This window comes from Pollachius pollachius (genome assembly GCF_949987615.1).
Source record: "Pollachius pollachius genome assembly, chromosome: 2".
Classification (NCBI taxonomy): domain Eukaryota; kingdom Metazoa; phylum Chordata; class Actinopteri; order Gadiformes; family Gadidae; genus Pollachius; species Pollachius pollachius.
Genome location: NC_136935.1, coordinates 1309386 through 1437710, shown reverse-complemented (window position 1 = coordinate 1437710; position 128325 = coordinate 1309386). Strand labels below are relative to the sequence as shown.

Genomic DNA, 128325 nt, shown 5'->3' with positions numbered 1-128325 from the left:
CTCCTGTCTCCACATCCCATCAAATAATAATCTCCCTTATGACGCCACGTCCCGTCCCGCTTGTGGAACTTCAGAGCCACGGCCTAACACGGAGCCTCCATACCTTCAGACAGTATCTCCACCCAATGCACCGTAAGCCTTGACCCCTGCCCCAGCTTACTTTACCACTCATAGAAATCATCAAATGGACAGAGGGCCGAATCGATCGCCCAGTCCACTGGAAACCACACGCGATGAGGCACGGCGAGCGTAAAGAAACATTGAAGAAGAGAAGTGGGCGATTATTGATCCTGTTGCTAACTGAAATGGAAATACATTCACAGAGCCTATCATCACGTTAATACCTTATCCTGTGCGGAACAAAACAAAAAACGATCGTGACCTAAATTTAATAATTATAGTTATTGTATGTATTGATTTATTTTAGCCTTGATAGACATTGACTCAGAGGTAATACATAGCATGCTTATCGTCCAAAATACATGCTTATGCTTTGTGTGAGCTGGTACCCATTGATTTATCAAATTTCAATAATGAACGACCGCAAGATTCCAAGCTGCACACAGAATGGGTGCTGTTTCCAGGTTTGATGCCAGATAGCAGATACTGTATATATAGACAGACACATGATTGGTAAACAATCAAACTAATATCTTTGTTTAGATGTTTATTTTCATGTTTATTAGGAAATACAATGAGACAATAACATGGTTATGTGAGCATGGTATTGGTCTAAGGAGGGTCTTAATTACCCCAAAAAGAAATCAGAAGAAACATATATTTTCATACAACTAGTGTGACAACCAAATTAAAAAGATGTTCTTTATTATGATCAGAGAAATAAGTCCCACAACTCACACAGGTTATTGCCCACTGCTACCTCTATTGATTTAACCTCTCTCTCTCTCTCTCTCTCTCTCTCTCTCTCTCTCTCTCTCTCTCTCTCTCTCTCTCTCTCTCTCTCTCTCTCTCTCTCTCTCTCTCAGCTGTCTGATGGTTAGGAGCAGTGAGCTGCCAGGCATTTCGAGGGATAAATCACTGCTGCAAATGTAATTCAGTCTCCCCGATCGATTTTGTGAACGAGAATATGTCATTCCATCTAAACCTATTCAACATGTTCACCTTTGATCGGTTACAGTTTTATGTAGGATTACATTAAACTAGAGGGTAAGCTTTTTAGGCCCTGGCATCATACCGTGCCATTAAAATGCTGCCCCTAGATCTGATTGTATTCCTGGATATGCCACGTTTTCCTCTCTGCCTTCCTTTGATGTTGCTGTAATACGTGTTTGTATACCCATTTATGCTGCCTGCAGAATAGACGAGTCTCGGGTTTTTTCAGACGACGATTCACCTTTTGTATGAGACGGCAAGAGCCCGTCGTGACGGGGGTCTTCACAGAGAGATGGAAATGCAATGACAGGAAAATAAAACCTCTTGCAAATCTTTTCATTTCATTTGTTATAATTTGTTATAAGTTGTTTTAAAATCCAACTTAAATCCCTTCTTACTAGACATAAACCGTAATCTCATACATTAATGTCGCGTGATGTCCTGAGGACCTGAAGTGCTGATTAATTAAACTTTGCAATTAGGATTCCTGCTACCGTTCCTATATGCAATTTGGTTACTAATATTCCCTATTCTGGATACCTATTACCTATTCTGGATATTCTGTGAGAGCCACTGTTAATCAGTGACAGTTGTGCTTGAGCTCTCTGGAAAGCCCTCTAATAATCATGTCCTTAATTTGTTACCTAATGTATAGCACACCTCACAAGCAGGACTTGGCGCTAGGGTATAATAACACGCCTCAGAGCAGTGACAGAAGGATATATATCTGGCTTTGACTTGTTGTGGAAGCATATACATGATTTGAGCCGCTGTTAAGAGAGAGAGAGAGAGAGAGAGAGAGAGAGAGAGAGAGAGAGAGAGATTGAAAGAGAGTAAGCAGATGGATGGATGGATGGATTGGTGAGTCAACGGACAGAAACACAGACAGACAGACAGACAGACAGCCAGACAGACAGACAGACAGACAGACAGACAGACAGATAGACAGACAGACAGACCGACAGACAGACAGACAGATAGAGGAGGGACAGACAGACAAGCAGACAGACAGACAGACAGACACAGACACACACATCCGAAGCTTGACCTCCAGGGGGCGCAGTTGAGCCGGTGGGCAGTTCGGACAGGACAGTAGAATTTCCTCTCTAATGATGGAGACAGTGGACACTGGAAAAGTAATATTCCATGCAGGGATCGAAAGTGGATGTTTTAAATTGCACACATTCAGTGAACGTGTGATACAGAGTTGAGAGAGGGAGGAGAGAGAGAGAGAGAGAGAGAGAGAGAGAGAGAGAGAGAGAGACAGACAGACAGACAGACAGACAGACAGACAGACAGACAGACAGACAGAGATAGGGGGAGAGGAAGGGGGAGAGGAAGGGATAGAGACCTTCACATAATTATCTGAGCGGGACATTTAAGTGAATGTAAGAAGGAACCAAAAGTGTATGCGTGTGCTTCTTCAGATGTCATTCTGACTCTGAGTCGTAATAACGTTCCTTGAAGGGTGTTGAGGACCTGGGGCCATATCTCCAAACTGCTGTTTCTAATCTTCTGTTTGGGCTTGAGTTAAAAGACAAAGCCAGGAACCTTGTTGATTATTTTTTTTACCTTCAAAGAGCTGAGGGAGTAAGGTACTATTCAAGCAGAAATCGAGTTCTCATTTTGCGAGGGGGACTGGCTTTTGAGACAGGGTGCTGGAAATAGCGTCCTCTTCCAATTCACAAGAATAATTTATGGCAGACTTTCGTCTACTCTGATACAAGTAATGTCATATTCAGGCAACATTCACTGAGCTAATCTAAAAATAAGCTCCTTAAAAAATTACTGTGATTTATTTGTTATAAGACACAATGTATTTAATCAATCCCAGATGGGAAATGAGGGTTTAACAGGAGGAAGTAGGCGACAGGACCCTTATAATATGCTATTAGGTCTGTGTTATGGCTGTATAAGGGTTATGTTTAGGTATACCGTTTAGAAAGCTCAGGGTAATGTAACGTTTTGTTTCGGTTTTCAGTTAGAGATGGTCGGGTTTATGCATTGGTTAGAGGTTGTTATGTTTATATACCCATAACCAAGGCTGGGCAGTATACATTGGCTCATAATGCCCTGTTTCCTGTAGGCCTATTGCTGTCTTGCCGATGGCGAAAACATAATTGCTTTGATAGAATGACAGGACGGTATAGCATAAGCTACATACCTCTGGAGGCCGTGTAAATGTCCTTGGAGCTGTGTTACCTCCCCCTGTGTCGGCGAGGGCCAGACGAAAAAAGTACATGAATGCTTTTACCGTTGGTGAAAGAGATGAACTCTTTTACCGTTGGTGAAAGAGAGAGGTCATACTGTTCGATTTCTTATCATACCTCCAACCTTCTGCACTCTCTGGCTCTGCCTCGCTGACAAAATAGATGTGAGTTTACCTATTGACATGTTGCATAATATGGTTTAAAGACCTCACATTTATACACATGTGACATGTGGGCTGCAAGCAACCAGGATACAAAGAATGTACTGGCATCTCAATGATATGTAATCGTCAACATACTATCTGGGGAGAAGCAGAAACTTATCATTCTGCATTCTTTATTTATAAAAAAAAAATCTTGGTTTGCTTTGTATTTTTGTTGTAAGTGAACAATATTCGGTTTATGTAACAAGTTCACAGGAAGACATTAGGACAACATTTAAGACGGTTGAAGTTTTCTGAATTTAATATTAAATTATTCAAATTATATGTAATCAATTATATGAATGCAACCATAAAAGGCTTTCCATAAAAACACGTGTTTGGCAGGGATCTGCTAGGGCTAGCAGAGAGAGGGCGAGGAGTGAAGGCGGGCTGTAGGTGAGAGAGTTCCGGAAAGTGTAGAGCTAGAGAGTAAAATAAACTCAAAAACCTCAAAGAATACGTCTCAAATAGCATCAGGAAATGTGTATTGGTGTATGTGTTGTGTGTGTGTGTGTGTGTGTGTGTGTGTGTGTGTGTGTGTGTGTGTGTGTGTGTGTGTGTGTGTGTGTGCGCGTGTGTGTGCGTGTGTGCGTGTGTGTGTGTGTGTGTGTGTGTGTGTGTGCCCTGCTTAGGTGAGGAGGGGCTGGAAGGTGTCAATGAATATTATAGTCAGTAAGCTAAAAACTGGGGGAAAAGTGTTTTATTAAAATAAAAAAAGGTGCCAAAGATGAGCCAACACCACGCATAGCACACGCACACACCACGCACAGCACACGCACACACCATGCATAGCACAGGAACGTGCCCGCACTCACACAAACACGCTCACACTCTTTCCTTGAAATCTCCTCAGACGCCAGGTTGAGTATTCACAGAGGCTGATTGCTAGTCGTGTTCCGTGCGTTCCAGTCACAAGTGCAGCCAAGCGGTGATTGTTAATGAATAATTAGTGCAAGTGGTTATTAGTGAAAGCTGTATTATAACAAGTTGAAGGTAGAACACACTCATGGTGATGGTCACATCAGCTAATAGAAAACATGAATGTAACGTTGACTTACAGACGTTTCCTCTTGTCTATTTTAAGAACTTAATTTCCCCGCTCCTACACAGACACAGACACAAAGATAGCCCCCCCCCCCCCACACACACACACACACACAAAAAAAACGACACACAGCATTACGTATTTATTTATTCATACTCTTGTTGGTGTAAAAATCCGGCACAAGAAAACACAGAAGAGACAGATCACACTAAGGTAAGCGACATGACACTGTGTCGACTCTGGTGGTCAAAGGTAAACAAAGACACACACACACACACACACATACACACACACACACAATAACCCCTACACACACACACACACACACACACACACACACACAACCTCACACAAAATAACCACAACACACACACACGCACACACACACACACGCACACACGCACACACACACACACACACACACACACACACACACAGAGACACACACACACACACACACACACACACACAAACACACACACACACAGAGCCTTCACCCTAGATTATTTTGGCAAAGGCCGGGACGTCCCAGAGATAAAATAGGTCACCGGCACCACATGTACCCCCCACCTCCTCGTCCTGGGCTCTCTGGTTTCGGCCCCCAGTGGCTGGCAAGCCGCATGGGGGGTCCGCTGAGAGGACAACGGAACACTGGACACCGGGGTCTGTCCCCCCCCCGCCCCTCCTCCTTCCATCATCTCTCAGCTGCTCGGGCCGGTTCCGTCACACTGCGTTAGCGACAACAAACGACGGGACAATCTGCTGCACGTGCCAGCTGCTATCTGCAGCCCTGACCCCGATGGGCTCTTAAGTCTCTGTGCTGATTGGACCGGGCGTCCAGTTTCCACATGCGGGACACGATGTCTCCCAACGGAACCCCTAGGAAAAAACATTTGGGAGTTTTCTCATTTCCAAAGTCAACAACGTCAAACTGTAATTGGAACACTGAATCCTCATCGTAAGCACCATAAACACAACGCCGTTTTTACATTTTCTGTTTTTAATGACCTGTTTTCAAAAGTCCGAAATAGCTTTAATGAGGTGCCATTCTTTTATTAATTCAGCACCAGGTTACAGGACTCTTGAAGGATACGGACACTGACGCAGCATTCTGAGGGATGGCAATGTCGATGAAGGGGTCGCATCGCACGTGTGGATCGGGGGCGAGCGAGCGAGAGAGAGGCTGAGAGAGCCGTCAGCGCGTTCCATTAGTCGCCGCTAAATCCTCTTTTCAACTCTGAAGATTTCTTTAGAAGATCAACGAGGCAAGGAAAGAAAGTACAAACAAAATACCTTCAAAAATAAACCGGCTGTGAGGATAACATCTGACAAGGTTGCCGTGATAATTTGGCCATGTGTGTGTGTGTGTGTGTGTGTGTGTGTGTGTGTGTGTGTGTGTGTGTGTATGTGTGTGTGTTTGTTTGTGGATGCGTCCATGTGCATGTGTGTGAGTGCAATGCACGTATGCGAATGTGTGCGTGTGTGTAAACACCACACAACACGCTCATCCACTAACAAGTGAAATGCCAGCAGGTAGTGGTGAGGTGTGTAAATCAAGACGCCTCATGATGACAGGAGGAGAACGCTGTAGCTGACATTGAAGATGGCTGGTGAGCTCCCATCTCAGTCAGGTCAGCAGCACCGCACATTGAGATTCTGTTCAAATGGGGCAAATGTCTGCATTATTTCTATTAGGAAAACACTATGTAGACTGCTCATGGACTTTGAATACGATTCTTACACACAAAAGGCTGATAGAGTTTGTGTGGGCATGCGTTTGTGAGAGAAAGGCGTGAAAAGAGTGGGCTATCTGTTCACAGATCAAATCAAAGGCACATACATGGTTACCGCCGTGCATTCATGTGTCAGTATAGGAGCCTGCATGGTCCAGTCTATAAGGGATCCTGGAAGCATGTATAAATGTGCTTGTAGACACATGCACATGTTTATCATCGCTGGGCAAGATGTGTTATCTCCATGAAACTTCCCTGAGGTTTAATATATGTGTTTGGATGAAGGAGATGAAAATGTTAGCTTCCAGACTGGAAATACAAAGTACATTTGAGCTTGACAATAAACTGAAATATTTTGCAGTCAACTTGTTTTGATGGGGTAAATGTGGAGCCTAAATCCTGTTAATGATAGAAAAGAACATTCTGAACCACCGTTTGTCTACTTAACTACTAAGTAAGTTTGTACTCTTGCTGGTTGCGGCAGATGCCGACGTACATACCGAAATGTTTTAGCCTTCTCCAATCTGCTCGTGGGTGTTAACGCCAATCAAACTACATTTATTCTGGCCACATTTCCAAATACATCCATTTCTATAAAAACGTTTCACCTAATTAGGATCTTCCTCTAGCTGTCACAATTACAACAACAACAACAGCACATTCATTTTTTTGTCTCCTCTATTTTGCAGCGCATTGTCAACGGCTAATCAAGCAGGAGGTTTGGTCTGTAGTGGTCCTGGGAAGAGGTCCTGGGAAGAGGTGGAGAGAGCCTCAGCTATAGAGAGGGAGCTGGCAGGAAGACAGTCCTTAAACAGCCCTGCCTAACTCGAGTCTTTCATATTCAGCTAACGACGTGACTCACACAACCAAACCAATCAAACATTGCATAGGGTGCTGGGTAAGATACACGTTCTTACTGTCTTACTAGTTGCAATGGGAATAGTGACCTCTTTATTAATCAGAAAGTGACTATGTTTAGGCAACCCTTATAAAGGGCATTGTCTTTTCATGGTCATTTCAGAGTTTGCATTACAGGAATCTTTGTAGTTTGTCATGCAGGTTTTTTGGTGCCTGGTTCAGGGATCTGTTACATGGTATACATGTGAAACACGGGACGAACAGGTGTGCAAAACCTCACACACACAATTAATGGATTTGTACCTCAACTCAAGGGAGAAATAATAGACATGGAGCCCCTAATAATAGGGCTTGTACGTTGCAATCGCAATGACCGTCTCCATTTTGAAAACATAGCAGGATTGTATTGTTGCTTATTGTGTCAGTAGTACCATGTTTTTGGTCATTGTTTAGTAATTAATCGTGAAATTATTTATCATCCATTGGGTATAAAACTGCCTCAGCATTTCTCATGTGAGACACATCAAAACAACGTTTCTATTAGTCTAAGAGAGTATCCCCAGCAACAAATTCTCTGATGCCTTCTGTGGCCTTATCGTTCTCCCCTCCTCCTCCCTACATCCCTCAGCTCTGAGGAGGCCAGGTGGGTTCCTAGCCCTCTTGTGACAGTGATAACCTTTTCAATTATGATTGCCGGTCTTGAAATGACAGGAGAGTGCAGCTCCACATGCACATGCCCACACAACAGCTCACACTTTATCATGTTGCATTATGCCAGCACTGACCGAGCAGGGCTTCCATTCCCACACAGGCTTTAAAAGATACGGCTCGCTCGCCAACATGAATTATTCATGTCATTCGCTAAAGATGCAGAGAAAGAAAATAGAAAAGGTTAGCAATTTTTTAACCCAGCCTCTTGTGAACGTCACCAAAGGGATTTGACTGACGTATTCATATCTATACACCATTATGGGTCCCTCATTGTGATCTACCCTAATTGTGATAGATTGTAAAATTATATAATGTCTTAAAATATCTTAAATGTCTTTTGAAGATCTTTGATGTGGTGACATTTATTGTATTTCATGACGTTATTTTTATAGTTAATATCTTAGGGAAAAAACAACAACAAAAACAACATTGATGCATGGTCTAATGACCCCAAATTAAGTCTCTAATTCTGTTTTGTGAGGATAATTGATTAGATCAACACTCAAAGTTTACCCCCACCATCAAACAAATGTTTAGCCATTTGGTTACATACCTGACAAACAGACAACAAAAAGTGTTCAAGACAACAGGAAGAAGCGTTTCAATGAAACAAGTAGAACATACATATATTGACAGCAATAAGGCATTTAGAGTTTAGCTCTATGCATCCTCATGTAGCAAGTTGTTTACATGTCTTCCCACTACAGCAGGCGTGATACCGAGGTCAGCATTAATCAGAAGATATGATGAAGTCATCAATGATGATCACTCAATTCTATAGTGGTCAAACTGCCCGTCAATGATCTTGACACGTCTGAAGACAAGGGGAATTGGGAGATAATTAATAAAATAGTGAATATTGAACACAATAAGGCCTTCATACTTTTCATGTATTTCAAAAGGTAAACATGTAGTCTAACCCAAACCAAAATGAAAAAAAATAGTAACAAGACCTTTTTGGTCTTTCCTTAAAAAACACAAAAAAATATGGAATGTGAGAATCAGAACTTCAAAGAAGTGTTTTTAATCAACCTTTCTTTGAAGTTCTCAACCCCTGTTTTGCCAGCAAATGTTCTTCGAACCTGAAACATGCATTTAAAAAAACTCAACCTCAAGTCCCACCATTATGCATGATGGAAAAGAAGGCTGGGTGGGAGTGGGGCTTAGGAAGCCATACTTCAAGATCTCCAGAGCCTGAAGAAACGAGAGGCACCTCCCTGCAGAGCCAACGGCTGGAGCTTTGCCTAGTCTAGCTCCACCTCCAGGTCCAGGCTCCCCCAGCTGCAGCCCCGGAGACGCCCGTAGCGTGTCACACCTCTGGCAGGTCACACCTCTGGTGCGAGGGAAATGCACCTGGCGTGACGGAAGTAGGAAGAACGAAAAACACAAAAACAACGGAAACCCCACGTGTGAGTGTCCCTGCCCAATCGGTACCGGAAACCTGATTTGTTCTACCTAACCATCACCCTTACCATGACCGTAACCCCTAAACCTAACCATCACCCTAACCTAAACACCTAAACCTAACCTTAAAGCCCCTAAACCTTACCCTGACCCTTTACCATAACTGAGTTTATTGGCTATATTAAAAGCCAATCAGCTGGACTAGGTCCAGAGGGGTGGAGCTAGACTAGGTCAAGCTCCGCCCATTTGGCTCTGCAGCGAGCACTTGGCACGTGAGGAACAGGACGCAGATCGATGTGGTTTTGTTTTCCGGTACCTGGTAGCCCTGAATCCCTGATTGGAAGATACTGAAGCTGCAAAGTTTCAGGGGGAATATAAGTAAGGTTCATGCTGAAACTGCAGTAGATGAATAATATTAACACGCAAGAATTATTACAAACAGAAGCCCCATACACACTTGCAGAATGAGTCAGGCATCTTTTTTTTTAAACATGATCATGGATCAGGTTAGGTTATTAATATAAAAGCGTCTCTGCTGAGCACCTGAAGTTGTGTGTTAGTTTGTATAACTGAAACATATAATTGTAAAAACATGTAATTGTTTAAAGATCTTGGGAGGACATCAAGGAATGGAAGCCAATGGGAATGACAAACCAAAATGCAAAGCTCATTTACATTGGGATGGTCTACATCTGGTTTTGACTAAAAGTCATCTATTAAAAATGCGGTCTGCGTCTCATCTAATTGGGTCGATATGAATCACACATCCGAATGAAAGTGCAAATATATGCTCACAGTGCTTCTGCAAATCGCACAGTCCATCCAACAATCCACTTGCGGCGCAATGACATCAACACTTTGTTCGCTTATGTTGTTGACGAGCTGACGAGGGGAAGAACCCCCGCCCAACTCGCGGCTCTCGCTCCCCTTGACTCCTGTTGCAGTTTCAGTCCAAATCAGTCGCGCAGGTTTGAACTCGATCGGCTGCGCTGATGGAATTTACCAAGACGGAGCTTCGCGGCATTTTACGCGGTATTTGCGCACACCACTCTCCTCCACCATGCCGCTACTGAAGTTATCCACGCAATGAATCCTGTCAACCAAACTGGAAGTAGTGAAGGGAGTACTACAACAGCCCACCATTTGTTTGCTGCTGGCACCTACAAACTTCTCGCCTTGACCGTCGGCAGCATTGGAGTGTTTGGGTTTTGCAACAACGTCGTAGTGATCGTGCTCTTCTATCGATTCAAGAGACTCCGGACGCCTACGAACCTGCTGCTGGTCAACATCAGCGTGAGTGATATACTGGTGTCTGTTTTCGGCATCAACTTCACGTTTGTTTCGTGCCTTAAAGGCGGGTGGATCTGGAGCAGGGCGACATGCACGTGGGACGGATTCAGCAACAGCTTGTTTGGTGAGGATGTGCAATATTCATATCAGTAATCGAAGTCTTGAATGGATGCTTTTTTAGACGTTTTAGATGTAGACCATTTTAATTATTATGTTTCATTTTTTTTTTCGTAGGCTGTGGTTCAATATATCTCTCAGTTTAGTTTGCATGGACCCCTTGAGCCTTTTAAATTAAAATGAAATTAATTTCCCATGTTTTTTTTTCTTCCATTTTGTATTTAGTTTTTTTCATTATCTAATTTGGGTTGTCGGCAGTAACTCCCCATTACATCCTCCGCTCTTCCTATCATTAGACTACATGTCACACTGTGATGGAGGACGTTTTGGAGGTGAATTGGAGTGTTCAAAATGAGGCGAGTGGGGCATGAATCCGTCGTATTCTGGTGACGGTGACTTTCATAGTGACATTGGACAGAGAAATGTGCTCCTGCTGCTGGCCTATGCCTGATGCGCAGAAGGGATGGACGCTAATGAGATAATGACTTAGTGAGGTGCGTGAAGGGGAATATACAGGCCAGGCTTTGTCTCGGGGCTTAATCAGACATCCACAGTAAACAAAGTTTTCTCGAATTCACTATTTCTGTGAGTGGTAAGTAACCAAATGTTGCGTGAGGGTTTGGTTTTATGAATTTGCATTTTTGATGCACTCTAATGCCTCGCTATTTTTGTTTAACAAATAGTGCTACGACCCAAATACAACCCCTTTCCACAACACTGTATGGCTGAATGAATCACATCAGAGTTCAAACTCTGTTGGCAATGTGAACCTTCAAGAGAAAGACAAGTGATTGAACACATCCGTTGGCTAACACACACACACACACACACACACACACACACACACACACACACACACACACACACACACACACACACACACACACACACACACACACACACACACACGTAGCTGCTGTATCCCATTTATAGAGATACGACCCAGCTGCCACCTCCACCACTGCGAGCTGAAGGTGTAAGTACTCGGCCAATTAGCGGGGTCTGCGTGAGCGGCCGCAGACCGCTAATGGCCTCTGACACGTGCGCCTCTGCGTTGTTTCCAATGTACTGGTCCTGGCACACGGCTCCGGAGCCAACCTGATGGGTACGAATGGCAACAAAGGCTAGGGACCTTCCCGCCATCCTCTTTTTTTATAGTCTAGAGATTGACTGAGTCCATGATAGTGACTGAAAGAGCACTTAAATATCCTGGGATATGTTGTTTACTGACTAACCATATTCAATGATGAATAACTTGGTTATCATTAAACACCATTAACATGAAAACAATTAGTAAACCTGAGGACCATTATTAAATGGTGTTCAGGTTTTTCACTATTTAACTGTTAATTAACTGATGATAAATTGATAGTTCATGCTTATTACTGCATCAACTAAAGTAAATGAATGTTTAATTACTGTACCTTTTCGTTAAGTCTTACCAAGGTTCCTCTATGTCACTTTTGGTGCATAATTCTTCTTTTAATGAAATATATGCAAGTTACCAAATGTCTCTAAAAGCTTCACACTCTCCAATTCAATGTTATCGGTGGCGTTGTGTGTGTCTGTCTGTCTGTCTGTCTGTCTGTGTGTGTGTGTGTGTGTGTGTGTGTGTGTGTGTGTGTGTGTGTGTGTGTGTGTTAGGCATCGTCTCCATCATGACCCTGTCAGCTCTGGCCTATGAGCGCTACATCCGGGTGGTGCACGCGCAGGTGGTGGACGTCCGCTGGGCGTGGCGGGCCATCGGCCACGTCTGGCTCTACTCGCTGGCCTGGACGGGGGCTCCGCTGCTTGGCTGGAACCGCTACACCCTGGAGATCCACGGGCTGGGCTGCTCCCTGGACTGGTCCTCCAAGGACCCCAACGACGCCTCCTTCATCCTCCTCTTCCTCCTGGCGTGCTTCATCGTGCCGGTGGGCATCATGATCTACTGCTACGGGAACATCCTCTACATGGTCCGCATGGTAGGCATGGCCTCCGCTCTCAGCGCCTGACCCCGTCAGGGCTTTAGGTGTCGGTGTACGGCGGTGGTGGCCTGGCTCCGCCCGCCTACGTACTTCCGCTCAGTTTTCATTTCCCTTCAGTACTACGTCTGGGTTTGCGGTATATCCGCGGGTTCTCTCCGGCCAAGTTTTGCCGGTTCAATCAGCGAGCAGAGGGAGCGCCTGAGGACAATGGCGTTGAGGTCGTGCGCTAGTTTGAGTTGTAGTCAAACGTTAGTGATTGGTTGTGGCAGATCCAGAGTGGCACCGGGCAGATCCAATAGTTTCAAACTCCAACAGACACCCGCCTCCAAGTGAGTGCACGTTTGTCAATGGAGAGAGGCCAGACTCTCCGTGCAAATGAAATGAAGTACGAGAGTCCGGTAGGACCAGGCTCCGTGGGTCCCTGCGGGAAATTCCTTCTTTGGCCTGTGACCCCATTTCGAGCTCTGGAAATGTTTGCAACATTTACTTTAACTTTAGCCCATTTGCCTCCACACAAAACGTTTTTTACCCCATAAGCAACCACTGCCGGTAATATCAATGTCCCGGCAAGCGTGATCAAAATTGCTTTACTACACACTAAGTGATCAGCAGTAGTTTGCTCACTTGCTATTAATCTGTTGGCCAAAAGTGGGGTCCTGAACCCAAGGTTGGGAACCACTGGGAAGAACCAGCGGGTTCTGTTCTTCGGTGCATCCATCTGTAGCAGTGTCCTAATGTGCTAGTCATTGCTCAATTGGTCATTGGTGAATGTAAATATTTATAGTTTTCTTTTATCACAGACACATATATCCGTATATGTGTGTCTATGTGTCTGTGATAAACGAAAACTATGATTATTTATCTCATGTGTAGACACAATGTATGCTTTGCAGCTAAGAGTGAATGTAGAAAGAACGACAGACAGCAAGATAGAAACCTAGATAGAAAGACTGAGTGACAATTAGAGAGGCAGACATATCAGACAGGCAGGCAGACATTATAATGAACATTTATATTTCTAGTTGGAAGATGATCACCTTGTCTTGATCACTGTTTCATCTATCTTCCACCTTCCCCTTTTTCACACATGCATTACATTAAACATGATTGCACTAATGTGCTGCTGTACATTCAGGGCTCTGAGGGTATGGCATGGAGGAAATGATTCCAAAGAACCTAATAACGTCAAGACTGTGATTAATGAGAGTGACGGGTTTTCGTTAAAACCTCCTTAATGAGACCCAGTTTGTCACTGATCCCATTCCTCAAGGGATCGGTTCAGGGTGTTACAGACAGATCTTTCTGTGTGTGTGTGTGTGTGTGTGTGTGTGTGTGTGTGTGTGTGTGTGTGTGTGTGTGTGTGTGTGTGTGTGTGTGTGTGTGTGTGTGTGTGTGTGAGAGAAAGACCCACACATGTTAATGTGTTCTATCTACATATAGTCTTTAAGCTGATTTTTGTGTCTGCTGTATGTCAGCTAGGGGGATCACACACACACACACACACACACACACACACACACACACACACACACACACACACACCATGCATTTCTTCTGAACTGATCCATTTATTTGTACCAATCCTGTTTCTGGTACTGGTACTGGTACATTTTTTGCATTTACTTCTCTGCTCCACTCATCAGCTTCACTCCAATCATTTGAATTTATGAATATTTAGATGTTTTCCCCAGTCGGTTTAATTTATTAATGCAGACATTAAGTGAAGAGAGTTGACAGTGGACTGTGTTGGAACTAGTTGTTATACCAGAGAGTACTAGGCTTGCTTATCTGATCATGGTCTTAAAATAAGTTCCTGGAACAACTAGTCCCAGAAGGCTATGATCTGACAATGAACAAGGATTTAGAATGCACACAAGAATGCAGAAAAAGTACCTTTACATGTATATCTAACTATGCAATTTAAATAGGCCCCATGAATTGGGTTTGTTGTATGGGTTTTGCTATGTATTTTCCACTTTTTCCCATTCATCCATGGCATGGCTGCCATGTCACATATCACCTCCTTTTGACAACTCACCAAAAATGACTCTAGGCGTGAATTTACTTTGAATGTTGATGCAGAGCCTGAGAGATGGGCGATGAAGCACTCTTCATCCTTCAATGTTTTTCTCACCCTTGTCTCCACGGACTGAGGGAATCCAAGGTTGAGTCATGGCTTTCATCTTTTATACTCTCCAGCTTAAAAGAACTTGGATGACCACAATTATGAGTCTGGAAAATGTATTGAATAATTAACTACAAAATAAGCAAAAGATATTGTGTATAACTTTTTAATTTTTACTTTTTGGAAAATAAAATGCTGAATTTACATCACACCAAAGTAGTTAAAAAATGTGTAACATTTTTATGATGACATTGCGTTAAACTGAACATGACCATACGTCATGTAAGTTTCTCTCTTCGTCGTCCAGGGTCTGTTGCTGGTCTTTGAACCACAGACGGAGGCTCTCGTTATGCAGACTCACACATCGATCACGGGAGCGCTGCTATACCTTCGCTCCTCACTCGCCCTCAAACGCTTCCCCGCTCTCCAAGGGCTGGAGAGGCGCTGATGGATTATGGGCTGAGGACCGTTGGGATCTGTTAGCATAATGACACCTGTTCTGCCCCGTTCTCTCGTCCTTTGCAGCTGCGCTCCATCGAGGACCTGCAGACGATGCAGGTCGTTAAGATCCTACGCTACGAGAAGAAGGTGGCGGCCATGTTCCTGCTGATGATCCTGAGCTTCCTGCTGTGCTGGACGCCCTACGCCGTGGTGTCCATGATGGAGGCGTTCGGCAGGCGCGGCGCCGTCTCCCCCCTCATGGCCATCGTTCCCTCCTTCTTGGCCAAGTCCAGCACAGCCTACAACCCCCTCATATATGTACTGATGAGCAAAAAGGTGAGATCACTTGTTTATTTATTCTTAGAAATATATTTTCTTAATTGTGTGTTACGCTATTTCCATCAAATATGTTGTCATATTTATTTGCATCTCCTCTGCCATCCATGAGGCCTAGTTTGTCTTTGAGTCAAGTCTATATGATTAGTGCAGTGGTTCCAAACCTGGGGGTCGGGGCCCCACTTGGTCTACTCTTGTGGGGTCGCAGGAGAAGGCTGACGTAAGCTATAGATATTTGATGATCCGTTGGCTTTTTTAAAGGTCGTTTTCAAAGATGTCCTCTATATACACTCTTAAGGCCAAACGATTGTCGCCACAAGCACTCACTCGTGTATTAGAGTCATGTGCTGAAGTCCGCCAGGACATACCTGAAGACGATAACCTTTTCAGAGCTAGAAATGGGATCACAGGCCATAAAAGGCACAATGGTTCATTGTTAAAGTGGCCTTGCATTTAATACCTTCATATTTCTCTCTGGCGTCCTGGTTTTCTCTTCTGCTTAAACTTTTTCTCTTAACGCTTAAACTCCTAACAAGTAAAGAGTTCAGGAAACCGCATAATAAAGTTGAAGACCTTTATTTAGAATGTTAGGAATGTAATTCAAAAGCTTAGCTGGTCTGCAGAGCTTTTCCAACTTTGGCACACCGTCCTTATTCTGTCGCTCTGTGATCCTCCCGTAAGCTCCTAGCCAGGCTTCTTATCAAACAAAGCCCAGACATGGCTTCAACATCATCCAACTTCTGTTGTGTTCATGGTCTTCAAGCCGAACTTGGTTTGCCACATATTGTTCGCAAACCTTTCACCTAGTTTCCCTAATCCTTCACCCTTTGTGGATACACTTATCCGTTCCTTTCCTTTCAACATTTTCTATCAAATTTCACATTGAACACGCAGCACATACTGCTGGTACACAACATCAGACGATCTTTTTGATAAACGTTTCTTTATTAATAAAGACTGTGTGGAAAGTGTTTTTCCACACTTACCTCATTCGTATCGCATAAAAGGCAATATTAATCTAATCCTTCCGGGGGTTTAGTAAAACGCTGTGCTGCCTCCTCCTCCTCTCCCCGGTCCCCCTCAGCTCCAACGCAGCGTTCTCCAGCTGCTGTGTTGGCGCGTCTCCTGGCTCCAGAGGAACCTCAACGAGCGGCCGCTGGCCCCCGTCCCGCGGCCGCTTCGGCCCAGCGTCGTGTCCCGCGTGGGCCGGGACCGGCCCAAGAAGAGGGTGACCTTCAGCTCCTCCTCCATCGTCTTCATCATCGCCAGCAACGACCTAAACCAGTCGGGCAAGACGTCCACGACGGACGGGGTCAGCTCGGAGGTCAACGTCATCCAGGTGCGGCCGTTGTGATGCAGGGGAAGGGGAGTCCGTTCTCTCCCGGCCCCCCCCCTCCGGTCCCCCGTCCTGCTCTTCTGTGTGTATAAATACGCCTTGGAAACACCGGCCCGAAATAGATGTTCTCTGGCCACCTGGGACAGAAGGGCTCTTCCACTGCCCGTCCAGATGACCCGATGGTACAGGTGACCAGCTCATGGTACATGAACCGCTTCCAGGAGGGAACCAGCTGATGGTCCACTACTACCAACACCTGGTTCCCCTTGTGTATTTCGTAGAGACTTCAAATGGGTCATAAAAATGTAACAAAGGTAAGATAAGACCCGGGAATGGGTAATTATTCAGGTGCAATTTTAATCGTTATGGCTTGGATATATTTCATGATTTTAAATGCTGGTCCCCTGAGGTCTGTCTAGTTGGTCACATGAGTAACCTTAGCCTGGTTCAAGCGGCTGAATTGTATGGTGGGTTGGAGGGCTGTGGGGTTGCTACCTGTGACTGTGGTGCCTAACACGTCAGTCCACAGGCTGGTGGTGTTTCACGTCAGTCCACAGGCTGGTGGTGTTTCACGTCAGTCCACAGGCTGGTGGTGTTTCACGTCAGTCCACAGGCTGGTGGTGTTTCACGTCAGTCCACAGGCTGGTGGTGTTACACGTCAGTTCATAGGCTGGTGGTGTTACACGTCAGTTCATAGGCTGGTGGTGTTTCACGTCAGTCCATAGGCTGGTGGTGTTACACGTCAGTTCATAGGGTGTTGGGGTTGTTCAATAAAGAGATACTATTTTAGGCTAAACCTGCAGGTGTTTGTGTGATTTTCATCAGATTTTATCTTTATTAACAGGGTTGAACGAATTAATTTTGGACATCTGATTTAATTTTATGTGAGGCAGCTGAGACTTTAATTAGGGGGCCAGGAAATAAAATGAAACTGCTCCCAAGACAAACGAAATCCCATCTACACTCCCCGGACGCCTGCCAGATATATATAGCCCTTGATGGATGGCTTTCCATCGCCAATAATAACCTTATTTGCTGTGAATCCATCAGAGGGCCCTTGGCCCTCCCCCACACTAATGCAAGTGAAGGGGATTTGAAGAAAAGTAGGCGAAAAAGAAGAACAATGACTGAAGTGGATGCAATGTTAAGCTTTGAGATATATAGTGAGAAACTCCTAAACTCACGATTGTGGCCAAAAATGTTAAAAGAGCATCAATGAGGCAAAACAATTGATTTATTCAAGAGAACATAAAAGTGACGAAAAGCAACAATTAACAGGGTGACACATAAATCAAACAGATTCTGAGCATGACCTCTGAACTCTGGGTATCCGATAGTGGATAGGTTCATTTTTACTCAGACTTTCAGGCTCAGCAGTCTGTCCCACATTTTCTCAGTAGAGAGGCTCGGTATTTTCGGAGGGTGTTTAACTATCAGGTATGAGCCTCCTAGAACCGCTCCTGTAGCACAAACCAGCAGGCCTTGATTGATCACCTGGGGAACATATATTCAACAGGTGAGTTTCATGTGCAGTCAATTATTAAATAATTGTATCATTATTATTATTATTATTATTATTATTCATCTTTCCAGAAATAAAATCGTGCATTTATTCAATTAAATGTACACTGAAGATGCATTATAAATCTGTCGCCATGTTTTGTCCCATTATTTGTTTTCAGATCATTGAGGATCAATTTCAAATGAGAAAAGGATAGCACGACGTTTGTACCAACAGAAAAACGTAAGTCCAACAGCCAAATAGAGAAATAATGACCGTTCAAAAGCTATAAAGTGCTACGTGTGCAATGAAATATGAAAGTGCAAAAAGCCGTTGAAAAGCACGATGGTACCAGGAGAATAACCAGAGCATCATACACCCTCTGGTAAAGAAGTGTAACACCTCACCTTGTTCTGCCAATGCCAGCGCTGCAGTGCCTCATGGTATCTGATTCTGGTGAAGGTGACCTGCAGAAAGACAGTCAAAAGGTCAAACACAGTTCCGGATTTTCGAACAGTAATTAACATGGAACAGATCGTTTCAGAGGTTTGCTCAAAGGCGACACTTGCCATTGTGTACAAGGGGACTATCGTCTTGGGCAGGAGAAAGTGGAGGATGTTGTCAACCGTTTTACGGAAGAGGAACCACTTGGAGTTGACGTGCGCTCTCATCTGAGGGACAACAAAAGGAAAGCTACGTTAGTTTTAACCATCAAACAAACAAGTCTCTAAAGTGAGGAGCTGATCGTGTGAGGAGATAACCACTACGGGTTCCAGCCAGAGACACATCTGGCATTAGAATATGCTCTAACAATAGCTAAAACAGTTGCAGTACCTCGACATAGTTGTACATGGCCAGGTCTGCAATAGTGTGGTCGTCAGGCACTCGTACGCGGGTGTATTCGGGCAGAACAGCACCTGGAATAGTGGAGGAAAAGGGGCTCTTGTCTTATTTTATAATCCGGAAGGAAAAAGAACAACATTGGACCGGCATCAACTGTTGGCATTCATAGTCCCAATTGCGTTCACAATCCACTCACTGAAGTCCTCGTTGCACTGGTCCATTATTTCATCGAAAACAATGCAATCCTCGAAGCCCTGGAGGAAAAACATACACAAACACAAAGCAAACATGGCCATGAGGGATAGATAAAGTCGATCCAATCATTATGGATGTGCTTTGATAAAGGATGTACTTTTATCGTCCTCAATGGACATTTCTCTCCAATGTCAAATGTGCCTTGGTCGATCTATGGACATTGAATGATTGGATGGAGGGAGGAATAAATGGACCTTCATTTATCCATTCCTGTACATGGACTTATTCAGTGGACCAAGACCCTGCCTTTCCTTCTTCACCACCCATTACTTCGGGTTCACTCACTGCGTTCATCCCTTGTCCGTAGAAAGGGACCACAGCGTGGGCAGAGTCTCCCATGATCACGCACTTGTCGTTGATGTGATACGGGGAACACTTAATGGACACCATGGCCTGGGCGGGAAGGCGGAAGTAGTCCGTCTTAAGTGCCTCTCTACGAGACATACACAAGCACACACGTTAAAAAACAGGAAGCAATAGGAGTGAATGGAAACATTCGGAATGGATTGGCTGGGTGAGCTGAATGCTTAATCAGTCCCTGGTTCGATCCCCAAAGTACGCAGCCTGAAGCGGGATCAGTAATCTAGTGTGGTCTGCATTTGGATCCCATCTTGTTTTTGCTCCTGTTGCCCCTTCAGCACTGGTCGTCACAAGATGGTTAGACAGTATTAGTAAAAGCAAATAGACCTTGAAATAATCCCCCGAGGGTCCGTTATGTAATTAGGTTGAAGGGGGATGGGAAGGGAGGGAGGTAACTTACACTCCGATTAGTGGGATGGCATCGGGAAAGTATTTCTGGAAGAATTCGATCACTTCGTCCCCTGTGGTGATTTTTTCAAACTCGTCAAACGGCATGAAGAGTGTGCAGGTGAATGTCTTGTCCTGGAATGAAGGGTTAAAACAATTTCATATTGGAGTTAAAACTATAAGTCAAGTGTGCTTTGGTTAAAATACCGCCATTCCTCTTCTTTTTTCAATATTGCATACAACAAAACAAAATGCAACTCACACTTGAAATTTGTATTACTATCAACACAAACGTGGGGGCTGTGAGTCAGAGAGTAAAAGCAGAGAGGGGAACTGAGCCAAAAAAGGGTGGAGGTGGAGACTATAAGAAGGAGATCAACATGGCTGGAAAAGATGAGAGAGATGAGGAGGCACAGATTCACATTCAGATTAAGCTCCTGTTTACCTAAGGCAGGGGGGGATGAGAGTCAATCCAACGCTACATTCTCCTCATTTAATTACATTGTGTGAGTCACCCGATGGCATGTTGTTTACATCAAGTAGATTCATTGAGATCATTTGATTTCCCTGGGGTGACAATGATCCTATTTCCAGTTCAGTATTGGATGCTTCTGTCATATCCTCAGCCATGTTTATTTATAATTCCTGTTCACATCTGCATATATACATATAACATCATATATCATATTCGATTCATATTTTATATCTCCTTGCTGTTTAAACTGTTAATAGAGCTGACATTGCTACCTGTGTGTGTATCTAACTTATTCATGTCATGTTGACCGCAACCATTTCATTAAATAATTGAAAAACACATTTCTTTTCACATTTATATTACATAGATGCTATAAATGCCCAGCTTGTAATAAAACAGATGTAGAACAAAGCTCACACTCACCAGATTTGGCAGGGCAATCATCATGAATGTGTTTCGGGGCCATATGTGAAGATAATTTGGCTTCATTGCAAACTGGGGGAAAAAAAAAAAAAAAACATCACACGAATACAGGGGCAACCCAACAGAACAGATTGCATATCACATAATAAAAACACAACACACAGACACAATATTACGTTCTCTGAATGCAATGTCATGGTATTCAGTCATTTTGAAGCGGGCTTTGTCGGAGGCGTCTGCAAAATGTGGATTACAGCGAGTACAGAAACAGACAATTTTAGCAGCAGGTCGTTCATTGAAGCTAACTACAACAGGTAATGCGGGGACGTCTGGAGGGTGGGGGAGAAGGGGAGAGGAGATTCACCTCTCCGGCGATTGGCGGCATGGTGAGCTCCAGGTAACCGTGGGGGATGTAGGTCTGGCTGAAGTTGAAGCGGCTCCGGCGGAGGAACTGCTTGCGGATGGTGGAGAAGGCACCGTCGCAGCCCACGATCAGGTCGGCCTGCAGCGACTTCTTGCTGCCGTCGGGCCTGCCCTCCAGCCACAACAACAGCACTTTGGTCGGGGACGATAGCCAGCTTTGTATATACTAAGCGACATCTTGTATCGTACGATTTTCCTTTGGGGCGATCGACAGACAGGTGACCACATGCACACTAATCCATCGCAATCGATAGTCAATCTCAAGGGTGTTATTGATGATGGGTTACTCGCCTGACTCAACATATTATAAGGCTGAATGTGCTCTTCCTCACTTCCTAACTGTTGGAGACCAGAGTTGGAGATTGCATTCTATCTGTCATCATTGTCCAGGTTGGAGTTTATAGATTATTGAACGTGCGGGCGTGTGTGCGTAAGAGCAAGGGACAACCATTTACCTGAGAAAGGTCATCAGCCCTTTGTCAGGACTCCAGTCCTGCAGTTTGTGATCAAAGTTCATCTTGGCATTGGGATATTTCTCTGCCTCTTTGGTCATAGAAACAGAGACGTACAAGCAGCGATGGAAGCTTTTAATGTAGTGCAACACAGTACAGAATTAAAATAAAGACAGGTATACCCATTCCCTTTAATAGCAAAGAACACTAGATCACTGGAAGACCCTTCCAGCAGACCCTTTGATCGCATGGTAGTTAGAATAAAACAAAATACACAATAAAAAAATAAAGTTCTAAAAGTTGTGTTCCAATCAACGATACATTGACAAAGTCATAAAGGTCACCCAGAGCCATTAATAACCCGATGCATAACTAACCCTCTCACTCCTTATACCTCAACATAAAGGTTTCTCACCATCAGTGGGAATTCAGAGAGGAGTCAACTAATTAAATCGCTGGTTGTTCCCATTCTGCTTGGGGCCACCCCCCAAAACTGTCAATATTGGTTCTGTCAAATCAGTGACCAAACTAATTCCCTAGTTCCCTTCCCTATCCACCAGTGTGTACATAGGCCATGCCCTAAACAAGCTCACCTATGCATAACCGTTTTTTGAAAAGCACTGGAGTCTTGCGCTAGCGTGTTTGAATCCCAGACAGCGAAAGGTTCTGGGTTCAATTCTGAATTCCCTTGAGCAAGATAGCATACTCATTTTGATAATCTTGATAAAAGCATGAAAAAATGTTTATACTTATTGTAGTGCAGTTTATAACCAATGCACTTTTGTATTGCAGAACTGGAATATTGTGCACATTGTTTGCAATTGCAGCACACAATTCTAATGAAAATTAAAATGTGTTGGTCAACCTTGCATTCTAGGTTTATAACTAGAGTTATTAGAGACTAACCGTTTCACTGGACTTACCCGTGAGCAGCTCTTTGTTCAGGTTGGCCCGGTCAACCGACAGTATGTACTGAAGTAAAAGGAAACCATTAGCCATCACAAGCCATTAGGGAAAGTGCATTTCACACACACACACACACACACACACACACACACACACACACACACACACACAACTGTGATGGGGTTTTCAGAACGACTACAGATGGATAGCACCAGAGTGTTCCTCTCAGATCAACAAACCACTTCAGCCGCCTTATACCATCCTTCTCACCGTCAAATCAAATGCCATTCATTAATCAAGTAATACAAACCATGAAAATATATTTCAAAAACAAATGTTACCCCAGAGTTAACATAGATATAATATCAAAAGTAGTCAGCGTAAGCCTCTGTACACTAACGTATTGTGTGAAAAGGAGAGAGTGTGTGGTTGATGGCCGGTCTAACCAGCCTCACCGCTCCTGAGTCAGGGTGATTAGAAGCTGCCCACATGTTGTACATTGAATAACCAGAGCATACGGGACCAGCATGACGACACATTACACAAACAGTTACCTGGCCTTTCTTGCCATATGGAATAGGCGACTGCTTCCCATTCAGAGAGTGGATCATTCTGGAATGCATTGGTATCCCCTTGGAGACAATCTGGGGTAAAACACAATCCTGTGTATGAATGGACAGCTATGTAATGATGCTATTTGTGAGTCAAATATTTATGAGGTGTCACCGGTTTAATCACAGAGTGATTATTTGTGCGTAATTGAATTACACGTGCCCTCTTTTTGCTGGGGATAAAACCAAATTCCCCCACAGGGTTGAATAAAGTATGCATCTAATCTCATTTTAGGATATATTTAAAAGAAAGGCATTTTATTTTGAATGAGCCTTGTGGCCCTGTAGATGTGCGTCCTTTGGTTGTGGTTGTGTTGTGTTTGGTTGCATTGTGACCGACTGCTATTGACGTATCCGACATCACAGCAGTGTAGTCCATACCTTGTCCTCCATCCCCACCCGGCTGAGGGCCTGCCGCCCTCGGTGGGACAGGGCCAGGTTAATGCTCCGTCCCCGCACGATTTTGGCTTCGCGGATGTCTGACCACAAATAAAGCACAACTTAGAATGCATGTATATTTGAATCTTTGCAGGTTTGCCTTTATCAGTTTGAATTAAAACATAGGGGTTTGTTTGTTTGTTTTTATTTAGATCCCCTAGCTTTTGCAAAGCAGCAGCTATTCTTCCTGGGGTCTATCATATTTTAATGTGACAAACACAATGTATTGGTATTGGGTATTGTTATGGAAGATTGATATGTAAGTTAGGCCTACCATCACGTGACTCAAATACCTCCACCTGAAATCCTCTTCTGGCAAAATAACAGGCATTCAGAGCTCCAACCTAAAAATAATGACAGCAGCAATGCGATTTTAAAAATGACATTGTGCAGTTACAGAACAATTACAATTACACTTCAGAGAACACTTTTTTTTAAAAAAAACAAACTTTGTTTGCAATAAAAGCCTTTAATAAAACGTCTCTCAACCAGTTAATATATTTTTAAAAAGCTGTGCATATAAATAACACCAATTTTAAAATATCGTTCAATATTACTTTGTATAACCTACATACTATAGCCTGCTCTACGCAAACTCCGGTTGTATGCAGTAGTGGCTATGCCTGTTAGGGGCTATAACTGTTTTAATTTTCCTCTTACCAAACCACCCCCTACAACAGCCACAACTTTATCCTTGCTTGATTTCCCTCCAGACTCCATCGTAAAGTCTTCACTGCAACTCGTTCAACGGTGTAGGATGTACTCAGAACGGAAAAGTGATTCGAAATAACTTTTGAGATTTGTTTTTTGTGCCCTTTTTTGAGGGCGGGTCAAAGTCCATGGGGTTCAACCAATCAAACCAGCCGAGGTTTCGCTTCGTGTCACGTGGACTCGATTTCCCATTCACTTCAGCAAACAGGACGACCTTCGTTTGTGCAACAGTTCTCCCGTCATCCGCCCTGGAGTGACAGTGTGCATTATACATTCCGGTCAGTGAATGCTCGAGTGAATGAATGACCATCCACAATGGAACTATTAACAACGACCGTTTATGGTCCTATAAGCTCCCACCCAACCCCCTGCATTGGCCAAACCACCCTATTAGGCTGAAACACAGCCGTTCATCAATGGAAAGTTTAAGTATCATTATAGAATTGTGGATTTTTGGTCCTGTGGATCGGATTAGAGCAAATATTGACTGTGGGCCTTAAAGTGACATGCGGTATAACCTGCATCACAGGTTTGAGCCAATTGAGGTTGCAAATTCACTGATTATTGCTTGCAGCTGTAATTACGTCCAACGGTGATCTCATCCATGATCTCAATGGAAGATAATAATGTGTCGAACCATAGGAGACTTACGATTCAATAAGTATTACCTTTATTTATCCCACTGGATATGATTGGCCTTGGCTCTCTGCTCTATGTATACATAGAGATACATAATACGGGACTCTATGTATCTATGCATGACTACTCCGTGACCTAGAGAAGGATGAAATGTTCGATGAAATTTTCCCCGAAACAGTTCCCAGCACACAAAATGTACCACACAGCCCTGTCGAGCTTCTCTATCTTCACACAACTTCCCCAAGAAAGCCCTGAATCACACTCCTATGAAGACAGCTCCATCGCCGCCCTGTCCTATGTATGAATTGCCGGATCTAGATGGCCCCCAGGGGCCACATGACGAGGGCCCCTGCCCTTCCCACCACCGTCATAATGGTAACCATTCACATAGGAAATTGGAATTAATACAGGAGGAAAAAAATAAATAAATATCGCTTATTGGTTGTACTTTTTCATGGGACCCAGACTCCCACCATGTATCATGTAGCCAATCCCACATAGGAATCATAACGAGCTATAACCAGAGCCCGTCTTTAAGACATTCTCTGTTATAACATTGATAAGGTCAACCATACTGTGTTGGAGCTCGGTCTCCATCTAGTGGCTATTTTTTAGCTATACAGTTCTTCAATATGGGTCGCAAATTATCTTCCATTGAAATGAATGAACAGGAAAATTAATCGAACTTCCTCTCATTCTTTGAATTATAAAGCATAAAGAGTCCCCGTTCTGCGTTTCCTGTCGATATATCTGCTGATAATAAATACTTTTATGAACGAGTACTAATATACATTTATTAATAATCCAATTTATCGTAACAAATCGTTTGGATCTGGCATTGTCTGCTTTAGTCTTTTAAAAATGGCGCTCTGAAATCGAGGATTTGTTATCCATGGGTCCGAAGTATGTTTCAGCGCATTCACCGATCGGCCCAGTTTACCAGAAATATTTTGCCGGCGGTGAAGAGTCTCTACATTAAACAGGATTCTAGGTAAGTATTTGCGACCAAAACTGCGTAGCCTTGGGAAATATGATACGCACCTTGTGATATGACTAACTAGCATGCCAGCTGGCCAGCGAGGTGACATTTGCTGGGCTGATAAGACTCGTTAGAGCCGGCATGTTAACCTAGAGCTGCTACCAAACACACCCGTTAGCTTTGTTGCTACATTGGGTCAGGTTATGGTGATGGGAGGCAATTTCGTCTATCTGCAAAATAGTTGATGTGACCAATATGTTTTACGTATTGTGTAACAGTTTAAAGATATATCATGGAAAACAAAACAGTTGTCCAGGATAGTGTTAGATTGTAGTACATGTTGCACAAGGCCAGCGTGACTCTGTCACAAGCCGTGTAACGGAAAAGTCTCTCATCCATCAAGCGTCTTCTGGTATATGTTGCACTAGGCCAGCATGACTCCCATTGAAAGCCGTTATAAGTCGCACATAAGGGTTAATCTTGATGAGTGGACGCCTAGCTCCCCCACACTTTATGTCTCTTAAGTTAACGTTACCATTTCACGTGAACCTGCATGATCCCCGATATTATCAATAAAATGTATTTCTAGACTAAGCTTATTCTCATTACCGCTGAGATGAATAAGTTTAGCTTTTTTTTTTTTTGTTGAAACCCATACCTGACATTTTCTTAAGTGAACGTGACGGTCAGAGATATACTTTCTTTGCCAATCTATGCCTTTGCCTTTTTCTGAGCAATCGACTGGTCGAGTGTTTCAAGTGTTATCTCGCCCCGAGGCAATTGCATGCATTAATACTATGTTAACGAAAAACAGCATGCATCATTGCATGCAAACGTTGAGAGTAATGCCCCAACAGCACAAACAATTCGTCAATGGCATGTAAGGAAGCTTAACAGCAACTGCTCTCCTAGTAATGTGTTGCCAGGTGTATGGTCTTGCTCCAGAGTTTGGCTGAATTTCCAGTTGACTGAATTCTGCAATCTGCTCAGCCCCTTGCGGACAGTCTGTAGACTACTCTCAGTGAGGGCTCTGCCATGAGTTGGGGCCTAAAGTTGGTATTGGTGTATGTATCTGTATGTGTCAGTCTGTCTATTAAGAACGTAATGACTTTTGTCATCAACGCATGCTGCACCCTACAACAACATCAAATAAATCAAGGTCATCGTGTTGGTCATTACGACCAACAAAGTCGGTTGCCGACCGACTTGGTTACGAGAGTAGACACAGCTAGTAATCAGAGCATGTTGGTTAACATCGCTGCACAAGGCCGACCTCACGGGACTGCGAACTCACATGTGTGCTTGTCTGCAGGCTTGTGTCGTCCTTGCCCCTCAGAATGACCGACCCGGCCGTGAAGAGGGTTGTGAGGGACATCATCCGCTCCCCTGAAGACAAGCGGGTGTACAGAGGCCTGGAGTTCACCAACGGGCTGCGGGCCCTGCTCATCAGCGACCCCACCACAGACAAGTCCTCTGCCGCCTTGGATGTCCAAATAGGTAATACTTTTATAAGAGTAGGCGTGGATGTGTATGTTTAATTTTTAGCCGTTTTAAATTGGTCATCGATTTTTATTCTGTGTTTTCATTTGACTTCCTGTTCATTTATTTTAAATATAAATTACAATGACTTTATTTTTGGTACTTGCCAGGAAAGTGTCTTTCTTTCAATGAGACTTTGCAGCAAGATTCATATACATATTCATTCTCCCATCCAATTTTGTATGCTCATAAAGGCCGTGACATTTGACAAGAACGCAAATGAAACCAGTGTCATGCTGTGTCTTAAACTCGCTGCATTGATTACTCTCGTTGATGGAAGGGAGTGAAAAATGCCAATCTTGCTGCTAAAGTCCGCAGCGCTGCAGCCCAGAACCGGGTCAGCGAGTTTCAGACCTTAATTGTGCTCTTTCCTCTGCCCACCTCTTTCTTCTTACTGGTCCTCGATTTCTCTTTCTTCCTTATTTTGCAGGTTCGTTATCGGACCCTTCCAACATCTCTGGGCTGGCCCACTTCTGTGAGCACATGCTGTTCCTCGGCACAGAGAAGTACCCCAAGGAGAACGAATACAGCCAGTTCCTCAGCGAGCACGCCGGCAGCTCCAACGCCTTCACCAGTGGCGAGCACACCAACTACTACTTTGACGTGTCCCATGAGCACCTGGAAGGAGCACTCGATAGGTAACCCACACGGGCTGGCTCGGAGACCTGTTGCCGTGAAGTATGGCTTGAATACAATTCCGGTCTGACTGACACGTCACTTTCTTTGCTGGCTTCACCAAAACATCCATTACTAATGTAACTTGGCAGAATCACTTTGTTGTGCCGATCCTGCCTAAAGGCACGTTGATTCCAAACAACCAGGGTTATCAGCGATATTGCCGTTGTTCACATTTGTGTGGGGTGTGCGATACTGCTGCAGATTTAGAGGCTAGCGACTACGATGATTTGATCCATGAGCCCAGTATTGTCTTTTAAGGTCACCCATACCTTTCTCATTCCTTTTTCTGAACCAAAGGTGTTGCATTTACTGGGCCCTGTGCCAAAAGTCTACATTTCTTTGTTAAGTGGATAGGTTTAGATAAGGGGAGATCTTGAAGATTTCCGTGTTATTCTCTGTGGCAACACCTTTTGGTAATGAGCACTGATATTCTACAAACATTTTTGCCATGACACCAAGTTTGTATCATTTATATTCCTGTGGTGCAAGGGCTTTCATCAGTGGGCAATGGGCTCAATCACTAGTCTATTCCCTCATTCGGTGATAGATGGCTTAACAGACATTTATCTATGAAAATCTTGGAGATAGCCTCTTTCAGTCAGACTTCAGGTGAGGCCACCCAATGTGTTTTCATATAGCAAGATAAGAATATTCTCATAGGACACGCCCTTTGACATTGTCATGGTTCACACTTCAGGCCAAGGAAAACCTGATATTTTCTGTTTCCAGGTGTGTGTGTAATGGTTGTGTTTTGGATGTGACAGTCATCATCAGATCATGTCGTTTGCGGTGGATTGTTCTTGTTTCTAAGGCAGTGTAAACTTTGGGTGGACTCTGACTTTAGGCGTTGTACGTCAGTGCTGCGTCAATAACCACACAGAGACGCCCGGCGACAGCCAAGGCTGCCGGAAACTGAAAGAGGGTTTAGCCTCCAGTTGGGCTGAGGACTAATTCTGGAGACCCCCACTCCAAGGGGGGAGGCCGGACATGAGTAGAGCAATGTCTTTAACGTTGCTACATTCTTTTTTTCTGGTGGAATACATTTGAATTCGATTTTTAGTGACTCATTAAATCATATAAAGTAGGATTAAACGTTTCCACCACAGGAAACGGGGTGTGCCACTACACAAAATGTGTGCTACCATGACAGGTAGGTTTTGTTTTAAATATGGAATGAAGTTCTGCAAGGTGTGGACATCTCTTGAACTGTTTCTGGTTACCAAGCCCAGTCTCGTATAACACACACACACACACACACACACACACACACACACACACACACACACACACACACACACACACACACACACACACACACACACACACACACACACACACACACACACACACCTTGATAGCCACCCAAGAGAGTGGTAGTGTTTGTGAGGGAGGTAGTGTCTGAAATGAGCCTGTGGTTGAGATTACCTTACCTACTTCTCCATGAATGAGTGTCTGCTGTCCCCCCCCCCCCCCTCCTGATTAGCAGGTGTGCTCCAGGAGGCTAGCAGCACCCTAGGGGGAGAGTACAGAGACGGTAGATTGAGATGATGAAAGATTGATGACACTGCTGAATCAATGTGACAATTTTATGAATTGTGTCATAAATCCCGATGGGCATATATTCTAAATGTAGTCAGTGCTTTCAGAAGGAAGAATCTATAAATGGTGCTGGAACATTTCAATTAAGTACCACAATTAAGATTTGAATCGGGTCTTTGCATACATGTATGTCTATACGTCAGCAGGCTCTAACGTCTACTATAATTAGTGTTGGATTGGATGCACTTATGTCAACGAGTGGTACAATGGCTGGTTCTGTCATCCTTTGTTATTCCCTTTGCGAGGTGATGTTCTCTGGCCAGCTGGCACTGGTGTTCAGTGACATGCCGCGGCTCACCACTTTTGCAGCCATGCAAATATTTACTTTGTTTTCAGTTGGTCATTGACGATTTGAATGCCAGTTGCCCACATTTGCTACTTATGCAAAGATTATTCCTCCTTGCTCCTTATCCATTATTTCTTCATCTGCACTGCCTTGGACAACAGCAGATGTAGACAAACCCGGACCAGGTTTTGGACCAAATAAAATTTTTAATATAATCAACAAACCACACAAATGGCCTGAGTTGCAACTTGAAACTAAAATACCTGTGACTCAACTAGGCTTGGCCCTATAACCTTGTTGTTCTTATTAAGGTTTGAACAGTTCTTCCTGTGCCTCTAGTAGACTTGGCCCTATAACTCCATGTTGTTGTCCTTTAGGTTCGCACAGTTCTTCCTGTGCCCGCTTTTTGACGAGAGCTGCAAGGACCGGGAGGTCAATGCCGTGGACTCTGAGCACGAGAAGAACCTGATGAATGACGCCTGGAGGCTGTTCCAACTGGAGAAGGCCACCGGCAACCCAGACCACCCCTTCAGCAAGTTTGGAACAGGTACTCGCTGAACTGAACGCACACATGCACGGTGGCCTCGCACAGCCAGAGAACCTGGACTTCTACCTATCTTGTGCTCGGGGTCTCCTTTCCTTTCCTTTGATCTTCGGCTACTTTGCGCCTTATTTTTACATGCCCTTTTCAAGCTGTCGGCCATTCCGTTTCATTCGGCATGTTCAAAGTGCTGCGCCGTGGACAGCCGCCATGCACTTCGACTCAGTTCCCGCCGAGAGCCAAATCGGTGCTGACCCGGCGCTGGCTCCCCGCCCTGCACAGCCAGCTGATGGCAGCATTGAGTCACACAGGATTTATTCTCCTGCTCAGAACAATATGGGATTTGACAAGTTGTGAAAGTCGTGCACTTTAAAGGCACTGGATCGCCACGCCACACCTGGCTAGTGATCTGAGGCACTCCCGCACTCTGAGAACCTTAAGTGAGAACAGTGAGGCGAGGGTAAACAATGGGCCTGACAGCGGCTGAAACTCAACGCGGGTTAAGGTTCACCCAGGGGCCGCGCAGCAACCCAACCAGGCTAGCGTCGCGTTCGACCTGGGCGTAGAGAAAGTGGCTCCTGAGGGAAGCAGCCAGGTCAGGCGTCCTCTGAGCATGCCGCTCTGCTCTACCTCTGAGTTGTTGCTGCCTTTATACTTCCTCCTTGTCCGTCCGTCCATACCACCCGACTGTCCTGATTCATCTTTTAGGTGAAGGCTGCACGATATTTGAAAATAATGACATTGCAATACTGCTGTTCTTTGAGATGCATCAAAATAAAGGAATATGTGATTTCATGCCTACTTTTCAGGCATCAGATGCAATACAGTAACTTGTATTGTCCATCAAGGCAGCGGACACATTTTTCATAAAACTTGAAGGCTTTAAAACATTGTGAAAAACGTTTAAAATACACATTGATGCACTCGTTAATCATGAAGCTATTAAAGAATGGTTAGCATAGTTGATGGAACACTGCGCTTTGTATTCCCTTAAACGGTACATAGTTAAAATTAAGGTCAGGCTTCTTTTGTAGGCCTATAGGGCTAATCGGACGTAAACCTCTCGCATTCCTTTTTTGCGTTGACCGTGTAGCTCCCTGTGTTTGTGACATTATTCTCTAGTTGATCATTTGCTGGCCTTCCAACTATGACAACAATGCTACTGTGGCTATGCCAATGTGTGGAGTCTGTGTGTGGTACCCTTGTCAGCTCACTCATGGGAGGAGGCAGGACGCTCCATGTATTCATTATCAATCTGGTGGGACATTCACGAATGCACTGGGCAGATCATTTTTAAAGCAACCTGTGATGCATTGTGTGAAATCAAACATTCATTTTTTTTTATTATTAGCTACTTGTATATTTTTTACTTGCAAATGCAATGAAATGCTTTCACTGTAGAGCCCTGTTTAAACAACAGGCCTGTCTCACAGATCAGTCATGGTAACTAAGAACCGTGTGAGCATGATGCGTTTGGGTTAATTAGTCTGACTCGGCCACTTAACCGAGCGTGGCCCTGTGATGTGAATATTTTACACCAGTCTAGATTTGTTTATATTTGGGTTATCATGAAGTGGAGGAGATTCATCTCATGTGAACACGATTCAAGCATAAATAAATGCATTTGCTGTTAGTGGTTATTAACCAAGAGGGGGAGGGGATGGGAAGGGAAGGGAGTGTTTTGGAGAAAGACAAAAGTCTTAAATGCTTGACATGATTCATTTTCCTTTTGTTTTTAAAGGGAACAAACTGACCCTGGAGACGCGGCCGTCCAAGGAGGGCGTGGACATCCGACAGGAGCTGCTGAAGTTCCACTCCACCTACTACTCGTCTAACCTCATGGGCCTCTGTGTGCTAGGGAGAGGTAAGGAGAAGGGGAGTGATCACAGGAGGAAGGGTTTGAGAGGGGAGAAAGGGAGAGATCACTGGGGGAAAGGGTTTGAGAGGGGAGAAGGGGAGAGATCACAGGAGGAAAGGGTTTGAGAGGGGAGAAAGGGAGAGATCACAGGGGGAAAGGGTTTGAGAGGGGAGAAGGGGAGAGATCACAGGAGGAAGGGTTTGAGAGGAGAAGGGGAGAGATCACAGGAGGAAAGGGTTTGAGAGGGGAGAAGGGGAGAGATCACAGGAGGAAGGGTTTGAGAGGGGAGAAGGGGAGAGATCACAGGAGGAAGGGTTTGAGAGGGGAGAAGGGGAGAGATCACAGGAGGAAAGGGTTTGAGGGGTGAGGAGAAGGGTAGCGATCACAGGGGGAAATAGTTTGACGGAGACTGGTTGACCCTGGGATGAGACAAGAAAAATGTGCCAACTATCTCTTCCTGCCTAGTCTCCCCTGGCACTTGGCCCTTGACTTTATGGTCATTGCAATGGACTGCAGTGCCTGGCCAGAGGATGCATGGGGTGGATAATGTCTGAGATATGTAGTCTGAAAGGCACCGGTAACTGGTTTCTATTGCAGTAGCTGTGGTTATTTCACTGCATCGGTTGTGCCCTCCTGGGTCTTTTCTGTTCTTCACTCCGGCCCAGGTTCAAATAAACAGACATAATACTGTGATTTATGGGCCCATTCAGGATACAATAGTGGTGTGTCTTATGTTAAGAAAAAAATTGCCAGTTTGTCATGATTGACTGAGCACTAACATCAAATCGATGTCAAACACGGGTTGTTTTGGATCACCCTTCCGATAGGTTTATGTAGCAATTGTCTATAATGAAATCATTCAGAACCAGGATAACCGTAAAAAGGCAGAGGCAATAACCTGTTTGTCATTTGTTGCTTTGCTTGTGCTTTGGTTTGTCTTTTAATGGAGAAACTCTCCAAGCCGGCCATTTCACCTGATCTCGGTTATCAGTAAATAAAAGAAGATGGAGGGGGTTTATTTGAAAGATTAACCCTTTGGTTTTTATCAGGGGAAAATGGTGCAAACCATAATTTCACTGGCTCACTTTTACTCTTTTCCATCTCATCTACCTTGAGCACAAAATGCAGAAAATATGCTGAGTCACCTATGAATGGTACAGTGGTTCCATTTGAGACCTTTAGCCTTTCTTGCTAATCAGTTAGCATCAAGACAAAGATGTTTTTGGTGTTGACTGGAGTGAAAGTGGGTGATGTTTTACATCAATCATATTCTTGTCGAGCAATTGAGTCATTTCCCTGGTTAAAAATAAAACAAAAAACAAGCGAGTCATGACAGGACCATAAACCAGGGTTTATAAATGCTGTCAAGCCCACGCTTTAGCCTCCAAACATAGTCACCCACCAACCTTTTTGATTGATTATGGAGAACAAAGACTTGCAGTCCCGATCGGCTGTGATTCATTGGCTATTGTGATATGCTGAGTCACACAGAATGAAGATGAATTCATGGCTTTTTGCATTTAGACCATTTGACTTGAGTATCAGATGGGTGCATTTCAAAAATAAAATCCTGCCCTTAACTCTGCCATGGCATGGGACCAACCATTTTTATTTTGTTTAGATGAGACAAGGTTAGTGAGACCAATGCCAGAGACCTAAAAGCCGAAGCATAGACTTTGGCAATGAAAAGAATTTCCCAAAAATGGAATCAGACTAAAGTATGCCGGTGATGAAGCATATTTCAAATGGCAGCCTCATGGGTAAAAACGTGTGGGAGACTGCTTTTTCAGACTTCTCATAACAAACCTTGCGTGTAATTGCCAGCATTTCTTATTCAGTAAAACAAGGGTTGAGGTAATTACTTGTTGGGATCTTATTCAAATTGCATGCCACGGGGGATGCGTGCATGGATAGGTATTCAGGATTTTTTCACTATTTTTGAAGTGAACGTTAAGGTTGAAGTCAAATAAAAGTTGAACATTGGAAGTCCTTTATGGGTTGCGGCTTTGAACCATGGGTTCAATGAGCTGCTTTAAAGGTGTCATCACCAGTTTTATATGGCATTGCAGCAATAAGTGATAGCCATATATTGCCAGAAACCCATGAGAAATGGAAATGTGCGCAGCTAGGTCCTGTAATGTCTGTATGGTACAGACGGCGAGTTTGGATGGTTTTCCGAAGACGGGAATACACTGTGTATAGAAGCTTTGCTGTCCGCACAGTAATGCTGGGTGCAAACGCACTAATCCTTTAAAAAAAAGAAATCTCATTAGCATGTAACCCGTGTCCGTGTGAACCCACCGAATGCCGAGCTCTACTTTCATGTCTTTCTTTTCTTGTGTTTTGCAGAATCTCTAGAGGACCTGACCTCCATGGTGGTGAAGCTTTTCGGAGAGGTGGAGAACAAGAACGTTCCCGTTCCGGAGTTCCCCGAGCATCCCTTTCAGGAGCAGCACCTCCGGGTGAGCCGACCTAGAGACCTCAGGGGTCCTCCCTCCCACCGCCTAGAACCCTCCCCCCCCCGGGACTTTATACACTTTGATCTTTGGGCCGATACCAGGAGGAGGCAGGGTCGGCTCCTGGAAGATGGGCTTGGGTACCGGTCTGAAGTGTGGCGTGGTCTTGAGAAAGGCTGAGTGGACAATGGCAAGCCCTCGCTTACCATCCAGAAAGCTAGTGGTTGTTAAAAAGTTATGCATAAGTACCTCATTTATATATTTAGGTGGAGTAGGGCTAGAGTCGTGATTATTTTGCAATATGTTCAGCCGCAGCGGTGACGCCTTTTTAAAAAGGGAATCATTTCTATTTTGGTAATTACATCATTGACCTTTTTACTTTGCTTTCCAAAATAGCAATTCTACAAAGTAGTCCCCATCAAGGACATCAGGAACCTGTACGTGACCTTCCCCATCCCAGACCTGCAGCAGTACTACAAGTCCAACCCGGGGCACTATCTGGGCCATCTGATTGGCCACGAGGGACCAGGAAGTCTGTTATCGGAGCTCAAGTCTAAAGGTACGCCAAAGAGTTGACGATAGTGAAAGTAAAAACAAAAAGGTTATGAACAATATATGTAAAGTAGGGTGTGTTTAGGAATGAGGGCGCTACTGCTCGCTGTTGGCCTAGGCTTTCATTTGCCATGAAAACAAAGTACATTTAAAATGTTTATTTCAATGTGTTGATGGTATTATTGTTTGGTGTACTTAATACAAAAGATGTATTTCAGTTAACACAACGTTAATAATGAAGTCCCATGTGTACTGTTGGAAGCCTCTAAAAGTTAAACCTGTGCGTCAGGCTGGGTGAACACGCTGGTGGGCGGCCAGAAGGAGGGAGCCAGGGGCTTCATGTTCTTCATCATCAACGTGGACCTGACCGAGGAAGGCCTCCGTAAGTAGCTCACATGTCCTCACCTATCCATCCACCCATCCCTTCATCCATCCATCCATCCCTCCCTTCACCCATCCATCCCTCCCTTCACCCATCCATCACTTCACCCATCCATCACTTCACATCCATCCCTCCCTTCACCCATCCATCACTTCATCCATCCATCACTTCACATCCATCCCTCCCTTCACCCATCCATCACTTCATCCATTCACGCATGGATGAATGGACCGCTACTGAGAGACAGGGGGGTATAGTCAGTGGTTGGGAGGGGGTCCCAGTGGAGAGGTCCTGAGCCTTGGGTCGACCAGGAGTTCTCCTGAGATACATTTGTCTTTCGTTAACAAGCGTATGCTTAATGATTAGTTTGTGGCTTGAGCTAGTACCGGTGACAAAGGGCCGTGTTATTTGTGTGCATGTTAACCTTTAGTGTGTGTGTGTGTGTGTGTGTTGGTTCCAGTGCACGTGGACGACATCATCTTCCACATGTTCCAGTACATCACCAAGCTGCGCACAGAGGGGCCTCAGGAGTGGGTGTTCCAGGAGTGCAAGGTGGGGGTGGTGATGTCATCAGCGCGTGAGCCCCACAGAGCAGCTTAAGGAGGTTGCGATGTCAGCCTGCATGCGTCACAATATTTCGTATTGTCCGCGAACTGGTTTTTGATATACTTGTTGAGGGTCAGTCACACACTTATCTTTATGCTAGCAGGATAATATCTTAATTTGACGATGCACCTTGAATTCGCTTGACCCTGAAGGTCTTATCCGGGGACAAGGGAGCAAATCACTTTTTTTCTCTACCCTGATCGCACGATGCAGAAAAGAAGCATAGTCATCTAGAATCTGTCTTCATGAATGCTCGAGTGGTCCAATTTAAGACCTTAAGCGTTTCTTTCTAACCAGTTGGTAAAAGAAAAAGCTGTTTTTGGTATTGAAAGCAGTGAGTCAGTGGGTGCTGATTTCTCTCTGTCTCTGTCTTTGTCTCTCTCTCTTTCTTTCTTTCTTTCTTCCCCCCCCCCTCCTCAGGACTTGAATAACGTGGCCTTCCGGTTCAAGGACAAGGAGCGTCCCCGTGGATACACGTCCAAAGTAGCCGGTCTTCTGCACGTAGGTTCCTTGGTTACCACCCGTTACCATGGTCACACAGCTCAAGCGTGCTGCCTTCAGCGGCTGATGTCACCCAGGTCTAGTCTAGTCTGGAGTGCTCCCAGACACTGCCCTGCATGCGAAGCGGGGCGAGCCAAAATTAGAACTGATCCCCAAAGTCCCACCAGTGCGTCTATAGCTGGGCTCTCATGGTTTTATTATGTAACCACACTGCTGGGATGACAATAGCGTTGTCCCCGACTTCACCCCTAAAAAATATCGTTTTAATTGCATTGCAAAGATAGGATAAATGTTGTCTGGAACCTACACACTGTGTAGGCAATTATTCTGAATGCCTCATTTTCCCCCTCTTAGCCGTCATTAAATTCATAGCATTCGATCAGCGCAGAGCAGAATAATGGCACATCAACTTTGTTTATAAAGCGCTTGTATTCTTAAAAGTGCTTCACAGTTGGGCACATATTCCAATTAAACACTGCACACCTAACTTTAACACAAAAGTGAGATAAAAACTAACCGTTTATTTATTTCCCATCCACCCTGTACTTATTGTTGAACAGTACAACAGGGAGCCGTGGTCTGAATGAGTGTCTGTTTCCACGCAGTACTACCCGCTGGAGGAGACGTTGGCGGCGGAGTACCTGCTGGATGACTTCCGGCCAGACCTGATCGAGATGGTGCTTGATAAGCTGAGACCGGAGCACGTCAGGTGAGGTCCACACAGGCCTCTGTCATACAGGGGTTGGACCAAATCCTGGCTATGGAATACCACAATGTCAAAGTACTGGGATATGCTTGACCAAAGGGTTGGTAAGGGTAGATGTGGGCCGAAGGGCTGATTATGGTCCCACATCAACGCAAGGGGGTTTTATCGACCCCTTACGTCATTGTGGGCCATCCTACCGTCCACCGCAAGGTCCTGACGTGCGCCTCCCAAAAAGTCTCGAGGCGACGCAGCAGCACGGGCTGTGATTGGTCTGCTTACTAAAACCTGATGCAGAGCCATGAAGGTTCACGACTGCGTTAGAGTGTCTGCGTGTTCATGGCGTTGCGTGAACGTGGAACCATAATCAGCGAGCCCTTAAGTTTGTTGACACTTTGACTACACAGTTAACATTGAAATGTTGTTTTCTTTAGCAACTTGATAGTTGCCCTTCTGGGACAGTTTGGAGCTGGAGGGAAAATGTGTTTTTATTTTGTGTTCCATCTTATTTTCTTGAGTGTCTCTGACCTTTCGTGGTGCTACCAGCGTAACTCCACACCATCTTTCCTTTAGAAGATAAGGCATCCTGTTCTGCTTTTCATGTCTTGTCCGACAAAATGCTGTATCACTGTGATGTCTCTGTGAAAGAGCTTTTAAATTTTCGTGTGTGTGTTCCTAAAATGGATGGCCTTTCCGATCTTCTGCTTGTGTACTCGCCAATAAATGTGCAGTCCTATCTGTAGGATATTGTAATACATAAATCAGTCCATTGCCCCGTTTTTGCAGACAACGCATTTTTATGTAGTTATTTCATTCTTTTTGCTGACATGTAGAAATTTCCTGTAGGTAGTTTAAACATTTGTATGGTTTCATTCAGACTGGTTTAATTCAGAATGTCTTTTTTTGATTATCAAGCGATTAATGTAAGCCCCTCCCCCTCTTCTGTGATTGATTAGACCCCTGCTGTCAGTCTGCCACGATCGATCAAGGATTCCCCACATTTCCAAGGGCAATCGGACCTCTCAACATAGCTCATGCATTAAAGGCTGAGCATGCATGTGCAATCTCTAGATCTGCCCTCCAGAATATTTATAGAAGGCCGGCATCACGGGGAAAGCGATCCAACGGTTGAAACCCGAGCCGTTTATTGAAGAGCGTCTTGGTGTTTTTCCGTAACGTGACGTGACCCTCCCTCCCTTCCAGGGTGGCGGTGGTCTCCAAGTCGTTCGAGGGCCAGACGGACAAGAAGGAGGAATGGTACGGCACGGAGTACAAACAGGAGGCCATCGCAGAGGAGGTGCTGCAGGTGAGAGGGGGGTCCAACCTGTCCACACAGATGGGGGGCGACGACCACACAACGCACCTTCCTGTGTGACCGGCTTCCATCCGTTACGCACTCGGAAGGCTGGGATCAGGAGTTGAGGGTTTTGGATACGGTTTTATGATCTATCCGTTGGCGGTGTTTTCAAGCGCAGTCAAAGTTCAGTCATGTGGTTTCCCCAAACAATTGTGTATTTTTTTTTTTTTTACCTCAACGCCTTCACCCTCGCTCTCTCTCGACAGAAATGGGCGAGTGCGGACGTCAACGGAAAGTTCAAGCTGCCCATGAAGAACGAGTTCATCCCCACCAGCTTCGAGATCTACCCCCTTGAAAAGGACCCCCCGCCTGTCCCCACTTTAATCAAGGCAAGCCATGCCCCCCCCCCCCCCCCCATACGCCACACCTTCTACTACAGTATCAAAGTGGAGTCACTCCTGGTTAACAACAAGCCGTATAAATAAACCGCAATTCCCAGGGAGCATCTGTGCTTCGGGGCCCTTTTGATATGGTAATGACGGTTTGAGCGTTTGTTGCTTTCGTCGCTTTAAATTCAGAATGGGTATGCTGGTTTCCTATTATGGCACACAAGTAGGTTTTAACTGCGTGGGCCCCCCGATGAGTTCTGAGGCTCCTTGAAAGGGTGTTTTCTGATGGGTCGATATCAAAGAAAATCAACACTTGAATTCTTGCTCATGCAGATTGCTGCCGTGTCCTTTCATGTGAAGTTCTTATTATACTCTTTTTGAACATGCGTTAATTCTTGCATATTAACGTTGTTTCATTGTGTTTTTTTTAGGACACTGCCATGAGCAAGGTGTGGTTCAAACAGGATGATAAGTTCTTCCTGCCCAAGGCCTGCCTGAACTTTGAGTTCTTCAGGTAAGTCAACACCGAGTGGCATGGCTCCTGTGAGCTTCATCTGACTGCATGGGATAGAACCTGATCTTTATGATAACAGATTAACAAATATATTGATCATTTATCTGATCACATCCAGATAAGGATCCGGTAACCACTATAAGGCAGTTTACGACTGTACCTAGCTATGTACAGGTTATCCTAAAGCAAGAGGTAGTTGAACACAGTTTACACTTTGCGACTTTAACTTAAAAAGAGTACTTTCTTGTAGGTCAAATGTCTCTTTGGCTTGACCTCTGCTAATATCAACATGTGGAGTTCCGGATTAAAACCGTATTCCTGAAATCCTTGGGCCATGCTAAACCAAGGAATCTCCCAAGGAACCACTTTTGGTCGACATATTAATTTGTACCATTGTCTGGTGGTCTGTGTGCACGGGAGACTCACCTGCTGCCCTTCTCCCTACAGCCCTTTTGCATACGTGGACCCCTTGCATTGTAACATGGCCTATTTATACCTGGAGCTCCTCAAGGACTCCCTCAACGAGTATGCATATGCAGCCGAGCTGGCCGGCTTGAACTATGACCTCCAAAACACCATCTATGGGATGTATGTAAGTATTCAACCCCATGCCTCCATCATCCTCATCCTGACTCTCCCCCTGGCTTCTCAACCACGTTGGGCTCAAAAGGGTTCTAACAACAAGGGGGTTTTACTTTGTTTGGTCTTAATGGGAGCCCAGTCGGTCTTAACTGGTCCCTCGCTGCTCCCCCCCCCCCCTACGTCCGTTCGCGAGCGCTAGAACCGAGCGGTTCAAATTAGGGTATTGGGCGACAAGAATTCAAACATGGATGGTATCTCAAGGTGTTTCTCGTGGCCCTTTTTGGTTTGGGTTTCGTTTTGGTCTTGTGTTTCCATTTCGCCGGTCAGCAGGGCTGCATATACATACTCTCTCCACGTCCACTGTCAGTCGTACCTCGCTCTGTCTCCTCCTCATCAGCCCTCCTACCTCCCCCCATCGGCTTGCTGTTTGTAATCCTCTCTCCCTCTCCGTCTCTCCGTCTCTCCCCCATCAGTCGCTACCTGTACACAGACCCCCAGCACTGCAACATGACCTACCTGTTTCTCAGGTTGTTGAGGGATGATTTAAAAGAGTATACGTTTGCAGCCCGCCTGGCCGGTGTGACCTACACTGTGACCTCACGGATGAATGCCCTGTTTGTAAGTACCCCCCCCCCCCAGTACCTCAACCTCCTGGACCCCCCACCGGTCCTACCTGCCTGGGTGCCCGTGGGTTAGTGGACAGTCAGCCGGGCTCTGGAGGCCTGGTGGAAGTGTGTGCGGCACTGGTTTGTGTGATCATTTGTTTTTGGGGGGGGGGGGGGGAGGGGCTTATTCTGCTACTACGACTTTTCCCTGCTTGTGGGTGAGTGATGTGCGTTGTTCCACCTGCCAAGTTGAGAAGAAGTCTTCTGGCTCTCTACCCATCCCCCCCCCCCCTCTCGTTCTAGAGTGCTTCTCTCGGTTGTCGTGCCGCTTCATTCTACTGCTGTGCTTTCCCATGTATCTAGATCTACTGCCGTACCCTCCTCTGGTTATTATGGATGCTACATCACTCAGGTCGGAGTATGCTACATTAGCCTCGATGCTACGTCACTCAGGTCGGAGTATGCTACATTAGCCTCGATGCTACGTCACTCAGGTCGGATCGGCCCAGAGTACGCTACATTAGCCTCGATGCTACGTCACTCAGGTCGGATTGGCCCAGAGCACGCTACATTAGCCTCGCGGCGCGGCATCACTGTCGGCCTGACGGCGTGCATTGGGCTCTCCTCCTTAAGGATGTATGCGTGGCGGATGCTAACGGAGCTAAATCCTTCAACCCGTCCGTGGTAACGGAAGTCTAGAGTCGGGGAGGAGCGGGCTAACACGACACCCGGCGGCACCCTCCCACAAATCCTGGATGCCTCTTTTTTTCTTCTTCTTCCTCGCCCAGATGCATTATTTTCCGAGTGCACTGCCAGTATCTCAATGTCAAGAGAGTCGGAGAGCAGCCAGCAGCACCTCCGGGCATCCAGGGCAGCAGCAGACACTCCCATTTCTGCTGAGTCAGGATTAGAGGGAGGGGGGGGGGGGGGGGGGGGCGGCGGGGGATGACGGACTGAAAACTTTATGGAGGTGGAACTTTTATACACAAGAAATGAGTGGGAATGGTCGTTTCCCATTGGGTTGGTTTAGCCGTCATCATCAATTATTTCCAAATCCTGCGACGTGAGCAACATAATGGAATACACCGATTCTATCTCTGATCGTCAAACTGTGGTCCGACTCTGGTCCTTCACGACTAACTCTGTGGAGATGGTCCCCATTCATTGTCCCCTCCCTCTTCTATCTCTAATACATCTATATATTCTTAGCCAGGCTGCGCCAAGTGCCCACGTGTGTTCTCTGTAGCCAGTGTTTGCTACAAATCATCTTAATGGAGCCGTTTTTTACAGCAGTGTTTTTATAGCCGTGTGAGTGATGAGTCTTCTCTGGCGGAGAGAAGACTCAAAATGGCGGCTCGCGATTGACCCGAGTCAGCAGAGCGCGTTCCGCTGCCGGCCAGGGCCGCTTGTCAAGGACGATGATGTCGGGGGAGATGGGTTTATGGGCGGCCATGCGCACTGGGAGGACGTTCAGAGCCTCTGTTGGGGTTACTGAGCACCCTGAGGTCTGGGTGACGTTAAGGAAGGGACTGTCTGGTTTGAACTAACCGAGCAGGCACCGCAGACCTGAATACGCTACAGTTTGTGCTCTGAAGGCCCATTATTACTCTGCCAGAGGTCCTTACTCATGTTTTCATATATTTCTGTATCTAAAAAGACTTTAAAAAAGGATCCCTTAATGTTTGCCGTCACTCACTGGTGTTGTTGTTTTCCCGGCCAGCTGTCTGTGAAGGGCTACAACGACAAGCAGCACATCCTACTGCAGAAGATCGTGGAGAAGATGACCACCTTCGAGATCGACGAGAAGCGCTTCGACATCATCAAAGAAGCGGTAACCCCCCCCGATCAGTCAGAGAGGATAGAGAGAAGCGAAACAAACGCATCACTCGAGGCGTGGCGGTCGCTCCTGTGACGCAGCCCAGAAACAATCAACAATTAGATTTGATGTTTAACCAAAACATCCAGTTCGGCCTGACACAGAACACCCAATAATGAGAGCACGGTCAGCGTCTATGTTCTACGTTTCCTACTCTGCTGGCTTACTGAGCAGACGACCCACTCTTTTATAATAATAATAAAACTTTATTTGTATAGCACCTTTCATAAACAGAATGTAGCTTAAAGTGCTTTTACATTTTAAAAGATTCAACCCAATCAGGAACATTTAACACAATACTAAAGGAAAAATTATAAGGAAAAATGACCCAACCCGTCCTCCGTTGCTAACCGCTCTCATATTTAGGCATGTTTTTAGATCTCTTTTAACGATATCCACAGCTCGCCTGCCTGATGTACAGAGGTAGGGTGTTCCATGGCTTTAGGTCTGCGTTGTCCCCGATGTGACGTCCCTCTGTGTGTCCCCCCCGTCCCCCCCAGTACATGCGGTCCCTGAACAACTTCCGGGCGGAGCAGCCACACCAGCACGCCATGTACTACCTCCGCCTGCTCATGACCGAGGTGGCCTGGACCAAAGACGAGCTCCGGGAGGCTCTGGAGGGTAGGACCCCCTCTTCATCCACCACCCCACCCATACCGGCCCCGCTCTGTTCTCCAGGCCGTGTTCACACACAGCGGTCCACATTCGTTCTCGGTTTGTCCGATCCTAATGGGTCAGGATCCCATGACATGGCGCCAGGTGTGAGTGTGATTGGTCGTTACAAGCCGTGCTGAAAATCTGCCCCTTGTGACATCACAAGTGGGCGTGTCCACCTAGTTGTGCGCTGGATAGATCGGTCAACGAGCCTACCAGGTGGACTGCAGCAAACGTTGCTCATCTATCTGTCATATATCTAGGTGGACACGCCCACTTGTGATGTCATAAGGGGCAGATTTTCAAAACGGCTGGTAACGGCTAACTCCCACCTGGTGGCATGTCACGGGACCTTTTAAGGTAACAGGGATCGTCCATGATCCGATCAGGTCAAAAGTTCGATCAACCTCCACCAACTTATCCGCTGGGTAAAACGACAACACTCGAGTCATTTCTTAGCAACCCTCCCGTGATGCGTCGGCGCACGATGGGCCATCAGAAATGTAGCGTATGACCACATTGTCACACCGTAGCGTGACGGCTGTGTCATGTGCCGGAGACGCATTCTGCCACATGCGTGTCACAGGATGGTCGGCATGCCGATGTAGAACATGCGTCAGCATGAAGACATGAGGCCATGAACAACCCCGGGTGCGACGGGACGCCGTGCCGGTGTATCTTGGCGTCACGATGCAGCTCGGGGACTGGGGAAGTAGACACTGGGTATGCTATTGCCCTGTGGTGTCTCTGCAGAGAGACGTGTTCTGGAGATGCATGGATAATGGCCAGCTCTGAACAGGACCCATTAAAAGCTGACAAAGAAATATACATTATTATGGATGGGAGATTAGACGTACCAAATGTGTTTGTTTTTTTGGTTACCCAAAACCCTTGTATTCGTTATTTGGTAAATAAATCTGCTGTATACAAAAGGACAAACGCTAGTAATGGAATAGAGTAGGCTCTTAGTCGCTATGGTAACAAGTGGGGCGTCCAATAAATCCGGTAAATTAAACTATTTCCTGGCTGAAAGAACATCAGGAACTAGAGCTACAATGGCCGGTATTTATATCCCGGTATCATCTTCTCTGCTGTCCTCATTTGACCAAACACGCCCCTCCATTACCAAGCGAGGAGATCCAGGCTGGTGATGCGGAGCAGGTGTGTTCACTCACACACTCGCTCCCTTATCCTTAACTCAACCCTAGCTCCTGGTACAGTGTGCAACACTCCTGCAATCTAGGTCAGACTTTCATGAATTTCAATAAGGTGTGTGTCTGTGTGTGTGTGTTACATTGACACTGCTCTCTTAAAATATTGCCACCAACCTCTATTTTTGTGATTTATAAATGTGGGAAAAATAACTTCCTTACCAACGTCCTTTGTGTCTTTTTTTTTTGGGGGGGGGGTTTAATATAAAATGTACTGTGAGTCAATCCTGTGCTAATTGCGAGTCTCTGTGATTGATTGCTCTTGTCCGCGATGTGTATTCCAGATGTCACTCTCCCACGCCTCAAAGCCTTCATACCGCAACTGTTGTCACGGTTACATATTGAAGCCCTTCTCCATGGCAACATCACCAAGGAGGTAGGTTTTTAAGCTCTTTAACTAAGTCGTTTTTTTTCCTCTGTCACTACTGGGGGGGGGGGCGCTTGTTTTTAGCTGCTCTTGTCTGCGTCTCTTCAACGGGGGACTTCTGACGCGTCTTGCCGCCGAATAAACTGCCTCCCCCGGGGACGACTCAGACGACGGCAGACCCCTTTAATCTGCTCTGTCGGCGCTGCCTCTACCGGAGGAGCGCTGCTGTAAGTGCTCCGATAAGATTCTCCCAGAAGTTCCGCGCTGTCGCGGCGCTGTCACCTCGCCAGAAGCGCTTAAAGGTGACGCTTGTCACGGTCTGCCTGGGGTGACCTAATTGAATCCGCCTCGGTTTTTTGGCGGTGCTCTGCCCGGTCGCCATGGCGACCTTGGCTCTAGAGCGAGCGCTGACCAGAGACCTGCGTCGGGGAGACGGTGATGTGTGGCTCTGTGGGCCGCTCCTCTAGACGTCCCCCCAGCAGCCGGAGCGAGGGAGACGTGGGGGTGGATGCTTTTAAATTATAACGGGAGCTGCAGGTCCCGACGTCGACCCATTCTTCTTTTTACTCAACCGTTCGTCCAGTAAGTTTATGTACGCTTAACATGCAGATGTGACTTAAAAAGGGGGTTGCCTTCTATAATTCACCTTCTCAAGCCATATTTGCATGTTCAGCATGCATAAAGCTAATGAATAAAAGGTTGACTCAAACAAAACGAAAATGGTTTATGTACGCTGAACATGCAAATATGGCTTGAGAAGGTGATGGACTAATATAAATGTAAATAATATCAAAAGCTTTCAGCTGAACAGCATCGCAGGTGAATGACCTACTGTATTAGCCCAGTATTGCACCCTGATCTAAGGCATCGACTCAGTGTATTGACTGACATCTCTTGGCCCTGCCCTCCCCCAGTCTGCCCTGGGCATGATGCAGTTGTTGGAGGACTCCCTCATCGAGCAGGCTCACACCAAGCCCCTCCTGCCCAGCCAGCTGATTCGATACCGGGAGGTGCAGGTCCCAGACGGTAGGTCAAACGCCCGCCCTCTCGCGTCGCTTCTACGCCTCGCGTTCGTCTCCACGGCAACCCGTTAGAAAAGGGATTAACACGACTTTGACAAATATCACGGTGGGCTTATCACTTCAGAATACCATCGCGGCGTCTTGCCGAGGCGTATTACGTTGAAGTACATGAGAGTGGAATCAAAGGAGTTTCCCTCCCTGTGACGTTTCAAACCTTCTATTTTGATCAGCGGATGAATTTAGACTTTGAAAAGTGGGGCACACTATAAGTGGACCTCTCAACGTCATGGCGATACAACCACTGGGTCTGCTCCATTAGCTAAGGGGTGGGGGGGGGTGGTATTAACTCCGACTGGCACTTTGTTATACCAGTGTTTGCCGCACTGCCCTTGGAGCTGAGTCAGCGGGCGGCCGCGCCCCCAGACATTCAGGTCCAATGCTCACCGGCACAAAGATAACTGGAGATGTGCACCGCACACCTCAAGCACCCATAGTGTATTCACACCCGGCCCATCTGGGGCGATCCGTTATTTTAGATAGCCAGTGAGGGGTTTTCCGCAAGGATGACTTTATGTTGATGAGATTCCCAAAAGCTGAAGGGGGGGGGGGGGAAATGCAGTCAATGCAAGTCATGAGACGGGTTTCTTTTTTTCTTCTACTTCGTGAAAAAATATATTCCTGCAAGTGCAGATATAATAAAGTCCTATTTGGCAACAGTCAGCGGAGAGAAACGGAGAGTAGTAAAAGTAGTTCAGACACCTCTGGCCTTCCGGAAGAGCCACTGCTGTCCCCGTTCTGAACTGGGATCGTATTCCCAATATCCCCCACAGCAAAAGGGCTCTGTCTTAATTACATATTTACACTTAAAGCAGCCTGTCCGTTGGGCTGTCACGGCCTTCTTCTTTTTCTTTTTCTTTTTTAAACGGCACATTAATTATTCATTGTGTATTCTAGCCATGGGACATAAGAGCAGATTATGCACAGAAGAGTTATGTCTGAAGGGAGCCCCAGAATACTTTATCTTTTATTTTTTCAGGATTCATATTCTGTCACTTGGAAGGAACATCTGTCTTTTTCCTTTTGTGAATCGCGCTCTGTGCACGTGATTGGTCGCACAATGCCGATGTGGCTGAGCCAAAAATCAACTTCCAAAATGGAAGGCAGAATGGCTTGCTAATTTCAAACAGTTCTACTGATTAGTGCTGCCCATAGTTATTACAAATCCAATTATACCAATCCAAAGCGAATAATTCAATACGGTGACAATCACTCCTTTCACACTTTGATTCAAAGGACTGCTGATGGTAAGCATTTGACTTCAACAGCTAGTGTGTACAATCAGGACTCACATTCACAGTGGGAGTCTTGCTGTAAGAGTTGTACTATAGTCTAGTCCTACTGTTCACCCCCGCAAGAAGCCAACCTCCTGCCTGCTCCTTAAATGGGACATATCATACCACCAGGTGTGAGTGTCATTAGCCCTTACAAGCCGTTTTATATATGTGCACCTTCTGACATCACAGGTGGGCGTGTCACCCTAGATGTGTGACGGATAGATGAGCGACGTTTGCTACAGTCCACTGGGTCGGCTGGTAGTACGTTTTCAAAACCTCCTTTAACGGCTAATCACACTCACACCTGGTGGTATAATATTTCCCCTTTAACAACCCGTGGCCAAATTGTCATTGTAAGTCAGGATAAACGCGTGTGCCTGATGCCAGTTAACGCTCCCCGTCGTAGTGTGTGTCTAACGTGTGCGTGTGTGTGTGTGTGTGCGTGTGCGTGCGCGTGCGTGTGGTTGCTGTCTGCTCAGGGGGATGGTATGTGTACCAGCAGAGGAACGAGGTGCACAACAACTGCGGCATCGAGATCTACTACCAGACGGACATGCAGACCACCCGGGAGAACATGCTGCTGGAGCTCTTCTGCCAGATCATCTCGGAGCCGTGCTTCAACACGCTGCGCACCAAAGAGCAGCTCGGTGAGTCCAGCGGGGGGGCGCCGCCGCCGCCGACCGACGGACCGGCCGGCCGGGAATTACAGACCCACAGTTCCATGAATGTTCATTTTTTAAGTTGAGACTTGTTAACATTTGTTATCGTCATTGTGTCATTTTTAGGATGTAAATTGAAGGAGCAAAGTCAGTATCGGCTCCAGATATCCAAAAAAATCTGTACGGCGTCGGCCCTAAGAGAAATCCATATCGGTCGATCCCTGGCTACTGTAGCGAGCTACTGCCAGAGACTTGTTAAAAGTAGAGAGAATTGAAAATGAATTGGCTAACTATGGAGCTATGAGGCTCCCGGCAGACATATTTGATTTGATCCGTAAAACAATTGAGAAGATAATTGGTAAGACGAGCAATATCCAAAGTAAACTACGACTAACTGAATGCATGCCTCACTGCAAAATGTGTTCTGAGATGGATTTTTAGGAAGCCCTGATTGGGTTTAAGAGGAGGATCCTGTCTATCTGAACCTGCCCATCAATACCTAAGGGCTGGTTATCGTGGCCAATTTCCTAAATCGATTCGATTTCAATTAATAAGTTTCTGAATCAATTAATCACGATAAATAAATTAATAAATAAAATTAAAATCAAAATTAAATCTGATCTTATATAATGAAAATGGCTCAACTGTGTTACAAAATACAAATTTACTTTATTTTTTCTCTTTATCTTAAACAACAGCTTTTAAGTGCAAATTTGTTAGGACAGAATAAAAATAAAATCGATCTCATGCCCTATGAATCGATTCGCAAAATTGAAATGAAATTGATCTAATCAATACGTCTGTGTCCCCCCCCAGGCTACATCGTGTTCAGCGGGCCGCGGCGGGCCAACGGCGTCCAGGGCCTGCGCTTCATCATCCAGTCGGAGAAGGCGCCCCACTACCTGGAGAGCCGCGTGGAGGCCTTCCTGCGCACCACCGAGACGTCGGTGGGCGAGATGAGCGACGAGGCGTTCCAGAAGCACATCCAGGCCCTCGCCATCCGCCGCCTCGACAAGCCCAAGAAGCTGGCGGCCGAGTGCGCCAAGTACTGGGGAGAGATCATCTCCCAGCAGTACAACTTCGACCGTGGTGAGCGCGCCGCTCACCACGGAGCTCCACCAAAACACTTCTGCCGGGTTTTGGTTTTGATATTGTTTTTGTTTTCAAATCTTTCTTTCTTTTTTTTTTTGTCATACTGTTTTGTTTTTTACTACACGTACAGCACATATATACTATATACACATATAATCTATACATAATATCCGGTTGGTTGATTCATTAGAATTCTCTTATTCTCTCATTCTCTTATTTAAATCTATTCCGGAGCTGAAGATGAGCATGGGCAGTCTTCCAGAGCGACAGGAATAAACATGGAATCAAGAAAAACACTTCCTCTCCCTCCCTCCCGCCCTCCCAGCGGTCTCTTCGGCATGCTATTATGGGCTGTGAGGGGAGGGGGGGGTCGGTCACCCACTTATCTAGCGCCCCAGCGTTGGCACGGTAACCCACTGCCAAGTCACTGGTTGGGAAGTGCCGCTGCCGCCGCGAGACGTGGGAAGAGCTCACGGACCGGGCACACTTTGTATCGCCTTTACACTCTCGTGCACACAAACACACGCACACAAACACTCACACACTTCTTTCCAAGGGCATGTGTGCTGGCACGGGTGTCCGGTAGCACACACTGCACCAGGGGATTGTAAAGGCCGTCCTTGTTGTTGGAGAAACACCGGCGTCACTAATATAGATAAAAGCTTCCAGCTTAGAAGCAGCGGTGTGTTTCCGTAAGGATCTGTGGAGGTTACTGTCGGGGGGACATTTTAGATGTCAGGTTAAAACACGCTTTGACACAATTATAAATAAAACAAAGTGGACTGGGGTCCAACCCAGAGAACGGTGATTCTGATACCTGGGGAGGGATCTTTCTTTAATAATTGTACTTGGTTTTTGTTTTCCAGATAATATTGAAGTGTCCTACCTGAAGACCTTAACAAAGGAGAATGTAATGCAGTTCTACAGGGTGGGTGGTGTGCTGCATGACAGGATGTTTACACAAACACGCACGCACGCACGCGCGCTCGTGACATTTTATAAAGGAGCCCAGCTGATCTCACACACACACACACACTCCTCACAGTACTTCTCGGGCAGCTCACAAACACAAGGGGGGTCGTCCACCTGGCCGTGAGTAGCAGCCTCTCACCCGTTACCCACGGCCACTCAGACCCTTTTCCCCCCGAGTCTCAACAACCTGCTGTGTGGTTCCAGGAGCTGCTGGCCATGGACGCCCCAAGGAGACACAAGGTGTCCGTCCACGTGTTGTCCAGAGAGATGGAGACCTGTGAGTCTGGGGCCAGGGGGGGGTGGGCTTCTGTTCAGCTCCACCGGGGGGGTCTGGACGTTCTGACATTGAATGCTTCTGTCGTCTCCGCCGTACCAGGTCCCGTCGTGGGAGAGTTCCCCGCCCAGAATGACATCACCTTGGCCCCCGCCCCCTCCCTACCCTCGGTAAGAACCGCCTCCTTCCTTTTACCGCCACCTTTTAATTTAGTCACAGCTGACGTGTGGACTCATAGAATGAATCCCTTTTTTATAAGTCCAGTAGGACGAAGAACTCTTCTATTCCTGTCGCAATACGTTTGCTCAATTTGCACAATTCTTTGCCCATACCTGTGACTGTACTTGAATCCGATGACTAGATAAGTATGACAGTTTGTTGACTTAGATTAGCCTGTGTCTATCTCTTTGTTGCTCCTTGTGTGTCTTGTTTTATTTATGTGTACCTGACTGCAAGACAAGCTTCCCTTTTGGGACAATAAAGTTAAACTGAAGTGAACTGGATATCAAGCCACGTTACACATTCCCAAACTTGAAGGATTCTTCTTTCCTACGAGCCCCGTCGCTAACGCTAAAGACCCCACATGACGAACACGTCTTTACCCGAGACCCTCTGTGTGTTCTATCCCCCCCCCCCAGCCCACCGTGGTGCAGGACATGACGGACTTCAAGAGGAACCTGCCCCTCTTCCCTCTGGCTAGACCCCACGTCAACTTCATGGCCGCCAAACTGTGAAGCACCCCACCCCTCACCCCCCCTGACCCGACCCTCATCCCCTCCATCACCCAACCCACCTCCATCCACCATCTCCCACACTTCCTGAGGGGGAACCACCTGGGCGGGACCTGGGAGCATGTGGAGAAGAGGCGGGGGGGACGGGGAGAGAGCGTGCATGAGCATGCTCCGCTCCATGCGGTGGAACTTTAGACACACACACACACACACACACACACACACACACACACACACACACACACACACACACACACACACACACACACACACACACACACACACACGTCAAGTTACGTCAAGGCAGAACTGTTTTAATAGTGTCTATCACACGGATGCTGCGCAACGATAGATTGTTTGTTTTTGTCACGATGGACATTAAGCTGTAGCAATCCAGGACATTAGCTCCCATGAAGGTCGTTTTTTTTAACTTGCGTTTTCGTGTTTTGTCTTTTAACACTCATGTTGTGTATCGACCGCTTGAGGCTCCACGATCACTCCCCGCCCCCAAAACGATGAGCCCTGACCGCCGTCGCGCGACGTGTGCGACAGAAGTTATATTTTATTGGAATCCATGTGTATTGAAGAATGTTTGCCTCGTGAGGGAGGGTTTTAATCAAAGGTTGGAGAGGTTTTGAAATGTCTTTGCTAGAATGCTGGTCAAATGCTGGGACCGTCGGAGTGCTCCTATAATCTGCTTGTTTTTGGGTGAGAAAAGCATGCCCCTGAAACGTTTGATTTTTAACCTTTTATTGTTTTGTTTATTCTGTTTTTCTAGAGTTGTGAAATATATGGACTTCATCTCAGGGGTACCCCTACTTGCTTTTTGTTTTTATCAGTAAATAAAATGATTTTAATTGACATACTTCCTTTCCCCTAGCACTATCTGTCAAAGCGTCAGTAGGATTCTCCTTTTATTGGCCAGTTAAAGACAGGGTGGTCTTCGTTATTGCTTAGGCTCTTCAGTTTGCTTTTAGAGGGCGTAGTGTGTGCCTTTCTAAAGGATTGCTGTGGCTGTCTAGACTTGGACTTTGGATAAAGAATATATATCTGCTATAGGCCTCATGTACACTATAGCCTGCTCTGCCATGTCATTTATCCCGCATCTTCTTAACTAAGCTGCTCTCACTCTGTGGCAGCTATAGCACCGACCCCGCGTTATGATAAGAGCGAATACACATATATTGATTGCAGGAAGGACGCGCAAAAAAAGTCATTTCTGACACCACCATCCCATATGCACTTCCGTCATTTAAGCAATAAAACGTGGGATCCGGCAATCGGTTTGAAAATGTTAAAATCACCTTTCTCCGTACTATTGACTACTAGTAATGCCACGGCAGCCATGTCCGCATGCTGTGCTCCCAGCGGACCGCGTTCTCACTTCTTTTAATAGGTCCATGGTTCTCTCACAGCCTAGAAGAACATAGCGCAGTCTCGCTGGGCCGACGGCGTGGCCCGACTCTCAGGTGCTAACCGGCCTTCGCCAAGTCAACAGACTGCTGGCTGGGAAATGCTGTCACTTCACGGCCAAAGTCCGTTTTGTGTGGGTTTTTTTTTTCGTTCATCCAACCGTGTACCGTTTCTCTCAGGCCTAGTAGTTCGACCATCTGCAGTGTTCAAAATACAAATGAAAACCATGCTTATTTAGTTATTTACCAAAAGCTTCTCCAGCGTTTTATTATTTCTTGACTAACCGAAGCGAATAACGTCCCTAATGAATTTGATTTGATCCCAAATGCAACCTCTTAAGCGCATGATCCGTTGCAACGTTAACAGAAACGATTGATTCTGGTGGAAACTATCTTGTCAACCAGCAGCAACAGAAGGTCAACAAACATTGCCCAATGATTCCAGCCTTCGGCAAGCCAATTTTACACACCAACCACCCAAAAGTTGAATGTACATCATGGTGTAAAAAACGAACTAACGCATTAAAGGTACATACTTTGCCTCAATTTTCATATCCAGTGATGCAACACTGTAGTTTGTCTCCTGTTTATAATTAATAAATGATGTAATCGAACTCTTCCTTGCAACTTCTTTAAAATCTTTCCCAACAATGTTACACATCCACTTCAGTTTGAAATTTTTTTTTTATTCACATTGACCATGACGGTAGACATTGTATAATGTATTTTAACAGATTAGAAACTTCTCTTTTGGCATCTTTACATTGTCTTGTGGAAAGTAAGACTTGTCATGCCAGAAGTTCCATCCTCCTGATGGGTGATGTGGGTATCAGGCCCCTCTGGCTGAAACAAAGCACATGGTACCACTATAGAAGAGGCTTAAGGTTTAGGCGCCTCGAGAAGTCGTTCTCGGGGTTTAATGGCTCCACCAGAAAGGTGCTCCTAGCTTGGTTCTGTAGAGTTATGCAGATCACTTTAAAGTTCAGTGATTAATCGTGTATTTTATTTCTAAAGTCATATGCAAGACCAGTTAACAATGACCCATGCATTTTAATTTATTTTGTATATCGATCAAGATCACACAGGAGACCGTTATCCATGAAGCTCTGCAGTCGATTTATTATACAGGACGTCTTTGCTCCAAGAAATGTGAAATCTTTTACATGATCATATTAGTACAACTGATGGATTTCCTAAATCAGACGTACATGTCCTGCTCCAGATGTTTAGATAATTACCAACCAATCGTCCAAAGAAGACTTTCACCCGGGCCTGGCCTTGAAGTCACTCAAGCCGAAAGAGTCACCAGATTTCAAAACAAGAGGAAAAAAAAAAATGGAAATTGCACTTAAAACTGTAAGCGGAACATAAACACCAGGGGAAAACGTCACTGGACAGGCTCTGAAAGAAAACCCTTCTGGGAAGGAACCGCGCTGGGCCTGCTTCCCGTCACCTGGGGAGATGCGCCGATTGCCCTGAAGCCATCTTGGGTGTCTTGGAAAGATCCAGTCAGCACAGCCCTCTTTCGGGCGCTTTCTTCACAGAATGAAAATAATCGTACAACAGCTTCTCTTCCCTGAGTCGCCAGGGCCTGCTTCTACGAACATGTAGCTTAATCCGAAACCTTACATTGAAGGAAGTGTCTGAAATGCCAGCTTTTAAGCAGCCTATTGGTTGCCGTGGTTCAATAGGATACAGTAGATGAATACAGAGCAGACATGGTTACAGAGAACATAAGCTCTCGGCCTTCCGGCACAGGTTGAAGCGGTTAGTTTTCCTCTAGCTTAACGCTTGGTAGTTGTGGTTAATCATTTAAGTCTCATTTGTTAACATTTTATTCATCACCAATACATTCAACACATAAAATAATATTTCTCTTTGACACCTCCCCTTTACGTAAAGGGGACTTTTTAAATCTGAAAAACAAACATTATAAAACAATTTATTAATAATTTCATCTTTTATAAAACTTTCTAAATACATGTGCCTGTGTCATTTATTTCTTCCCCGATCATCATAAAATACGTTCACACAAGTTGACAGGAGTACTGGAGGAGTGATTGCTTTACACACAGCAACACACCCGCAGTACCTTCCTGGAGAGAAGCGCTTGTGTCCGTGTGTTTGTGCCACATGTGCTCTCAGAGTCTCACGTCTCAGTCCCCAGCTCGCGGTCGCGTCAAACAGTTATTAAAAACACAAGTGCGATGGCGGTGGGTTTGGTGATCATCCTAGCGTTGAATGTCGGTTGCAGCAGCAGCACGGTGACATCAGGGAGGAGGTGTGGTCTGTCTGGAGATGAGGGGGGGGGGGGGGGGAGAGTGATAGAAGGAGGTTGGGAGGGCCCGGTCACTAGGGATGGGGATCATTAATATTTATTCATATCGATACCATTTTCCATACTCCTTAACGATCCGAGTCTTTATCGATACCACTATCGATACTTTTCTATTAATCTGTGGAAATACGACGAAAATATTTAGGAAATAAATTGTATTTTAAATTAAATATGTAATTCTTAATAACTATTGACATCAGTAGTTTTAATTATATATACTAATATTAGAGCATTATACAACTGTATTAGTAATACAGAAACATGAGTAATTCGGTATTACTCATGTTTCTCACGAAAAACTAAATTACCGTTTCTCTATTGTTACATTTGAACGCATCATGAGTCAGTCGTTTTACTGAGCCAACCTCAACACATCATCCCGCAGCACATCTGAAACTTTATTTACTTTTCAAGATAAATATCTTGTATGCTCCGATTACAACACCGATTTCACAATTGGATTACTATTTTTAACTGACGGGACTAGCGACAATGTCTGTGTGTGCGATTACCGCTCGTACTTTGAGTGGATGATTCAGACGGGCCCGTCTGTGGTGCGACAGGAGAAGGAGGGGACAGGAGGAGTCTTTTCAACTCAGAGACAGTCGAAGGTTCTGCATTTAGCCTTTATTTGATGCACAATGCTAATGTGCTTGGCCATTGAGGTTGTGTTCCCCCCTTTACAATAAATTACTTTCGCTCTTTTTGCCCGTTCAGCCATCCTTGCGAGCAAAGTTAACTGCCAGACTTCACTTGTTTTACTTGTAATACCCGTTTGCTTACAATTCCATTCAAAAGCATTGGTGGACACGCTGCAGTGATGGATTGATTTGATTTAAATGCTGTGACGCGACTCGAGGGACACGACACTGTTACAGGACCTACGGGACAAAAATAATAATAAATGAACGACGGGACTCGGTAGTGGTATCGATAAGCCCAAACGTTAATGATTTTCGGGTTTTGAAAAAAGTGGAACCGGGCCCTTGATAGAACCGGGTTTCGATCCCCATCCCTACCGGTCACTGGCTTCTGCTCTTCTGTCTGTTCTTCACACCCCCCCCCCCACCACGGACCCATTAGGCTTCCTCCGGCTCTGGGAAGTTGAGGATCTTGCGGTGGGCCTGCCTCAGGTACTGCTGCTGCTTGAAGTACACCTTAAAGGCCCCTTTGATGGCCACGAAGGCGATGCCTCCCTGGGGAGAACAAGAGACACGGGGAGGGTTAACAGACGGACCCGAGCACAACTCGGAGCATGTTGGGTGTTGGAGACATCGGCCCATCCATCTGTGGTCAACTTTCATCTTCACGCCAGCCGTTTGGTTTCCGACACAGCGACTCCGCCGTTCCACGGGAGTAGCGCTGTTTAACAACGCGTGCGGGGCTACGGCCGCCCCCCTGGAGCCGGCCGTGGGGGGGGGCAGGGGGTTCAGCCGCCGCCACATGAGCCCCGCCGTTCCACGAGAAGGGGGAGCGCCATGTGTGGTCCCAAACGACGGGCAGGAGGTCAGGACGGCGCGCCGCCGCCTGACCCAAAACTCATTAGTCTCACAGCGCGGTCGGCCGCGGGGGGCGAGGCTGGGAACCCTTCTGAGTCTCACACCACCACTGGAAGGAAACAAACAGCAGTCCTGGGGGGTCTGAGGCAGAGTGGATGGGGGGGGGGCTGTGTGTGTGTGTGTGTGTGTGTGTGTGTGTGTGTGTGTGTAGATGTGTGTGTGTAGATGGGTGTGTGTGTGTGTAGATGGGTGTGTGTGTGTAGATGTGTGTGTGTGTGTGTGTAGATGTGTGTGTGTAGATGGGTGTGTGTGTGTATGTAGATGGGTGTGTGTGTGTGTAGATGTGTGTGTGTGTGTGTAGATGTGTGTGTGTGTGTCTAGATGTGTGTGTCTGTGTGTGTAGATGGGTGTGTAATAATAATAATACATTTTATTTATAACGTACTTTACATCAACTTAATGACCTCAAAGTGCTACAATGCACATTAAAAGAAATACAACATAAACACTAACTAGATTAAAAAGGAAAAACAGAAAAAATAATCATTTAAAATAGCAGTTTAGCCAAAAGCTTTTCTAAAAAGGTGTGTGTATGTGTGTGTGTGTCTGTGTCTGTGTCTGTGTGTGTGTGTGTGTGTGTGTGTGTGTGTGTGTGTGTCTGTGTCTGTGTCTGTGTGTGTGTGTGTGTGTGTGTGTGTGTGTGTGTGTGTAGTGACTGACCAGGATGGTCCTCTGCAGGTTGGAGTTGACGCTGCTGAACATGAGCTTCCCCACGATGGTGGCGATGGTGGGGAACACCAGGGCGCCACACAGGATGCGCGTAGCGGACACGTGGTCCGCCAGCGGGTTGGCCTCCGCCGGGATACGGGGCACCGGGCAGCCCAGCCCTGTGGGGGGGACGGGGGGGACGGGGGGGTTACAGTGGCTGCTCAGAACAGTGGTAGAAGAGAGTCCGCCGCCTCACCCTCACCTGGGAAGATGCTGTTGAGGATCTGCAGCTTGTTGGAGTACTTCCTCCAGAGCCGCAGCACGTAGTCCTCCCAGCGGATCATCTTCCCCAGGATCAGCATGACGGGGATGGTGGGCAGGCCGATGAGCAGGAACAGGGGGTCCGCTCGCTCCATCACGTCCAGCCCCTCTTTATGGCCCACCACCTGGGGGCCACCGGAGGGAGGGGGTTAGGGACAGACCGCACTGCACCGTTAGGGGCCCCCACCTCGGACCCCCAGAGGGTCAGGGGCCGCCTGGGACCCCCAGAGGGTTAGGGGCCGCCTGGGACCCCCAGAGGGTTAGGGGCCACCTGGGACCCCCAGAGGGTAAGGGGCCACCACCTCGGACCCCCAGAGGGTGAGGGGCCGCCACCTGGGACCCCCAGAGGGTGAGGGGCCACCTGGGACCCCCAGAGGGTTAGGGGCCACCACCTGGGACCCCCAGAGGGTTAGGGGCCACCACCTGGGACCCCCAGAGGGTTAGGGGCCACCTGGGACCCCCAGAGGGTTAGGGGCCACCACCTGGGACCCCCAGAGGGTTAGGGGCCCCCACCTCGGACCCCCAGAGGGTTAGGGGCCGCCACCTGGGACCCCCAGAGGGTGAGGGGCCACCTGGGACCCCCAGAGGGTTAGGGGCCACCACCTGGGACCCCCAGAGGGTTAGGGGCCACCTGGGACCCCCAGAGAGTTAGGGGCCACCACCTGGGACCCCCAGAGGGTTAGGGGCCACCACCTGGGACCCCCAGAGGGTTAGGGGCCACCTGGGACCCCCAGAGGGTTAGGGGCAGACAGCTTTTTTTAGTGAACAAAACAGAACATAAGGAACTTAATAAATAAAAAGAAATTGCATATTAAATCGCAATATTGGTCCAAATAGTCGCCATTTGACACAACGCTAATGGTTTGGGGCTATTTTCCGTGCGCTGTCTTATGCGCCAGGAAGAAGCAAAGACTAAATCGTTGCAGAATAGAGAACAATGATGCAGCAATTTCAACCCTGCTGGGGGCGGACGCATCCCAAACGAAAATCATTTTCCGTTTTTAAGAACAAATAAAGAGGGTGCGTGTGTAGAGAGCAGATCAACAACAGAAAGGAACACGAATGGGATCTGGAAATTAGAAGCTACCGAGGACTAAGAGGCAATAGCATGTATATACTTAAGAACATCCTCTTTAAGAACCATCTTTAATTACAACAATATGGCCTGTGGACTTCAGAGGTTAAAATGCAATGAAACAGTGTTGCATGCTGGTCCCCTGGCCCCGTGAGGACCCACCTGCATGACGGTCACCGCCCCGTAGGTGACGGCCGTCCAGTAGATGGAGCCCACCATGATGCCTGCTGCAGCAAAGGGCCCCGCCTTGGAGATGAGTCGGTCGGCCAGGTCCAGCACATACACCACCGGGCCTGGAGGGAGAGACCAGAGGCCTGTTAGACCCCGGGCCTGGAGGGAGAGACCAGAGGCCTGTTGGAGCCTGGGCCTGGAGGGAGAGACCAGAGGCCTGTTGGAGCCTGGTCCTGGAGGGAGAGACCAGAGGCCTGTTGGAGCCTGGGCCTGGAGGGAGAGACCAGAGGCCTGTTGGAGCCTGGGCCTGGAGGGAGAGACCAGAGGCCTGTTGGAGCCTGGGCCTGGAGGGAGAGACCAGAGGCCTGTTGGAGCCTGGGCCTGGAGGGAGAGACCAGAGGCAGTGGAGCCAGCAGTGGTCCACCAGGTGCCCACTCTAAGAAGACGATTCCATGAATCGTCTTAGCTTCCAGTGAGGACTAAGATAGACATACGTTTAAAAAGGTTTCAGTTGGTGAATCTGACGGCGCACAGTGAGTCACGTTGTGCATGTTTGTGTTTCCATGGCGATTTCTGAGCAAGGCAAAAATACCCCGCAGGAAAAGTGATGGCGCTGTGGACATCGTCTCTTGTGTCTTCGTTAGCGTGTCTCTCTATTGTAAACCCAACCCGTGTCCCTTTCACAGGCATCATCAGGCATCATCTGCACGCATCAACACAACAAGTGTGTGGTATTTCAGGTGCTACCCCAAAGACCGCAGGGGAAACTTCTGGGGCCGACGGTTGCTCCCAGGTCTTTTTTGGCTAACATACGAGTCCACTTGGAGACCTAAACAATGAAGTAGACTAGTATAATATGGAGCAGCAATATCCCACTCAATCAGGCATGCCGTTATGCATAGTTGGGTTGAGAACTGAAAACAAGGAAGAGGCAGCGATATCAAATCCACATAGTTTAAGGTCTAGCCTGAGACCAAATACTTTAGCCACCGAGTCCTCTCTAACAAACACCTGAGAACATACGACCTCAGGAGCAGGACAGCATTGAGACACCCTCCTATCCATGTCCTCCACCCGGGGATTGGCAACTCCAGGAAGACCACGCAATATTTAGGCAACCGGATTTCTTCACTGCACCAGTCCCACGCAGAGCCTAATAATAACTAGCTCAGGAGTTGGATGAAGCTGAGGGCAGCAGCGCCAGCGTTGGAGGAGGCTGTAGTGAAGGGCAGCAGCTACAGTGTGATGACCACACCTGGCAGGGACACACTCATCATGCCTTACATATCCTTTCAGCTATTGTTTGAGAAAAACACTTTTTTCACGACTCACAAAAATAATTAAAATCTATCTAGAAGTAATATAACAATGGTTATAACTTCTTTGAATAATTGTACATATTGACATTATTTCTACTCTATAAATATTGGTCATTTTGATCGCCTTTGGACTGGATCCTGAAGCATTGTTTGACCAGCACTGAATCCACTGGTCTTTGAAAGTGAGACATTTTGAAATCATGAGGCTCCGACACTTTCACTTCTGAGCACTAGCTCCATACTAATCAGATCTCTTCATATTCTCAGCCTAGATCAACTTTTCAGCTAAGACGAGACCGCCTCTGCAACGTAAAACAAACATCCCATAGTTGACAGGGCAGGGACAGAGAGGAATGACTACACAGGCCACAGCCGGGTGACTCTGGGAATTCACCCTGTGGCCCATTTTAAAAAGTAATCCATAATTCAATCGGCGTCATTTTAATGAAATGGTGTCAACCCACGTTTCGCGACTTTTTGTCTTTTCACACAAGCCGGATCAGTTTGAGCAGGGAATTAGTGTCGTATGAAAGCTGCTCTGCGGTGCCGCCCCGGGAGTCGATGTGTCAGCCCGCTAGACGAACGTTAATAGTGGTGGTTTTCTCAAATTAGAACCAAGGGTTATTTTGAGGCTATGGTCTCAGGCGTCTGAAAACAAGTCAGAACTTTGTGCTCCCCACAAATCACCCGCGACCCTGCCGAGGTTCACACACATTTTCTACAAAACTGATTTCCTTAAGTGAGTGCCCCCGACATTGGGAGACCAATCAGCAGAGGATATATACAGTACCCTCACTGAAGGACATGGACAAAGTGGTGAAGGGTTGGCACATTGCAGAGTCTAATTGCACAATGGAGAAGTTCATCTCCACAGTATGTCAGGAGCAGAGAGTGCCTTCTGCCGGCTGCCCAGCCAGACACTTCTCAGCACACCGCTTTACTGCACCAGCGGTTGCCAAGCACATTGATCTTGCGGCGCTCAGGCGCATTAATCTGACATATTCTGATGACACAATCAGAATCCCTTCCACCTCCTCCCTGCGGATCAGGCCAACATGGCCGGAGAAAAACAGGTCGCCCTTAATGGCCGTCGGTAATCTGGCCAGTTGGGTAATTCATTTTCGCCACTGGCAGCAAATTCCATAATTAAAATAATGAAACGGGAGGAGGGAGGGGGACTTCCTATGCACTGGGAGGCAGGGCTTGGCACGATGCGTCAGCCGACTTGTTTACTCTCTGAACGCAGGAGCGAAGGAGGCGTGGCAAGGACGCGCTGTCCTCACATTCAGAGCGCCGGCCAAACCTCTCACGGCTGGCCACGGCTCCAGAGCAGGTGCTGATGGAGAGACGGGGGGGGGGGGGGGGGGCACGGCTTAGAGCCATCCAGCCTGCCTGCGTGCGTGGCCAGCCGTGACGCCCACCTCCATCACGGCCATGTTAAGCCGCAGATCGCAATGAAAACCACAGGTTAATATAAATGGTGCTCTTTAGCTCCGGTTGATCCTCCATCTGATCCTATAGCAGACAGAGGGCCCGCCAAAGGGATCCCAGTGTGAGTAATGCCTGTCCGGCCTGCTTCAATGGGCTGGCCTCCAGAGCAACCCAGAGAAAATCACTCAACCTCCTAAGGCCACCTCCGAAAGACTGTCAACATGTGATATAAATGATGGACTGTAATTTAATCATTCACGTAGAGCGACCGAGTCTATAATAAAGCAGATGCCTCTGATGCAGTGTAACACTACTGCCGCACCTTTTGAAAGAGCAGAAATACAGAGCTAGTTCACATAGCTAATACTAGAAACACTGGTTGTTTGACTGAAAAGTGCATTGTCTCAATTGGTGCTTTTCTCTACGCTACATTAAAGTTTAAAACGCAGAGGGCCTTCGGATTAAGGATTGTACATTTACATCTAAATGCAAATTGTCGGTCAACAACACTCAACACATGCAAATTGTAAATAAGTTTCTGGACGTCATGTCCTAATCGGGCCTGAACTAACGCCTCAGGAGGTCCCAGGTAGGTAGCACTTCTAGGAAGTGGAGAAACTGAGCAACAATGATCACCAGCAGCAAGGTCAGGCATTTCACAGCTAGGGTTTGTAGTAGGGATCGACCGATATGGATTTTTTAGGGCCAATAACGATTTTTTTCCATCAGCCTTAGCCGATGACCGATACGCCGATACCAATTTTCTTGAGCCGACATTTGGAGCCGATACTGCTTTTGCTCACTCCATAACAAATGTTACAAGTCTCAATTTAAAAAAGGAACATTAATTAAACTTTCTGTAAATCATGCCGAAAAAATAATAATAATAAAAAGAATAGGCGGAAAAGAAACGCCCGATACACGTAGAAAACGCATATATCCCCCGATTATATCGGCCGGCCGATATACCGGTCGATCACCAGTCTGTAGCTGTTATGACGCAGCCGTCACACGCCGCGCCGCCTGGTGTCAGACCTCGTGTCCCCACGGCCCCGTCCCTACGATGCTGCGTCATGCGTGTGCTGCGTAAAGAGTCCGTGATATAGGCGGGTGTGAAGGACGAGTCTGGGAACGCTGGCCAGACTTCACTGCTGAGCCAGGTGTCAGCATCCCCGATCTGATTGGTCCACGGGTCGGGGCTATTTTTAGAAGCTGTGGAGATATTAACGATTTAGCCGCAGAGCAGCAGTCCAGCTCCGTCCGTCCCTCCCCTCTGCTGTGTCATCCTCCGAGCCCCCTGGGCCCCTCCCCCGGCCTCATTCCTCTCCCTTTACCTCCCTTTACCTCCCCCACCCTCCCAGCTGCACGCCCCCCAGCACATCTCCTCTACCGCCTGCTGCCGCAAAGGGATTTCACAAATGGGATTGCTTTTTTTTATCCTTCTTTTTTTTTTATTACATACATCAATAGGGCTGGTCTCAAATAAACCCATTTGGAGTCTTGCGTGACTACCACTATTGTTTTTGCAAATGTTCCCGTCCAAGGACAGATGTGACAAAAAGGACACCAGTAAAATGGATAGGAAAGAATGTCCATTAGAGCAAACAATACAACACTAATTTTTCTAATCTAGCCCCACTAGCTTTGTTAATTATGATCCAAACGGATAATAAATTGCAACAATAGCGAAGGCACGTGTGGTTACCCCCTCCAGCCAGGTTTTACCGCCTTTCCCTCAAAGCATATCACTGGCTGAGGACATAGAATGTCACGCTTCACTGGGGAAACAAGGTTGCTCCAATGTTATTAAGTATACTTGTGCAAAGTATAATTATGATAGGGTAGGAGCTTTATGTAATATTGAGCCAAAGTGACTTTTACTATATTAGTCCATTGTTTGAACAATTGTCAATCATGGTGGAACAAATGTTTCACCCCAGAAAGTGCTATCAAGTCATAAAACAACTAAAGAATATGTAAGGAATACTAGCGTGCGGCTTATAATGTCCATACGTTAGACCATGGAGTTCAACACTGCACTACATCATTAGGCCTCGGATCTGGAGATGGAGCCAAAACACAATTTCCACGACTGAAAGAGCCCCCCGACTTCAATCTCTATTTCATAATCCGGAACCCATTTGCGCCCTCTCGCTCCCCCAACATCCAGATGATTGCAACAAGATGAGCCTGAACCTTGCCAGACCTCATCTCAAATCAACCAAACAAGAGGCGGTGCTGACACAAAGCCTGCAACCACAAACCTCAGACTGTGTGAGTTGATGTTTTAGAGCAAACCAGACAGACTACAACAGAGCCGAATCCAAATCAACACAGGTCTCGGGTCACTCGTGGCCAGGCCCGACGAGACAATGAGCCACACATTACGATTCCTCATGTGTGCCATGACACGATTCAGCCAAGAGAGGAAGCCTTTATCCAAATTTACACCGCTGTACATTTGCTGCTGCCAAACCAGCTGCGCAGTCGAGGACATTGAGCAGAAATAAAGACTAAAAACGAGAGGGCGATGAGCTGGAAAACTAACATTTAACTTTGTGTGGCAACTTTTCTCTTTTTCTGGCTGGCTGTTGATGACCATGGCGGGTGAAGGAAGCGGCCCGAGACAAGAACTCTAAATGAGGTAGCACTGTGCTAACAGAAAAACACAACATACCCGCAGAGCTTCTTAAACAACCTGAGGGCCCGATGCTGGGAGCGGCAACACCTGATTTGGTGACACATTGCACTATGCCAATTAAATGTCTTTCGGATTTATAACCGTCTTCCTAACTGAGATATGAACCAATACATCTGTCCTCCAGGGTACAGTGAAAGAACCTGACAAAAAAATTGAATGTTTTGAATAATTCATTTTTTTTTTTAACCCAACAAATAAGGTACTCTATTTCATTATTTTATTTATAGTTGAGCCAATAACATACATTTTATAATACCATAGATGCAGTTAAGCCGACTAAAGCTGCAGAAGTCAATCTGGTGATTGAGGGATCACAAACATAGCCAGGTGCAAAACGCAGCTCTCTGAAAATGCAGGAAAGGTCAAGTAACAAAAGAGGAAAGCCCTGAAGACAGCCAGGCCTAAACCAGCAGATCGAGGGAACTGACTGACAGCACAGCTCGGTTCCTATAAATATACACAGACCTGTTTACCAACTGGGTCCCACGTGAACACATTGTCTTCTGCTCTCAAATTACACCTATTGCCCTCCTCTTTACAGGACCTCCGTCTTAGACACAATGGCATGTATTCTTTTCCATCCTAGAACGATCGCTTGGCAAGCTGTAGAAAATTATTCTCCATCAACAAAACATTTTGTTTGGAGCAAAACTAAAACAAATTATTTAGAGGTTATTTTACCTCTAACTGTGTGTACAAACAAAAAGCAGGGAAATACATTGAGTAAGGAAAGTGCCCACAATCTGGCCAGAGGCAGGGCTGCAGTGGGCAAGTATTTAGCAGATGACTAAGTAGAAACAGGCCCCCTGTCTCTCTCTGACGTGTCAAGCTAATTACAGCAGCGTTTTCTCCAAACTGCCATTTGTCTCTTTGCATGAAGCCTGTCCGCACACTGCGCGAGAGCCCTTTCTGATGCCCGTCAGGCTGAAGGGGAATATTTACACTCTGCACCGCAATGATGACGTCGGTTGCCCAGTAAACAAACATCTAGCCGGGCATGAAAAACCAAACAGATTCAGGAGCTGGTGCTAGTTACAGCTGCTGCCTACTAAAGAGTTCCACTCAGAAGAAGCCCTCATAGTAATGCCAACTTGAATGCAATTTTTCAAACGTAATAGTGGTTGGCCAGGAAAAGCCAATACTGCAATGCTTACTTACTTGGAAAGGCTTGTTTTATTATTCTTATATAGTTATTTATTTACTTAGTGTTTCACACAAATAATGTGGCACTGGAATTGTTGAACTATAACTTAAACTGAGAAAAAAGGCCTGCTTCTTGCAACTCAATTATTAACAGTCCCTGCAAGTCAGAGTATCCAATAAGGCACTTCTTAATATAATCTCAAGGCTTAACACTTTCAGCACGGCGCCAGGAAAATGATAATCTCATTCTAATGACTTTTGTCGGTTAATGGAGCTTTGTCCGGGGTAAAGCAGTCAGGGGGGGCTACCCACCGAGCTTGGGGAAGACGATGAGGTACTCGGCGTTGCACTGCGGGCAGGCCACGCGCGCCGTGCTGTTGCCGCGTTGCTTCTCGTCCACCCAGCGCTGCAGGCAGGACTGGTGCACCCACTTGGTGGAGCCCCGGCAGCGGCAGGGCCTGACCCACTCGGCCGTGCGGTCGTCCTCGTCCGTGGCAAAGCACACCCAGCAGCTCCTGCAACCAAACCAGACACGCAGCGTTGGAGCAGGGACATGAGACGGGAGAAGGCGGCTCCTGCCACGCAACTTCTGGATCAAATCATTATACGACTTAGGTTATTTCATAACATTAAATTTGCGAACCATTGTGTTTAAATGGTTGCACCTGACTACACTCATTTATTATTTTACTGGAAATAATGGCAAATACAAGATAAACTAAGCTAAAGCAATGGATTATTCTTTAAAACCTTCGCCATTCATATTCAGCAGGCTGAGGTCTGGTGTAAATTAAGCTGAACTCAAAGCTGAGGTAAAACCACTGTGACTGCACTGTCCAAAGCCATCGGGGGGAGTGGCAGACAGATAGAGAGGCAACGTAATGTAATCCTAAATGTCCTCTTTCAGAGGAAAAGTGGGCAGTCAGCAACACAAAGTCACTCTTCAAACACAAGTCAAAGCAGTAGCTTGAACCAGACTTGGCAGGAAGTTCATTCCGATAGTGGCAACTGTGCCTTTTTACTGTACTTGGAATAATGCTCATAGTAGCAGGTAGTGATCAAAGTCTCTCAGGGATAACTAGGCTGAACGCCCTACACAGAAACACTCTAGGCCAATGACTCCACTCATTTATTTTTTTAATCAGCCAAGAGCTAAACATGTACCATACAAGCTATTGTTATCTGTATCAGATTTCCGTTGCGATTTAGGCCTCATTAGGCACAGCTCTAGCAATATCAGAGCAGCACTCAATCATCCCAAATGAAGGACAGACTGAAACCTGTGACGATGCTGAGGCAGGTGCAATGTACAACAATAGGAGGAACCTTGACCCACAACACCGGACAATCAGCAAGAAAAATTTGGAACTTTTGAACTCACCCCCAAGGCGACACCCTATGGCCAGAAAAATGTGTAATAAGGAAACAACCACGCCAATAGATTACTTCATTTCTGTAGCACTAGAAACCTAGACAGATGACCAGAATACATTTCTATCTCATGTCATGCAGCTCAAATATTCATTTACAACCCTATACAGAAGAGCATCCGTTTATTTATTTAAGTGACAGCTAGAATATACCATGTCCCAGCACACATCTGAATGGTGCTCCGTGAGATCTTGGCTAGCGTCCTGTGCAACCCTCAAACTAATTGTGGCAGACAATGGGCCTCTACGACTGAGGGGGTTTTGGGTTTCAGCCCTGTGTGGCAGTGATGAATTAAAGCCGCTCCATCTCGAACATCTGGGAGTATATTGGATATCCAGTGCACTGAACGTACTGCAGTACTTCTCAGACGCTATATTGCCGTTCCATAATTAATCACCAGCACAGTGGTGGTTGGATGGATCCCCACCCGTGTTACGCTGGGTGCGCTCAGCTCCGGAATCCAGACCAGTGGCATTCCTAATGAAGAGAGTGACTCAACGAGGATAAATATTCATAGGCTGGGACCGAGCAGTTGATAATGCAGAAACAGAGGTGCCCGTCAATGGCGGCTGCTCCCATACGAATTCGTGTCCGACAGTCCAAGTACTTGCAGGACACGTCGTTTTTCTTATTATTTAGGCTTTAGGCTAGCTAGGTCCCTGTTTTAAAAGAGGAATAACCATAGCTCTTGGGGCATTGAGCAGTGTGATAACTAGGTATAAAATATGGCAGGAATCCCGAACGCCCCTGGATATTCTCTTAAATCCAATTTCAAAGTAATTTGGGTCGACCACAAGCTTGTTGCTAGGAGATAATTTGGCTGTGTAACAGCGGCTCTCACCCTTCCCCTCACTATCTGTATATGACATTTACTTCTTCATTACCATAATTAAACTGAACCGCTTAGAAAGACGGCATTTCAGTGGATGAATGAAACCGTGATGAATTTACACATCTCCCATAATCCAATAGTATAAATTAAAATAGATAACAAGATGAATAGAGATATACAGTATATACTCACAACCTTTGTTTATCTTTAACAATATGCCTCTCATGTCTTATCAAAGACAATCTTTTGACAGCATACCAAGGAATCAAGAGAAAGGGTGAGGCCAAAGGAAACCAACGCATCGACAACAGGCCCTTTCTGAAGCTAATCACCAGCAGTGCTCTTGACCAGAAAAGGCCCCAGGAACACAACAGGTATGTTCAGAACGTGGAGGCCTTCAAAAACGTCTTCCCCTTCACAGGGACAGGAAAACAACAGAGCATTCATCAGCCGCAGTGCCTGGAAACGACGAATCAACTTCTACACCACAGCCTTTTAAAATGGAAACAAAAAACCCTCCAGACCATGAAGCTCAGAAAACAATTAGATAATGGACTGAACATCCCTGTGCTTCCTCCACTTGTGCACTGCCTAAATCCCTCTCCAAAAGTTCCTCCTCCAGAGAACCGGGCTGAGCGGGGACAAGATGTGTCTGTAGAGAGTGCCCTATTATTTGCCATGTATAATTCACCCTGCCTGCTCCTACACTTGAATAATGGATGTCAAATCTCTGGCCTTCTGTCATCTTCCTGTCCTGGGCACATGGCGGTGCCTGTTATTTGCGGCTGTGGGGGGTTGAGTGAGGTGGGGGATTGGGTGCGCACGCCCGTGTGGAGGAGCGGACGGGTGTGTAGTTCTGTGAAAGGCAGCGGACACAGTGAGCTTGGATTCTTGGCTCAGGTTGCTGCCCGCTGCCTGATTTTCCAATACTACCCGGGTGCTGTATTAATCATGACGCCCTAGGAGAGGTGCCTAGGGGTCAGGGTGCTCGGTGACACGGCCAGCCTACGTCCCGAATGATCAATCTCGGGCTCCTTCGGAAACTTTAACCCCCCCAGTTCTCTCAACGGCCTCACCGGACGAATCTCCAGCCACTGCCCCTGTAGCCGACAGATACCGTATACAGCTACTTCTCTTACCGCAGACTGTGGTTAGATTACGTGCTGGAGTCGCAACACTTTCAATGCATGAAGGATGATTACCAGAATGCTTGATTGATGCGCGTGCTTTCTTCTGAGTGCCTGTAAAATCATACCAAGTTGTTCATTACCAAGAAATGATCTCGACCACCACCCTCAACCATATTGTTAATATAAACCTATAATCTCTTGCTGGCTGTAGATTCTAACCTGCTGAAGGGAACACTCAGAAAACAGCAGATAAGCCAATGCAATATGCTACAAAAGGGGACTGAATGGAGATTAACACCTGTCACAAGAGTTCCCCAGAAAAATAACCTTGAATTTGGCAGGGATGATAATACAATGAGGGACTTGGTGCACTGCACCATTCGTACCTGGAGAGAATAGGTTAATAGTGATTGCAAAACTATCTGTTTATATCCACAAAATTAAACTGGAATGGCATATCTCAAGTAAACCCAAGTTATTTGAATACTGGGCAATTCTGTAGGATACAAAATTAAAAGACAAAAAATAAAAGAAATAAAAGCATTTACTCTAAAAAGCTTTACGTTTCGATGGAGTTAGGACAGTTTCCACAGAAATGACATGACAGATGGGCTGATAAGGGCTGCCTCCTAAGACTTTGCCAGAGCACGGTGAATTTACAATCAACTACACAGGCAACTCAAATGGCTCTCTTGGCCCAATGTGACGAGCAACACATAATGGACTCCTTCTGGAGACACATCCATAATGAGTTTTTGCAACCATATTTCTCTTATATAGGCTGATGCCAAGTTTGAATGTGGATACAATTTAAGAGTCATTATGAATTGACGTTATTATAAACGGGTGTTATTTTGCACCAAGGGGAAAAGCGAAAAATAAAGAGTTTCTTCCTCACGGTGGAAGAAATAGACAATAGTCTTTTGACTGCATTACAAAGATGAGTGGACAGCTCTGCCACTTTCTCATCTTCTCCCCGCTCAGGCTTCACTTCTTTAAGAAGGGCCCTGGTCGCTCCACAAAGAGCCTTTTCAATGGACGGGGACACGTGACTCTGGGAAAACTGGGGGTCCTGTAGCACACAGTAAAGCACCGGAGCAGCAGGCCCAGAGAAGTTCATTAAAATAAAAGTCTGAAATGCCTAGAGGGTCCATCCGTGAGTAGACTGCAACAGGTGTATGATAACGATAAAGGATGTATTATAACGATATGATTCCGAGGGCCCAGCTTGCCAATCAAAGACAATGCTAGATTTGGAGTGTACTTATAAAATAGCCCAGTCAAACAAGAGTCAGGCTATTATCGAGGGTGAAACCTCACTTAGACAATGTATCCACTGTTCCCCAATTTAGCAGCAGCTAAACAGAACCGATAATTTGCCGTCCAAACCAGTTGGGGGCGGAAACTTTCTGTGAAGTTAAAAAGTGAAGAGGAAATGAACGACTGCAGCCTGTATTGTCCTTCGTCAATGTGATAGTGACAACTTGACCCTCTCTAAATGGATGCTATAAAATAAGCGCTCAATGAGACAATTATGTTTTGTTTTCATTGATCGCTTGCTAAAGAAATGTAGACCATGTTTGCATAGAACATCCACGCTAAATACATTGAATGACGCCAAATAAAGTCATCAGGATCACGGCATGACAGAGTAAGACGGGGAAAAGTGAAGAATAAGACTTGTGAAAAGGGTCAAGATGAATTGTTTGAACCTGTCACCACTTCCAGTTTTGGAAAGAGCCATTGCAGGGAAAGTATTCAGCTTGTGGCCAGGCAAGATAAGCACCCACTGAGCCATGTGTTGGTCATCACCAATAGAAGCTGGCTGGCTCTACAGCCATAAAGGGCCCATGGCATACATCCTCCTGGTATCTGTTCTCAAAACACAGCCAAAGGTTATTGGCCTAATCCCAAACACACGCGGCTGTCACATGACTGCAGGGCTAGGACACAGACCCATGAACACATAGACATTATGTTAGAGAAACACCGTAAGGAAGTGGTCCCAGTCCAAGGCTTGATTTTAAAGTTGGACTATTAATTGTTTTGTCATGCTGCCTAATCTCAATGTTTGGTTTGTGTCAAGCCAACAAGTCATCCACTCTGTTATTCATTACACAAGTCAAATAACTTAAGCGCTACACACAACTAGGTCCAAAGAAATGAATTGAACCATCACCCAATAATGTGGTGTGTCATCTGACAATCAACAATTGAAATATGGAGTGAGAGGAAAAAAAAAAAACCTGCTGATCAATGCTAGCCAACATAAGTATTGGACGTCTGAGGCTGGCAACACTATAGCATATTTGTTGTCTTTCATTCATGGACTTCTGCAAAAGCATTTATGGAGTGTTGTGTAAAATAAATGTCGTTGACATAGACCTATGTGCACATGTCTCCAAGTGACCAAGAAGCACATACATTTATTGATATATTATAGAAGGGGACAGTTATGGTATCCAAACTGTTCACTTGATCCCCATTGTTGTTCAAATAACTGCCCTCCAAAGAGTGTCATGGCACCATTACTACTGCCAGGTTTACTCAGTTTAAACAGTATTTCAGCTAACCTCATCGCGTTAACAGCAATGTTTGCCGAATTGGTCTTGCTGTCAAACCTGTGGAGAGATGTAATGCTTTAATGCAGAAACGGGGCTCAAGTTCGTCATAGAGGACGAATGATATGACAAGAGGCTGGCATGTCAAACCAGTAGGACAGAAGTTATTTCTGGATCCTGAACACAGCAACGAGCCCACTACGTGTGACTCGAGCATTTGCCTGATGGAGTTTCTGTTAAATTGCATTAGTAACTCACGAAAGGCGCAGTAACTCTGCATAATGGTTAACAATCGCAACGTTTATGAACTCATAGTTCATAAAACAGCACATAACGCAAGAGTAGTGCAACATGCTAGTCGTATTGACGGGAGTGTCCCCTGACTTTCTCAGTTTGGGGGCATTCCCAGAAGAAGCCCATGCCACTAGGACCGCTTGGCACCGTCACCTGGTCACGTATGCATGGGGGCTTTAGGAGCACGTGTGACACATTAAGAAATGTTTGAACAAAGTGAAACTTCAGCTCAGCTGGCGTTAGCTTACGGAGGCTAACTGGCCTTCTGCTCAAACTCACCTGTCCAAGTTCTGCTGCATAACCGCGGCACTCTGCTCCGCCATTATCGTGAGATGGGAACAGGTCACCTATCTGCAAGTTGCCAAAGTTGAATTCGTTATAAAAGCTGCCAGGGAGGCTCGTTAATTTAGTGCAGCTTGCGGTGGCAGTCAATCACTAGCTGAGAGTAGCTAACAAGCTAAAACGGCCTTTGTGTTGCTAAGGAGAGTCGGCCGCGCGCTTGCCAATTAGTGTATCCCTAAAAACGGCCCATCTTCGGTCGTCCCACTCTTAATATCACACATTCGTGACCTTCAATCTAATTTCAAAACATAATTGAAACGGCGACGATAAAGACGTTATTTATCTCGAACACACCAGCATGACCGTTTGCTGCGTGGACGGCCCGCCCCTGGGTTAGCGCGACGTGCCCTGACGTAGCGCGTCATCAAAACAACGACGACGTTGACGCTTGAAGCGCCCTGTGTTGTGCCGACAACACGGGACATGTAGTTCAAACAGCTATCGCATTCCCTCGTCTCCAAAACATAAAATTGTTGATCTGAACCACCCCGACAGATCCTCCCAAGAGCTGACAACTCTTTTTACGGGGGCAACCACCATGAAGTTACATCTATGGCTACAGAACACTTCATATAGCGGTAAGGTGTTTAATTGGCTAGATAGATACCCATGCTATTCTTGCTCAGTATAAATTGCAAACGTGAAATTCATTATGGCACGTTATTGTACAATGATTCAGGACTATGGATATGGAATTTGCTGCCATTTTCGTTCTATGTGCCAATTATTCCCTTCACATTAAAATACACCGATCTGAAGAACACAGGCCTATGGAGTTTTCTGTTGGTATCAATTTGCTTTGAGTATAATTGTAACACTGTCTGTCTGTCTGTCTGTCTGTCTGTCTGTCTGTCTGTCTCACTGTGTGTCTCACTGTCTGTCTGTCTGACTGTCTATCTGTCTAAATTAGTCAGAATGTGATATATTTTCGCAATAGATGCCCATCGATTTTGTGTTTGATCTCAAAAGTGTGTTATGGATTTATTATTAAAGATATAAAGGTATGAAAATTCCTTAAACGAATTTAAATGAGCCTCTTATGATACACGTTGATACTTTCGGAATAACATTGAGAGTATGGGGAGTGGATCACAGAGGAACTACAACTCCCGGGATCCTCTGCTGTTCGTCCATGCGCCGCAGTTCATCAGCTGTTGAGGCAACTGCTGACTATCTCCACACAAGGGTAGATCGTTTGACATAAACCCAGGCGAGGCAAACAGAAATAGCTTTATTTACAGAGACCCTAAAGGTGAACGATAAAGGTAATATGCTTTTAACATTGGACGAACATATGACGCAGGTCTGCATGTTGATTATGTGGGTAACATATGGACTAAGGGGGGTTTAAATCCATTACAGAATATGCCTATGGAAATTCTTGAACAGCGAATGGATATTTGGGGAATAGCATATGTATAAATGGCAGATAGATTTGATATAGAGTCATATTGCTTGATGACCTTGGAAACGGAGCGCTTCGGGAAGAAACAAGGATTAACCGGTGTGTGTGTGTGTGTGTGTGTGTGTGTGTGTGTGTGTGTGTGTGTGTGTGTGTGTGTGTGTGTGTGTGTGTGTGTGTGTGTGTGTGTGTGTGTGTGTGTGCGTGTATGTGTGTGTGCATTGCAGTCCGTTGCGATCACCTTGCAGTCCATCTGTGTTATAATTAGTGCATTAATATGCTTTTATGACATTTTAACACATTATAGGCCATTCCATGTCGCCTGCTCTATGCTGCGTTTTGCGCGTCTGCGCAAAATGCAAGAGGGCTATGACACTTTGCAATCCCTCTTACTATGCGACGTTACTTCGTTAAACCCTACCGAATCTTCCACAGAATATGGATAAAACGTTTGGCCCTATTATATCTTCTTATGCATCGTTTTTGGAAATACGCCTACGATTGATTATTTGGGTTATTATAACACTATTTGTAGGTTAACTGTCTTCACCATACGTCTCCCCATATGTAGCCTATTCGTATACATATGAGATAGTCTCTGAAACGTATCGCGTAGGAACTAGTTTATTAAGATGAAAACTTGACCTGGCTGGGTGGAGCTCTCTGTTATTCTACCCGTGACTGTATCAGCAGTCTAGTGTCTACTTAAATTGCGGCATGTATGGACATATCCTGGAGTCATCAGGGGTAGCAGTCACGGACACTGAGCTAGGGTGCCGTATGCCCTCCGATACCTAATTATTGGGATAGGGTGTTTTATAATAAAGTTACCCCGGGCCGGGCGGCACACAGGCGAGTGCGTAATGTTCTGGTCTCCGTTTCTATCGCCAGCAGAGAGAAAAGAGAGACGCCCCTTGCCTTTTAAACCAGATAACACGGCGTTACAGTGTGGTATGTCAACGCAGGACGCCTTTAACCTTTTTTTTTTGAAGGACAGCTGTATTTATTGACGTATGCAAATTCAAACAGGGGAGGTCCTTCAGGAAAACCAGAATCCGTTTTACGTCGCAGTTCAGAGTTCCTGCGTGAAGGAAAACGAGACGTGGCGAATTCGGGTGAATATCGGTTGCATATGCTCCGCAGTTTGTGTGTGTAGCGTTGTACATAGAGGGCGAAGGCAATCCATTTGGTGTCAATCTGTATCACTCTATTCGTGTATGAATGCTTGTTTTTTTTCCTTTTCGGTTAAATGGGTGACCACGAATTCGCCTCACAGTTGGCTGGCTGCTCTAACATGTCCTTGTCGAAGTTGTCGCTCAAATGTAACACCACGGCGAGCCTAGTGGGCCTATATGATATCCTAAATAATAACAACTCGTCGTCTCTATTTTTCCCATTTTCAGCACAGCAAGCCATGCAGGATGATTTACTGATGGACAAAAACAAATCCCTGCAGCCTCACCATCAGCAAGATCCAACAAACGTAGACCCTCCCTCTACCCCGGCCCCCTCATTTGAACCCCCTTCATCCGAGGAGAGCAGTCCGTCGAGTGTGTCCCACCAAGCGGCTTCATTAGTGCTGGACAACAAAGAGAAAGTGCAGATGGAGTCGCCGATCCTGCCGGGGTTGAGTTTTCACCAGCCGCAGGAGACCGGAGGCACCCTCTCTCCGTCGTTCGGCAGCACTTGGTCCACGGGCAGCTCGAACGCCGGCCCGGACGACAGCTTTTTCCAAGGAATACCCTCGGTGAACGGAACGATGCTTTTTCAGAACTTCCCCCATGTCAATCCGGTGTTCGGAGGTAATTTCTCACCTCAGATCGGCTTGGCTCAGTCTCAACATCATCAGCAGCAGCAGCAGCAGCAGCAGCAGCAGCAGCAACAGCAAGCACAACAGCAGCAGCAGCAGCAGCCCCAGCAGAGGAGGTCCCCCGTGAGCCCCAACCAAGGCCCATTCCCCCAGAGAAACGCTTACCAGACCATCATGAACAGCAAGGGGTCACCTGCTCCGGCCTCGTCTTCGTCTTGGAATAACCACCAGAACGCCGCCTGGAGCACCGCCTCCAACCCCTGGAGCGGCATGCAGGCTGGAAGGGACCCGCGGAGAGCCGTGGGCGTCGGGGTCGGCGTGGGAGTCGGGGTGCCCTCTCCCCTGAATCCCATCTCCCCGATGAAAAAACCCTACTCCGGCAATGTCATTGCGCCTCCGAAATTCCCAAGAGCTGGCCCTCTCACCCCCAAGTCCTGGGTGGAGGACAGCGCCTTTAGGACCGACAACGGCAACAATTTACTGCCTTTCCAGGTAAGCCGGGTTCTTTTTAAAGAATAATAGGGATATTTATTGTCATTTTATTTTAAACATTGTATATTCTAATAACCAGGCTAATTTGAAAATTGAATGGGATGTGAATAAGGACGTTCATCGCACGCCAGTCGTGGGTATTTTATTATCTTATTCTATAATTTGTAATTTTTCTCTGACATAAAAAGTAGCCTCGTTAAAAAGAAATATAGGGTACCGTGTTTTATAATTTGTCTTAAAATGTTATCGGTCAGGGACGGGTCTTTTCATTTGATGAAGGGAACTCAAAGAGTATCGCGTAAAAGCCGAACGTTTTGCATATTGTATTGTGCGAAATGTTTAATGAGACTTATCGTATCGCCTAGCTCACCCACCGGGTTTAAATGACACATTGCATTTGGTTGGCCTAGAGACTGTAAAAGTGGGTTGGTATCAAATGATATCCGCGCTATTGAGCTCCGTAATGACCATTTATAACCAAGAAGATAATCTTTGGCATACATTGTAAAACAAATGCAAACGCAAAGATTCAGTGATGTATTTAGTCTATTTTAGTTTTAGTTTCGTGTCATACATTAGTCAGGATACCAATGGGCTAGGCACTTCCCATATAGCTTTTTCACATGACGAGAGAGTGAGAGAGAGAGAGAGAGAGAGAGAGAGAGAGAGAGAGAGAGAGAGAGAGAGAGACCACCTCCTGTATAGGACAGCTGGTGGTGCACCAGGTGAACCTGTTGTCAGTCTGTCCAGTGTCCACATCCCCAGCCACCCTTCCCCAGTGTAAACACAGCACACTCATAGCAGGGCACATTGTGACCTCCACTCGCTCCCACATGCGAACGTGCTTTGCCCCGTTGTCTGCCCGCTGATTAAAGGGCGAGGAATGCCTGGAATTCAGCTTGACACGTGCATGCGAGGCTCTGGAAAACAAAAGTCACATGAGCGTCTTAGGAGACACCCTCATCTGGGCTGACAGCTCCGATGAGCCACCGTGGGCCCCCTGATCTTCTGTGTGTCCGCCTTCCCCTTCACATGAGACTGGGCTGGGTCGGCCGCCCAAGGGTGACATGGCAGTCAAATGACGCCGTCACATGACTAGGCAAAACCAAGTCAGGTTTTGTTAAGTTGGAAGGTCTACGCATGGAGTTTTGCCTGATTCTTCTGCCTTAGGAAAATGCTCAGCACAGTTAAGCCCGCTGGGTTTAATCCTTGTTAGCCTTTGCGTTCCAGTTTTTTTCCATTTCATGTTTTTTACCCTGCTTTAGTCCGAAAAAACTTTGTTTCACTCTGTAGTGTTTTCATAAAACCCTCTGTAGAACCCTCTAATTCTTGAGCTATTACCCTAGATTCCCCTCCTCGAAAAGAAGACCCATACTGAATACATTTACTGATACTTCTGCCCCACGCAGTCGCCACTTAGCCATACCATAATCAGCTGACAGGCGGTCATGTTTTATTATTAATATCAATGAAATGTCTTTGGTGGGAGACAACAGATTAAATTGAAGCCCGAGACAGGCATGATGGGCTCACATTGTGCTGCATTCCACATCCCTCGGCCCTTACACGTGTGGTGTATTAAGTTTGAAACGTGTAACAAGAGGGCTTTGATATAATAGTGGTATGTATGATTTGGTTGCACTATAGCATTTCCCTACAGTGACCCCAAATCATGCAACACAGAGCTGTGTGTGTGTGTGTGTGTGGGGGGGGGGGGGGGGGGAGGGGGGAGGAACGGAGAGAGAGAGCGAGAGAGAGAGAAAAAAAAAGCTCAGCGGTTTACGTGTTTACCGTTTGCACCAAGTGAGCAGATTTTTATCTGTGCTACCCTGTCGGCTCCAGGGTAGAGGGGGAATAACGCTTTTGAAGGCTCAGCCGAACGGGCAACAATGGGCCCCGGTGTCCAAACAATGTGGCCCCCGTGCCCTGACAGCAGACGCAGGACACAGCTGCCAAGGCCGGCCCCCCGCTCAGGCTGCCCTCGCCGCCAGGCTCTCCTGCTCTGACAGGACCTTTAGGCGAACAAAACGCTGTACCCACCAGCGCAAGATCCGTAGCGGTTCGTGAACTGCAAAGGGCTGACTATGGTCCGGCGTTGCTGTTCACGCAACGCGACGACCACGCAGACGCTCTGACGCACTCGTAAACCTCTATGGTTCTGCGTCGTGTTTAAGGAAGCGGACCAATCACAGCCCTCGCTGCTGCGTCACCTCGACAGGGTCGGTAAGGACGTAAGGGGGCCTGTAGCCTCCTTTGCGTTGCGTGAACGTGGGGCCATAATCAGCCCTTAAGGCAGTGCATCGACGTGCCGCCTCCCATACCAGTCCTTTTGATGTAACGTCGTCTGCCATTCAAATAGATCTGGGTCTGGTCCCCCGGCCTTCAAAGCCAGCAACTTCTCAATACAAGCCCTGCATTCATCATTTGGTCCCTTCAAATAGATCCAAATTAAGGCTGCATTTAGCTATATTGAAAACGGTTCCAAGTTACTAGCAGTTGCCCTTATCACTCACACACCACAGTGACAGGCCGGTCAAGATAGCATCCATTTAATTGAATCAGGTGTCGGCTTTGACTTTGGACGACAGTGGTGTTTTGCAATTTAAAAGTTTTGAGTGATACACTCCTTAAATTAATCAATTAAGTTTCATAGCCAAACTAATCTAAACCTACGCACACTAGCTTCTCTGATAATCGGAAAGGATTGTTTTCCTCAGGTCTGACACTAGCCAGCTAATTCTCTCCACTCCGAGTGGAACCCTTGGCTAGCGGGCCACTATCTGGCAGACAGGTTTCCCTGCTAGCATGTTCAGTACATGAAACAGCACAGGTCGCTGTTCATACATGCTGGTATTTGTGTTTTCTATCAGGGAGAGATGCCGTTACATGCTCGACCAGAATTTCAACAAGACAAATGCAAATTGTGCAGGGAAATGTTCCCATGGTAATTAGCCGTTGGGTTATGTTTTATTGTGTTTATTTATTGTGTGTGTTTAATGAATACCTTGTTTGCATTCCTGTACATTCAATCAAAATGTTATGTGTGATCGCAATTTGTTTTGTATGATTTCCCACTTGTGACTGTATCTTGAAGCTGTTTTATGCTTTGTACCCTTAACAAGAAGTTGGCTGTCTCTGTGTTCTGGTAGAGTACTCCATTACCCTGACCACTAAGAGTGAATCTAACCTTCCTTCTTTTTTTCTGTGTGTTGCAGGACCGGAATCGGCCCTTTGATGCATTTAGCTTGCACTCTTTGGAGAATTCCTTAATGGATATGATAAGGACTGACCATGACAAAGGTAAACCACACCCAGCCGGCGGCCCACCAATGACTATCGCTGATATAGTATGGAGGAATCATTTTGCAGGTTAGGAATATTCATACGTCTGCGATTCTACGGGTTTGTTTTGGCTTCACATCACGCATTAACTTTCTATTTGATTTGTTTTGTGGTTTCGAATTTTGTTTTGCTCTATTTGCCCCCTGTGCCAACATGGTGTGGATCATCATTTTCACAGTTGAAAACAATTCTGCTCAATCTCTCCTTTGGCCTTACCTGCAAAATTTGCATGATGATAATTTGAAGTGTATGTTGAGCTGTGCAGTTTGTGCAAATGCACGTTCCTAAGCACACCTGATTGTAGGCTCTTCGTTTGGGGATGCATTTTACGTTTTGATATTTGGTAAGTGATATTTGTTGTTTGTAGCATAAAAAGTAGAATCGTAGTAAACAAATCAACATGTTTACAGCACTAGCACATAGTCGAGTACACGCATGATCAAAACCAACATGGAGTCTTATGTGCCACAACCTCCTCTTCCCAATGACCAATGGAAAGATTTCAGAGAAACCCTGTGTACGGAGCCTGCTGCTCGTCTCAGGATCACAGTCTGCTTTCCAACATTACGTGGACAGAGCATTAGGTCGTCCTGGCTGGGCTTTAGTTCTCATTAACCTTTTAGAGAGAGAGAGAGATGTGAAGAGGGGGAGATAATGCAGTCTGTGCCCCATCTGACGCCACTCTGCACCAACCCCAGTGGGACTGGGAGAATGATAACCCTCTCATTGTTAACCATCGTGCACCGTCATCGTTTACACATATCACTATTACATCGGCTCATGCAATGTCAGTGAGAGAGGGTAAACAATGATAGTGGACGTTATCATTGTTTACGTTGCATGAGGCGACACAGTGATATGTGCATTAATGGTATTAATGGTATTTATGTTTTTATTAAACCAGGTAATGCACGGTAATCCTATCAAATGCGCGGCCAGCCCCGGTCGCCGGGCGGCCTGCCGTCTATGCTAGGGTCTGATCTGCCCTCCTTATCCCCATTGGGACAGCAGCTCTGCCCTGACCTTGTTGTTTCCACTGTACTGGACCACAAGCGCCGGGTTCCCAACCGTGGACCCACCGCGTGTATTTACATCTATGTAAAGGTAGAGTCCGCGGGGTTGGCCTTCACACGGAGGGTGACACCAGCCGACGAGTCAGGGACGAGGGATCGCTGAAATGCAGCCTGGACTATAGCTTGTTCAGCGCCAGGGTAGTGGCCCCACCCACCACTGTTCCACGGCAGGCATTTCTCGCATACTTTCTCATTGTGACAAAAATACTTGTTTTCCCCTTGGGCGTGTTGTTGGTCCCTGCGTGTGTGTCTGTGTTTTGTGTGAAAGGCAAGGAGGGGCGATTGTGGTGTGATGAGAATGTGAATAAGGTGGGATGGGGGGAGGGGGGGTTCTCACTCTCTCACATGCACATGCACACGCACACACACACACGCACACACACACACGCACACGGAATACTGGCAACCCTTTTGTTTTGGTTATGGCCTTCAAAGTGCTTGAGAATGTCAAAGTGAAAGGGTGCGTGTGTGTTTCTCAGAATCCTGCGTTATGATTGTGGAGCCTTTTTCATCAAAATACAAACCGCCTGTTCAATTACTCTTTAGAGGACAGGAAAGGGAAGCTCTGAGACTGTAACCATGGCGGTGTGACCCCCAACAAACAGACTACTATTCTATAAACACGCACACACACACGCACGCACGCACGCAAGCACACATATACACACACACACACACACACACACACACGTATTACGGTCCTTGAACTGGGTCAGTTGAGCTAATGCGTTGGCACCACCACTCATCCCCCAAATCACCAGCACTACCAGTCACAGTCCTAACACACATACACACTCTGTGGTGTGTCGCTCGCGCCAACTGTTGCCTTAGTGACAAGCCTGCGATGATCATTTCCTGTACAGGCCACCACTCCTATCCTATACATTGGGTGGGAGCCACCTCACTACTAAACATGCACGGCATAGTATTCATTCACTTATTTAGGTGAACATAAACCCTCATTTGGATCCCGTGTACAAAACCCCTGCCTCCCTTAAAGAAAATGTGCCAAGGACCTCAACGTCTCATTGAAGCACTCTCACACACAAACGCGCACCTTCTGTAGTGTAATTATACGTTCCTAATGAAAGTGTCTGTTATAGTTTGCATTGTCATTATCTATTATAACTTTATCATCTATTCTACGCTTGACAGGGTTGAAACGGCTCAAGTCGTACCGTAATCAACCTCCATTGTAGAACCATTGACGAAATGAGTTTGCTCTTTCTGCAGAAAGGTTTTTAAAAGGGGGTTAATGGGTTGACGTATCACACAGGGGTCTTTCATTGTGACTTGCTTGTCTAGAGAGGTGTCACGAAAGGGATTAACTGCAGTGCACGTAGGTTTACTGCCTGCAAGAAGCATAATATTATTGGACACGTCATTGGAGACTTTAGGTCAGTGGACTTTAGTAGTCGTGGGATGACAAACTGCCATTCGGTTGTTTGCCTACGCAACCCTGTTGACAGGAGCATCGGTCGCTGGATAAGGGGTTGAGCAGCAGGCCTTTTATCTGCGGGGAGAGCAAGAAATGCAAGCGCAGCACAGGTCGAGGATTATGAGGAACGCCGCGTGATTGGGCATGAGTGTGTCAAAAACTGGCAAGACCTGCTTGTCCAACTTTCTTCTCAAAACTGTTGAATATTTAAAGAGGATCTGGGATGATGTGATTAACTGGTTTCCGTTGGGTATCTGGGTTTGGGCTGAACCTGTCCACGACTGCATTCCACCTTATAACTCATAGCTTCTCTCATAGCACATAGTGTATTGGCCAGGGGTGAAGGGTCATTCGGCTCCTAACAGCTGGCTGGATCTAAAGACGTGGCCGATGGACTGGACTTGACCCCCGCCTCCACCCCAACCTGTGCCCTTTTAAGACGTGTGCCGTTAACAGCACCTCAGAGGATCATTGACAGCGCCACGGTGCTCAGGGTTTGACAAAGGGCGGGGGCTGTTCTGTTGTCAGTGGTTAAAGGTGAACTTCTGTCCGCACACACTTGCACAGTAGAGCTGTGCTGTGTTTTGTTATGGTGGAAAATCCACGAGTGGCGCTGCAAGCCCGAATGAGCTAATCCAGACGACCACGCGTGAAAAAAACAAAACGAAACAAGTCTGGACTTGTTCCCCCTCTCGATGTTTGCATCTTTTCCTCATAAGCATTTGAAATGTAACCCATAACAAATGTATTTACCCATGGTGGGGTGTAATGGAAGCCTAGACGGCACGGTACACGGAGGGGTTGGGATCTAGGTCTTTTTATTCTCACCGTCATCATCTCGACAGTGTTTTGGGTTGCAGTGGGAAACGGTCTGACCTCTAGAGATTTGACAGAGATTTGTTCTCTGTTAAGATTAAGGCAGACGATTTAATTGTGCTGTGGTATTATACAATATGTACTCTGGTTTCACAAGTCCCTATCCTTTTAGCTGGATTTCATGTACCTTTGGGCCTTTTCTGGCCTAGATATTTCCAACAAACTTTTTCCCCAGGGGTGCTGACCACCCAAACCCTTACTATGGTGGGCCCCATCCCTGCCCCCGTCCCCCGCCCCCCCTGCTCTGGGAGAACTTTGCATAAAGGGATAGAGAGGGGAAAGTAGGCCATGCTGACGGTGGGGAGCACACCGGTTTTGGAACAGGCCGCCGCTGCCCACTCAGCCGTGTGTCGGCTTTGCATACAGCGCACGCCACTGATCCTGCTCCGGGCTCTTCAATTAAGAATCACTCATCTCTGAGTAACCTTTTTACCAAAGTGCCGCTTATTAATCATGTTCAACACCAGCCAGCCATTGTGTGCTTCGAAGCGGCCTGCCACTCCCGTGATTGATTGATTGATTGATTGTTTGATTAGGTTACTATCTATGTGTTGGCACGTGCAAGCTCCTCTGTCATAACTTCGGCCGTGGCCTTCTATTCAGCGTCGGGTAACCGGGTGGGGGAGGGTTTTTTACTAGACTACATGCTGCAACGGGGAACCAAGGGGGGAGCCAAGCAGGGCCTTTGGCCGGAGGGGTGGGGGCTTCAGGTGTGAGGCAGCCTTCCACCATCTGCTCAAGGCCTCATCCAGTGTTTGAGGCCTTCTTGTTCTTTTAACACGTTAGCCTGCACCAACCACGGCCAACCAGCATTTTTAAGATGGAGGCCTTTTCACGCGAGTCGCAGGGCATGGAGGTGTCTTTAAACCGTGAGGCGAAGGCAGGACGTACTCTTGCCCGGAGGCGCCTGTTAACTTGGTCCTGGATGTCGTTTTATGCAAAAACTCAGGGAGGCCAGAATTTAGCAGTCTCAGCGTCATGCGATAAGTCTTTTGAGAAATGTGCTGTAACATTGAGATGAATGCCTCAATGGCTGAGATATTACCATTGATAACATATAATGTTATTAATATTAGACAATTACTTGATAGCGTCAAATTCTGGACCAGAAAACAAAGACTGCAGCCTGAGTGACAAGCGGCTTGGAGGACGTCTGTTTTGTCAGCGCGCCCTGTGCCAACGGGAACGGTCACCGTAAGGTCAGGGTCCAGGCTTGGATCTCAGACATGCATACACAGGGAGTTGGCCTTGGCTCTGCCCCAGGCCCGGGCCCAGCCACCGCAAGTCAGGGGAAACCTCGCTGCTCGCTGGAGGAAATGTCAACCAGCGCTAGCCAGCAGCGCGTGGCCCCTGGGAGACGGGCACTCAACACCACCAGGGGGGAGGAACGGGAGTGGGGCGGGCGCTGAGCTATTTTCAGGGATGAGCAATGGACAACTGTCCCCCTCTGTCACCAGAACCGCTGATTTAGAGGAAGAGGAAAGCGTGGATCAAAGCTCTTGGTAATCGCACCCCGCCGATTTCACCGCTGGTTGAAAAAGGGAAACAGGAGGTTAAGTCTTTTGACCGTGATGTCACAAAATGCCTTTGGGATTCAAAACGGTGCATTGTGCGAACGCTTCCCGCGCGACCACATTTGATGTTGCATCATGTGAGTCTTTAACCCGAGGATATACCTCGAGGTTAAAGTCGTAAAAGTGCAGAAAAAGAGTTGATCATTGGAGAAGGTCTTTCTCCAATGTGTTGGGTTTCGCGGACTATGATGCTGCTGGCTCCTATCGGCTGTGTATGTGGTGTCCCACAATAACACCCAACCCCCCCCCACCATAACCCGGCTCAAACAGCAGGGCCGAGCGCCACGTCACACTGCACGGTGTTGTGTTATTGCATGTGTGTTACAGTCCACCCCACCCCAACCTCGGATTATCAGCAGGCAGCAATTGTTGGGAGTGAGGAAATCCACATCTGTTAAACTCTGAGCCGGCCCCCCCCCCCCGCCCCCACAGACAGACTCCAGCGCTGCAGTCCCGGAACAGGGAGAAAGACAGTTGATCGTTGCACCGTGACCTGGGAGTTTTTTTAGACCTTCGTGTTTCAAAGCTTTGCAGCGGGCAGGCCTCTCGCCTGCAGCGCTAAAGATAGACCACCTGAGTCCGATGCACGTCTTCTGCCCAAATATGGGCTTCCAGGTCCTCACTGCTTCTTCTTTCCTGCTCTTTTGCGTTGTTTAAACATTGAGCTGGAACATGTTAATATTTAATCATGCGCTGCAAATACATTGCACTACACAAGCTGCGATAAAAAGATGTAAAGTTAGTTAGTAATTCTGGCTGACCACCATTTGATGATCTCTTCTCTTTGTTCCAACGCATTACCCCCCACCCGACCCCGCGCTAGGAAACATCGTTTTAATATTTTATTCAGTCGACAAACGACATAATGGTTTCAGCATGCAGCGTTCAACCACTCATTTATTAAGAAACATGACCCGGTCCATTCAGTCCAATGGCTTTGTTGTTTGTGGATCCACGAATGGATGCGGAGCTTCAGGATCTCCGAAATCACCAAACGCACCGCCCCCCCCCCCCCCCCCCCCCCCCCCGCCCCCCCACGAGGGCTTTGATGACGTCATCTTCGGTCGGCGCCACCGGCTGACACGGATCAAGCACAGAGACTATAGATTTGGTTTTAACGGTGTGGCTCTGACGTCATTGCAGGCGATGCTGAAAGCACCGAGAGGTTAAGACTATGTCTAATTCCTGAGGTGGTTCTCAGTAGGTCCTCGGGCAGCCGTCCCCCAGTGCCCTGGCGCCTGCATACTTAATAGACTTTTGTGGAGGTAGGGCCTATTTTGGAAAGAAGTTAAACCAACATATAACCTCATATAACCACAGACCCCCCTCCCTCTCGATAAAGCATCATGACAGACTGACCTTTGTTACGTGAGCATTGTCACCAGGGAAGCCTGCACGCTTTGTCAAATCCCCGGCACTATGGCCCGCATTGTTTGTGAATATGTGTGTACAGGATTTGTGAAAGAGAATGAATTGCCTGTTTCCATCCATTTTTTTTTCTCCTCACATCCACTTAATTTGATTTCCGTTTACAATGTAAACGATTGTGTATTCACGACATGGCCGAACTCTCGTTTTTCATGGCGTGCACTAGAATGGGCCACAGAAAAAAAAAAAGAGTTGTTGTTCAATGTTTATAAATCATTCCTATTGCGTATCCACCGCTTATGGAACCTTACATTGTCATATTTTTCCCTCCGCAGGACGAATGGGCCTCAATTTCCACCATCCCGGGGCCGACCACATAATGCCATTGAACAGTAAGTCACGACTCCATGTAACGCAGTCATTTGCACACAATCGCTTTACTTTGACAGATTAAAGGGTCCCCGACTGCTGTTCGCTTTGGAAGATATCCGTCTCAGAAGCAGCAGGCGTCGGCGTGGGATGCTATGTGTCTTGCGTTTCACGGCTGGCCTTCTCTACGAGGAGATAAGTCTTGGGGTGCCCCCCCCCCCCCCCCACACACACACACACACACACCCCGCCCTGCCACCTCAGGCCACCAGACCCTCCTGGCAGATGAACACTCTGGCTGACCTTATCTCCAATGTCCCAGCTTGGCTTTCTAGAAGCTCGTCAGGGATCTCCTCTTCCCCCCGCTGTCTGCTGTCGGCGAGCATGTGACGCGTTTAAAGTCCTGACCTGGGAGTGCTCCGTGCCCGTGTTTCTATCTGTTCCTATCGCACCATATTGGCTCGGGATGGGCGTTAAGGTTAACCAAACCCCAAAGAAAGTCCTCTCCGCGTCGTTGGAATCGCTGGGGCTTAATGTGTGTCAAGTGACATCACCTGCTACAGTTTTTCCGACCAATCAGGGGCAAGTGATATCAGCTGCTGGCACTCATCGTGTAGTAGCCCCCGAGGTTGGCTGTTTTGGTTCTTCTTTATAGTTCGGAAAAAACATCTGCGTGTTGGAATAAAATGCTTTTCTTTTTGTTGCCAAAAGAATACCACACACACACACACACACTTACACAATTACACACACACACACACACAGTTACAGTCTCCACTTGTGGTGGAGGCTGAAACTGAGCAGAGCAGCAGACCCCCCCCATTCATCACCCCCGTGGCCTGAGCCAGCCTCCGCTCCCTAAGCCGTGCTCCAGTCGGTGTCTGTTTGGATGTCTCTCTCGCAAGCTCTAGTTCAAAGTCAGACTCGCTGCCCGGCTACCCTGCTCGTTCCCACCCTCCCTCCCTCCCTCCCTGTCTCTCCCTCTCTCCCGAAGACGTATTGTTGCACACCACGGAGCCTGGACTCGTTCAACCAACACTGGACTCCTCCATCGCCACCCCCCCACCCCCGCTCTTCCTCCTCCTCCTCCTCCTCACCCAGTTGCTAGGAGCCTTTGTCTGTGGCGAGGTTAGCTGGGCGTCATGGCACACGGCCCGTTCCTACCGTAGAGGGCCTGCGATGGCTTTAGAGGAGGTTAAGCCAGAGTTGAGGGCTTTCCACGGAGGAGATCTCCCCCTGTATGAGAGGCTGACCTGGGGAGCCCAACAATGGATCGGCTCCAATGCCCCAGTCCACTATCTATAAACATGTATTTTTACTCTTTGAAGAAAGGAGCGTTTGTTGTGGGGTTGATGAGTTGGAGGAGCGATAGAAAAGGGGGTTTGGGTCAGTGTGTTATTACCAGTGAGTCCCTCATAGCTCATGATCCCTCCGGCTCCTAACGCAGGCACCACGGGCAGTCGCTCCTCCACTGTTTGCTTTGATTACACTTCCCAGACTTCATTCTGTCTGTTTGGCTGGTTCCAATTGAAGTCACAGCAAGACTCCAGCAGATTCTGAGGGGAGGAAGAGATACAGACCCCCTTGAAACAATATGTTATTTACAATTCCCAGAAAGAGGGCTTACCCTATAGCCTTTTAGATATGTGGGGGGAAACGTCCAGGCAATTTAATAAACCAGGAGGGAAAGGGTCTTGGGAAAAGTTAAGGAGCTGGAGGGTTCTGAAATTGTACTTATCGTGCGGATCGTGGACTCAATAAGGTTGGGCAACGGGACTTTTGTTATCGGTGATTGTTTTTCCATGGCCCTACGGGAGATAAGGGTGGTGACTGAACCACCACCTCCTGAGCTGCTGGCCCTCTCCTCGCCACGTCCCTGCCGTTAGCACACGCCACAGGACAGCATCGCGGTTTCCACTCGGCCCTCGCCGGCCACAGTGCCCCACACTTAATGTCCCACCTGGGGCCGTGATAATGGTTAAACCCCGCCGCAGGCCCGCCTCGCCGCGGCCGCCCTAATCGGGAATGCGCACACTGGCGCAGCACGCTCGCCACACGTTTCCAGATTGTTTACGGCCATTATGATCCCGGGGGCATGCGATTGGCCAACCGCGTCGTGTTCCCCACATATATCCGGCCCACGTACGTAGGTACGTGCCTGGAAACCTTTTCCGCTCTCCCTCACTCTCTCTCTCTCTCTCTCTCTCTCGCTGTCTCTCTCTCTCTGCCTTTGGCCTTGTGTGTGTCGCTTCATGCTTTATCGCTCTCCCCATGCGGCCCCTGTGATGCGCTGTATAGCAGGGGCCATGCGCGGGGGTTTCACCGCGACGGGGACACAGGGGGCTCCTAATGGTCTGTGCAGTAAAACCAAAGGTGCTAAGCCCTTATGAGGTGTCACCGTTGCCTTGGATGCTCACGTTGCTAGGTTTCATGTTCTCGTGGGGGATGTGTTTTTACGATATGAATTACGACGAAACCCATGTCTGTGTATCTCTTTCTTCTCTATCCCCCCCCCCCCCCCCCCTTCCCTCCCTCTCACTCCCCCTCAACTCTCTCCTCCCCCTGCTGAAACCCAAGCAGCCAGGAGCTATGGCCGCAGAAGAGGTAAAGTGTGGGCACCGACCCCCTGGGGGTGGGGGGGGTCTGGTCTGGGGTCCGGGGTGGCATGAGCTCAATCGCCAGCTCCAGGAGCACCTTGCTCGTTTTGCTATGATTGATTGGGAGGTGGGGGGAGCATTTCATCTGGGATGCGAATAAACGGAACCCACATGAACATTTCCGTCTATTTGCATACAGTCGAGATGCGCTTATGGGCCGCTTGAGATGGCTTATTTCAATTTGAATGCGCTTCAGATTGCCTGATGGCGAAATACATCCCAAAAAAGACGATCTGTTAATTGAATGTCCTCTCCTGTGAATCAGCCCTTACCCTGTGATTCTCTTTTGAAACGTGAATGTCAGAATCTTCCATCAACCTTTCATACTAGGCACAAATCGGAGATGGTCATATATATCAATGGTAAAATGATTTGAATATTCCTGATAATGCATGTTCCTTCTCTGGCGTCCTTGATGCTGAAAGACACCCAAGACAAAACCAACCTACCATAAAAAATGTTTTATGGAACAATTTATTGCTCATCTGCTATCAGCTGATACAAAATTAACTCTCTATGAATGTCGATTCAAACGTGATCCATATCCTTAAGGTCAAATATGTGTGGTGTGGACTTAAGACAGTGGTGTGGTGTTGGAGTGAACTTAACTAATCATGGATTTCTTCAGTTGAAAGATATCCGGCCTGTGTGTCATTTTAGCCCATGAATGCTACATTATCTCGACCAAGATAATGAGCATAAGCTTCAGAAAGCTAACGTTGGATATGTACTGTACATTAGGTATGGCGGAAAATGGATACATTTTGAAGGTGTGGATTTGCATTGCAATGTTAATTCTTTTTAGAAAAATAGTAATTTAGACTGAATGTGCAGGGAATCTTAATTGATCTTGAGGTATTTTAATTGTCGGTAATCTACTGATATGTCTAATGGCAAACTCCCACTCTTTTACTACTTTTCTAAGAATCCAAGTTAGGACCTGACAATATCAGATCCTAACCTCAGGAGAGCGGGCGACAGCTGTTCAGTTTTGGGATTTGGGTTAAGACAGTCGGCACGTCTGATGCATCCCAATGAGAGGCCTATTGTATCCTCTAACCTTTGACCTTTGAGCTGTGGACATTTTATCACAACAGCACGATAAAGCCTTTGATTAAGACATCAAGGCTGTCTTGATCGTGAGATCAGCAATCAATGGACAATGAATTGATAACAATTGATTCCACTATTGATTCTGGGAGATTGGAACATTTTATGTTTTTATTTTTAATTCATTGTTCATTGTAGCGGTATCCGCATTGGTAACCAATCAATGTCCTGATTGGTAACCAATCAGTGTGGATATTTGACTGAACCATGTGACCTGCCATTGCTAATCAGGTTGTGTGACATGCAGCCATTTTGACCTTTTAATGTGTTAATCAAGGTGTAAAACAAATACAAATAATGTGTATGTGATTTGAAAGTCAGAATGGGCAAACCACAATTTCCATCTGTTGAAAACAGATTGCTCTTGAGCACGATGAATGTTGTTCTTATTTAAAGCCGTCCTCCAGTTATAACCTGATTAACAAAGTAACATTAGGTAACATGATTCCTTCCTGCCACTCATTTTTGGACTTAAAATAATCTCCTATTTTATGACCACTATCTAACAACTATACAGGCACTATCAATATTTGAGGAAGTGGACATGACTGGACCGGGCTTTAAGTGAGCTGTGTGTTTGTTCCTAATAGAGATAAGCGAGGACTTTAGTATTGACTTAACTCTTCCCGTCACCCCCTCCTCCTCTCTTACACTTTCTCCCTTTACACCCGTTCACCCCTCTTTTCTCTCTTCCTATGCCTCATCTCTCCCCCTACGTATAATCTCTCCTCTCATGTCTCACTCCTCTTTTCCTTCTTCTTACGTCTCCCTTCCTATGCGTTGTCTCCTTTCCTTCGTCTCATCTCTCTTCCCATCCTCCCCAGGTCGCTCATCTCTTTTCCCCTTCGAGGACGGTTTCCTTGACGACGGCCACGGTGACCCCTCGCTGACCCCTGGCCTGAACTCCCCGACCCGCTGTCAGAACGGAGAGCGGATGGAGCGTTACTCCAGGAAGGTGTTCGTCGGAGGCCTCCCCCCCGACATAGACGAAGGTGGGTGTCCGATGAGCTCTGGAGCCAAGCCCTGCTGGGAACACGCACCGTACTGGTACTGGTAATGGTACTGGTACTTCCGGTTGGTGCACTTGTGGTAATGGGCTGAGCTGTGTTGACAAATTAAATACTCTCTCCATCTCAACCCTGCTCCACCCACAGACCGTAGTTTACAGCGCTGTCCGGCTGTGGCCATGTTGCCTCACCTGCCACTGCGGGTTGAGGCTGGAGTTCCTTTAACATAATTATTAGCTTTTGTGAGTGGAGGCCTTTTATTGGCTGCCTGCTCGGGGGTGTCATGTGGTTTGACTTAGAGGAAGTGAGGCTAATTGTGTTCTGATGTTATTTATTGAATCACTTTGTGTAATGTCTTTTAGTTTATGATTACTATCATTATTATTCATTGTAGTAACTTTCCGAGGACTATGTCTCTCTAAAGGATGATAATATAGAACTTGGTTTCATAATGAGTCAAGAGCGGCCGAAGCAGCAGTGTCACTGTTACGGAATGTGGACCTTACCATGCCGTAACAGTGACACAGAATGTGGACCTTCCCATACCGTAACAGTGACACGGAATGTGGACCTTCCCATGCCGTAACAGTGACACGGAATGTGGACCTTCCCATACCGTAACAGTGACACGGAATGTGGACCTTCCCATGCCGTAACAGTGACACGGAATGTGGACCTTCCCATGCCGTAACAGTGACACTGTTACGGAATGTGGACCTTCCCATGCATGTGCTACATTGAACATGCAGAATCAGGACAAATATGCAGAACCATGATTACCATGCAGAACCAGGGTAAACATGCAGTACCAGGGTACAATAATGGACAACATGCAGTACAATGATGAACTGAAAGCCTAACAAAGTAATTGTTGACAAATGCTCCAATATGATTTTGGTTCCTCTTTCTAACTTTTGCCCTGTCTCTGTCTCTGTCTCTGTCTCTCTCTCTCTCTCTCTCTCTCTCTGTCTCTCTCTCTCTCTCTCTCTCTCTCTCTCTCTCTCTCTCTCTCTCTCTCTCCCCCGTCTATCTCTCTCTCTCTCTCTCTCTCTCTCTCTCTCTCTCTCTCTCTCTCTCTCTCTCTCTCTCTCTCTCTCTCTCTCTCTCTCTCTCCCCTTCAGATGAGATCACCAACAGTTTCCGTCGCTATGGGCACCTGGTGGTCGACTGGCCCCACAAAGCGGAGAGCAAATCCTACTTTCCCCCGAAAGGTGAGCGCCCCGCAACACATCCATAACCCTTTATCACCTGCCCAGAGACAGGCTGTAGCCGGGGGGAAAAGCTGTCTGTGAAAAGCTTTAGAAATACCTCGGACAGCCTTCGAATTGGTGATTTCACTGGTCAATTGACATTGACTTTTTGTTTTTGTGATGGGCTATCGTCTTTTTTCCTTCAACCATCTCAACGTTTTCTGAAGAGGTCACGTTACCAACAGTTTGTAACTCCTGTTGGGGTTGGAACCAGATGTCTTGTTTTTCCAAGGAACCCTGTGTCGGCACCTCATGTGCGTACGCACACACACACACACACACACACACCAGTGAAGTTACTGAAGATCTGTGGGAACGTTGTTGTGCAGGTTGAGAGTACCCGAGGGCAGTGCGTGTGACAGTGTGCGACTCTTTGGCCAGGTAGTCGCTCTGGCTTTGGCTCCACTAGTATCCACTGCTTCACAAGCTAGCAACTCATAAAGAAGCATGGATCCTCCAAGGCAAATGAGAGAGAGAGCATGTCCATGCACATCTCTACATGCGTGACAGGTTCCTCCTCCACTCTCCCTTGGTTTTTACCATGGGTTCCACGTAAAGTGGCCATCACACCCAAGTCTCTTTGTCTTAAATGACAGTGTCGTTCTAACCTTGAGCAGGTGGAGGACGGATGTCTGTCTCTCCTCTCATCCATGTTCAGCCGCTGGTTGTGTGTCTCTGGACAGCTCTGACGGGGGTTTTCTGCTGAGGGATGAGTCATGCTATGGGTCTGAATCCAAGGTTAAGGCGGGACCTGGACTGACCGAGACACTGCTTTAATAGCAAGCCGAGGGCTAGCAACCGCTAACGGTTTATATTCATCCCAGTTCACTCCTTCACTTCATTCAATGGTATGTCAATTCTTTTATTCAGCAGTTTGAGTTTATTGATGTTACTTTTTAAGTCCATGTCAGAAGAAGCATTTGAAATGGATCCGGCCCAGACAGTGCGTCATGGTAAACACACGGCTGCAGACAGACCGGTGCGTGCTAGTGTTCAGCGTCAACAGCGATCCCGGCCCCTGTTTGTCTGCGCCCTTTCACTGAAGAAAGGAAAAAGTCATTGGTGTGTTCAGTCACTGACACCTGCTCTCATCGGCCAATCCCAGCGTCACCGGAGGCACTAAATTTGAAATGTTAGGGAGCTATTTCTGCCGACGCCAGGGTTCTCGAGAGGGGGCTGAAGCAGACGCCCAATCAGTGGGAAGAAGCCTCAGGTGGCGGGCGGGCTGTTTAATATGTCTGCCGCATGGGAACATCAGCACTGCTAGTGCAGAGTGTCTCAAGGTGCCCCCCCCTCCTAGTGAGTGGTACATGATGGAGTCATGGTCGTTTCTACGGTTACATTCCACTTTTGTTGTCTTAGCATTCAATCCAATTTGTGTTCCGAGTGTGTTACTAACCAGGGGGATTCTTCAGATTGTTATTATTAGTAACGGCTCATTTCATTTCACACACCACACATGCAGAAGGACGTGCGTGCGCGCACACACACACACACACACACGCCACCTCGGCCGTGATGATGCCCCGGGGGAGCTGTGTTTAAACATATGCTCGTGTCTGCGCTGTGCCCGAGCGTCCTCCATCTTCATCGTATAAGCCATCGGCGACAAGGTGTTTGTTCATGTACCAAATCACCGTTTCGTGGCGTCTGTTTTGTCTCTCCCCCGCTCTCTCTCTCCCCTATCGCTCCCTCTGGATCTATATCCATAACGCCCTCTCTCAAATGGCCTCTCTCGCCTTCCCATCTATATCTTATTTAGTTATTCTTATTTTTGGTCGTATTTATTTTTAACCGGACGGTGACTATGAGATGTATGGAATGTTTGCCTGTTTGCGTGCATGCCTGTGTTAAGTGTCTGACCCTGCATCTCAGAACCTCTTCTATGCTGTTAAACTTTTAAAGCCTGCAATGAAAATGCTACGCAATTAGGTTTTTTCTTTATATATTTAATTTCGGTATGTTTTCTGATGCTTTTCTATGCTTTCTTAGTATCCAGCAGTAAATTATATTTTAAGAGCCAGAAGTTGAGGCAGAGAGCCAGAGCAGTTTCTTTGGCATGGCTCGCGGCAGTATTCAGCGGGCTATTCGTGAAGTCACTAGCGTCTCGTCACATCTGGTTTCACAAGATTTCCCTTGAACCCTCTCTGAGTGGAAGCCAGCACACTGCTCCTGCGCACACAGGAGCTCCTCTTCAAGGGACTGAAGTGCCTCTCTCGTCATGCCGGCCTGAACTGGTGGTAAACATCAGAATTATTAAGTCGCCGGACTTCATTGAACTTCCTCCATTTTCCTCACAATAAAACGACTTTATACGTGGCGGCTTGTATGTGCCTTCAGTGCTTAAACGACGAGTGTTAAATGCAGTTTGGCACCCTGGCTGTCGAATCCACACTTGTTAATCCCGTACCCACCACCCCGTTTCCATCAGCGCATTCTGAAGCCCAGGTAGCGCCTGGCGTCATAGCGGTAGCTTCCTGGCTACGTTAACGGTTTGTGACTGAGGCCCTTTGTTGTTAACAACCGTAAATTGTCCACTGGTGTTGCCACCACTGAGGTCAACACATTCTCCCCCCCCCCCCCCCCCGCTCCACAAACCACTGGAGGGCAGATTCTACGTTCTCTGCTCTCAGGCGGCTGGAGGGCGAATGATTACAGAGAGTTGGTTAGTCATCAGTCGCTGGTCCCCCCCTGTCTTAGGGGCTTAGTGGGCAGGCTAGAGGGCCTACCTGTGTCTGCCCTGCTCCCTGTCAGACGGCTGGGGCAGACACAACGTCCTGCTGCGTCTCAAGCACGAGCCTCTGCAGGTCTGCACTCGCCCCCCCCCGCACTGAGGCGGCGTAAGGCTCTGCAGTGCGCAGGGAGACAGACTCGCTGGAACAATCGATCAACGTTGTGGGTCGTGTTTCTCCTTTTCATGGCTTTAGTGTTTATTCTAAAATGCTGTGGCATCGTCAGTGTCGGCGATGGGTGGACTTGCAGCAGCCTGTCAAATTTAGCGTGAAATGAAGGTTTATTGTAGCTGACGTCTAGGCTGTGGTTAACAAGCAAGTAACTTTGTCCTTATCTTCGATTTGTACAACAAAGGCCGTTGAGAGTTTGAAATGGAATGCGTACGTAAATCACATGCATTGAAAATGCGCAAGGAAAATTTGCATCCATGAAAAGACATATCCTAACCTGAGATATGAAAGAAGAAGGGTAATGCTACATGCTTTAAGTGTTAAAGCAGATTAACAGTTCATTTCCCCTTACGTCCCCTTAATGTCAGCGCTGTGTGCTAGCTAGCTAGGCCGTACAGCCTCCTAGTGCTACAAGTACAAACTCCCCCTTACCCCCTCTTTTCTTTTCATCTTTCACCCTCTTCCCCATTTTCTCCTTTTCTCTCTCCTTCTTCTCCCTCATCCGTCGCCTGATTACAGTGTTGTCCCTTTTTCCCTCTTTTCATTTCCTCAATTCATCTGTGTACCTTTTTAATTTAGGAACTACATGGCATTACTCCCCCCCCCCCCCCCCCCCTGTTCTCCCTCCCCCCTTCTCTGCAGCCCCAGAACAGACTGTTCCCTCTTGCAGGCTATGCGCTGTTTCACTGCCATTTTGTTCTTTATAAGGCTGCAGCTATTTCTTTTAGGGAGAGAGAGAGAGAGTGTAGCGCAGTGCTGAACCCAAATGATACTCATTCTGCACACATAAGTGTGCAGAATGATTTGTAGATTCCCAATGGACTGTGCTATCTTATCTAGATTGTTATTCTAGAGGTTGAGAGAAAGGAGCCAAAGCTGACGACTGACAGTCCGACGAACGCTCAGGGAGCACGACTAACAACGTCTGAAATGACTTTCTTTATGGACCTCGCGTCGGAACTGAGCACGCCCACAAGCGTAGCGCTGATAGGTGGAAGCAAACGCCTGCAGTGAACGGTCGACTGTCACTGCTGCGTCATCATGAGTCTCTCCTTCAGATGGAAAGAGGGGCAGAAGTCCATAGGACGTTTCTTGGGGGGCTGGCACGACAGGTGTGCTGATCAGTGTAATCACCTGTAGTGTGTCCCAACTGTATGCATACCGAGTGCAACAGTACGTACTTCGTAAGGGTAGCTGCAGTACATATTAAAAGTACAAATTTAAAGTCTGCTTTGCTTTGGATCGCAGCCTATATTAAAGAAGAGCCTCTGATGGAGCCTGGGAGCTAAAGTTGCCCCATGTGTTGGCTGGTGTATTGGAGCGATATCACAAGGGAGGGAGTACTGTTGTACGGAATATCCTTCTAATGTGCTCCTATGCAACAGTTCTGAAAGTGTAATTTATTGGTTGTCAGTATGAAGCGATAACAGATTATGATTTGTTTGATTATATAATCATTTGTTTGGCTCCGGCGACGCAAATTGTTTTGCAGCTGGACTGGGATTGGACTGTTGCCAAGCAACACATAAACATTTTCACAAACACTAGCTTGGCAACTTTGTGTGGGTCTAACCGCAGGCCGGGGATGAAGAAGTCTCCCGCCGGCTCCCCTCATGATTCTTATTAAGGCGTCATTTGTCCCAAAAAGACACAATGGTCAAATCATTTATTCCCAGGCTCTCAAAAGATACCAAAACTACAGTCAGAACCGTCAACTTCTCTGGTTCTCTGACTCTGTTCATCGTCACATACAACAGCATAACCAAAGACAGGACCAGGGCGCGCCTATCAAAGGCCGTCCAATCCTTTCCTGTTCTCTAGGTTATGCTTCCCCTGGTTGACCTACTGGGTTACCGCTTTTAGAAGGAGCCAATCACAAGCAGCCTTCTATTTAAGCGGACGGCGGTAGGTGATGTTATCGGGTGAGATCAGCACACAGACCAGTTGGTCTTTGGAGGAGCTATTGTTTGACTGGTGGATGAAGTAAGGCTCTTTAATGATAGTCCCGTGAGTCACGATGGACGCCTGGAGAATAGCGAGAGGTCAGATAGAGGTCTGGCAGGGAGGGGGGGTGACCACAGGACCCTACTAATACAGGAGTTTGTTTTCACCAGCTTCCTTGTATCATGTTCATTAATCTGTATATTTCCATTTATTGTGCAACCAGTGAAATAGGGAGTCTGTTGACAATCACTTTGGTGGCCATGTGTGATCCCGATGAGCTAAAGACTTAGGATCGATGATGTAATCAGCAGATATTAGAAACACCTGTACAACAAAGGGATACATGAATCGTTAAAAGTCCCAGTGCTGTTGTTGTTGTTGCTCTATATCAGCACTCATTGAGTGCCTCTGGTCCAATCAGATGACTCTTGATTCTTAATGTTGTATAATGAAGTATTGAAGGCAGTGGAAACTATATTTTTGTTGGTGCCCGAGGCCTATTTGATTGCCAGCTCGTTCTGTGGCGTGTGCTACACCTGATGCCTCTGGGTATAAGCTGAAACACACACACACACACACACACACACACACACACACACACACACACACACACACACACACACACACACACACACACACACACACACACACACACACACACACACACACACACACACACACACACACACACACACACACAAAAACATGTGTGCTTGTGTAGGCCTACCTGTTTTTCTGTTTTCTATTGATGCCCTTTCATCATCCACCCTGCTTTCATTTCCCCTCTCCCTCCCTGCCTATAAATATCACAAAGTGAACAACATTCACAGGTGTGTGTGTATGTGTGCTCACACACCAGTCGACTGGCCTTTCCGTACTTCGTTCTTTTGCTCCTCTCATCATCTGCAGATGCTACACTCAGGCGGGGAGTAGAACATGACAGTTGCACATTCCTGCTCCAAATTTAATGTGTGTGTGTGGGCAGCAGTCCTCCGAGTGATCCCATAACATATGCCTCCATTATAGATTATGATCGCCATGCCAGATGTGCACACGTCCTTTCGTAGCTGTAATAGACCCTGTGTGTGTGTGTGTGTGTGTGTGTGTGTGTGTGTGTGTGTGTGTGTGTCTTTGCGTGCGTGTGGTGCTGCAGCTTCTAGTGACATCATGGAAGCCCGGGTGATAATGACCTGGTTAATATGTCACCAGGTGGTAGCAGCTCTCAGTTGTCCGGGACATGCTCCTATAACATTCTCTCAGCTGTTCCCTCGACCCTTAAACCCTTCCACCAATGCAGGGTTTGCACTCAAATGTAGAATGGCAGTTGTTATTCCACCTGCTTAGATGCCACAGCATTTCTCTGTAATGCTTTATAAAGGACTGGCAAACTATTGACTTAATGTATTGCGCTGTCGCTCTGTCTCAATCTCTGTCCGTCTCTCTTCCTCTCTGTCTCTGTCTCTCTCTCTGTCTCTGTCTGTCTGTCTGTCTGTGTGTCTCTCTCTCTCTCTGTCTCTATCTCTTTTGGCCTTGCTTGCGCTCTCTCTCTCTCCCTCCCCCTCTCTCTCTCCTTCTCTCCCTACTCGACCGGACCAGGAAGATCCTAAAAAGCGCATTGGGCTGATCAATTTTGCATGGCCCATTTTAGCAGTGGAATGCTTTTGGCCGCTTTAGCTGCATCAGCGAACGCTCCGTAGCGACGGGGAGCCCAGAGGCTTACAGGAAGTGGCCCGGCGCTGGAACAGGACGGACCAGGCCTCCCAAGTCATGTGCCAGTGTACAAATAAACCCCATGTGGCCTGAAAACTATAAATAATTACAAGGAGGAAACTGGATGGTGCATGGTCATGGGACTGAGACTGTGACAATGTAGGCAGTGTTAATAACAAAGAGGAATTAAGGCCTCAGAGTCACACGGAGTCTGGGAGGGCAGACCCTGACCAGTCATCTGGAGAGTTGCCTAAACCCCTGGGTTGTTTTCCTCTCTCTGACCCTTGACCTCCGCCAGGCTACGCCTTCCTGCTGTTCCAGGAGGAGGCCTCGGTCCAGGCGCTGATTGACGCCTGCATCGAGGAGGACGGCAAGCTGTACCTCTGCGTGTCCAGCCCCACCATCAAGGACAAGCCCGTAAGCCCCCCCGCCGGCTCCTCCCAGCCACACCGGGCGCCCCCCAGGGCCCCCCAGGGCGGACAGGGTACCAGAGTAACCTCCCCCCCTTCCTCCGTGTGCCCCCCCCCCGCCAGGTCCAGATCCGCCCCTGGAACCTGAGCGACAGCGACTTTGTGATGGACGGCTCCCAGCCGCTGGACCCCCGCAAGACCATCTTTGTGGGTGGGGTGCCCCGCCCCCTACGTGCAGGTGAGCGAAGGGAAACCTCTCTCTTTTTCTTCCACTTCCCCGTTTTGTGAGTCCCCCCCCACCCTCCCAGCGCCCCACCTCCGATCCCCCCCCCCGACTTGGCTTTGGTAAAGTCGTCTGGCACGGAGCCAGGGGGGCCCGGCAGCCTGTAATGAAAGATTGGGCCCCAGCGAGAAAAGCAATCCTCCACTTAGATTTCCAGGAGGCCGGCCAAGCGGTGGCCATGTTAAGTATTTATGGTGCCGCAGCAGTCTCCATGTCGGCCTCGTCGCTACAAACATCGCTGGCTCGCCTGCAATGTGATCCCCACTAATTATACCGGGCCTTTCAGACGCTCTGATACACAGTGTGGCCCGCAGGACCGAAGAGAGGGGCTTAGGGAAACAAAGGGCGCTGGTTATTAGTGACAGAGACTAGTGGTTATTAGTGACAGACTAGCGGTTATTAGTGACAGACTAGTGGTTATTAGTGACAGAGACTAGTGGTTATTAGTGACAGAGACTAGTGGTTATTAGTGACAGAGACTAGTGGTTATTAGTGACAGACTAGCGGTTATTAGTGACAGACTAGTGGTTATTAGTGACAGAGACTAGTGGTTATTAGTGACAGAGACTAGTGGTTATTAGTGACAGACTAGCGGTTATTAGTGACAGAGACTAGCGGTTATTAGTGACAGACTAGCGGTTATTAGTGACAGACTAGCGGTTATTAGTGACAGACTAGTGGTTATTAGTGACAGAGACTAGCGGTTATTAGTGACAGACTAGTGGTTATTAGTGACAGACTAGCGGTTATTAGTGACAGACTAGCGGTTATTAGTGACAGACTAGTGGTTATTAGTGACAGACTAGTGGTTAATAGTGACAGACTAGTGGTTATTAGTGACAGAGACTAGTGGTTATTAGTGACAGAGACTAGTGGTTATTAGTGACAGAGACTAGTGGTTATTAGTGACAGAGACTAGTGGTTATTAGTGACAGACTAGCGGTTATTAGTGACAGACTAGTGGTTATTAGTGACAGAGACTAGTGGTTATTAGTGACAGACTAGTGGTTATTAGTGACAGTGACTAGTGGTTATTAGTGACAGACTAGTGGTTATTAGTGACAGACTAGTGGTTATTAGTGACAGAGACTAGTGGTTATTAGTGACAGAGACTATTGGTTATTAGTGACAGACTAGTGGTTATTAGTGACAGAGACTAGTGGTTATTAGTGACAGACTAGTGGTTATTAGTGACAGACTAGTGGTTATTAGTGACAGAGACTAGTGGTTATTAGTGACAGAGACTAGTGGTTATTAGTGACAGACTAGTGGTTATTAGTGACAGACTAGTGGTTATTAGTGACAGAGACTAGTGGTTATTAGTGACAGACTAGTGGTTATTAGTGACAGACTAGTGGTTATTAGTGACAGAGACTAGTGGTTATTAGTGACAGACTAGTGGTTATTAGTGACAGACTAGTGGTTATTAGTGACAGAGACTAGTGGTTATTAGTGACAGACTAGTGGTTATTAGTGACAGACTAGCGGTTATTAGTGACAGACTAGCGGTTATTAGTGACAGACTAGCGGTTATTAGTGACAGACTAGTGGTTATTAGTGACAGACTAGTGGTTATTAGTGACAGAGACGAGTGGTTATTAGTGACAGACTAGCGGTTATTAGTGACAGACTAGCGGTTATTAGTGACAGACTAGCGGTTATTAGTGACAGACTAGCGGTTATTAGTGACAGAGACGAGTGGTTATTAGTGACAGACTAGTGGTTATTAGTGACAGACTAGTGGTTATTAGTGACATAGACTAGTGGTTATTAGTGACAGACTAGTGGTTATTAGTGACAGACTAGCGGTTATTAGTGACAGACTAGTGGTTATTAGTGACAGAGACGAGTGGTTATTAGTGACAGACTAGTGGTTATTAGTGACAGACTAGTGGTTATTAGTGACAGAGACTAGTGGTTATTAGTGACAGACTAGTGGTTATTAGTGACAGAGACTAGTGGTTATTAGTGACAGACTAGTGGTTATTAGTGACAGACTAGTGGTTATTAGTGACAGAGACTAGTGGTTATTAGTGACAGACTAGTGGTTATTAGTGACAGACTAGTGGTTATTAGTGACAGACTAGTGGTTATTAGTGACAGACTAGTGGTTATTAGTGACAGAGACTAGTGGTTATTAGTGACAGAGACTAGTGGTTATTAGTGACAGAGACTAGTGGTTATTAGTGACAGAGACTAGTGGTTATTAGTGACAGACTAGCGGTTATTAGTGACAGACTAGTGGTTATTAGTGACAGAGACTAGTGGTTATTAGTGACAGACTAGCGGTTATTAGTGACAGAGACGAGTGGTTATTAGTGACAGACTAGTGGTTATTAGTGACAGACTAGTGGTTATTAGTGACAGAGACTAGTGGTTATTAGTGACAGAGACTAGTGGTTATTAGTGACAGACTAGCGGTTATTAGTGACAGACTAGTGGTTATTAGTGACAGAGACTAGCGGTTATTAGTGACAGACTAGCGGTTATTAGTGACAGACTAGCGGTTATTAGTGACAGACTAGTGGTTATTAGTGACAGACTAGTGGTTATTAGTGACAGAGACTAGTGGTTATTAGTGACAGAGACTAGTGGTTATTAGTGACAGACTAGTGGTTATTAGTGACAGACTAGTGGTTATTAGTGACAGACTAGTGGTTATTAGTGACAGAGACTAGTGGTTATTAGTGACACAGACTAGCGGTTATTAGTGACAGACTAGCGGTTATTAGTGACAGACTAGCGGTTATTAGTGACAGACTAGCGGTTATTAGTGACAGACTAGTGGTTATTAGTGACAGACTAGTGGTTATTAGTGACAGAGACTAGTGGTTATTAGTGACAGACTAGTGGTTATTAGTGACAGAGACTAGTGGTTATTAGTGACAGAGACTAGTGGTTATTAGTGACAGACTAGCGGTTATTAGTGACAGAGATGAGTGGTTATTAGTGACAGACTAGTGGTTATTAGTGACAGACTAGTGGTTATTAGTGACAGAGACTAGTGGTTATTAGTGACAGAGACTAGTGGTTATTAGTGACAGACTAGCGGTTATTAGTGACAGACTAGTGGTTATTAGTGACAGAGACTAGTGGTTATTAGTGACAGACTAGCGGTTATTAGTGACAGAGACTAGCGGTTATTAGTGACAGACTAGCGGTTATTAGTGACAGACTAGCGGTTATTAGTGACAGACTAGCGGTTATTAGTGACAGACTAGCGGTTATTAGTGACAGACTAGCGGTTATTAGTGACAGAGACTAGCGGTTATTAGTGACAGACTAGTGGTTATTAGTGACAGACTAGCGGTTATTAGTGACAGACTAGTGGTTATTAGTGACAGACTAGTGGTTATTAGTGACAGACTAGTGGTTATTAGTGACAGACTAGTGGTTATTAGTGACAGAGACTAGTGGTTATTAGTGACAGAGACTAGTGGTTATTAGTGACAGAGACTAGTGGTTATTAGTGACAGACTAGCGGTTATTAGTGACAGACTAGCGGTTATTAGTGACAGACTAGCGGTTATTAGTGACAGACTAGTGGTTATTAGTGACAGACTAGTGGTTATTAGTGACAGAGACTAGTGGTTATTAGTGACAGACTAGTGGTTATTAGTGACAGAGACTAGTGGTTATTAGTGACAGACTAGTGGTTATTAGTGACAGACTAGTGGTTATTAGTGACAGACTAGTGGTTATTAGTGACAGACTAGTGGTTATTAGTGACAGAGACTAGTGGTTATTAGTGACACAGACTAGCGGTTATTAGTGACAGACTAGCGGTTATTAGTGACAGACTAGCGGTTATTAGTGACAGACTAGCGGTTATTAGTGACAGACTAGTGGTTATTAGTGACAGACTAGTGGTTATTAGTGACAGAGACTAGTGGTTATTAGTGACAGACTAGTGGTTATTAGTGACAGAGACTAGTGGTTATTAGTGACAGACTAGCGGTTATTAGTGACAGAGATGAGTGGTTATTAGTGACAGACTAGTGGTTATTAGTGACAGACTAGTGGTTATTAGTGACAGAGACTAGTGGTTATTAGTGACAGACTAGTGGTTATTAGTGACAGACTAGTGGTTATTAGTGACAGAGACTATTGGTTATTAGTGACAGAGACTAGTGGTTATTAGTGACAGACTAGCGGTTATTAGTGACAGACTAGTGGTTATTAGTGACAGAGACTAGTGGTTATTAGTGACAGACTAGCGGTTATTAGTGACAGAGACTAGCGGTTATTAGTGACAGACTAGCGGTTATTAGTGACAGACTAGCGGTTATTAGTGACAGACTAGTGGTTATTAGTGACAGACTAGTGGTTATTAGTGACAGAGACTAGTGGTTATTAGTGACAGACTAGTGGTTATTAGTGACAGACTAGTGGTTATTAGTGACAGAGACTAGTGGTTATTAGTGACAGACTAGCGGTTATTAGTGACAGAGATGAGTGGTTATTAGTGACAGACTAGTGGTTATTAGTGACAGACTAGTGGTTATTAGTGACAGAGACTAGTGGTTATTAGTGACAGACTAGTGGTTATTAGTGACAGACTAGTGGTTATTAGTGACAGAGACTATTGGTTATTAGTGACAGAGACTAGTGGTTATTAGTGACAGACTAGCGGTTATTAGTGACAGACTAGTGGTTATTAGTGACAGAGACTAGTGGTTATTAGTGACAGACTAGCGGTTATTAGTGACAGACTAGCGGTTATTAGTGACAGAGACTAGCGGTTATTAGTGACAGACTAGCGGTTATTAGTGACAGACTAGCGGTTATTAGTGACAGACTAGTGGTTATTAGTGACAGAGACTAGCGGTTATTAGTGACAGACTAGTGGTTATTAGTGACAGACTAGCGGTTATTAGTGACAGACTAGTGGTTATTAGTGACAGACTAGTGGTTATTAGTGACAGACTAGTGGTTATTAGTGACAGACTAGTGGTTATTAGTGACAGACTAGTGGTTATTAGTGACAGACTAGTGGTTATTAGTGACAGAGACTAGTGGTTATTAGTGACAGACTAGTGGTTATTAGTGACAGACTAGTGGTTATTAGTGACAGAGACTAGTGGTTATTAGTGACAGACTAGTGGTTATTAGTGACAGACTAGTGGTTATTAGTGACAGAGACTAGTGGTTATTAGTGACAGACTAGTGGTTATTAGTGACAGACTAGTGGTTATTAGTGACAGAGACTAGTGGTTATTAGTGACAGAGACTAGTGGTTATTAGTGACAGACTAGTGGTTATTAGTGACAGAGACTAGTGGTTATTAGTGACAGACTAGTGGTTATTAGTGACAGACTAGTGGTTATTAGTGACAGACTAGCGGTTATTAGTGACAGACTAGTGGTTATTAGTGACAGAGACTAGTGGTTATTAGTGACAGACTAGCGGTTATTAGTGACAGACTAGCGGTTATTAGTGACAGACTAGCGGTTATTAGTGACAGAGACTAGCGGTTATTAGTGACAGACTAGCGGTTATTAGTGACAGACTAGCGGTTATTAGTGACAGACTAGTGGTTATTAGTGACAGAGACTAGCGGTTATTAGTGACTGACTAGTGGTTATTAGTGACAGACTAGCGGTTATTAGTGACAGACTAGCGGTTATTAGTGACAGACTAGTGGTTATTAGTGACAGACTAGTGGTTATTAGTGACAGAGACTAGTGGTTATTAGTGACAGAGACTAGTGGTTATTAGTGACAGACTAGCGGTTATTAGTGACAGACTAGCGGTTATTAGTGACAGACTAGCGGTTATTAGTGACAGACTAGTGGTTATTAGTGACAGACTAGTGGTTATTAGTGACAGACTAGTGGTTATTAGTGACAGAGACTAGTGGTTATTAGTGACAGAGACTAGTGGTTATTAGTGACAGACTAGTGGTTATTAGTGACAGAGACTAGTGGTTATTAGTGACAGACTAGTGGTTATTAGTGACAGACTAGTGGTTATTAGTGACAGACTAGTGGTTATTAGTGACAGACTAGTGGTTATTAGTGACAGACTAGTGGTTATTAGTGACAGACTAGTGGTTATTAGTGACAGACTAGTGGTTATTAGTGACAGAGACTAGTGGTTATTAGTGACAGACTAGTGGTTATTAGTGACAGACTAGTGGTTATTAGTGACAGACTAGTGGTTATTAGTGACAGACTAGTGGTTATTAGTGACAGACTAGTGGTTATTAGTGACAGAGACTAGTGGTTATTAGTGACAGAGACTAGTGGTTATTAGTGACAGACTAGCGGTTATTAGTGACAGACTAGCGGTTATTAGTGACAGACTAGCGGTTATTAGTGACAGACTAGTGGTTATTAGTGACAGAGACTAGTGGTTATTAGTGACAGACTAGTGGTTATTAGTGACAGAGACTAGTGGTTATTAGTGACAGACTAGTGGTTATTAGTGACAGACTAGCGGTTATTAGTGACAGAGACTAGTGGTTATTAGTGACAGACTAGTGGTTATTAGTGACAGACTAGTGGTTATTAGTGACAGACTAGCGGTTATTAGTGACAGACTAGTGGTTATTAGTGACAGACTAGCGGTTATTAGTGACAGACTAGCGGTTATTAGTGACAGACTAGTGGTTATTAGTAACAGAGACTAGTGGTTATTAGTGACAGACTAGTGGTTATTAGTGACAGAGACTAGTGGTTATTAGTGACAGACTAGTGGTTATTAGTGACAGACTAGTGGTTATTAGTGACAGAGACTAGTGGTTATTAGTGACAGACTAGTGGTTATTAGTGACAGACTAGCGGTTATTAGTGACAGACTAGTGGTTATTAGTGACAGACTAGTGGTTATTAGTGACAGACTAGTGGTTATTAGTGACAGAGACTAGTGGTTATTAGTGACAGACTAGTGGTTATTAGTGACAGAGACTAGTGGTTATTAGTGACAGAGATTAGTGGTTATTAGTGACAGACTAGTGGTTATTAGTGACAGAGACTAGCGGTTATTAGTGACAGAGACTAGTGGTTATTAGTGACAGACTAGTGGTTATTAGTGACAGAGACTAGTGGTTATTAGTGACAGACTAGTGGTTATTAGTGACAGACTAGTGGTTATTAGTGACAGACTAGTGGTTATTAGTGACAGACTAGTGGTTATTAGTGACAGACTAGTGGTTATTAGTGACAGACTAGTGGTTATTAGTGACAGAGACTAGTGGTTATTAGTGACAGAGACTAGTGGTTATTAGTGACAGACTAGCGGTTATTAGTGACAGACTAGCGGTTATTAGTGACAGACTAGTGGTTATTAGTGACAGAGACTAGTGGTTATTAGTGACAGACTAGTGGTTATTAGTGACAGACTAGTGGTTATTAGTGACAGAGACTAGTGGTTATTAGTGACAGACTAGTGGTTATTAGTGACAGACTAGTGGTTATTAGTGACAGACTAGTGGTTATTAGTGACAGACTAGTGGTTATTAGTGACAGACTAGTGGTTATTAGTGACAGAGACTAGTGGTTATTAGTGACAGAGACTAGTGGTTATTAGTGACAGACTAGCGGTTATTAGTGACAGACTAGCGGTTATTAGTGACAGACTAGCGGTTATTAGTGACAGACTAGTGGTTATTAGTGACAGAGACTAGTGGTTATTAGTGACAGACTAGTGGTTATTAGTGACAGACTAGTGGTTATTAGTGACAGAGACTAGTGGTTATTAGTGACAGACTAGTGGTTATTAGTGACAGACTAGCGGTTATTAGTGACAGAGACTAGTGGTTATTAGTGACAGACTAGTGGTTATTAGTGACAGACTAGTGGTTATTAGTGACAGACTAGCGGTTATTAGTTACAGACTAGTGGTTATTAGTGACAGACTAGTGGTTATTAGTGACAGACTAGCGGTTATTAGTGACAGACTAGTTGTTATTAGTGACAGAGACTAGTGGTTATTAGTGACAGAGACTAGTGGTTATTAGTGACAGACTAGTGGTTATTAGTGACAGACTAGTGGTTATTAGTGACAGAGACTAGTGGTTATTAGTAACAGAGACTAGTGGTTATTAGTGACAGACTAGTGGTTATTAGTGACAGAGACTAGTGGTTATTAGTGACAGACTAGTGGTTATTAGTGACAGACTAGTGGTTATTAGTGACAGAGACTAGTGCTTATTAGTGACAGACTAGTGGTTGTTAGTGACAGACTAGCGGTTATTAGTGACAGACTAGTGGTTATTAGTGACAGACTAGTGGTTATTAGTGACAGACTAGTGGTTATTAGTGACAGACTAGTGGTTATTAGTGACAGACTAGTGGTTATTAGCAACCAGGAACAACAACTAGTGGTTATGAGTCACAAAGACAGCTGCTTAAACGTCCTCATAATAAGGAAAGACGCTGGTAGTGACATTGAGGAGTCCGGTTTTAAATACATGTCTTTCCAGTAACTCTGCGTCTTCCTTGTAACGTCGCCCTAAAGCCTCCCCCCCCCCCCCCCCCCATAGTGCTCACCCTCCTCTGCCCCCCCTCCTCTGCCCCCCCTCCCTGCAGTGGAGCTGGCCATGATCATGGACCGGCTGTACGGGGGCGTGTGCTACGCCGGCATCGACACCGACCCCGAGCTCAAGTACCCCAAGGGGGCGGGCCGCGTGGCCTTCTCCAATCAGCAGAGCTACATCGCCGCCATCAGCGCCCGATTCGTCCAGCTGCAGCACAACGACATCGACAAAAGAGTGAGTGGCCCGGCCTCTATCCTGGACGGCGCCGGTCGCTGTAATCACTCGAGCGATGAGAGGGACACCAACACTGTGATTCCAGGGTCTTATCGCCAACATCCCAATGCTTGCAAACGGCAGATGGAGGCGTAATTGTGTCCCGGTGAATTTCCACTGTAGCCCAGCACCACTATGGTCGAGCGTTGTCATTTCCCACACATTTTCTTCACTGCAGCCCCTTTATTATAGCTCTCTATCGATATGTCTGCTCGATGGATGGATAATGGTGCAGGGAATCCCAAAGGGTGATTCATGAGGACAAAGGCAACAGGGCATTTCACCAGAGGGCCGGGTGAAGCAGGCATAGCTTCACAAACATAGACATGTGTACATAGGCATACGTACATAGAAATATATACATAGACATATAGACATATATACATAGACGTGTACACAGACATGTGTACAAAGACATATGTACATGGACTCCGCGTTGGCCTTTAGGTTTTATATATGTCAATGTCGCCGCCATACTTAAGAGGCACAGATCTGTGGATATTCTGGTTAAAAAGCATTTTAACCCTTTACATTTCTCAACCAATTTCATTCATTTTATTATTGAACTGTTTATGCACATAGTAAAATATATATCTTTGAATTGTTCTATTTTGTTTAAGAATTTAATAAATGTAAAAAGGACTCGCTGGAATGGGTTGAGGAATGCAGCCGTTATAGGGCCACACCCGGGGACGACGCCCTCTGGGTCTGAACAGCGCCCCATTGGACGGTTCCAATGCGTTTAAAGACAACAATGGAAGTCCCCGGGGCCCCAGCAGTAAGCAGCGGTTCTCCTAACAAGCCGTACTTAAAGGCAGGTGGAGGACCCGTACCTTTAGGTCGCTGAGTCGGGGAGGACGGTACTAAGAAAAACATAGAATTACGGCGGCTTTGTCCTCTAATCCTTTGGCGGAGGTTCAGGACATGGCGGAGGGGGCGTGAGGTATTACGTCGGCCCCAAGATTGCGGCATCCTCCGCCGCGGTCGTCACACCCTCTAGCCATTCGCTGTGTCATGCAGCCAAGCATCGCCGTGTGCACATGTCCTCTCCCACGCAAACAAAGAGCCGCTCTCCATCTCAGGGGTTTCATTAGAGCCGGGTTCCTGTCAGGCCCGGCGCTCTGTAGCCGGTGTTAACAACAGGCCCCGGCCAGGCTGTGTAATCATCGCGTCCGCTTGGCTGTCGAAATGCCCAACAGATGTTTGAAGCTGCAGACACATGGGGCTGTTTTAATTATAGTCGTTCCCCTATGCATTCATATCCACTCAGACGGCCGCGCTGAGAAACGGGTTATTTCAGGAGCGCGGGGTCGATGGCAGCGCTGAGGGATCGCGACCAGCCGAGACTGGTCGTCGGCCAGGAAGCTAAGTCTTTGTGCGGCTGTCCGCTCCTGCCACGCGCGCGTGCGTGCACACGCACATACACTCATACACGCAGACACAAATTAAACGGCCTACAGCTATTTGCATTCAACTAAAACCATTTAGTGAAACATTAAACAAAACTAGACACAACGGCTGGACTTGAATTGTCTTTAGGATATATAACGTACGCAGGGTGAGAAAAGGGAAATCACAAGCTTCTGTGTTTCTGAGTTTATTTTGCGTAAAGCAAAATAGGGGGCACTGAAACAATACTAAGGACAAAATGTCCGCTGCGGAGATGTCCCTGGCACCCCGGCCCCGTGCTATGTGTTACGACCGCACAGCCTTGAGTGTCCTTACCCTTTGAGCACACACACACACACACACACACACACACACACACACACACGCACACACGCACACTCTCTCTCTCCGTCGCCACTGTGGCTCTGCCATCTCTGGGTCAGGGGTGTCTTACGCCGCCGCTGTTATTTCCAATTTCCTCCGCTGCCGCCCGGCGAGACCACGATTCCTCTGTTGTCCCTCTGATGTCCCTCTGATGGGCCCTCTGATGGGCCCTCTGACGGCCGCCCGTACATCCAGCGACCGTCTTCAACAGCCTGGCTGGACCTCAGCCACCCCAGCTCAGTTCGTCTGGTGGCGGGCCGCTTTCAAACGCCCGTTGGGATAGCCTCGCTCCGTACGATCGGTTTTATTTCCAGTGCGAAAGGTTGGCTCCCCCGAGCCGTCTCCATGGCAACACCGCTGACAATTTGTGGCGAATAGGGCACGTTTCACTATGAAACCATTTTAACATCCACGTTAATACGTGCTGTATTTGCTAATTGTGCTAAGAAATAGCTTCATAGAAAGGAAATGATTTGAGTAACGGATTATAGGAATAAGACTGAAGATGCATTAAGGGGGAAAGGGTTCGGCGCTGCTCACAAATCTATTCACAATGCCTCAAAATAGGAAATTAGGCTGGCTATCAGAAGTAGTGGGTTGAAAGAAGTTAAATAACAAGATGTGTCAAAAGCACCACTGAAACAAATTGTCTGTCTCGTGAGCCGGATTTTGAAAACCATCGGTTTCCCCAAAAAACTCTCCAATCGCACTTTGAAGCCTACTGTCGGCCATTTTGATGCCAACAGCGGCAGCTGGTGTCTCCCCCTGTGTTAATAACGATGGCGATGATGGTGATAATGACGAAGATGACACTAACCGCCCCCGTGCCCCCCCCAGGTGGAGGTGAAGCCCTACGTCCTGGACGACCAGATGTGCGACGAGTGCCAGGGCGCTCGCTGCGGCGGGAAGTTCGCACCGTTCTTCTGCGCCAACGTGACGTGCCTGCAGTACTACTGCGAGTACTGCTGGGCCAGCATCCACTCCCGGGCCGGCCGCGAGTTCCACAAGCCCCTGGTGAAGGAGGGCGGGGACCGGCCCCGACACGTCTCCTTCCGCTGGAGCTGAGCCCCGGTGGGAGGGGGGGCCCCGCCTGGCCCCTGGCCCCAGCCAGCACCACCGGTCAGCGCTGCACTCCGCCACCACTCCCCAACACCTCCACCACCGCCGCCGCCTCCATCCCATAGAGAAACACAACAACTAAATACACAACAGAGGATGAGATACACGGGACTTTGTTTTTGTTTCAAAGTAACACCACCCTTGTAACACCCGCCCTGCCCCCCTCCCCCCTCGAGTAAGAAGTGTAATTGTGACGTGGGTGTGTGGTGATTCCACCTGCGAGCGTTTATTCATTTCGGGGTTTGCACTTTTGGCACACAATTATTGAAACTTCACGCACCCACGCATGAGAGACGGGCGCCGTGTGGCCGAGGGCGTGGCCCACCACCCCAACTGTGCGAAGACGGAGGTGGGACCACACATCTATTCAAATTTATATTTTTTATGTCTATCTATACATAGATAATATACGTTTTATTTAAAAGGAGCATGCACTTATTTTCCGAGAGCTGTAGATATCTTGCCCCTTGTAAAAGAGAAGGAACTATTGACGAAACGAACGCGTTGCAAACGTCAAACTAGGCAAATAACCAAGTCCACATCGGGCCGACTTAACGCAACGACCGCCGCCGCGGTCCCTCTCGATTCTCACTCTGAAAACAACACGATTAATACCTCGCGAGTGCAGTCGGACTATTTCACTTTAAAACATTTTTTTAGGGTTTTATTTTTATAATACATCAGTTTCCTTTTTAATGTTGTGTAAAATGTAATGCTGCAAAGGCTTTGCTGCTAAAAATCTGTGGTATGAAACGGATACCAGTAAGTACTTTATTCAGGCTATGGTGTGAGGACAGAACACACGTAGACAGACAGGTCACCTGGCGTTACCGGGCCGACAGGACGGGGGGGGCACGCCCCTTTGACATACGACCGCTATCCCAGTGGTGATAGTGGGGTGGTGGGGGGAGGGGTCTTTGGGCGGGTGGGCGGGTGGGCGGGTGGGTGGGTGGGTGGGTGGGTGGGTGTTATGGGTGCAGGAAGGACTGCCCCCTATAACTGCATGAAATATTTCAGTCAGGTTGCTGCATGCGATAGAAACTTTACGTATCACGTCTACTGTCGTTAGATTCCACCGACTTTTTGCACAATACTCACACCCACTCTCGCACACACACACACACACACACACACACACACGCTCACGCTCACACTCACACTCGCGCACACACACACGCTCACGCTCGCACTCACACTCGCACACACACACACATACACACACACGCAATAGAGAGCTTACCTTTTTTTGGGGGCGGGTCAGGAGGGGGGCTATCGTTCTCTTAACAACAACAACAACAACAACCATGTAGGTGGTCAACTCATCTAGTTAGAGGAAGACTATAGTCAACAAAAAAAAAACAACAACTTTTCAATGATCACCAAGCTAAACCAACGTAGGATTCCCGTTAACAGCCGTCTATGATAGGTGAAGTACTTATTCTTTTGCAGTGATTGTTGATATAATTGTGCAATTTTCCTTTATTTTTTTAATCGTATGTAGTTAGGTGAGAGTTTGCTTAGAACTGTGATTTGCGTTAACTGTTGTTGATGTCTGACCTAGAGTTCAACGTGAAACTTCATAACTAGCGTATTCACACGTAACAAAAAATGTTCTTTAGAAACACACACACACACACACACGCACATGCACAAACGGACGAAGTACAGGACGAACCTCTCACAACACTCGGAGCGGATCACATGCAGGAGAGGAAACAACCCACAGGAGGGCCTGGACGGAAAGCGCTCGTTTGTGTCCCAAACATAACCAAAGAGTGCACGTGGTGACCTGCGCACGGCTCCTATGTACACACACACACACACACACACACACACACAACCCAACACACAGCTACCCACAGTAGAGTACTGTGTGCCTCAAGAGCTCATGAATGAGGTTTAAATAGAAGCAGAGAAGAAGAAGCCTATGTGTGCAGTGGCATCTGTAAGGAAAGAAGACTGTTGAAGTGTGGGGGGGGGGGGGGGGGGGGGTAATTCTGTTTTCTTTTCTTTTTTTACCTGCAAAGCTTGAAGTAGAATAATGACCTGCTAAATTGGTGGACATATTTTTAATATCATACAGCCGAGGAGGGCCGGTTTGGGACTAAAGGGCGGGGCTGGGGTTTTGTCCTTTTCGGGGCGGCGGCATCATTTGCGTATGTTTGGCGAGGCGTGGCAGCGGCCCCTACAGAGCGTAGGAACCAACAGAGACCGGGGGGGGTCGTTGGCTGCCGTCTGCTGGGCGGAGCGGAGAGGGCAGATCAGGTGGGGTTCTGGTTGGGGCCGGTTACACTGGTGTGGTCAGGTGGGGTTCTGGTTATGGTGGGGGCCGGTTACACTGCTGTGGGCAGCTGTTGTGGTGAATGCGACCCGATCCTGCATCATTGCGAGTCTTGTTTGTCGTCTTTGGCGTGATGTGATTGTCTCCGTGACGACTCCCCACAGTCTCCTTTTGTTTTCGGTCTCAGGCAGTAAAGTTGTACACGAGTCGACGTTAAGTTAATTTTTTATTTCTTGGAAAAGAAGACGAAATTGGGCTTGGAACGGAGGATAACGAGTACTGGCAGGAAGGGGAGGAGACTAAACCAGACGCTAACCTGGCTAGGCTGATGTAGTATCCCTAAGAGAGTGAATTCTGGCTGTCGCTTCTTTCTCCACCCAGAAGAGTTTTTCTATGTTCGTTCCTTCTCAATGATAGACATTTGTTATGCACTACTCTTTGTATCTGAACAGTTTTGGACAGTCAGCAATTCTTTTTGTTAAAAGAGAAAAAAAAAAGGCGGTAAAGCATGCTTTTTTTGACTGACATGACATTTTTGCAATACCTCAATTTTGAAATATATTAGGAGAGAACCGATATTTTCTAAGTAAGTTTATTCAAATGAAAAAAAGAAATATATATCTATATATTAATTTAATTCTTAGAGAGAAATGATTTAACAGAGGTTGATTCTTATTTTTTATCATGCTCATTTGCTTTTACTTTCAAATTTATTTTTTGACAATTGAGGGAGCTGGAGCTTTATAACTTTAATATAATGACATAGTTAGTGAGTGTACATTCTACTTTATTACGAAGTAGTGAGTGAGTGAGTGCTGGTCTGGTTAAAAATAACCAGCAACGGCACAGTGTCAACAAAACATAACAAATAAGGAAATAATGCATTAGTAATCGTTTGAAAAAAATAATTATCAATAAGAGATCCTTAATATATCGGGTGCTTGGAAAGAAAACTGAAGATACTTCCCTTGATTTTTTTTTATATTTATATAATCAATCATTTACAATGCTGACCAGAATTATTTTTTTTTTTACTTTTTATGTTTCCTACAAATGTGTACTCCCTTTTCTTTAGTAACGTAATAAAACACTTGTTTGTTGGCCTGATATCATAAGGGGGGAGGGGTTTAAAAAAATAAATGACATTAAAAAGGACGTCTAAGAGTCACTGAAAAGCTTGGGATAAAAAAAGAATGTTCTTTTTTTTAACACAAAACAGACATAAGTGTTTTACCTGTAAACGCCCCCCTCCCCAAAAGGTGCATCAATTAAATGGTGGCCTTCTATTCACGCAAGACTTGAATTAGTCCCATTTTTTAAGACTAAGAACCTTGATTCTTTGTTGTAATGTGCAATACTGTTTGTACTGTTTGTAAAAAAAAAAGAAGAAAAAAACATGAAAAAAAGAGACTAAATCTTTATTGCAGAATTATTTTCATTGCAAGCAATGTGATTCACTAAAATCATTTTCTACTGTGTGTTTACCTGCTAGTACCTTCCAGTGGTAATGTAGCCTTTGTACTGAGAAATTTTCATTATTTTTAGAACGTTTTGCTAAAAAAGAAAAGGATTAAAACATTTACATGTTTTTTATTTAATATTTTCTTTACAGACTTATTTCTCAACCATTTAATAGTTATTTCTGTGGGAGACTTTCATATCTGGTCAATGTCATTAATATTATTTTGTATTTTTACTTTGAATAAATTAATTTTATGATGCTAATTCTTTTAAGTTTATTTTCTGTTCGTCCTCTGTTTCATTCTGGAAGTAGGAAAAACAACTTTTTAATATTGTTGGTAAAGTGTCTTAGATTCTTGAAACGCTATGCTTTTTGTATTAATTTGCTGATGTTGCTTATACATTAGTGTGGAACTGATCTCCAAAAAGAAAATATATGGGGAAAAAAATCAATATATATATGTGTATATATATATAAATATATATACACACACACACACACACACACACACACACGCAACAAAATAGTGGATCGTAATGTAATGATGGTTGGCAAAGGTGATGTAAACAAACTAATGGGCAATAAAATGAAATGGAGCATATGATTCTTTATGTTGTGACGTACGTGTGGAAGCTGGGAAACTGCCTCTGCCACTCCAGACACAACTTCTAAAACTGCAGCAATAGTACTTTTAGTTCTTAATAATTAGAGGATCACGATGCATGATCTAGCTGGAGCTTGCACAACTTTTTTTATTCACGTGAGACACTAAATAATAGCAACTCCTGAATAGGCCTTAATTATTCAACATTTCCATATTAAGCGTCTGGTTCAACATTAATGCAATGTTGAGTCCAGTCCCTTGAACTAAAGAGATGCAAATGAACGCGTGTGATTGTATTGTATGAATGTATGTTTGAGGAGCCGTGCGTGAATACATTTGAGACAGTGTGGGGCATACACGATTTCGCTGCAGATTCCCGATTGCTCAAATTATCCTCCATTCCCGGAGAGCAAAGGAGATCCTGATTTATAACGTTTATAAATTTGCCGTCCTTTGTTTAGTTGCGTCAGTCATCACACACACACTGCATACAATTAATGAAATGCTAATACCGATCTCTGGACCACCAGTTCAAGGTCCCCTACATGTCTTGGAAGAGGGTTGCTACTGTTTCCAAATGTATTACTGGCAAAGCAAACGGTTATAAGCTAGCAATATTAATATGTGCAATTTAATAGAAAAAAAAAATAGGACATGTAACTAATCTTGCTGGAATACTGTATATTACGTATGCTTCTGTGGTCAGTCTTACTGGGGTATGCTGTTTAACGTCAAAACGTGATATTTATAGACAAGTTGGATGTCAATTTAGTAATTTACCAACAACCCACTTCATAAATGTATTTTTTTTTGAAGTAACTTTTTTTACTCGACTTGAATACTGGTTCTTTAATATTGACTAGACATTTAAAAATGCTTACGTTGAATTTATCCATGCTTGTCTACACTTTGCAATTCAGCTGTGATTATTCGGTGAGAAAAGAAAACAATGCTGATTGCGTCAGTTTCTATGACCCCTCTGGCCCCCCCAAACAAGTTTGACCCTTTTCTGTATCAATAAGCTAATGTTATTAAATGTAGCTATATGTGTCGTGAACGCTTGTGGTCATTTGCCTAGCCTCTTCCTCATCCTTCTGCAGAAGACATCTCCCAGGTTTGTATGCTCCTAGTTTGACCAAAAAAATTACCTTTTGGCAAAATTTCAGATTGACAATTTATGAAAAATATAAACGTTGAATAAAAATGATCATTTACATAACAGGTGAATCGCTGGTCATGTAATACCTGATGAATACAATGTTTTCACTGGTCTTTCCATTGATACATTACTGCTATTCTGATCCTACATTTAAAAATGATGAATCACACTTGTAGCTTATCCATTGTTGTGTGTATATGAAAGTTACCAAACACGTTCTATCTTTTTAAAGCGCATAACACAACACCACAAATCCGAATACATATTCAAAGTTCTGCAGAATTTATTCCATTCCATCAGTTTAAACAAACAGCAGCCATTACAGAAATATTTACAAGTCTGCTCTATAATATTTTTAAAATACTTTTGGAAACAAGTCGAGTGCCGCAGCTTTCCACTTGCTGTAACGCTGCTTCAGTTCAGTGCTTTTCCAATTCCCTCTGCCGGTTAAACCATCTTTTTCGGTGCATCTCTTCCCACCTCATATCCCGAAAGAAAATTAAAATAAAATGAAAAAAAGGGGGAGTACCAACCTTCTTCAGCCCAAGCCTCAAAGTCACTGTAGATGTGCTGAGGGGGGGGGCTCTGGAAACTATAGCTCCTCCTAGAGGGCGGGAGGGCCACGCCACCGGCTACAACACTACATTAGTCCCCGTAGGACACGGCTGGACGCGGAGCAGGCCACTGGCTCCGTAGAACAATACCTCACGGCCTAAAGACACCCCCTCATCCAACCCCACAGGAACCGGATGCTCTCTCACCGGGGCGAACGCGATGACGTACGCGACCGGTTCATACCGGAGAGTCTGGTACGCACGCCGCCCCGTCGCCCGGGGGAGGGGGGGGGGGGGAGATTAGAAACGGGTTAACACTGGTTCTTCAGCGGAGGACCCTCTCCACCACAGGAATATCCACCATATGAGAGAGGTGGAGAGAGGGCGGGCGGCGCTGAGATGCATCACCACCGCTCGCCCTCTCTCTCTCCACCTCTGAGCCTCGTGTGCGGTGCAGGTGAGAGCGGTTACTAGAAGCGTTCAGGAGCACCTGGGGAGGGGGACCAGATGGAGTGTTACTGCAGGGAGTTCATGAAACTGTCCAGGTTGTACTCGGTGTCGTACTGCTGCTGGTCCCACAGCTCGCCCAGCCCGTCCAGAACCGTCTTCATGGACGTCTTCCCCGCCGCCGACGCAGACGACTCCCCCTTCTCCCCCTTGTTGTCCTGAAAACGCACGCACGCACGCACACGCACACACACACACACACACACACACACACACACACACACACACACACACACACACACACACACACACACACACACACACACAAACAGAGTCAGCAACACGCATGTACGGAGACGCGCTCGGATCAGAAACAGACACGAATCACCGGATGTTGAACTTTGTTGGAAAGTGCGACCAGAGTTCAGTGTACATGCGACCGAGTTGGGGCCGTGGTTCCACCGTCCACAAATAAAGGCCGTCCTGCACGGCTTCTGCCACCATCCCTGTATGCGTACCGAGTGGACGTAGAACAGTGATCATTAAGAGAGGGACGGACCTTGTCCAGGGAGAAGAGGTTGAGCAGCTGGTCGGTGCCCATGCTCTGCAGGCTGGAGTTCTCCTGGCTGATGATGGTGTTGGCGATGCCCATCTTGAACTTCTGCAGACCCATGATCTTCTCCTCCAGCGTGCCGCGCGTGATCAGCCGGTACACGTTCACCACGCGTTTCTGGGGGTGCGGACGGGGGCACACACACACACACACACACACACACACACACACACACACACACACACGGGGGTGGTGTGAGCAAGAGCGTCGTCAGCTAGTGATGAGCGTCAATGTGAACAACCCTTCATGAACCGAGATCTGGAGTTTCAAAAAGATTATGATCATGACCACGTTATCGAAAATAAGTGTTCTTCGCCTCAAGCTTAAAGTGGCCTGGAAACAGACAGCATGGTCTGCACTCGTAATGATTTTGGATTAAGCCCTTTGCTCCTCTCGGGTGCGTAGGCCGCTGACGAATATCCTCCATTTCACTCTGTTTATGGCTTTCCGCTCAAGCTCCGCCCAGTTGAGCCCACTCTGACATTACTGCCTCTACACTGTAGTGCACTGGTAATGCCTTAATGGTAAAACCCTGCACGAACAGATCTGCTGGGATAACGACCACTTCATTATTCCTCCTAATGTTGTGCATGAAATCAAACATTTGTGGTCGACTGGAACGGCGGAGGACAAAGGAGGTCTTTGGACCCCCGCCACAGCCAGCGGACTGGGTGCTGACCAGCGACACACACACACACACACACACACACACACACACACACACACAAACTGGGTGCTGACCAGCGACACAAACACACACACACACTGGGTGCTGACCAGCGACACACACACACACACACACACACACACACACACACACACACACTGGGTGCTGACCAGCGACACACACAGCCAGCGGACTGGGTGCTGACCAGCGACACACACACACACACACACACACAGACACACACACACAAACTGGGTGCTGACCAGCGACAGTCAGACTGGGTGCTGACCAGACACACACAGACCGGGTGCTGATCAGCGCCACACAGACAGACCGGGTGCTGATCAGCGCCACACAGACAGACCGGGTGCTGATCAGCGCCACACAGACAGACCGGGTGCTGATCAGCGCCACACAGACAGACCGGGTGCTGGGTGCTGGGTGTGGCGCCTCACCTGTCCTATCCGGTGGGCGCGGTCCATGGCCTGCAGGTCCCTCATGGGGTTCCAGTCGTGCTCCACGAACACCACGGTGTCGGCCCCCGTGAGGTTGAGCCCCAGGCCCCCAACGTGGGTGGTGAGAAGCAGCACGTCGATGGACGGGTCGTTGTTGAACCTGGGCGTGGTGGGGGGGGTGGCGGAGAACAGTCAATACAAAGCATGAGATGGCAAAACCAAAAAATCCCCGCCGGAGGACTGGAGGAAATGAGATGGAATAATAAAAAGGGGATATTTGTGCGTCGGCCTGACTATCATGTGACAGAGGGTCAGTTTCCGAGGGCTTTCTGACCTCGAGACAAATGTCATCTTGATAAGGGCAATCCCTACAGGAAGTGAAAACAGAAGCGCTCCGGCCGATCCTCTTGTGGACACTCTACCCCCGTGTCACTGGCCAGTGGCGTCCTGACCGCACAGCGCCCACCTCCCACTTAAAGCAGCGTCAGGCCATTCCGTGCCCGTGCTGTTTTTAACAGCAGATAATAAAATAAAATCAGGGGTCTCTGGCGGTCACAGGCCCGTAAGAATTATCAGTCCGAATTAAATGATTGGACGGCCTCCCTGTCTTGTCTACCCAGCTACCGGTGTTCGTGACCGGTCTTCCAAAAGGGCTCTCAGTGCTGAAGCTACAGCGCTAGTCCCGTGTTTTAGGCTAGCGGCTTTGGGGGGGAGTGGTGGGATTTCTTCAGCTGGACACTTTCAAAATGTGGCCGTCACTGGCTCCTTTTACCAAACAGCCAACCCTAGCTTTAATCATTTCCTCCAAAGGCTGAACACCTGCCCCTCTAGGGTTTCCTGCCATGCTGAACTCGCACGGCATTGGGTTCCCAGACGACCGCGGTAACAGAGGAAGCACTGCACAGGCTCTGGGTTTCAGAGGAAGTGGCCGTCTCGAGCTATGCGTGCATTATTAAAGGTCGTATCAGCGATTCTAGGCCGAAGCATAAATGATCACATTCATCTGATCTTTCCTCACGATCCACTATTCGCCCGCCCAATAAGCAGGCCGTCGAAAAAACGCGTCTCTGTTGGCAGCCTGCGCTCCGAGATCGTACACAAAAACAAATGGTACTACCAACCACTCAAAACCAAAATAAATAGTATTCCAACCAATCACCGACAAGGAGTGGGTGATGTGGGGTTTTGCGCTGCGTTCATGACGGTTTTTACTGGATGCACGAAACACGGAAGGGAGGGGCGAGCTGGCTCTGTTGGTTTGGGATCTCGCTTCAACTACCAACAGAAGAGACGTCCCCCAACATGGCTGATATCGCCTCTAAAGACAACCCCCCCGGCGGTACCTGGAGACGATGGCGTGCCTCTGGCCGGCCGGCACGCTGCCGTCCAGACGCAGGTAGGAGACGCTGGGCAGCTTGGGCTTTAGCAGGTCTTTCTCCACCATGTCCAGCATGCTCTTCAGCTGGCAGAAGATGAGCACCCGGTGCTGAGCCACCACCGCCTCGGGGCAGCCCTCCGCCACGCCGCCGCCGCCCAGACCGCAGTCCACCAGCAGCTGGGGGGGCAACAGGGCGTTAGAGCCCCACCAGGGGGCCTTAGGGCGGAGCAGTTTGGCCTCAAATCTAATCTACCATTTTTTCTAACCAAACCCGATTATCGATTTTTTTAAAAATATATAGATATATTTTTAAGTTTGGATTATTTGAACAACAATGATTAACAAAACCAAAATAAATAACACACATCTCCCACTCTGCTGCTTGACTCAGTTTAAGACGTTGGATCATTATGATAAAAAGACTTTGGCAAGAAAATAATGACTGCACTCTGATAAATCCTCCTAAACCATAAATTTGAATTCCGATGAATCGCCCAGCTCGAGGAGGAAGCCAAGGCACAAGACAGTTTAAGGCAGACCAGTGGGAGGTCTTCTTGGCCGGGTGAAGCCCCCCCCCACAGACAGGTACCTGTTTGAGTGCTGAGAGTTTGGGTGCGTGTTGGATGTCACGCAGGCTGGTGTTCTGAACGGCCAGTTGCTCGGTGATGCGTTTGTACTCTGGGTGCTGCGGAGTCAGGACCAGCCCGGGGTGGTTACACAGCTTCCTCAAGTACTGCAGAGCCTGCAACACACACACACACACACACACACACACACACACACACACACACACACACACACACACACACACACACACACACACACACACACACACACACACACACACACACACACACACACCCCTCATGATCCAGTGCTCAACTCGCCATGGCGAAAGAAGAAAATAGAAACTTCCTGCTCTCGTTTCACAGGAAGCATCCTGTAAACGCCTTGGTAGTCAGACAGGATGAAATGATGCAGTATTCTTCCGGGGCGTACCTGGAAGACGTGGCCCGTAGCCTTCAGCTTGGGTTTCTCCTCCTCCTCCTGTGAGGCCATGGAGAGGGTGTCCTCCACGCCCACCTTGGCTCGAGACTTGGCGAAGTCCTCGTACAGCTGAACCTGAGGGCAGAGAGCGCACACGGTGTCAACCACACACTCCCAACACCTCCGGTCCTCTGGAATACGGGCTGCTTGGGATCGGGTGTGCGTCGGGATTATAACGGCTGTGTTACCGCACCAAAAGCATTTGTTGCCTTAGAATAAAACTACACAACCAAGTTAAGACTCTAGGTGTTCTCTGCCATGGAGGTCAGCAGCATGAAAGCTATATTCAAGTTGGCCCAATCCATAATCACGTTAAATAGTAAACTATCAAAAATGGACATAAATGATATACCCTGAGCTGAATCAAGACACAAATGAGCAGTATAGCGCTCAGCAGGGTGGGCGGAGGGCCAGGACGTACCTGCAGGGGGCTCAGGTTGCAGTAGTAGTCCTGGATGATCTTGGGAGGAAGATCCTGCAGCACGTCCTCCTTCATCCTCCTCAGCAGGAAGGGCAGAACCTGTCTGTGCAGTGCCTCCATGGCCAGAACACCTGGGGGGGGGGGCAGGGTTGAGTCAGTGGGCTGAGTGTCAGAGGTCAGAGGGTCAGAGGTCAGAGGGTCAGAGGTCAGAGGGTCAGAGGGTCAGAGGTCAGAGGGCTGAGGGCTGAGGGCTGAGGGTCAGAGGTCAGAGGGCTGAGGGTCAGAGGTCAGAGGGCTGAGGGTCAGAGGTCAGAGGGCTGAGGGTCAGAGGGCTGAGGGCTGAGGGTCAGAGGTCAGAGGGCTGAGGGTCAGAGGTCAGAGGGCTGAGGGCTGAGGGTCAGAGGTCAGAGGGCTGAGGGTCAGAGGTCAGAGGGCTGAGGGTCAGAGGTCAGAGGGCTGAGGGTCAGAGGTCAGAGGGCTGAGGGTCAGAGGTCAGAGGGCTGAGTGTCAGAGGGCTGAGTGTCAGAGGGCTGAGTGTCAGAGGGCTGAGGGTCAGAGGTCAGAGGGTCAGAGGTCAGAGGGCTGAGGGTCAGAGGTCAGAGGGCTGAGGGTCAGAGGTCAGAGGGCTGAGGGTCAGAGGTCAGAGGGCTGAGGGTCAGAGGTCAGTGGGCTGAGGGTCAGAGGACTGCCATGTGGTGACGCTGGAACAATAACCCAACATGAAAACTTCATCCTCAAGGACAAGGGGAGGTCTGCTGGAACACAGATTCATTAACGCCAACGCGGTTTCTGATTGGTTCCAAATGATGTAAGGGGATGCAATCAGCAGAGAGATCGGCTTAAATTTGTGCAATTTCTTCTGATGGATTACATTTTCTGCCCTTCGTGGGAGCTCAAGGTGACTACTTTGGGAGTATTCATCCAGGACATGCAGTAGAATCCGGAGAGGGGTTTTATTCTGACGGGGACGGCTCCTCTTACCGGCCTCCTGCTCCCGGGAGGAGCTCTTGGCATCGCGGCTGGCCAGGATGGGCTTCCCGTAGCGGGCAGCAAACTGTCGCTCGGTGCCCAGGAAGCCAGGCATGAGGAAGTCAAACAGCGACCACAGCTCCAGCACGTTGTTCTGTGGACGCAGTTATTACATTGAATCAGATGCATTGTTTGAGTGTTTCAGCACACGTGCTGATTCACTTGTCCACAGGCGGCTTTTGAAAAGATAGAACAATTTAAATAGAAAGGAAAGAGAAAAACCAAACAAACAAAAAACAACTTAAAAAAACAAATGCAAGCATTTTTACATGTTAAATACATACATACTCTACAGAGCAAAGGGGACATGATCAAGCAATCATCCAGTTAAGAACTGTTCATGTGAGCACTGCTGTTTCGATTTTAGCCATTCTTTGAGTCCTTTGTTAGACAATACTGAACTTAACACATGCAGACACGTGTAAAATTAAGGTTAGAGAAATGGTTATACCTGGATGGGCGTTCCCGACAGGATGACTCTGAAGTTAGCAGCCAGCTGCTTGATCGCCTTTGAGAGTTTAGTCTTCCCGTTCTTAATGACATGACCCTCGTCAAGAATACAATAATTGAATTTTATATTTCTGCAGAAAAGAAAGAAAGAAAAGAGTAATAAAACGATGAATTGTGCGACAACATCAAAACGCCAAGCAAACAATCAGAGAAGACAAAGAGTTGCTTACTTGAAGAAGTCGATGTCGTTCCTTACAACATCGTATGACGCAACTATGAGATTGTGTTTCTTCACTTGGTGTTGCAACCTGGAAAAGAACGTGTGGATTAGTCCTCTGAATAGAATCGGTCCACGATAAGAGTCATGACTCCGAATGTTAACCGGCTCTTAAGGCCTGATAAGGGTTCCATGTTCACGCAACGCATTGAGCACGCAGTCGCTTCGACATAGTCGTGAACCTTTATGGTTCTGCGTCGGGTTTACGTGTCTCTATGCATGGCCGTGTTAAAGAGGGAACAAATAGTCGTGCAAAGCGTATTGCCGGAAATGACGTAGTAAGCGGACCAATCAAAGCCCTAGCGGCTGCGTCGCCTCGACGCAAGGTTAACATTTTTTGGAGGCGCGCGTCAGGCCCTTGACGTGGACGCAAGGAGGGTCCGCAAGGACGTAACCCCCTTGCGTTGCGTGAACGTGGGGCTACAATCAGCCCTTAACCGTACCTGACTCGCTCCAGCGGAGGGCCCGTGTAGTGCAGGGGGCTCAGGTACTCCTTGGGGCAGAACTTGCTGACCTCGTCCACCCAGTGGCCCGTCAGCGTGGGCGGACAGACCACCAGGGAGGGCAGGGGGCTGCAGCCCGCCGCCTTGGTCCTGGCGTACTCCTGCGTTCTGCAGATAGTAATAGTGGGTTTAAGAATACCTAATCGGCACAATGCCCGCATCCGACATGGTTAGGAGTGCTTTGGTACTTTCAGTGGGTTTACACGGGTGCCTTTCCCCGTCTTATCACTGATCATCAACGATCCAATGGCCCTCCACCAAGCCAGTGAGAGGTGGTGCTGTAGTACCTGAGGTAGTGGTCCCCAGCCAGGATGCAGATGGACTGAAGGGTCTTGCCCAGGCCCATGTCGTCACACAGGATCCCGTGCAGCTTGTATTTGTTCAGGAAGGAGAGCCAGTTCACGCCGTCCTGGGAGGAGCAAAGGGCGGACCGGTTAGTGGCTCCTTATGGGAAAGGTAAAGCCCGCTCGTTGTGGTTTCACATGTTCGACCGAACCTCGCACGTTACAGATAGAAGGCGGTTCTAGGACGGTGTTCTGGAAGTAAGAGTAAGGAAGGTTTGGAGGTGAAACAATCTCTTCTTTCTGTGGCGTTTCGCACCGCTGCACAAAGTGGTGTATCGCTGACTAGACGCAGCACGGCCGTGTCAACGAAACAGGATATAGAAGTTAGTGAGAATGCTGGCATACCAGCTTGGGTAATGCATAATAAATAAGACAGGAGAACATGGAGAAAGGGGTTGACCGTCCTCTGTAGGAGGACGAGGTGAGGCCGGGCGTTCGATGAACATAGATTAACAAAGAGCAGTTGGACGTAGCCTCCAGGGTTCCCCGAGATGTTCAACATTACGGCGTACGAAGCAGTTCACTGCATCATCCGTTTTCCCAACTCGAAACGTATACGCAATTCCATATGGCTTCGAGAATGTGCTTACATCAGACAGAAGCATCTCTACGCACCGTAAACTCCTCCAGACATTACGTCGCTACGCAGACGGCCCCAGTGGTTTTAACTGAAACAGCTGCACTGCTCCATCGGGGAGACAGATGGCTCGCTGGGCCCAGCCCCTAGCATCCCGCTATAGGCATAGCGCAGGCAGAGCAAAACATCTCCTCATCCGTTTTAATCTCCCATGCAGTCAGCATGCCCCGTCTCTTGGGTCAACCATTAACCAGCGGAAGGAGAAGGTATAAATCATTCAAGAGCTGGCAAGGGAAACAATCTCTAAGTTATGGAGAGCACAGAGTTTCCATCGCGTAATGGATGCTAGGAGAGGGGGGGGAAAGGTACCCGACCGTGTCGTCCGGGTGGACCTACCTGCTGGTACTTCCGGAGCTCTGCGTTGATGGGCACGGGGATGTTGTAGTCCTCCAGCTTCCTGCTGTCCAACAGCTGCTCCAGGAAGTGGCGTTCTCTGGCCTTCTGGCGGATCAGGTCTGCAGACATGGCTGGAGGGTCGGGTATACCTGCCTGAACCAGAGACAAATACAGACATAAACATTACAGGAAAGAAATATACTTAAAAGAAAGAAAGATGTGTACAAAAATGCATGCAGCCTATATTAACACCAGAAAGACATCATAAAAATAATAATAATGGATAGAAATTATATAGTGCTTTTTTGGTCACCCAAAGACGCTTTACAGAGAAAAACAAGAAAACAAAATGCAGAAAATTTTAAAAAAGAAAATCAAGATGCATTCTGCAGACTTACCTCCAGGGGGAGCAGGCGGATGAGGGTGGCGAAGCACTGGGTGGCCATGAAGCGGATGCTGTCGTTGAGGTCACTCATGCGCCCCAACACGGGCACCACCAGCAGCACGATGTACGGCACGATGTCCACCTCCAGCTGCTCCATTATACCTGGGGGGGGGGGGGGGGGGTCAAGGATCGCTCTCCCTCTCTCACATACACCCAAGAGGATTCACAGGGTTCTCCCCAAGAAGGGTACTGTTCTTCAGGGATGACGGACATTTCACCACGTCATTTTTTAACATGTTGCGTTGAGTCAATCTCAGAAACACCTCACAACATCACGACAGCACACTGAAACAGCCGGCCCCGAGTTTGGCTGGGAAGCACAGTCTACTAGTCGTAGATACTTTGAAACCCCTCCAACTCATTAGACGTGCTAGCCCGGGCAATAAAACAATTCATTATCGTATCGTGACAGACTTTCGATCAATATCAATACAAAACATGTTCAATAAATATCGATAAGACTGGACCACCGAATCTAGCAGCGGGGTTTGTTACACAAACACGGTTCCATTCTTATTTACAACAGGAGTGTTTTTCATTGTTGCGTCGACATTGGAGCATTTATCAACGAAGACCAGTGGAAGGTCATATCAAGTGTTAAACAGAAGGGTTTAACGCCAGCCTGGTAACTCCTAGTCTTTGTGGGTCAGTAGGATTATTAATCTTTCAGCCGTATGGCCCAGGCCCCGGCTGGGCGGCGCGTGGAGGATACAGGCCATGGCCTCGATGGCGCCCTCCTGCTTGGTGCAGTCGTCGATGGCGGCCAGCCAGGGCAGCACGCGCTCCAGGAAGAGGTGCATGGTCTCCAGGGTGGAGGTCCTGCCCAGCACGGCCACGCAGCGCGCCGCCATGTGCCGCACCGCCGTGTACGGGTGCTGCAGGCAGCTGAACAGGTGCGGCAGGTGCTCCAGCAGCTGGGAGGGAACCGGGGACGGACCACGTTAGAGCCGGGGTAGGGAGGGGGCGGGTTTTAAGGGTCCCGTGACACGGGACCTTTGAAAGGTGTGACAATCCGTCTTGAAAATCTGCCCCTTTATGACATCTCAGGTGGGCGTGTCCGCCGAGATGTGCGCTGGATAGATCAGCCTCCGAGCCGACACGGTGGACCGCAGCAAACGTTGCTCATCTACCCGTCACACATCTGGGTGGACACGCCCACTTGTGACGTCATAAGGGGCGGATTTTCCCAACGGTTTGCAAGGCTAATCCCACTCCCACCTGGCGGCACGTCACGGGACCTTTAAAGATATTCCTCCTCAATGGTACTGGGGGTCTGCCACTTCCAGACCACTTCCACCCAGACCGTGTGTTGGCTGTGCCAGTTTGTGAGTGGCGAGCGTGGGAGTGAGCGGTCGTACCATGGGTTTGAGCTCTGCAGACATGGCGCTGGCTGTGACCTCCAGGATCTGCAGAGAGTTGATCAGCTCCTGAGCCACAGCATCGCCGCGCTTCAGCTGAGCCGGAGCGTCTGGAACAACAGACACGGCATGATGGGCTCAATGCGGTTCAACTGGACGGTCAAAACTAGGGCTGCTTGATAATGGAAAAAAAATGTAGTCACGATTTTTTTTGAGTTTGAAAACATGACTTATTCAGCATTTCGCTCCCAAAAAACACTTTGTAACTGAGAAATTTTGCCTTAAAAATAATACACAAAATGGTCGAAAAGAACATGTTCAAATCTAAAATAATGTACAGATATGTATCCAGCTGTTCTTTCTATAAAAGATTTCATTAAAATAAAGATAGATTATATTAGTTTTGTGATCGTTTGACGCTAAAATCGAAATCAAAGAAGTCAAAACAACAATTAATCATCTAAATTTTCATCAGCCCACCACCGGTATGAGTCTACAATGCAGCAGCATGTGGTCCTCTAGGGTTTGTATTAAATGTATCATTCAGCAGACACCTTCATCTGAAATGGTTGATAGTGAGAGTATTGGAATTTGAACCTCTTGCTTTAAAAGGTCAGAGCAGCCCGAGAGAGGCTTTGGGCTGCTGATGAACACCCTAGTCCCAGGGTATGAATCTAAAGTACCTATGCCTTGCTTGTCATCCACAGCCGTCCTCAGGGGCCCCACCATGTTCTCCCACAGGTACGGCAGAGAGCCGGTGAGCTCGGCCCCAAAGTGCCTAGCGATGGTCGTCAGGGAGAACTCTGCTCCACGCCTCTGAATCAGGCAGGGTCTCTTGCTCTGGAATAGGACAGTGAAAGACGACGATATGAATAAAAGCCTTGTTTATTTTAACATAGAATGGAAGGAAGCGTTT

The 128325-nt window shown here is 46.7% G+C and overlaps 6 protein-coding genes across 20 annotated transcripts in view; 3 read left to right on the top strand and 3 right to left on the bottom strand.

Annotated features, from left to right (window-relative positions):
* Window positions 1–10363: 10363 nt before the first annotated feature.
* Window positions 10364–17008, top strand: opn3 (opsin 3; the record flags this gene model as incomplete). The annotated part of the gene is made up of 4 exons (XM_079730636.1): window positions 10364–10691; window positions 12329–12648; window positions 15302–15553; window positions 16638–17008. The coding sequence occupies 4 exons, from the start codon at window positions 10364–10366 to the stop codon at window positions 16905–16907; spliced, it is 1170 nt and encodes a 389-aa protein (XP_079586762.1). The 3' UTR covers window positions 16908–17008.
* Window positions 17009–18245: 1237 nt separating this feature from the next.
* kmo (kynurenine 3-monooxygenase) lies at window positions 18246–24683 on the bottom strand (the record flags this gene model as incomplete). The annotated part of the gene is made up of 15 exons (XM_079728853.1): window positions 18246–18383; window positions 18798–18857; window positions 18960–19061; window positions 19225–19307; window positions 19430–19487; window positions 19774–19921; window positions 20249–20370; window positions 21134–21205; window positions 21498–21663; window positions 22012–22099; window positions 22932–22980; window positions 23469–23558; window positions 23907–24004; window positions 24238–24307; window positions 24624–24683. 15 exons carry the CDS (start codon window positions 24681–24683, stop codon window positions 18246–18248), a joined length of 1404 nt encoding a protein of 467 aa, XP_079584979.1.
* A 1505-nt stretch (window positions 24684–26188) lies between these two features.
* On the top strand, window positions 26189–51905 carry ide (insulin-degrading enzyme). Of its 2 annotated transcripts, none has more exons than XM_079758446.1 (25): window positions 26189–26304; window positions 27605–27789; window positions 28262–28469; window positions 30772–30941; window positions 32677–32799; window positions 35143–35255; window positions 35646–35808; window positions 36091–36183; window positions 36644–36735; window positions 37210–37290; window positions 37896–37999; window positions 39197–39299; window positions 39557–39679; window positions 40111–40193; window positions 41249–41393; window positions 43101–43211; window positions 43757–43877; window positions 45406–45497; window positions 46403–46514; window positions 48324–48491; window positions 49320–49592; window positions 50462–50523; window positions 50772–50844; window positions 50944–51011; window positions 51480–51905. In XM_079758446.1, exons 1-25 carry the CDS (start codon window positions 26219–26221, stop codon window positions 51573–51575), a joined length of 3048 nt encoding a protein of 1015 aa, XP_079614572.1. In that variant the 5' UTR covers window positions 26189–26218; the 3' UTR covers window positions 51576–51905. The 2 variants fall into 2 exon arrangements, with proteins under 2 accessions (XP_079614572.1, XP_079614571.1); XM_079758445.1 differs by lacking the exon at window positions 41249–41393 and adding an exon at window positions 40641–40785.
* A 1836-nt stretch (window positions 51906–53741) lies between these two features.
* marchf5 (membrane-associated ring finger (C3HC4) 5) lies at window positions 53742–72633 on the bottom strand. 5 transcript variants are annotated; one of them, XR_013811569.1, is made up of 8 exons: window positions 72575–72633; window positions 72218–72289; window positions 66003–66205; window positions 59088–59218; window positions 57792–57975; window positions 57542–57708; window positions 56342–56518; window positions 53742–55276 (listed from the first exon to the last, which is right to left on the bottom strand). XR_013811569.1 is itself a non-coding variant. In XM_079729298.1 (6 exons), the coding sequence occupies exons 1-6, from the start codon at window positions 72259–72261 to the stop codon at window positions 56402–56404; spliced, it is 846 nt and encodes a 281-aa protein (XP_079585424.1). In that variant the 5' UTR covers window positions 72262–72618; the 3' UTR covers window positions 56013–56401. The 5 variants fall into 5 exon arrangements, 2 of the variants coding, with proteins under 2 accessions (XP_079585424.1, XP_079585425.1); XR_013811570.1 differs by having other exon boundaries at window positions 53742–55272; window positions 72218–72618; XR_013811571.1 differs by having other exon boundaries at window positions 53743–55276; window positions 72218–72618.
* A 131-nt stretch (window positions 72634–72764) lies between these two features.
* cpeb3 (cytoplasmic polyadenylation element binding protein 3) lies at window positions 72765–111821 on the top strand. Of its 9 annotated transcripts, none has more exons than XM_079729118.1 (11): window positions 72765–72858; window positions 75086–75984; window positions 79200–79284; window positions 85991–86047; window positions 88605–88628; window positions 90616–90783; window positions 91920–92009; window positions 98904–99022; window positions 99139–99253; window positions 107830–108011; window positions 110661–111821. In XM_079729118.1, exons 1-11 carry the CDS (start codon window positions 72819–72821, stop codon window positions 110886–110888), a joined length of 2007 nt encoding a protein of 668 aa, XP_079585244.1. In that variant the 5' UTR covers window positions 72765–72818; the 3' UTR covers window positions 110889–111821. The 9 variants fall into 9 exon arrangements, with proteins under 9 accessions (XP_079585244.1, XP_079585243.1, XP_079585239.1 ...); XM_079729117.1 differs by having other exon boundaries at window positions 88602–88628; XM_079729113.1 differs by having other exon boundaries at window positions 79200–79353.
* Window positions 111822–116707: 4886 nt separating this feature from the next.
* The window catches only part of btaf1 (BTAF1 RNA polymerase II, B-TFIID transcription factor-associated), a 23616-nt gene continuing 11998 nt past the window's right edge, over window positions 116708–128325 (bottom strand). For both annotated transcript variants that reach the window (XM_079729263.1, XM_079729264.1), the window contains exons 22-38: window positions 128093–128249; window positions 127410–127519; window positions 126764–126965; window positions 126005–126153; window positions 125607–125759; window positions 124577–124698; window positions 124230–124397; window positions 123740–123817; window positions 123511–123640; window positions 123012–123153; window positions 122031–122161; window positions 121562–121684; window positions 121152–121304; window positions 120528–120739; window positions 119185–119344; window positions 118009–118179; window positions 116708–117667 (exon numbers count right to left, since the gene is read on the bottom strand). In XM_079729263.1, the coding sequence (XP_079585389.1) occupies window positions 117518–117667; window positions 118009–118179; window positions 119185–119344; window positions 120528–120739; window positions 121152–121304; window positions 121562–121684; window positions 122031–122161; window positions 123012–123153; window positions 123511–123640; window positions 123740–123817; window positions 124230–124397; window positions 124577–124698; window positions 125607–125759; window positions 126005–126153; window positions 126764–126965; window positions 127410–127519; window positions 128093–128249 (2511 nt within the window). In that variant the 3' untranslated portion in view covers window positions 116708–117517. The remainder of the gene's footprint in view (window positions 117668–118008; window positions 118180–119184; window positions 119345–120527; window positions 120740–121151; window positions 121305–121561; window positions 121685–122030; window positions 122162–123011; window positions 123154–123510; window positions 123641–123739; window positions 123818–124229; window positions 124398–124576; window positions 124699–125606; window positions 125760–126004; window positions 126154–126763; window positions 126966–127409; window positions 127520–128092; window positions 128250–128325) is intronic.

Coding starts and splice junctions, on each gene's coding strand:
- cpeb3 (XM_079729111.1), top strand. CDS start 74,932: ATGGGTGACCACGAATTCGCCTCACAGTTGGCTGGCTGCTCTAACATG. Junction 92,010..98,903: donor ATCCTACTTTCCCCCGAAAG/GTGAGCGCCCCG, acceptor GACCTCCGCCAG/GCTACGCCTTCCTGCTGTTC. Junction 108,012..110,660: donor ACAACGACATCGACAAAAGA/GTGAGTGGCCCG, acceptor TGCCCCCCCCAG/GTGGAGGTGAAGCCCTACGT.
- ide (XM_079758446.1), top strand. CDS start 26,219: ATGTTTCAGCGCATTCACCGATCGGCCCAGTTTACCAGAAATATTTTG. Junction 43,212..43,756: donor TCGACATCATCAAAGAAGCG/GTAACCCCCCCC, acceptor CGTCCCCCCCAG/TACATGCGGTCCCTGAACAA. Junction 51,012..51,479: donor CCGCCCCCTCCCTACCCTCG/GTAAGAACCGCC, acceptor CCCCCCCCCCAG/CCCACCGTGGTGCAGGACAT.
- marchf5 (XM_079729298.1), bottom strand. CDS start 72,261: ATGGCGGAGCAGAGTGCCGCGGTTATGCAGCAGAACTTGGACAG. Junction 66,206..72,217: donor ATGCAGCAGAACTTGGACAG/GTGAGTTTGAGC, acceptor GTTTGGTTGCAG/GAGCTGCTGGGTGTGCTTTG. Junction 56,519..57,541: donor ACCTGCAGAGGACCATCCTG/GTCAGTCACTAC, acceptor TGTTCTCCCCAG/GGAGGCATCGCCTTCGTGGC.